The sequence below is a fragment of the Kogia breviceps genome, chromosome 14 (genome assembly GCF_026419965.1).
Source record: "Kogia breviceps isolate mKogBre1 chromosome 14, mKogBre1 haplotype 1, whole genome shotgun sequence".
In the NCBI taxonomy this organism is placed as follows: Eukaryota; Metazoa; Chordata; class Mammalia; order Artiodactyla; family Physeteridae; genus Kogia; species Kogia breviceps.
This window is the reverse complement of record NC_081323.1, coordinates 43460871-43605049: the sequence shown is the minus strand read 5'-3', so window position 1 is coordinate 43605049 and position 144179 is coordinate 43460871. Positions and strand designations below refer to the sequence as shown.

The window sequence follows — 144179 nt, the reverse complement described above, 5'->3', positions numbered from 1 at the left end:
CACGTACCGCAAAAACAAAACAAAACAAAACAAAACAAAACAAAAACTCAATAGTTTGGGATTTCTCTGGTGGTGCAGTGGTTAATAATCCACCTGCCAGTGAAGGGGACATGGGTTTGAGACTTAGTCTGGCATGATCCCACATGTCATGGAGCAACTAAGCCCATGTGCCATAACTACTGAAGCCCATGTATCTAGAGTCTGTGCTCCACAATAAGATAAGCCACCTCAATGAGAAGCCCATGCACTGCAATGAAGAATAGACCCTGTTCACTGCAACTAGAGAAAGCCTGCACACAGCAACGAAGACCCAACACAGCCAAAAAAACAAAACAAAACAAAACAAAAAAACAACTCAATAGCTTGAAAAAAGCCCAAACCAATTACAAAATGGGCAGAAGACACACTCACTGAAGGGGCTATACAGATGGCAAATTGACACATAAGAAGATGTTCAACATTATGAAACATTAGGGAAATGCAAATTAGGACCACAGTGGGATATCACTATATAGTTATCAGAATAGTTAAAATAAAAAATAGTGACAGGAAGAGATCAAGATGGTGGAGTAGGAGGAGGCTGAGCTCACCTCCCCATGAACACATCAAGAATACCTCTACATGTGGAGCAATTCTCACTGAAAACAAACTGGAGACTGGCAGAAAGTCTCTTCTATAACCAAGGCTCCCACACAGAGCTGGGAAGAAAGGGAGGAGAAGTGATCAGCCAGAACCTGAGTCCCTAGCAGCAGACACAGAAGAGGAGGGGGACTATACAGGCTTGATAATCCTCCCTGGGGAGTCAGTATTTAGAACCACATACTGGGAACCCCAGTCCTGGGGTCCAACACACAGAAGATGAGTCCCCCTTTTTGGTTTGAAAACCAGTGGGACTTAGAGGAGGGCTGTAAGAAACCTAAACTTTTCTCATGAAGTTCATGCACCTGCTTGCTTACTCCCAAGAAACATATGAAACTGCCCAGGGCTCTAGCTGGTTTCCTGCCACGACCCCAGTGTGTTCCCAGCCCATGATGAGCATCCGCTCAAGGCACTCTGGCTCTGGCACAGCTCCCTGCTAAGGTGGCTGCCATTGCTGTGGAGAGTACACAGTTCAAGGGGAAAGAGCTGGGACTGGAGGGGACAGAGCAGGGACTGCATCTGAATGGAGCAAGGGGCCATTGCTGGTGCTCACAGAGGTGTTGGAAAGGGAGCTGTCCCAAGTTCTGACTGGAATTCTGGGACCATCCCAATGCACAGTGGGCACACACTCTTGCCCCTTTTGATCCAGCACTGCTCCCGCCTTGGGCAAAGGAGCTATTGCTGGAAGCGGGGAGAGTGTACACTTAGAGGGAATGGAACTAGTTCAAACCTGACCCTCAGGGCTTCTGCTCCAATACCTTGGAACCACCCCTGCCCCCAATAGGGTGGTGATGTTGCTGAGCATAGGAGAAGCCCTGGCTCCCACCTGGCTCTGGCTCTAGCTCCTCCTTCTCTAGCCCCACCTCTCACCAAGGTGATAGCTGCCAACACACCCTGGGGGAAGATGCAACCCATGCTCGCTTCACATCAAGCTCTCCCACCAAAGCCACTGGGCACTTGTAGACTACATAGGGACACTCCCACACAAAGACACCCCTTCAAGACCAAAATAGGTAACTGTTTCACCTAATTTTATAGAGACAGAGAAAGTTAAACAAAATGAGAAGACAGGAGTATTTGTTTCAAATGAAAGAACAAGGAAAAAACTTGAAAAAACAGCTGATGATACAGAGATAAATAATTTACCAGATAAAGAGTTCAAATCATTAATAATAAGAATGCTAACTTAACTTGGGAAAAGAACAGATGAGCACAGTGGAAATTTTAATAAGGAACTAGAAAATATGAAAAGAACCAGTCAGAGCTGAAGAAAACAATAACTTAGATGAAAAATACAGTAGAAAGAATTAACAGCAGACTAGATGATACAGAAGAATGCATAAGTGATCTGGAATATAGAATAGTGGAAATCATCTAATCAGAACAGCAAGAAGAAAAACAAATTTTAAAAATGAGAATAGTTTAAGGGACTTCTAGGACAAAATCAAGTGTACTAACATTCACATTATAGGGGGTCCCAGGAGATGAGAGAAAGGGGTCAAAAATCTATTTGATGAAATTATGACTGAAAAATTCCTGAACCTGAAGAAACAGATACCCAGGTACAGTAAGAACAGAGAGTCCAAAACAAGATGAAACTAAGAGACTCACACCAAGACATAACATAATTAAAATAGCAAAATTTAAAGATAAAGAATTCTAAAGGCAACAAAAGAAAAACAGAGTCACATACAATGGAATTCCCATAAGGCTACCAGCTGATTTTTCTGTAGAAACTTTGTAGCCAGAAAGGAGTGGCATGATATATTTTAAGTGCTGAAAGGGAAAAACATACAATCTAAGATACTCTATTCAGAATTGAAAGGGAGATACCGAATTCCTCAGACAAGCAAAAACTAAAATAGTTTGTCAATATTAAACCCTAAAAGAAGTGTTTTAGGGGCGTCTCTAAGTGGAAAAGGCTAAAGAAGTAAGAATTTATAGGAAATGAAAAATCCCACAGTAAAGGCAACTATATAGTAAAGGCTGTGGATCAACCACTTGAATAAGCTAGTAAAAAGACTAAAAGATAAAAATTGTAAAATCAACCATAATTACAATAAACAGTTAAGGGATAAACATGAAGAAGTAAAATATGACATTAAAAACACAAGGGCTTCCCTGGTGGCGCAGTGGTTGAGAGTCCGCCTGCCGATGCAGGGGATGCGGGTTCGTGCCCCGGTCTGGGAAGATCCCACATGCCGTGGAGCGGCTGGGCCCGTGAGCCGTGGCCGCTGAGCCTGCGCGTCCGGAGCCTGTGCTCCGCAACGGGAGAGGCCACAGCAGTGAGAGGCCCACGTACCGCAAAAAAAAAAAAAATTAATTAATTAAAAAAATAAATAAAAACACAAAACATGAAGAAGGGGATTAAAAATGTAGATCTTTTAGAATGTGTTTGAACTTAAATGATTATCAGTTTAAAACAAGTAGATATAGTCAACATATATGAACCCCATGGTAACTACAAATCAAAAACCTACAATAGATACACAAAAACTAGAGACAGAGGAACACAAGCATACCACTAAAGAAAGTCATCAAACTACATGGAAAAAATGAAAAGGAGAAGAACTACAAAAACAACCAGAAAACAAGTAGCAAAATGGCAATAAGTACATACCTATCAATAATCCCTTTAAATGTCAATGGACTAAATGCTCCAATCCAAAGATGTAGGGTGGCTGATAAAATTTAAAAGAACAAGACTAAGTACTGGCACAAAAATAGACACATAGATCAATGGAACAGAATAGAGAGCCCAGAAATAAACCCACACACTTACGGCCAAATAATCTATGACAAAGGAAGCAAGAATATACAATGGAGAAAAGACAATCTCTTCAATAAGTGGTGCTGGAGAAACTGGACAGTGACACATAAAAGAATGACATTAGAACATTCTCTAATACCATATATAAAAATAAACTCAAATAGATTAAATACCTAAATGTAAGATCAGAAACCATAAAATTCCTAGAAGAAAACATAGGCAGAACATTCTTTGACATAAATAATAGCAATATATTTTTGGATCTGCCTCCTAAAGCAAGGGAAACAAAAGCAAAAATAAACAAATTGGACCTAATTAGAGTTAAAAGTTTTGCACAGCAAAGGAAACCATTGACAAAACAAAAAGACAACCTACAAAATGGAAGAAAATATTTCCTAATGATATGACCAATAAGGGGTTAATATCCAAAATATACAAACAGCTCATATAATTCAACAGCAAAAAACAAGCAACCCAATTTTAAAATGATCAGAAGACCTGAATAGACATTTTTCCAAGGAAGACATACATATGGCCGACAGACACATGAAATAATGCTCAACATCACTAATCATTAGCGAAATGCAAATCAAAACCACAAGATATCACCTCACACCTGTCAGAATTGCTACCATCAAAAAGAACACAAATAACAAATGTTGTCAAGAATGTGTAAAAAAGGGAACCCTTGTACACTGTTGATGGGAATGTTCATTGGTGCAGTCACTGTGGAAACAGTACGGAGTTTCCTCAAAACACTAAAAATAGAAGTACAATATGACCCAGAAATTCCACTTCTGGGAACATATTAGAAAAAAACAAAAATGCGAATTTGAAAAGATACATGCACACCAGTGTTCATAACAGCATTATTTACAATTGCCAAGATATAAAAACAATCCAAGTGTCCATCAACAAATTATATAGATAAAGATACACACACACACACACACACACACACACACACACACACACACACAAAATGGAATACTACTCAGTCATAAAAAATAATGAAATTTTGCCATTTGTAACATGGATGGACTTAGAGGGTATTATATTAAATAAAATAAATTGGAGAAAGACAAATACTATATGATATCACTTATATGTGGAATCTAAAAAATAAAGCAAACTAGTGAATACAAAAATGAAATAGACTCACAAATGTAGAGAAAAAACTAGTGGTTACCAGTGGGGAGAGGGAAGAGGGGAGGGGAAGACAGAGGTAGGGAATTAAGGGGTACAATATATTATGTAAAAAATAAGCTACTGGGATATACTGTACAATGTAGGAAATATAGCCAATATTTTATAATAACAATAAATGGAGTATAACCTTTAAAAATTGTGAATTACTATGTTGTATACTTGTAACTTATATAATATTGTACATCAACTATATCTCATTAAAAAAAAAGACCCATCTATATGCTGCTTACAAGACACTCACCTCAGAGGTAAAGACACACACAGACTGAAAGTGAGGGTGATGGGAAAAAAATTTCATGCAAATAAAAATGACAAGAAAGCTAAGGTAGCAATACTCATACCAGACAAAGTAGACTTTAAAATACAACAAAAGACAAAGAAGGACATTGTGTAACGATTGAAAGATCAAAACAAGAAGAGGATATAACATTCATTAACATATTTGCACCTAATATAGGGACACCTAAATATATAAAGCAAATATTAATAGACACAAAGGGAGAAATTGACAATAATACAATAAAAATAGGGGACAACACCCCACTTACATCAATGGACAAACCATCCAGATAGAAATGAATAAGGAAAGAGTCGTCTTAAATAACACATCAGACCAGTTGAACTTAATAGATATCTACAGAACATTCCATCAAAATTGCAGAATACACGTTCTTTTCAAATGCATATGGAACGTTCTCCAGGATAGATCACATGCTAGGCCACAAAACAAGTCTCAATAAATTTAAAGGGATAGAAATTATATCAAGCAGTTTTTCCAACCACAAGGGTATGAAACTGGAAATCAATTACAAGAAGAAAAATGGGGAAAACACAAACATGTGGAGACTAAACAACATGCTACTAAAACAACAACAACAACAACAATGGGTCAATGAAAAAATCAGAAACTACCTTGAGACAAGTGAAAATAACAACAACTTTCCAAAATCTATGGGATGCAGCAAAAGCAATTCTAAGAGGAAAGTTTATAGTGATACAGGCCTACCTCAAGAAACAAGTAATATCTCAAATAAACAACCTAATCAACTAAAGGAATTAGAAAAAGAAGAACAAACAAAGTCCAAAATCAGCAAAAGGGAGGAAATAAATAATATAGAGACAAAAAAAGAAAATATCAATGAAACAAAGAGCTGTTCTTTTGAAAAGATAGTTTTAGCAAGGCTCATTAAGAAAAAAAAAAAAGAGTACTTGCTTTGGCAACACATATACTAAAATTGGAATGATTTTCCATGTGCATTTGAAAAGAATGTGTATTCTGCTGTTTTGGATGGAATGTTCTGTAGATATCATTAAGTTCAACTGGTCTGATGTGTTATTTAAGACCACTTTGGCCCCTGCACAAGGATGACATGCAAATTCATGAAGCATTCCATATTAAAAAAAGAAAGAAAAGGAAAAAAAAGAGTGAGAACACAAATAAACAAAATAAGAAATGAAAGAGGAGAAATTACAACCAACATCACAGGGAAAGAAAAAATCATAAAAGAATACTACTACAATTTTATGCCAACAAATTGGACAACCTAGAAGAAATGGATAAATTTCTAGAAACATACACTCTTCCAAGACTGAATTGGAAGAAATAGACAATCTGAAGAGACCAATCACTAGTAGTGAAATTGAATTAGTAATAATTTAAAAAAGAGAAACCTGCCAGCAAACAAAAGTCCAGGACTGAAAGGCTTCACAGCAAAAGTTTAGCAAACATATAGAGAAGAGCTAATGTCTATTCTTCTCAAACTATTCCAGAAAAAACTGAAGAGGAGGGAACACTCCCAAATTCATTCTATGAGGCCATCATTACCCTGATATGAAAACCAAAGACACTACAAAAAAAAAAAGGAAATTATAGGCCAATACCTCTGATAAATATAGACACAAAAATCCTAAACAAAACATTAGGAAACCAAATTTGACAATATATTAAAAGGATCAGGGCTTCCGTGGTGGCTCAGTGGTTGAGAGTCCGCCTGCCGATGCAGGGGACGCGGGTACATGCCCCGGTCTGGGAAGATCTCACATGCCACGGAGAGGCTGGGCCCGTGAGTCATGGCTGCTGAGCCTGTGCAATCAGAGCCTGTGCTCCGCAACAGGAGAGGCCACAACAGTGAGAGGCCCATGTACTGCAAAAAACAAAACAAAACAAAACAAAAAAAATCATGCAACATGATCAAGTGGGATTTATTCCAGGGATGCAAGAATGGTTTGATATCTGCAGATCAATCAATGTGATCCATCACATTAATAAAAGGAAGGATAAACTCACATGATCATCTCAAGAGATGCATAAAAAGCATTTAAAAAATTCGACATCCATTCATGATAAAAGAAACTCTCATCAAAGTGGTTATAGAGAAAACATATCGCAACATAATGAAGATTATATATGAGAAACCCAAGCTGACAACATACTCAATGTGAAAAGGTGAAAGCTTTTCCTTCAGAGTTAGAAACAAGACAAGGATACCCACTCTCACCACTTCTATTTAACATCGTGTTGGAATTCCTAGCCAGCAATTAGACAAGAAGAAATAAAAGACACTCAAATTGGAAGGGAAGAAGTAAAACTGTCACTATTTGCAGATAAGACAATATTATACATAGAAAACCCTAAAGTCTGTAAACTAAAGACTATTAGAAGTAATAAATGAATTCAGTAAAGCCACGGGATAAAAGATTAATATACAGAAATCTTGGGGGAGCGAGAAGATGGCAGAAGAGTAAGAAGCGGGGATCACCTTCCTCCTCACAGATACATCAGAAATACATCTACATGTGGAACTTCTCCTATAGAACACCCACCGAACGCTGGCAGAAGACCTCAGACCTCCCAAAAGGCAAGAAACTCCCCACATACCTGGGTAGGGCAAAAGAAAAAACAATAAACAGAGACAAAAGAATAGGGACGGGACCTGCACCAGGAAAGGTTCCCATACACTAGAAGCCCCTTCGCGGGCGGAGACTGCGGGTAGCGGAGGGGGAAGCTGCAGAGCCACGGAGGAGAGCGCAGCAACAGGGTGCGGAGGGCAAAGCGGAAAGATTCCCGCACGGAGGATCGGTGCCGATCAGCACTCACCAGCCCGAGAGGCTTGTCTGCTCACCTGCCGCGGTGGGCGGGGCTGGGAACTGAGCCTCGGGCGGATCCCAGGGAAAGGTCTGGAGTTGGCAGAGTGAAAACAGCCTGAAGGGGTTAGTGCACCACGGCTGGCCGGGAGGGAGTTCGGGAGAAGTCTGGAGCTGAAAAAGACGCAAGAGACCTTTTCTTCCCTCTTTACCTCCTGCTGCGCGAGAAGAGGGGTTTAAGCGCGCCGCTTAAAGGAGCTCCAGAAACGGGCGCGGAGCTGCTGAAGAGACAAGAGACTTTTTCTTGCCTCTTCGCTTCCTGGGGCGCGAGGAAAGGGAATTAAGGGCACCACATAAAGGAGCTCCAGAAACGGGCGCGAGCTGCGGCTGTCGGCACGGACAACAGAGACGGGTGTGGGACGCTAGGGTTGCTACTGCCGCCACCAAGAGGCCTATGTGAGAGCACAGGTCACTCTCCACACCGGCCCTCCCGGGAGCCTGTGCAGCCCGCCACTGCCAGGGTCCCGGGATCCTGGGACTGCTTCCCCGGGAAAACGTGCGGTGCGCCTCGGGCCGGTGCAGCGTCACGCCGGCCTCTGCAGCCGCGGACTCGCCCCACATCCGTGCCCCCCTCCCCCGCCTGAGTGAGCCAGAGACCACAAATCAGCTGCTCCGTTAACGCTGCTCCTTTGACCCCTCCCTGTCTGAGCGAAGGGCAGACGCCCTCGGACGACCTGCGCGCAGAGGCGGGGCCAGGTCCAGGGCTGAGCCCCAGGAGCTGTGCGAACAAAGAGAGGGGGAGGTCCCTCCCAGCAGCCTCAGAATCAACGGGTTAAAGCTCCACAGTCAGCTTGAAGTGCCCTGCATCTGTGGGAAACCTGAATAGACAGCGAAATATCTCAGGTTGAGGAGGTGGACTTTGGGAGCAAGATATACTATTATTTTCCCCTTTTTTCTTTTTGTGAGTGTGTATGTGGGTGCTGCTGTGTGAGATTTTGTCTGTGTAGCTTTATTTTCACCATTTGTCCTGGGGTTAGACCGACCCTTTTTTTTGGGGTTTTTTTTTTTCTTTAATAGAAATTTTTCTTCTTAATAATTATTTTGTTATTTTAATAACTGTATTTTACCCTACTTTATTTTGTCTTCTCCCCTTTCTTTCTTCCTTTCTTCCCTCCTTTCTTTCCTATTTCCCTCCTTCCTTCCTTCCTCCCTTCCTCCCTTTATTCCCTCCTTCCTTCCTCCCTTCCTTTCTTCCTCCCTCCCTTCCTTTCTTCCTTCCTTCCCTCCCTTCCTCCTTCCTTCCTTCCTTCCTTGCCTTTCTATATTTTTCTCCCTTTTGTTTTGAGCCGTGTGGACTCTTGGCACTCCAGCCAGGTGTCAAGGCTGTGTCTCTGAGGTGGGAGAACTAACCTCAGGACACTGGTCCACAAGAGACCTCTCAGCTCCACGTAATATCAAATGGCGAAAATCTCCCAGAGATCTCCATCTCAACACCAAGACCCAGCTTCACTCAAGGACCAGCAACAAAAAGTGCTGGACACCCTATACCCAACAAAGAGCAAGACAGGTCTACAGCCCCATCCATTAGGAGAGAGGCTGCCTAGAATCATAGTAAGGCTACCGACATCCCCATACACGCCACCAGACGTGGACCTGCCCGCCAGGGAGACGGCATTCAGCCTCATCCACCAGAACAGGGGCACTGGTCCCCCCAACCAGGAAACCTGCTCAACCCACTGAACCAACCTCAGCCACTGGGGACAGCCACCAAAAATAGATAGAACTACGAACCTGCAGCCTGCAAAAGGGAGACCCCAAACACAGTAAGATAAGCAAGATGAGAAGACAGAAAAACACACAGTAGATGAAGGAGCAAGATAAAAACACACCAGACCTAACAAATGAAGAGGTAATAGCCAGTCTACCTGAAAGAGAATTCAGAATAATGATGGTGAAGATGATGCAAAATCTTGGAAATAGAATAGACAAATTGCAAGAAACAGTTAACAAGGACCTAGAAGAAATAAAGAGGAAGCAAGTAACGATGAGCAACACAATAAATGAAATGAAAAATACTCTAGATGGGATCAGTAGCAGAATAACTGAGGCAGATGGACGGATAAGTGACCTGGAAGATAAAATAGTGGAAATAAGTACTGCAGAGCAGAAGAAAGAAAAAAGAATGAAGAGAACTGAGGACAGCCTCAGAGACCTCTGGGACAACATTAAATGCACCAATATTTGAATTATAGGGGTCCCAGAAGAAGAAGAGAAAAAGAAAGGGACTGAGAAAATATTTGAAGAGATTATAGTTGAAAACTTCCCTAATATAGGAAAGGAAATAGTCAATCAAGTCCAGGAAGCACAGAGAGTCCCATACAGGATAAACCCAAGGATAAACACGCCAAGACACATAATAATCAAACTGTCAAAAATTAAATACAAAGAAAACATATTAAAAGCAGCAAGGGAAAAACAACATATAACACACAAGGGAATCCCCATAAGGCTAACATCTGATCTTTCAGCAGAAACTCTACAAGCCAGAAGGGAGTGGCAGGACATATTTAAAGTGATGAAGGAAAAAAACCTACAACCAAGACTACTCTACCCAGCAAGGATCTCATTCAGATTTGATGGAGAAATTAAAACCTTTACAGACAAGCAAAAGCTGAGAGAGTTCAGCACCACCAAACCAGCTTTACAGCAAATGCTAAAGGAACTTCTCTAAGCAAGAAACATAAGAGAAGGAAAAGACCTACAAGAACAACCCGAAACAATTAAGTAAATGGTAATAGGAACGCACATATCAATAATTACCTTAAATGTAAATGGATTAAATGCTCCCACCAAAAGAACACAGACTGGCTGAATGGATACAAAAAGAGGACCCATATATATGCTGTCTACAAGAGACCCACTTCAGACCTAGGGACACTTACAGGCTGAAAGTGAGGGGATGGAAAAAGATATTCCATGCAAATGGAAATCAGAAGAAAGCTGGAGTAGCAATTCTCATATCAGACAAAATAGACTTTAAAACAAAAACTATTACAAGAGACAAAGAAGGACACTACATAATGATCAAGGGATCGATCCATGAAGAAGATATAACAATTGTAAATATTTATGCACCCAACATAGGCGCACCTCAATACATAAGGCAAACACTAACAGCCATAAAAGGGGAAATCGACAGTAACACAATCATAGTAGGGGACTTTAACACCCCACTGTCACCAATGGACAGATCATCCAAAATGAAAATAAATAAGGAAACACAAGCTGTAAATGATACATTATACAAGATGGATTTACTGGATATTTATAGGACATTCCATCCAAAAACAACAGAATACACATTTTTCTCAAGTGCCCATGGAACATTCTCCAGGATAGATCATATCTTGGGTCACAAATCTAGCCTTGGCAAATTTAAGAAAATTGAAATCGTATCCAGTATCTTTTCTGACCACAACGTAATGAGACTAGATGTCAATTACAGGAAAAGATCTGTAAAAAATACAAACACATGGAGGCTAAACAATACACTACTTAATAAGGAAGTGATCACTGAAGAAATCAAAGAGGAAATCAAAAAGTACTTAGAAACAAATGACAATGGAGACACGACGACCCCAAACCTATGGGATACAGCAAAAGCAGTTCTCAGAGGGAAGTTTATAGCAATACAATCATACCTTAAGAAACAGGAAGCATCTCAAATAAACAACCTAACTTTGCACCTAAAGCAATTAGAGAAGGAAGAACAAAAAAACCCCAAATTTAGCAGAAGGAAAGAAATCATAAAGATCAGATCAGAAATAAATGAAAAAGAAATGAAGGAAACAGTAGCAAAGATCAATAAAAGTAAAAGCTGGTTCTTTGAGAAGATAAATAAAATTGATAAACCATGAGCCAGACTCATCAAGAAAAAAAGGGAGAAGACTCAAATCAATAGAATTAGAAATGAAAAAAGAGATGTAACAACTGACTCTGCAGAAATACAAAAGATCATGAGAGATTACTACAAGCAACTCTATGCCAATAAAATGGACAACCTGGAAGAAATGGACAAATTCTTAGAAATGCACAACGTGCCAAGACTGCACCAGGAAGAAATAGAAAATATGAACAGACCAATCACAAGCACTGAAATTGAAACTGTGATTAAAAGTCTTCCAACAAACAAAAGCCCAGGACCAGATGGCTTCACAGCCGAATTCTATCAAACATTTAGAGAAGAGCTAACACCTATCCTTCTCAAACTCTTCCAAAACATAGCAGAGGGAGGAACACTCCCAATCTCATTCTATGAGGCCACCATCACCCTGATACCAAAACCAGACAAAGACGTCACAAAGAAAGAAAACTATAGGCCAATATCACTGATGAACATAGATGTAAAAATCCTCAAAAAAATACTAGCAAACAGAAGCCAACAGCACATTAAAAGGATCATACACCATGATCAAGTGGGGTTTATTCCAGGAATGCAAGGATTCTTCAATATATGCAAATCAATCAACGTGATACACCTTATCAACAAACTGAAGGAGAAAAACCATATGATCATCTCAATAGATGCAGAGAAAGCTTTTGACAAAATTCAACACCCATTTATGATAAAAACCCTGCAGAAAGTAGGCATAGAGGGAACTTTCCTCAATATAATAAAGGCCATATATGACAAACCCACAGCCAGCATTGTTCTCAATGGTGAAAAACTGAAACCATTTCCACTAAGATCAGGAACAAGACAAGGTTGCTCACTCTCACCACTCTTATTCAACATAGTTTTGGAAGTTCTAGCCACAGCAATCAGAGAAAATAAAGAAATAAAAAGAATCCAAATAGGAAAAGAAGAAGTAAAGCTGTCACTGTTTGCAGATGACATGATACCATACATAGAGGATGCTACCAAAAAACTACTAGAACTAATCAATGAATTTGGTAAAGTAGCAGGATACAAAATTAATGCACAGAAATCTCTGGCATTCTTATACACTAATGATGAAAAATCTGAGAGGGAAATTAAGAAAACACTCCCATTTACCATTGCAACAAAAAGAATAAAATATCTAGGAATAAACCTACCTAAGGAGACAAAAGACTTGTATGCAGAAAACTATAAGACACTGATGAAAGAAATTAAAGATGATACAAATAGGTGGAGAAATATACCATGTTCTTGGATTGGAAGAATCAACATTGTGAAAATGACTCTACTACCCAAAGCAATCTACAGATTCAATGCAATCCCTATCAAATTACTACTGGCATTTTTTACAGAACTAGAACAAAGAATTTCACAATTTGTATGGAAACACAAAAGACCCCGAATAGCCAAAGCAATCTTGAGAACGAAAAATGGAGCTGGAGGAATCAGGCTCTCTGACTTCAGACTATACTACAAGGCCACAGTAATCAAGACAGTATGGTACTGGCACAAAAACAGAAATATAGATCAATGGAACAGGATAGAAAGCCCAGAGATAAACCCACACACATATGGTCACCTTATCTTTGATAAAGGAGAGTAGGAAATACAGTGGAGAAAAGACAGCCTCTTCAATAAGTGGTGCTGGGAAAACTGGACAGCTGCCTGTAGAAGTATGAAATTAGAACACTCCCTAACACCATACACAAAAATAAACTCAAAATGGGTTAAAGACCTAAATGTAAGTCCAGACACTATCAAACTCTTAGAGGAAAACATAGGCAGAATACTCTATGACATAAATCACAGTAAGATCCTTTTTGACCCATCTCCTAGAGAAATGGAAATAAAAACAAAAATAAACAAATGGGATCTAATGAAACTTAAAAGCTTTTGCATAGCAAAGGATACCATAAACAAGACCAAAAGACAACCCTCAGAATTAGAGAAAATATTTACAAATGAAGCAACTGACAAAGGATTAATATCCAAAATTTACAAGCAGCTCATGCAGCTCAATAACAAAAAAACAAACAACCCAATCCAAAAATGGGCAGAAGAACTAAATAGACATTTCTCCCAAGAAGATATACAGATTGCCAACAAACACATGAAAGAATGCTCAACATCATTAATCATTAGAGAAATGCAAATCAAAACTACAATGAGATATCATCTCACACCGGTCAGATTGGCCATCATCAAAAACTCTAGAAACAATAAATGCTGGAGAGGGTGTGGAGAAAAGGGAACACTCTTGCACTGTTGGTGGGAATGTAAAATGATACAGCCACTATGGAGAACAGTATGGAGGTTCCTTAAAAAACTACAAATAGAACTACCATACGACCCAGCAATCCCACTACTGGGCATATACCCTGAGAAAACCATAATTCAAAAAGAGTCATGTACCAAAATGTTTATTGCAGCTCTATTTACGATAGCCAGGACATGGAAGCAACCTAAGTGTCCATCAACAGATGAATGGATAAGGAAGATGTGGCACATATATACAATGGAATATTACTCAGCCATAAAAAGAAATGAAACTGAGTTATTTATAATGAGGTGGATAGACCTGGACTCTGTCATACAGAGTGAAGTAAGTCAGAAGGATAAAAACAAATACCGTATGCTAACACATATATATGGAATCTAAAAAAAAAATGTCATGAAGAGATTAGTGGTAGGATGGGAATAAAACACAGACCTACTAGAGCATGGACTTGAGGATATGGGGAGGGGGAAGGGTAAGCTGTGACAATGTAAGAGAGTGGCAGGGACATATACACACTACCAAATGTAAAATAGATAGCTAGTGGGAAGCTGCAGCATAGCACAGGGAGTTCACCTCTGTGCTTTGTGACCACCTAGAGGGGTGGGATAGGGAGGGTGGGAGGGAGGGTGACACAAGAGGGAAGAGTTATGGGAACATATGTATATGTATAACTGATTCACTTTGTTGTAAAGGAGAAACTAACACACTATTGTAAAACAGTTATACTCAAATAAAGATGTTTAAAAAAAAGAAATCTTTTGCTTTTTTATACACTAGTAATGAGCTATCAGAAACAGAAAGCAAGAAAACAATTTCATTTAAAATCACATCAAAAAGAATAAAATACCTAGGAATAAACTTAACAAGAGAGGTAAAAATCCTGTCCTCTGAAAACTATAAAACATTGATGAAGGAAACTGAAGATGATACAAAAAAATGGAAAGACATCCCGTGTTCATGGACTGGAACAATTAATAGTGTTAAAATGACCATACTTCCTAAAGAAATCTACAGATTTAATGTAATCCTTATCAAAATACCCATGACATTTTTCACAGAACTAAAATAAATAATCCTAAAATGTATATGGAAAAACAAGAGACTCCAAATAGCCAAAGAAAACTTGAGAAAAAAGAACAAAGCTGGAGGTTCATACTCCCTGACTTCAGACTTTACTACAAAGCTACGGTACCCAAAAGAAATGAGAACTTATGTACACAGATGTTGATAGCAACTTCATTCATAATAGCCCCAACCTAATAGCACAATCCAGATGTCCTTCAGTGGGTGAATGTCCAGAGAAGTTTGAGGGCAGATACTGCAGAAGTTTAGTCTTGGATTGTTTGTGACTTTCCAGAGAATGAGTACATGACTGTGACAGAGTTAGGGTTTGTGCTGGGAGGCTGGGAAAGAGCAATGATGACACACTAGCAGAACTGAATACTTCAGTCTATAATTGGTAAATATTGAACTACATCTCTAAGGCCTTAGGTTTCCCCGATCTGCTTCAGTCCAAAGCACTTAGGAAACAGAGACTAAATAGGGCAGCCTCCGAGGCCTATGGAGGGACATGTGGTTTTCCTTCTTTGGAAGAGATGTGCCTTGTCATCTGTTCTCCTACATTTAGAACAACCTGTGAATAACTTCATGGGAAAAGTGGACCACTTTGTGGAACACAATTTTTGTGTGTGGATTTATGGGTGTTTATGTAAGATGTATATGTATGTAGCATGCAGTATGCAATTCTCAGAAAGGTTAGACCTCACCAAGTGAGCCAACAGGGTCAGAACACATCAGAGAAATGTTCCTCAAAAAACTAGATGACAGCACATGCACACAGCATTTAATGCTCCTTCACCCAGAGAGCTTTGCAATTAAACTGTCCTCCAGTGATACCCCTGCCATCCTGGGAAATCCTACACTTAAATAGACATCTCTCCAAAGAAGATATACAGATTGCCAACAAACACATGAAAGTAGGCTCAACATCACTAATCATTAGAGAAATGCAAATCAAAATTACAATGCGTTATCACCTCACAACAGTTAAAATGGGCATCATCAGAAAATCTACAGACAACAAATGCTGGAGAGGGTGTGGAGAAAAGGGAATCCTCTTGCACTGTTGGTGGGAATGTAAATTGATACAGTCACTATGGAAAACAGTATGGAGGTTCCTTAAAAAACTAAAAATAGAATTACCATACGACCCAGCAATCCCACTACTGGGCATATACCCTGAGAAAACCATAATTCAAAAAGAGTCATGTACCAAAATGTTCATTGCAGCTCTATTTACAATAGCCAGAACATGGAAGCAACCTAAGTGTCCATTGACAGATAGATGGATAAAGAAGATGTGGCACATATATACAATGGAATATTACTCAGCCATATAAAGAAACAAAATTGAGTTATTTGTCATGAGGTGGATGGACTTAGAGTCTGTCATACAGAGTGAAGTAAGTCAGGAAGAGAAAAACAAATACTGTATGCTAACACGTATATATAGAATCTAAAATTTTTTTTAAAAAGTTCTGAAGAACCTAGGGACAGGACAGGAATAAAGACACAGATGTAGAGAATGGACTTGAGGACAAGGGTTGTGGGAAGGGTAAGCTGGAATGAAGTGAGAGAGTAGTATTGACATATATACTCTACCAAATGTAAAATAGATAGCCAGTGGAAAGCAGCTCCATAGCACAGGGAGATCAGCTTAGTGCTTTGTGACCACCTAGAGGGGTGGGATAGGGAGGGTGGGAGGGAGCAAGAAGGAGGGGATATAGGGATATATGTATACATTATAGCTGATTCACTTTGTTATACAGCAGAAACTAATACAACATTGTAAAGCACTTATATTACAATAAAGATATTTTTAAAAAGGTTTATGATGCAGTATGCTTTTATGATAATGTGTTGCAAACATGAAGAATTTTGAGGTAGGTACATAGATTCAAAGGACGACAAGAGATCATGTAGTTAGAATTCTTCACCTTTTGGTGAAAAGTATGTTTCTTGCACCTGAAGCCAGAAAGTAATTATACCAGATAAAAGGTTTTTGCTTTTTGTTTTTGAAGTATAGTTGATTATAATATTGTGTTTCAGGTGTACAGTACAGTGATTCAGTTCTACACATATATATATATATTTTTTCAGATTATTTTCCCTTATAGGTTATTATAAAGTATTGAGTATAGTTCCCTGTGCTATACAGTAGGTCCTTGTTGGTTATCTACTTTATATATAGGAGTGTGTATATGTTAATCCCAAATTCCTAGTTTATCCCTTCCTCTCCCCTTTCCCTCTTGGTAATCATAAGTTTGTCTTCTATCTGTGGGTCTATTTCTGTTTTGTAAATAAGTTCATTTGTATCTTTTTTTTGATTCCACATAGAAGAGATATCATATGATGTTTGTCTTTCTCTGACTTACTTCACTTAGTATGATAATCTCTAGGTCCATCCATGTTGCTGCAAATGGAATTATTTCATTGCTTTTTATGGCTGAGTAATATTCCATTATGTATATATATACACACACACACACACACACACACACACCCCCCACATCTTCCTTATTCTTTCATCTGAGATGGACATTTAGGTCACTTCCACATCTTGGTTATTGTAAATAGTGCTGCAATGAACATAGGGGTGCATATGTCTTTTTGAATTAGAATTTTGTCAGGATATATGCCCAGGAGTGGTAAAGTTGGATCATATGTTAGTCCTTTTTTAGTATTTTTTAAGAAACTAAAAACTGTTCTGTATAGTGGTTATACCAATTTACATCCCACCAACAGTGTAGGAGGGTTCCCTTTGCTCCACACCATCTCCAGCATTTATTGTTTGTAGACACTTGGATGATGGCTATTCTGACCTGTGTGAGGTGATACCTCATTGTAGTTTTGATTTGCATTTCTCTAATAATTAGTGATGTTGAACATTTTTTCATGTGCCTGTTGGCCATCTGTATGTCTTCTTTGGAAAAATGTTTATTAGATCTTCTGACCATTTAAGAGGATTTGTTCGATACAGGTATCCCTCTTGGGTTCATGGCTTGAGGCTGGCTGTGCTGTACACTGTCCTTGCATCTCATAATTGCTACTGTTCATTTATTGAGAATTTAGCTTGATGCTGGGCATGTGCATTATGCATTAAACTTTACTGCAGCTGTCTGGTGTAGCAATTGTTATCCCCATTTTACAGATGGGAAAACTAACTATTAGAGCCACGAAGAATCTTGGTAATGGAACAGAGCTAGTAAAGACTGAGGTGCACTCTTAATCCCATGAACTTCCCAACACTCCCCCAGTACACAAGGACTCTTCCAGGTGGTGCTCATGTCTAAGCTTTTACTGCTTCATGATGGCTGAAGTCTAGGACAAATACTCTAACTGAAGGTGTCTTCTTTCTCTTCCACCAAAAATATCTTGGCAATCCCTATCAAGATACCAATGGCATTTTTTGCATAACTAGACCAAATAATTCTAAAATTTGCATGGAAATATGAAAGACCCCAAATAGCCAAAACAATCTGGAGAAAGAAGAACAAAGTTGGAGGTATCACACTCTTGGATTTCAAACTATACCACAAAGCTACAGTAATCAAAACAGTATGGTACTGGCACAAAAACAGACACATAGATCAATGGAACAGAATAAAGAGCCTATAAGTCAATCTGCATTTACATGTTAAATTGATTTATGACAAAAAAGGCAAAAATATACAGTGGAGAAAAGACAGCCTCTTCAATAAGTGGTGTTGGGAAAACTGGACAGCTACATGTAAAAGAATCTGGATTCTTTCTGGATTACTTTCTCACATCATATACAAAAATAAACTCAAAATGGATTAAGGAATTAAATGTAAGACCTGAAACCATAAAACTCCTTGAAGAAAACATAAGCAGTAATGCTTTCACAATGGTCTTAGCAAATGTTTTTTTTTTTTATATGTCTCCTCAGGCAAGGGAAACTAAAGCAAAAATAAACAAATGAGACTACATCAGACTGAAAAGTTTTTACATAGCAAAGGAAACTATCAACAAAACAAAAAGGCCACCTACTGAATGGGAGAGGATACTTGCAAATGATATATCTGATAAGGGGTTAATATCCAAAATTTACAAAAGACTCATACAACTCAATATCAGAAAACCAAACAATCCAATTAAAAAATGGACAGAAGATTTGAATACACATTTCTCCAAAGAAGACATGTAGACTGCCGGTAGGCACATGAAAAGATATTCAACATCACTAATCATCAGAGAAATGCAAATCAAAACCAAAATGAGATAACATCTCATACCTGTTATAATGGTTATTATCAAACAGACAAAAATAACAAGTGTTGGTGATGATATGGAGGAAAGGTTACCTTCAAGTACTGTTGGTAGGAATGTAAACTGGTGCAGCTACTGTGGAAAACAGTATGGAACTTCTTCAAAAATTTAAAAATAGAACTACCATACAATCCAGAAATTCCACTTCTGGGTATTTTTCTGAAGAAAATGAACACTAATTCAAAATGATATATGTACCCCTATATTCACTACAGCATTATTCACAATAGCCAAGATACAGAAACAACTTAAGTGTCCATCAATAAATGAATGAATAAATCAGAGAAGAAAAAGAAATAAAAGGAATACAAATTGGAAATGAAGAAGTAAAGCTGTCACTGTTTGCAGATGCAATGATACTATACATAGAGAACCCCAAAGATGCCACCAGAAAACTACTAGAGCTAATCAATCAATTTGGTAAAGTTGCAGGATATAAAATTAATGCACAGAAATCTCTTGCATTCCTATACACTAATGATGAAAAATCTGAAAGAGAAATTATGGAAACACGCCCATTTACCACTGCAACAAAAAGAATAAAATACCTAGGAATAAACCTACCTAGGGAGACAAAAGACCTGTATGCAGAAATCTATAAGACACTGATGAAAGAAATTAAAGATGATACAAACAGATGGAGAGATATACCATGTTCTTGGATTAGAAGAATAAATATTGTGAAAATGACTATACTACCCGAAGCAATCTACAGATTCAATGCATCCCTATCAAATTACCAATGGCATTTTTTATGGAACTAAAACAAATCATCTTAAAATTTGTATGGAGACACAAAAGACCCTGAATAGCCAAAGCAGCCTTGAGGGAAAAAAATGAAGCTGGAGGAATCAGACTCCATGACTTCAGACTATACTACAAAGCTACAGTAATCAAGACAATATGGTACTGGCACAAAAACAGAAATATAGATCAATGGAACAAGATAGAAAGACCAGAGATAAACCCACACACATGTGGTCACCTTATCTTTGATAAAGGAGGCAAAAATATACAGTGGAAAAAAGACAGCCTCTTCAATAAGTGGTGCTGGAAAAACTGGACACCTACATGTAAAAGAATGATGTTAGAACACTCCCTAACACCAATACAAAAAAAACCCAAAATGGATTCGAGACCTAAATGTAAGACCAGACAATATAAAACTCTTAGAGGAAAACATAGGAAGAACACTCTTTGACATAAATCACAGCAAGATCTTTTTTGATCCATCTCCTAGAGTAATGGGAATAAAAACAAAAATAAACAAATGGGACCTAATGAAACTTCAAAGCTTTTGTACAGCAAAGGAAACCATAAACAAGATGAAAAGACAACCCTCAGAATGGGAGAAAATATTTGCAAATGAATCAATGGACAAAGGATTAATCTCCAAAATATATAAAAAGCTCATGCAGCTCAATATTAAAGAAACAAACAACCCAATCCAAAGATGGGCAGAAAACCTAAATAGACATTTCTCCCAAGAAGACATACAGATGGCCAAGAAGCACACGAAAACTTGCTCAACATCACTAATTATTAGAGAAATGCAAATCAAAACTACAATGAGGTATCACCTGACACCAGTTAGAATGGGCATCATCAGAAAATCTACAAACAACAAATGCTAGAGAGAGTGTGGGGAAAAGGGAACTCTCTTGCACTGTTGGTGGGAATGTAAATTGATACAGTCCCTATGGAGAACAGTATGGAGGTTCCTTAACAAACGAAAAATAGAATTCCCATATGATCTAACAATCCCACTACTGGGCATATACCAAGAGAAAACCATAATTCAAAAAGACACATGCACCTCAATGTTCATTGCAGAACTATTTACAATAGCCAGGTCATGGAAGCAACCTAAATGCCCATTGACAGACAAATGGATAAAGAAGATGTGGTACGTATATACGATGGAATATTACTCAGCCATAAAAAGGAACGAAACTGAGTCATTTGTTGAGACGTGGATGGATCTAGAGACTGTCATACATAGTGAAGTAAGTCAGAAAGAGAAAAATAAATATCATATATTAATGCATGTATGTGGAACCTAGAAAAATGGTACAGATGAACTAGTTTGCAGGGCAGGAGTTGAGACACAGATGTAGAGAATAAACGTATGGACACCAAGGGGGGAAAACTGCGGTGGGGTGGGGATGGTGGTGTGCTGAATTGGGCAATTGGGATTGACATGTATACACTGATGTGTATAAAAGTGATGACTAATAAGAACCTGCAGTATAAAAAACAAACAAACAAACAAAACAACTAATACTAAACTTTCTTTGTGTATTTGTATGGAAATAGGTTAATATAAATGTTTCAGACATTACATGAAATTTCTAAAAACCTTATATGTTCTGGTATAATGTTATAAGTCATAATTCTAGTTATTACTTTAAAATGTATATATATCTCAGAAATAACTAAATTTCTTTGTCAATTGCATTATTATGAACTTTCATCAAATCTTTAACCGTGGTCATTTTTAAGTCTTTTGTCATTTTCAGACAGTTCTGGGTGTACTCTGATGCTTCTGCAAAAATGTTCCTATAAAAGGGTTTCATCTTCAAGGAATTCATGGAAATGACTCTGACAAGTACAGGTTTCTGGTATCTGACTATACTGCTGAACTGAATGAATAAGAATTTTCAGAACTCTAATGGAAAACTGATGAATTCATAAAAGTGTTAACAAAAATCAAGATAAAAAAATCAATTACATGGGACTGAGTGAACTGATGAGGATGATTATAATTTTTGTGACTTTCTGTTTGAATAAAAAAGAAAATAAAAGAAGATGTCTCTCTCTCTCTCTCACACACACACACACACACACACACACACATGCAATGGAATATCACTCAACCATAAAAAGAATGAAATCTTGCCATTGAGACATGGGTGTACCCAGAGGGTATTATGCTAAGTGAAATAAGTCAGACAGAGAAAGACAGATACTGTATGATTTCACTTATATGTGGAATATAAGAAAACAAAACAAATGAACAAACATAACAAAACAGAAACACAGTCATAGATACAGAGAAGAAACATGTGGTTGCCAGATGGGTGGTGGAAGAGAGGATGAGTGAGATGGGTGAGGGAGATTAAGAGGTACAAACTTCCAGTTACAACATAAATGAGCCATAAGGTTGAAATGTATGGAGGATACAGTGAATAATAATGTAATATCTTTGTATGGCAACAGATGGTAACTAAATTATCATGGTGATCATTTTGTAATGTATAGAAATATCAAAACATTGTGTTGTGCACCTGAAACTTAACATAGTGTTGTAAGTCAATTATACTTCAAAAAACAAACAAGCAAACTGAAAGTAAAAGAGATCAGATCTGTGGTTATCACAGGTGGAGGGTGACTGGGTAGGAATAAAATGAAGGCAATCAAAAGGTACAAACTTCCAGTTATAAGGTAAGTAAGTACTAGGGATATAATGTACAACACAATTAATATAATTAACATTGCTGTATGTTATATACAAAAGTTGTTAAGAGAATAAATGCTAAGCATTCTTGACACAAGGAGAAACGATTTTCTTTCTTTTTCTTTTATTTTGTATCTATATGAGATGATGGATATTTACCGAACTTATTATGGTATTCATTTCATGGTGTATGTAATTCAAGTCATTATGATATACACCTTAAACTTATATAGTACTGTATGTGAATTATATCTCGATAAACCTGGAAGAAGGAAAAAAAGAATATTTTGAAACTAATATGTTCAATCTAATACCAACTGAGTATAGCCTTTAGCTTGGGATAATGAGAATAGTAACTAGCAACTTAATATCAAGAAAAAGATTCATAAGATTCTTTACATGGATACTTGTTGGGCTTTTTTTTTCCACATCAATAATTGTAGGACTAAATTACATTGATACCTAAAATGCCATCAGCTGACCAACGACCCGCAGAAGTGGCAGATTGCAGGTAAGCATATACAGCTGATTTTGCATAGCACACTTCCAGCCACATGGCTAGTTTGGTGTTGGGCAGGGGGCAGGTGAAATAGTTTGACATGGATGGTTATATCTTTTTTTAACTTTTAAAAAGTTGGCTTTTCTCAATTCCTATTTATGACCATGGGTGGAGGGGATCAATATACATGATGCTAAATAGCACTCAAGTAATATAATGGTGAATGGCTGAAAAGACAGGTGGGCAGGCAAGTAGGAGGGAGACAGGTAAAGTCTATTTGAGGCACGTATACCTCATCTACATAGAGAATACCCATCAGGAATCCTGCTTCCCACTGCCATGCCAGGCTTAGCTGTTCACACTCCCCCTCCTGACTCAGGCACCGACTTAGTGGGGAAAGGGAAACAAGATTCAATTTGGGATAATGTAAATAGGAAATCAGAAGCCCCTATCATTTTTTTAAAATTGAAAATGCTAAATCCATCTAATGCACAGCATTGTGATTAGAGTTAACAACACTGTATTGTACTTGAAAGTTGCTAGGAGACTTGATCTTAAATGTTCTCACTACAAACAAGAAATGGTAATTTTGTGACATGTTGGAGGTGTTAGCTTACACTACAGTGGTCATCATATTGCCATCTATAAATGAATCAAATCAACACATTGGGAACCTTAAACATATACAATGATATATGTCAATTATATCTCAGTTTTTTCCAGTTTTATTGACAAATAATTGACATACATCACTGTGTAAGTTTAAGGTATACAGCATTTACATATTGATTTACATATATTGTGAAATGAAATGATTACCACACTAGGCTTAGTTAACATTTATCATCTCATATAGACACAATAAAAAGAAAAGAGCAATTGTTTTTTTTGGGGGGTGTACACGGGCTTCTCACCGCTGTGGCCTCTCCCGCTGCGGAACACAGGCTCCGGACGTGCAGGCTCAGCAGCCATGGCTCACGGGCCTAGCCGCTCCATGGCATGTGGGATCTTCCCGGACCGGGGCACGAACCAGTGTCCCCTGCATCAGCAGGTGGACTCTCAACCACTACGCCACCAGGGAAGCCCAAAAGAGCAGTTTTTGAATGTATAATGTTGTAAGAGATGAAGATTTCATATATCCATCTCTCCTTCCTCATCCTCTCTCTAAACTTTTATTATCCTTTTAATTATATCAATAATTAGTGTTTGTATCACTTATATCTCAATTTTAAAAAAGAAAGAAAGAAAACGCCAAATCCTATCAGAGCAATTTGGCATGCAGGTTTCCCCTAAAAAATTATGTCTCTAATTTTTGACATGCACACTTTTGATATGTGACATATAAGTTATGTAAAGTTATATAAAACCTTCTCATTAGCCCTGTAGTTTGGGCATTATCTCTCTTTTATAAAACAGGAAAATGAGGTATCATGTAACTTTCCTAAGTGACATACCTAGGAAAAAAATGCATTTAGTTAAGTGGAAGTCTTCTGTGTCTTTATAGGGGCAGTAAAATGTCATACAGGAGAATGGGAGGTTGACTGGATAGGGAACTGCAGACCAGCTGAGTTATTAGTGGTCATGAATGCAGTGAGGCCAGTTAGAAGTGCTGCTTGCTGTTCTCCAGCCATGTCCAGAGGTGTGGGTACAGACGCAGACTTGGAGGTGCGGTGGATGTAATCAGAGGGGTGTGATGAAGCAAGAGAGTGTAGGGGCCTTGAGGGCACAAGGGATTCCAAAAATTGATCATTTACTGAAAGCTGGACGAGGCAGGAAGTGAGAGCATGAGAGGAGGTGGGGTACAGTTAAAGAAGATGACTGAGGCATTAGTGGTTCTATTGCGAGGAGGGCACCAGAGGAAGTGAGCCGTGATGAGGAAGTGGAATGCCTGAAATTTCTATTATAAGGAGTATTAATACTGGACAGGACATGTCTGGGGTGTGACCACTGGAATGAACAACTGAGGAGACAAGATCATTGGTGGAGAGCTGGGAGGCCAATGTGCTGGAAATACTATCCACCAAGATATTGATCTTACAAAGGATAATGACTAGGGAGTGTTAGAGAAAGTGACAGTGATCCAGGAAGTGAAACTTCAAGGAGTAAACTCATCTACCCAGACTTTGGTAGATGACTGTGACCACAAGGCTGGTAGGAGAAACAATCTGTGGTTGGAAGGAGGGAGCACATTCCAGGAAAGCATCAACGAGTGGGGAGGAAGACAGCCCCTTCTCCGCCACAAAAAGTTCAGAAAACATCCATGCCTGAGAGAGCAGAAAGGAAAGGAGGTCCAATATGGCAGCTGCCAGTCACAAATGGCCACTGAGCACTTGAAATGTGGCTAGCGTGGCTGAGGAACTGAATTTTTAATTGAATTTAATTCCAGAGAAGGGATTCAAGACGGTGGAAGAGTAAGACATGGAAATCACCTTCCTCCCCAAAAGAACATCAGAACTACATCTACATGTAGAACAACCTCTACAGAACACCTACTGAACTCTGACAGAAGACGTGAGACCTCCCAAAAGGCAAGAAACTCCCCCACATTCCTGGGTAGGGCAAAAGAAAAAAGAACAAACAGAGACAAAGAATAGGGATGGGGCCTGCACCAGTGGGAAGGAGCTGTGAAGGAGGAAAGGTTTCCACAAACTAGGAAGCCCCTTCGTAGGTGGAGACTGCAGATGGCGGAGGGGGGAAGCTTCAGAGCCACGAAGGAGAGCCCAGCAACAGGGGTGCGGAGGGCAAAGCAGAGAGATTCCCGCACGGAGGATAGGTGCCAACCAGCACTCACCAGCCTGAGAGGCGTGTCTGCTCACCCGCCGGGGTGCACGGGGGCTGGGAGCTGAGCCTCAGGCTTCGGAGCTTAGATCCCAGGGAGAGGACTGGGTTTGGCAGCGTGAACACAGCCTGAAGGGGGCTAGTGCGCCACAGCTAGCTGGGAAGGAGTTTGTGAAAAGGTCCGGAGCTGCCGAAGAGGCAAAGACTTTTTCTTGCCACTTTGTTTCCTGGTGCGCGAGAAGAGGCGATTTAACAGCTCCACTTAAATGAGCTCCAGAGACGGGCAAGAGCCGCGGCTATCAGCACAGAGCCCAGAGACGGGCGTGAGACGCTAAGGTCGCTGCTGTCGCCACCAAGAAGTCTGTGTGCGAGCACAGGTCACTATCCACACCTCCCCTCCCGGGAGCCTGTGCAGCCCGCCACTGCTAGGGTCCCGTGATCCAGGGACAACTTCCCCCGGAGAACACACAGCGCGTCTCAGGCTGGTGCAATGTCACGCTGGCCTCTGCCGCTGCAGGCTTGCCCCGCACTCTGTACCCCTCCCTCCCCCCGGCCTGAGTGAGCCAGAGCACCCAAATCAGCTGCTCCTTTAACCCCGTCCTGTCTGAGCGAAGAACAGTCGACCTCAGGCAACCTACACGCAGAGGCGGGGCCAAATCCAAAGCTGAACCCCAGGGGCTGTGTGAACAAAGAAGAAAAAGGGAAATCTCTCCCAGCAGCCTCATGAGCAGCGGATTAAATCTCCACAGTCAACTTGATGTACCTTGCATCTGTGGAATACCTGAATAGACAATGAATCATCCCAAATTGAGGAGGTGGACTTTGGAAGCAACAATATATATTTTTTCTTCTTTTTTCTCTTTTTCTTTGTGGATAACAGGATCATGGTACTCCGGCCAGGCATCAGGCCTGTGCCTCTGAGGTGGGAGAGGCAAGTTCAGAACAGTGGTCCACCAGAGACCTCCCAGCTCCAAGTAACGTCAAATGGCAAAAATCTTCCACAGATGTCCATCTTAACGCCAAGACCCAGCTCCACTCAATGACCAGCAAGCTATAGTTCTGGACAGCCTATGCCAAACAACTAGCAAGACAAGAACACAACCCCATCCATTAGCAGAGAGGCTGCCTAAAATCATAATAAGGTAAAAGACACCCCAAAACACACCACAAGGCATGGAACTGCCCACCAGAAAGACAATATCTAGCCTCATCCACCAGAACACAAGCACTAGTCCCCTCCACCAGGAAGCCTACACAACCCACTGAACCAACCTTAGCGACTTGGGGCACACACCAAAAACAATGGGAACTACGAACTGGCAGCCTGCAAAAAGGAGACTCCAAACACAGTAAGTTAAGCAAAATGAGAAGACAGAGAAACACACAACACATGAAGGAGCAAGGTAAAAACCCACCCGACCTAACAAATGAAGAGGAAACAGGCACTCTACCGGAAAAAGAATTCAGAATAATGAGAGTAAAGATGATCCAAAATCTTGGAAATAGAATGGAGAAAATACAAGAAATGTTTAACAAGGACCTAGAAGAACTAAAGAGAGAACAAACAATGATGAACAACACAGTAAATGAAATTGAAAATTCTCTAGAAGGGATCAATAGCAGAATAACTGAGGCAGAAGAATGGATACATGACCTGGAAGATAAAATAGGGGAAATAGCTACTGCAGAGCAGAATAAAGAAAAAAGAATGAAAAGAACTGAGGACTGTCTCAGAGACCTCTGGGACAACATTAAACACACCAACATTCGAATAATAGGGGTCCCAGAAGAAGAAGAGAAAAAGAAAGGGACTGAGAAAATATTTGAAGAGATTATAGTTGAAAATTTCCCTAATATGGGAAAGGAAATAGTTAATCCAGTCCAGGAAGCACAGAGAGTCTCATACAGGATAAATCCAAGGAGAAAAATGCCAAGACACATATTAATCAAACTATCAAAAATTAAATACAAACAAAAAATATTAAAAGCAGCAAGGGAAAAACAACAAATAACATACAAGGGAATCCCTGTAAGGTTAACATCTGATCTTTCAGCAGAAACTCTGTAAGCCAGAAAGGACTGGCAGGACATATTTAAAGTGATGAAAGGGAAAATACTACAAGCAAGATTACTCTACCCAGTAATGATTTCATTCAGATTTGACAGAGAAATTAAAACCTTTACAGACAAGCCAAAGCTAAGAGAATTCATCACCACAAAACCATATTTACAACAAATGCTAAAGGAAATTCTCTAGGCAGCAAACACAAGAGCAGGAAAAGACCTACAGTAACAAACACAAAACAATTAAGAAAATGGTAATAGGAACATACATATCGATAATTACCTTAAATGTAAATGGATTAAATGCTCCAACCAAAAGACATAGACTGGCTGAATGGATACAAGCACAAGACCCATATATATGCTGTCTAAAAGAGACCTACTTCAGACCTAGATACACATACAGACTGAAAGTGAGGGGATGGAAAAAGATATTCCATGCAAATGAAAATCAAAAGAAAGCAGGAGTAGCAATTCTCATATCAGACAAAATAGACTTTAAAACAAAGATTATTACAAGAGAAACAGAAGGACACTACATAATGATCGAGGGATCAATACAAGAAGAAGATACAGCAATTGTAAATATTTATGCACCCAACATAGGAGCACCTCAATACATAAGGCAAATACTAACAGCCATAAAATGGGAAATCGACAGTAACACAGTCATAGTAGGGGACTTAAACACCCCACTTTCACCAATGCACAGATCACCCAAAATGAAAATAAATAAGGAAATACAATCTTTAAATTATACATTAAACAAGATGGATTTAATTTATATTTATCGGACATTCCATCCCCAAAAAACAGAATAGACTTTCTTCTCACGTGCTCATGGAACATTTTCCAGGATAGATCATATCTTGGGTCACAAAACAGGCCTTGGCAAATTTAAGAAAATTGAAATCATATCAAGTATCTTTTGTGACCACAACGTTATGAGACTAGATATCCATTACAGGAAAAAATCTGTAAAAACTACAAACACATGGAGGCTAAACAATATACTACTTAATAACCAAAAGATCACTGGAGAAATCAAAGAGGAAATCAAAAAATACCTAGAAACAAATGACAATGAACACACGATGAACCAAAACCTATGTGATGCAGCAAAAGCAGTTCTAAGAGGGAAGTTTATAGCAATACAATCCTACCATAAGAAAGAAGAAACATCTCAAATAAGCAACCTAACCTTACACCTAAAAGAATTAGAGAAAGAAGAAGAAAAAAAACCCCAATGTAGGCAGAAGGAAAGAAATCATAAAGATCAGATCAGAAAAAAATGAAAAAGAAATGAAGGAAATGATAGCAAAGATCAATAAAAGTAAAAGCTGGTTCTTTGAGAAAATAAACAAAATTGATAAACCATTAGCCAGACTCATCAAGAAAAATAGGGAGAAGACTCAAATCAATAGTATTAGAAATGAAAAAGGAGAAGTAAAAACTGACACTGCAGAAATACAAAGGGTTATGAGAGATTACTACATGAATCTCTATGCCAATAAAATGGACAACTTGGAAGAAATGGACAAAACTTAGAAACGCACAACCTTCCAAGACTGAACCAGGAGGAAATAGAAAATATGAACAGACCAATCACAAGCACTGAAATTGAAACAGTGAACAAAAGTCTTCCAACAAACAAAATCCCAGGAACAGGTGGCTTCGCAGGTGACTTCTATCAAACATTTAGAGAAGAGTTAACACCCATCCTCCTCAAACTCTTCCAAAATATAGCAGAGGGAGGAACACTCCCAAACTCATTCTACGACACCACCATCACCCTGATACCGAAACCAGACAAAGATGTCAGAAAGAAAACTATAGGCCAATATCACTGATGAACATAGATGCAAAAATCCTCAACAAAATACTAGCAAACAGAATCCAACATCACATTAAAAGGATCATGCACCATGATCAAGTGGGGTTTATCTCAGGAATGCAAGGATTCTTCAATATACACAACTCAATCAATGTGATACACCATGTTAACAAATTGAAGGAGAAACACCATATGATCATTTCAATAGATGCAGAGAAAGCTTTTGACAAAATTCAACACCCATTTATGATAAAAACCCTCCAGAAAGTAGGCATAGAGGGAACTTACCTCAACATAATAAAGGCCATATATGACAAATCCACAGCCAACATCATCCTCAATGGTAAAAAACTGAAACCATTTCCACTAAGATCAGGAACAAGACAAGGTTGCCTACTCTCACCACTATTTTTCAACATAGTTTTGGAAGTTTTAGCCACAGCAATCAGAGAATAAAAAGAAATAAAACTATCCAAATCGGAAAAGAAGAAGTGAAGCTGTCACTGTTTGCAGATGACATGATACTCTACATAGAGAATCCTAAAGATGCTACCAGAAAACTACTAGCGCTAATCAATGAATTTGGTAAAGTAGCAGGATACAAAATTAATGCACAGAAATCTCTTGCATTCCTATACACTAATCATGAAAAATCTGAAAATGAAATTAAGAAAACACTCCCATTTACCTTTACAACACAAAGAATAAAATATCTAGGAATAAACCTACCTAAGAAGAGAAAAGACCTCTATGCAGAAAATTATAAGACACTGATGAAAGAAATTAAAATGATACCAACAGATGGAGAGATATACCATGTTCTTGGATTGGAAGAATCAACATTGTGAAAATGACTATACTACCCAAAGCAATCTACAAACTCAAAGCAATCCCTATCAAACGACCACTGGCATTTTTCACAGAACTAGAACAAAAAAGTTCACCATTTGTATGGTAACAGAAAAGACCCTGAATAGCCAAAGCAATCTTGAGAAAGAAAAACGGAGCTGGAGGAATCAGGCTTCCTGACTTCAGACTATACTACAAAGCTACCGTAATAAAGACATTATGGTACTGCCACAAAAACAGAAATATAGATCAATGGAACAGGTTAGAAAACCCAGAGATAAACCCACACACATATGGTCACCTTACCTTTGATAAAGGAGGCAAGAATATACAATGGAGAAAAGACAGCATCTTCAATAATTGGTACTGGGAAAACGGGACAGCTACATGTAAAAGAATGAAATTAGAACACTCCCTAACACCATACACATAAGTAAACTCAAAATGGATTAAAGACCTAAATGTAAAGCCAGACACTTTAAAACTCTTAGAGGAAAACATAGGCAGAACACTCTATGACATAAATCACAGCAAGATCCTTTTAAACTCAGCTCCTAGAGAAATGGGAATAAAAACAAAAATAAACCAATGGGACCTAATAAAACTTAAAAGCTTTTGCACAGCAAAGGAAACCAGAAACAAGATGAAAAGACAACCCTCAGAATGGGAGAAAATATTTGCAAATGAAGCAACTGACAAAGGGTTAATCTCCAAAATTTACAAGCAGCCCATGCAGGTTAATATCAAAAAAACAAACAATCCAATCCAAAAATGGGCAGAAGACCTAAATAGACATTTCTCCAAAGAAGATATACAGATTGCCAACAAACACATGAAAGAATGCTCAATATCATTAATCATTAGAGACATACAAATCAAAACTACAATGAGATATCATCTCACACTGGTCAGAATGGCCATCATCAAAAAAATCCACAAACAATAAATTCTGGAGAGGGTGTGGAGAAAAGGGAATCGTCTTGCACTGTTGGTGGGAATGTAAATTGATACAGCCACTCTGGAGAACAGTATGGAGGTTCCTTATAAAACTACAAATAGAAATAGCAATTATACTCCAATAAAGATTTTTAATAAATAATAATTCCAATTAGGTTAAAAGCTGAAGCAGTATAAAATATTTTTCTGTTAATCACAGCTTTATTGTTTTGGTAGGACTACATTTCACTCTAACTTGAAAACTCAAATTGAAAGATGCTCTAAGTGCAAAATACACACCATATTTCAAAGTCAGTATTTAAAATATGTAAAATAGCTTATTAATATTTTTATACTTTTTGCATGATGAAGTATGTTGGGTTACATAAATATGTTTTTGCATGTTGGATCTGTTGTGTGAGAAAATCTTTTATTAAAATTACTTTTACCTGCTTCTTTGTACCTATTTTAATGTGACTACTAGAAAATTTAGAATTACATATACGGCTCACATTACATTTCTATTGGGCAGTGCCAACTTAGAGAAAGATGAAGGAAACTCCTAGAGAATAGATGGGAGACATAGGACACTTAGATGACAACTGGCTAAGTATTCCAGGAGACACAGTAGAAAGACTTCTGGGGTTGGCTGGGGCTGCCAGAAGGGGTCAGAGAGGCAGAAGCACAATCATATGGGGATGGGTGTCTTGGGACTGAGGGATCTCCAGGGAGTCCTGGGCCTCATGTGGTGCCTGGAGAAAGCAGAGACAAGCATCTTAAAGAGTTAAGTCCTGATTTTCTCAAGGCAGGAACTGGTGGTGAAGCTGTGACTCTTTGGAGATAAGAAGGCTATCCAGTTCTAGTCAGGAGCCCCAATTCACTCTGCCAAAGGAGGCAGAGAAAACAGAAATATTTTGAAGGAAGCATATTTTTCGAGGCATGGAAGTAAACGAGGAGTCAGGGGTGACTCCAAGATTTGGCATGAGCATCTGGAAGGATGGAGTTGCCTTTTATCGAAAAGGGAAGACTGCAAGTCAAAACTGGGGTGGAGGTGATGGATGGCATTAATTCACACTGGGACACGTTAGGTTCAAAGATCCTCTTAGACTTCCAAACAGAGATCTTGAGGCACTTGGTGGTAGGAATCTGCAGTTCACAGGAGAAATGAGGCTATAGATATCAATCTGAGAGTCTTCAGCATCTAGATGGTATTTAAAGCTATGGAATGTGAATTCTGAGGTCAAAAAATTCTAGATCAATCCAGTTATTTCCCAATAGTTTGCTGAATAACTATGGTACATATAAATAATAGCCAATTCATTTTTTAGGGTGATTTTTCCCCCTGATGTATCTTCCTGTTGACATTTAGCTCAATCTTATATTATCCTGAACACCTACCAGCTAATAGAGAGTACAAGGGTCTAGAAGCCAGACTGGTGTTTTGACATTTCATAACATAGAGAACCTATCACTATCAACTCATCAAGAACTTTCTAACAATTGCTCACCCTGCTCACAAGTTGCTCCTGCCTCATTGCAAATATTTCCCTACATACATAAAATTTTGTTACAAAAAATAAAATGTTGGGTAAGAGCCTTTTGAATTCAACCAGCAATGTCACCCCAGCTGAAGAAAGCCATTCCCTCTGCATTAGGCCAACTGGGGAATAAATAGTTCTCCTGTCCAGACCCTTAGCACAGAGCTTTCTGCATAGTAATTAACCAAGAACATACACAAGAGAAAGAAAGAGAGAGAGAAGGAGAGGGAGGGAGGGAGAGAGGGGGGGATGGAGGGAAAGAAAAACAAAAAAAAAGGACATTGCATCAGATGAATCTGTCTTCCCTTTTGTGGCTCCTTGGTTAGCTGAACCAAAACACAAACTTGATTTTCACCATTTAACCCTGGGTTGGTTCTGCATTCCACTTTCCTCTGGAACCTCCCTCCCCTTCCCAAACAACCTGTACTATGGATGCCTCCCGTCATGGACATAACTGGGAAGACATTTTAAAAGCGCCTTCCAGGGCTTCCCTGGTGGTGCAGTGGTTGAGAGTCCGCCTGCTGATGCAGGTGACACGGGTTTGTGCCCCGGTCCGGGAAGATCCCACATGCCGCGGAGCGGCTGGGCCCCTGAGCCATGGCCGCTGAGCCTGCGCGTCCGGAGCCTGTGCTCCGCAACGGGAGAGGCCCACGTACAGCAAAAAAAATTAAAAAAATTTAAAAAAATAAAATAAAAGAGTCTTCCAAGTCGAAGAGAGGATAAAGAACCACAGAGGTCAGACAGCAAGCTTGTCATTTTGATTAATCGATTTGCTGATAAGGAGACTGAAGCTTAAAACTGGTGGTGACAGAATCAGAACTAGAACACTTACCCTTTTTCTGCCTCCTCTTTTAGCTTCTTGTTACAGAAAATTACAAACACATACAAAAGTAGACAGAATACTATAATGATTCCATATATACCCATCATTCAGCTACAAAAATTATCACTATTATCAACATTTTGCCAGTATTGTTTTATCCATTCCCCCTTCTATTTGTACTGAATTGTTTTAAATAAAATCCAAGATACTATGTCATTTCTCTTCTACTCTGGCATGCTTCTCTAACTGATAAAAATATTTTAAAAAAGAAAAACACATGTCATTAAACATTCAATAAAGTTAATAACAACTCCTTTAGTATCATCTAATATCTGTCGATATTCATTTTCCTGATTATCAAAGCTGTCTTTGTAGTTGGGTTGTTGGAATCATGATTAAAAATTTCATGCATTGCATTTGGTTGTATGTCTATTAAGTCCCTTGTAGTCTATGGCAATCTTACCTCTCTTTTTGATTTAATGCCATTGATTTCTTCAAGAGGGTGGATCAAATGGCTCCCAGAATGTTCCTTGCTCTGAGTTTGACATTTTGCTTCCTGTGGTGTCATCTGTGTCCCATGGTTCTCTCTTGTTACCTGTATTTCCCGAACACCAGAAGTCAGATCTAGAGCTTTACTCAGATTCAGATTCAACTTTTTAGGCAAGAAGACAGGAGGTATTGTGCATTTGCTATGGCTATCCATCAGGGGCATATCATAGCTCCTGGCTATTTCTGGTAATGCTAAAGCTGCTCACCAGGTCCAGGTGGTATTGGCCTGATCCCTCCATTATAAAGCTTCCTATGAATTTTCACATTGTGGTTCTAGCTAACATCTCTTGAAGATCACTGCCTACACTCACTGTTTCATTAATGTTTGCAAGATGACAATTCTAATTCTGTAATTCCTTCAGCTTCTATTAGCTGGAATTCTTCTATAAAGGAAAATTTTTCCTCATTAACTACTTGGTTTTCCTGAAATACAGCTGATCTAGTCAAGGATAAATGCTTGATTCTGTCCCTTTATTTATCAATTGTCAGAGAACTGAGTTGAGCCATGGAAACTTCTAGTGGTGACAAATGCAGGGGTTTTGTTTTTTCATTTTGTTCTTGTATCATTATGATACGTTTCAGTTTATTATCTATTTTGGTGCTAAAACTGTTCAAACTTAGGTGAGTGAAAGTCCTTTCAGATTGGTTCGTGTGTTCTTTGACTTCATTCCATTCTTTGATACCTTCCTTTCTTTGGGCATAGTAAGGTAACCCATGACTTCTCCTTCAAGCCCTGCTCTACACCTGTTAAAATTTATTTTCTGTTGGTCCAGTGTGACTCATGTGACATTCCAAAACTTTTCCTGATACTGGTTGTTCCTTAGGGTGTGTCTGGGCCTTTCCTTTAGCTAACAGTTGTGGTCATCAGAATCTGGTCTACATCACCTCTTCACTTGACAATGTACCTTGGAAATTTTACTCTGTGAGTTTATATAGCCCTTTTCTTTTAAGGCCTCTGAAGCTCTTTGCATGCCAAGATCTCATGCTTTGCTTTCTGTTTTGTTTTTCCTGTTAACATGGCTGCGTCATAGCCACTTAGGTAGACACAGAGGTAAAGGGGGAGAAAGCAGAACATTCTAGAGGTTCAGGTTAGCCCTTGGAAGAATCCAGTTTTGATTCAGGCACTGTCTTCCCCCTTTCCTCTCCAAACACTGCTTCCCTTGACCAGAGTGGATGGCTTAGCTGAGGCAGGTTCTGGAATGAGCATTTTGACATCCAACATCCAAAGAACAAATTCCCACTTGCCATTATCCACTTCTGACTCTTCCTGTCTCTGAGAGTCAGAGATAAAGTGGGACTCAGGGACAGGAAGCGGTGAGAGAAGCTGGAGGAGAAGGGATGGACTGGAGCTCCAGGTGGGAGTGGAGGTCCAGGGCAGGAGTGGTCTCACTGTTGGGTGCAGCTCAGGGATGTGGGGCATCAGGAAGGCTGGGGAAGAGGAGGGGTGGCAGAGTGGAGCAGAGTGAGACTCAAGGGTGGAGTGAAATTACCTACTGTCCTTATACCAGCTGAAAGTTCAATTGAACAAATCGGAAGTTTAATGCTTTGTTTATTTAGCATGATGAAGTGGTTGTGAAACCATTTTGGTCTGAGATTGCTCAGGACTCCGATTACATCCGTTGTCATTTGCATATCAAAATATCCACATCTCCACGTGACACCAGATCATCACACTCCCAGTTCAGTATAACTGAGAGAGCCATGACAAGCTCTCTTGATGGAGGGATGGCAAGCTCAGCTTGAAAAGGTGGGTAGTACTTGGAGTTAGACAGAGGCTGTGGGACTGTGACCCATGAGAGGCCAGCAGTCAGGACTGGGACATCCCAGTGGTGACTCACCTCAGGGCTGGGTCATTAGTGAGGCCTGAAGTAAGGACATGATTGATGCCACCAGACCATCTAGGAAGTCACTGACCCCAAACTAAGTTACTTCCTCACTCCCTCCTACTGCTCACCCAACTTTGGAGGGAAGCCCAGAACTTGTCATGACACCATGGAAGAAGTTGCCTAGACCAAGAGGTCAGAACAAAGCCAATGGGTGTTTACAACAAACACTCATTAAATTTCAATGTTAGCTTTGAAGGTCATCTCATCTAAAAAGACAGTTGGTGAAGCATCCCACCTCATGAAAGGGAAAGGGACCTCACTACCCCTAAGGCACCTCAACTTTACACTGTTCCGATGGTCAAGAACCCTCAAACTATAGGTGAAATGTGTTCACTCTGTGGCACCTGGCACATGTTAAAAACTCAGTAAAGGTTTGTGGAATAAATGGATGAATGGATAAACAATGTCTTCTCAGGGCTTCCCTGGTGGCGCAGTTGTTAAGAATCCACCTGCCAATGCAGGTGACACGGGTTTGAGCCCTGGTCCGGGAAGAACCCACATGTCTCGGAGCAATTAAGCCCCTGCACCACAACTACTAAGCCTGCCCTCTAGAGCCTGTGAGCCACAACTACTGAGCCTGCGTGCTGCAACTACTGAAGCCTGAGTGCCTAGAGCCCGTGCTCTGCAACAAGTGAAGCCACTGTAATGACAAGCCCACGCACCGCAGCAAAGAGTAGTCCCCGCTCGCCGCAACTAGAGAAAGCCCGCATGCAGCAATGAAGACCCAACGCAGCCAAAAATAAATAAATAAAATAAATAAATTTATTTTTTTTTAATGTCTTCTTGGTAGAATCAGGAGCTGAAGACAGCCTTCTGGGTACAAACAGCAGGAAAGTGTCCCTGGACCTTTAAGTTTATCCTAAGGATCTCACCTCCCCATCACCTCCTCCATGTTTTAGGAGAATCCAGACAGAACTGCTTCCCCCACCCACGTGACCTCTAACTGCCTGCAGCCTAGACACAGGCTCTCAGGGGTTTCAGACAAAGTAGATGAAGAGAAGCCGTCTGTCAATCCCTCCCCCGAGGCCTCCTTACCAGAGCTTGCTTGTTTCTCACGGAGCATCACATGCCCAGTGCTGGGAGGGGGATGAAGAAAGACCTGTGACCTTCATACACTGGGGCAACATCCCCGCCCTGAATGGAGATCTCTCCCAGCTGCAGAGCACCATCCTCCCTGCTTCCAAGAAGGGAGGTCCTTCATTCTGGGTTACAGAGTCATGGAGTGACTTAGCGGGTCCTAGGCTGACTCTGTAGCTCTCTTGGAGCAGAAGGCAGCTGGGGCAGCACATCACCCCTTCCTGCTCTTCACATCTCCCAGTGTGGTCTCCCAGGGCCACGACCACCTGGTCAACTCCCCAAGGGCAGAGAAGCACTTGCCCCCAGTTTTAACCCAGGTCCTCAGCAGGCCCTCGTGAGAAGCAGCAACAAAGACCAAGTGCCAAGTGGCCTTTTTAAATGATGCTGAAAAGACTACTAAAGCAGTTCAGTTATTATTATTCCCAAGATATACAATTCAGTGGAAATAGGCAAATTACAAACAATAATATACTGTGTGAGCATACACATTCTTCTGTTCAGAGAAAGGTCTGAAATAGCCTAACCAAATCAGTGTCATTTCTCAGGGATAATGTCTGGCCTTTACTTTTATACCTGACATCCTGCTCAGTTCCAGACCAATATATCCAGCCGCTCTTAGGACTTTTCTCCTGGGTGTGCGCAGACACTTCAGACCAGAGAGGCCCAAAGGGGAAATCACTATATGCCCTCAAGTCAGCACATGGCAGGATTATCCACCCAACTGCTCAAGACAGAAACCTAGGAGTCATGATCGACACCTCCTGTTCCCTCACACCATGCAGCCTCACCAAGGTCTGCAGGTTCTGTTGCTCAGTATCTTCCAGATCTGAACCTCCCCTCCTCCCCCATCACTCCTGCCAGCGTTCATGCTGAGGACCTCATTACTTCGCTCCTGATTGACTAGCAGTCTCTTCTCTGGACAATTGGCGTAATAATGGTATCTAACTCACTGGGTGGCTGTAAAGAATAAAACACTTAATAAACATACCCATACCCACCCATTCAGTAAATATTACATGTGTGCATTACTTCTGGATCAGTGCTTGGTGCTAATGTTACAGAGTAGATACTTTCTGTTCACTCAAAGGTCTAAGAGAAGAAACACACAAAAAGTAACTGAGGTAAAGTGTCCCAGGTGATGAAGACACAAAGGAGGAAGCAAGTGGCCAATTCAATCCCAGGGAATTGGGAAAGAGTCCACGGAGGACAGATGGGGATCTATTGGGTCAGAGCCGTTAAGCAATCAATGTCATGGTCTTGCCCATAAAATTCACTTGATGTGGCACACACCTCCTTCAACGAAGCAAGCGAGTCAGACACTGACCTGTCAGCCCCAGGTAGTTTCTGGCTTCTGCCATCTCTACTTCCTCATCTAGACCTTCTCCAGTTCCAATCAGGAGAGTCTGGTGTCTTTGGGGGTCAAAATATGCTACTTGACGTTTCTGCTGACTCACTCATGATGGCTTGCTTGCATGTTTGGCAACTTTTTTGTGTACCAATATTTAGCTTGCCTTAATTTGAAGGATGAGAGTGACTTCTTCCAAGTGAAATTTGCATTTACTTCTGTAAGGTATCCCATGGTACAAACAACAAGGAAGTATTTGAAAATCATTTCTTGGTCTGGGTTTTCTTCTGATCATGTGATAGTGTAAATTCAAACCTGGAAACAGTGTGAGGATAGACCTGTTCTAGGAAGGGGGACCCCTTCCAGGGCCCGAGAGTGGGCTCTTGTCTAACACTCTGAAATGAATTGTCTGGGGATACACACATGCTGACAAAGCAAGAGTACTTTATTGGGAAGGGGCACCGGGAGGAGAGCAGCAGGGGAAGGGAACCCAGGAGGACTGCTCTGCCATGTGGTTCACAGTCTCAGGTTTTATGGTGGTGGGGTTAGTTTCTGGGTTGTCTCTGGCCAATCACTCTGACTCAGGGTCCTTCTGGTGGTGTGCACATCGCTCAACCAAGATGGATTACAATGAGGAGGATTCTGGGAGGTTGGTAGGACATATGGACTGATGTCCCCTCTCTCCTTTTGACCTTTCCCTAATTCTTCAGGTTGGTGGTAGCTTGTTAGTTCTGCGTTCCTTACCAGGACCTCCTGTTCTAAGATAACTCATGCAAGTGGCAACTATCTTGCCCGGCCAGGGCAGGCGGTTTCAGTCAGTGTTTCCCCTAACAGACCTATGATTTGAAATTTTAGGGATGACTTTTCTCCCACTTAACCCTGAGCAGAGGCCTGAGAAACACTGACAGTGATTTGCTGGGAGTCACTAATTTTCTAGATCACCCTTTCACCCAAACTGTAGCCTTTTGGCATCCCTGGCATTTGGAGAGTCTCAGTTCCATTCTCCATCTTGCATGGGCCAAAAATATTATGACCTGTCCCTCCCCGGGGTACTTGAAATCCACTCTCTAGCTTTCTGGAACAGCAGGCTCTTCAGGGTAGCCATAGTTTCAATTTTGGTTTTGTCTTTTGTGGGGTTTTCTTGCTTTCTGTAGCATTTATTATTTTAAATAAGTTTATGTTTTGTGGTGAGAAGCTGTTTCAGTGTATCTAATCTGCCATATTGTTGGACATGGAAGTTTCCCTCTGATATAGATAGATAGGTAGATAGATAGATAGATAGATAGGTAGACAGAGGATTGATAGATAATAGATAGATAAACCAAACCACACCTGGTCTTGGACTTCTAGCCTCCAGAACTGTGAGAAAATAAATTTCCGTTGTTTAGACTACTGAGTTTATGGTATTTCATTACGGCACCCCTAGCAAATGAATATAGTAGCCATCAGTCAACTTCAACAATTATTAACATTCTACCATTCTTGTTTCATATCACCACCTCCCCAGCTTTCACTTAATTTTTGGCTGGATTATTACTTTAAAGCAAATCTATGCCATAGTATTATTTTACCTGTAGTTGCATCAGTATTTCCTACAGGCAAGAACTTTTTAAACATGGCCACGTTATCCACATGGCTTTTGACTAAGAATTCCAGTTCCAGTTCCTGTATCCTAGGTACAGTTGCACGCGTGCTCCACTTGGCCTTTGGGAGGGAATAGTATTCATGTTGCAGCTTGTTCACAAGATCCCCTCTGTCACTGACCACCTTCTAACAGCCCAGGCTTCTATTGCTCCCAGGAGCTCGCTATGCCCTCAGCTTCCAGCAGCGTAGCTCAGGCTGTCCACTGAAGCCCCTTCTTTCACCAAGTCTCCTGAACTGGAGCTGTGCAACCTGCCCCACCCCCATGTGTGTGCAGAGATGGAGCCATTAGTATTCCGCAATCCTCCCTACTTATTTGGGGGCTGGTTCGGCAGCCCTCCCTACTCTGCTTCAAGGGGAGGAAGTGAGATGCAAGGACCCTGGAATCTCACCTGCTCACTCTCCCTCTCTCTTTTTTCCCCACACATGGCTGGCTTGGAAGTTCTTTCTCTTACTTTCCTTTCTTGTTGGGAAGGGATTTTCCCTGCTTCTTCTTTCCCAGTGTCCTTGACTCACACCTTGCATAAGGCCACATGGCAAAACAGTTGCCAGGGAAGATCATTTGAGGCAAAGAAAAATATCTGGAAGTATAATTCCAAACTGTTATCCTATTACAAACTTTCATATGTTTAAATTTTCTGTTGCATGTAAATATTGTTTAAAAAAAGAAAAAACCTCAGAAGAAAAAAGAAAAATCAGGTAAAACTCAAGCTTCTGAATTCATTGTGATGTTGTAGTCTTCTACAGGAAAATTCTGTATCTTAAGCCTACTTATTTGATGCTAGGAAATTAATGCATGCTTACTTCTTTTTGATCCAGTTATTTATTGTTTTTATTATTATTTTGTGTATGTGAACCCAGTTTGCCTTAAAGCAGTCAAACAAACAAGAACAATTATTTTTCATGGCATTGGGCATCTCTGATGTCTGACCAGATTGCTTCATTCCAAAGCAGTGCACTGGGCTAGTAGCAGTCCTTACCACAGGTGACCTGAAATGTGCTGAGCAGAGGCTGGCTCATGTCCACCATTAGTCCTCAGCATGACATGGGATCTATGTGGCACAGAGCTGGGAAGATGTTTGTAGAATGCTGGTGAAATGCAGCCAGCTTTTTTTTGTGCTCTACAAAAGACAATGGTACCTGCTAAGTGGCACAGAATCTCTCTTTCCTGGAACTGGCTTCCAGGAAGAGAGACAGCGACTTCCAGCTAGTTCACTTGGAACCATTGGGGACAGAGACAGCCCTGATGGGCAGTGCTGAGTGGTCACTCTCTCTAGCAGCAAAGGCAGCAGAGACCACCTCGACTCAGAGATCTGGGTCCCTTCGAGAGAAGCAGGTTTGACTCAGTGACAGCTGGTCAGCTGCCATGACATCTGACATTAATTAGAAGAATAAGGAGGAGGTAAAGTACTAAGAGACAAGAGAGAGAGAGACAAAGATAGGACTTCCCTGGTGGTGCAGTGGTTAAGAATCCGCCTGCCAATGCAGGGGCCACGGGTTCAATCCCTGGTCCAGGAAGATCTCACATGCTGCGGAGCAACTAAGCCCATGCTCTAGAGCCCGCAAACCACAACTACTGAGCCCACATGCTGCAACTACTGAAGCCCATGTGCCTAGAGCCAGTGCTCCACAACAAGAGAAGCCACCGCAATGAGAAGCCCATGCACCACAACAAAGAGTAGCCCTCACTCACCACAACTAGAGAAAGCCTGCACACAGCAAAGAAGACTCAAGACAGCTCTAAATAAATAAATAAATAAACTTATTTTAAAAAGAGAGAGTGACAAAGACACGTTTTCCTCCATACTTCTAGAGTTACTGGTGTTTTGGTAACTGACATCAACAAAGACTGAAAAAGAATGCATTACCAGGTAGAAGGAGGCAGTCCCAAATTTTTGTCCTTTCCCACTTAATCAACATTTTTGGAAAAGAGATCCCATGACCAGTGTGGCAGGAATAAAGCCTGGCCTGAGCCATTCAGAGACCCCAAGTGCAGTACTGAGGAGACGGGGAGCCCCTCTCCTAGCTCTCAGAATTTAGGACTTGGGGGATAGACTTCTCCTTAGAGGCTCCCTCATAGCCACCTTTTTCCAAGATGAATTGCTGGCTACTGCTACTGCCCAGCCATTTAAAATGTAGTAGGGGGGCTTTCCAGGTGGCACAGTGGTTGAGAATCCTCCTCAACACGGGAGGGGACACGGGTTCGAGCCCTGGTCCGGAAAGATCCCACATGCCACGGAGCATCTAAGCCCGTGCACCACAACTACTGATGCTGCACTATAGAGCCCGCGAACCACAACGACTGAGCCCACGTGCCAGAACTACTGAAGCCCGCATGCCTAGAGCCCGTGCTCCACAACAAGAGAAGCCACCACAATGAGAAGCCCACACTCAGCAACAAAGAGTAGCCCCTGCTCGCCACAACTAGAGAAAACCTGCACACAGTAACAAAGACCCAGCGCAGCCAAAAATGAATGAATGAATAAATAAATAAATAAATTTAAATAATAAATAAATAAATAAAAGGTACTAGAACATTCAAAATGTTTTAAATAATGATCAGAAGTGGCAGGGTCCCCAGGAAACCATCAAAAATGAAGGTGTAAAATATACAGTGGCATGGGAATTTTTCATTTTATATATGTACATTTTTAAAGTTTTTATTTTGAAATAATTATAGTTTCACAGGACTTTGTAAAGAAAATAAAGTCCCTCATACCTTTCACCTAGTTTCCCCCAATGATTATGTCTTATGTAATTATCATAATTATTGTATAAATATCAAAACCAGGAAATTGACATTGGTACAGTGTGTATGTATAGTTCAGTGCATCACATATTTAGATTCATGTAACCACCACTGCAGTAAAGATAAAGAACCACTCCATCACTATGAAGATCTCCCCCTATCCCTACTACTTGGCAACCACTAATCTGTTTTCTACCTTTCTAATTTTATCATCTCAAGAATGTTGTACAAATGGAATCATACAGTATATGACCTTTTGATACTGGCCTTTTTTCACTCAACATAATGCCCCTATGATCCATCCAAACTGTTGCTTATGCCGATAGTTGGTTCTTTTTTACTACTGAATAGTTTTACATGATATGAATGTATCACAGATTGTTTAACCATTCACCTATTGAGGAAAATTTTGGTTGTTTCCAGTTTGGGGCTATTATAAAGCTGCTATAAACAATTGTGTATAGTTTCTGTGTGAAAAAAAGTTTTCATTTGTCTAGGATAAAAGCCCAGAAGTGTATTGCTGGGTCATATGTTTAGTTTTAAAGACACTGTCAAACTATTTTCTAGAACGGATGTACCATTTTACATTCCCACAAATATGAGAAATCTATTCTAGTAGGTATGTAGTGATATATCATTTTACTTTGCATTTCCTTAATGGCTAGTGATGATGAATATCTTTTCATGTATTTATTTAATACCCATATATCCTCTTCAATGTAATGTCTCTTCATGTCTTTTGTCTGTTTTCTAATTGAATTGTATTTAATATTGAGTTTTGTGAGTCCTTTGCCAGATATGCGGTTTGCAAATACTTTCTCCCAGTCTATCATCTCTCTTTTGATCCTCTTAACAGGGTCTTTGCAGAGCAGTAGTTTTTAATTTTGATAAAATCCTGCTTAGCAATTAAAAAAAAATTATAGATTGTGTTTTGATGTTATGCTCTATGATCTCTTCACCATATCCTAAGATCTGAAGATTTTCTCCAAAGTTATCTTTTAAAAGATAGAATTTGCATTTCAATCTATGATCCATTTTTAGTTACTTTTTACATAAGATATGAAATTTAGATCAAGCTTTTCCTTTTTTTTTGCAAATGGATGTCCAATTGCTCCTGCATCATTTGTTGAAGACAATCCTTCATTGATTTTCTTTTGCACCCCTGTCAAAAATCAGTCAGCTGTACTTGTGTGGATTCTCTACTTTTTCATTGATGCATGATTCTATCCTTTCACAGTACCACACAGTCTTGATTCCTGAAACTACATTAAGTTTTGAACTTAGGTAGAGTGATTCCTCCCACTTCATTATTTTTCAAAATTGTTTTTAGCTACTCTAGGTCCTTTGCCTTTCCATATAAATTTTAGAATAATCGTGTATATCTACAAAATGCTTTGCTGGGAGTACCATAGGACTTAAAATTGTATATCAGTGTGGGGAAAATCAACACCTTTACTAGAATGAGTCTCCCAATCCATAAAGCTGGAATACCCCTCCATTTATTTAGATCTTTGTTTCTTGTATCAGTGTTGAATAGCTTTCAGCATACATGCCTTACATTTTGTTATATTTGTACCTAAGTATTTTTCTTTTTTTAGCAATTGTAAATGGTACTGTATTTTAAATTTTGGTGTCCACATGTACATTGCTAGTATACAGAAGTAGTGGTCGGGCTTCCCTGGTGGTGCAGTGGTTGAGAGTCCGTCTGCCAATGCAGGGGACACGGGTTCGTGCCCCGGTCTGGGAAGATCCCACATACCGCGGACTGGCTAGGCCCATGAGCCATGGCCATTGAGCCTGCACATCCGGAGCCTGTGCTCCGCAATGGGAGTGGCCACAACAGTGAGAGGCCTGCGTACCACAAAAAAAAAAAAAAAAAAAGAAGTAGTGGTTTTCATATGTTGATTTAAAAATTTTTTGTGATTTTTGTATGTTGAACCTCTGACCTCGCTGAACTCATTTACTAGTTCTAGTTTGTTTGTAGATTCCTTGGGATTTTTCTATGTAGACTATCGTGTCATCTGCAAATAGGGAAACTTTGATTTCTTCCTTTCCAATCTGTATGCCTTTTCTTTCTTTTTTCCTTTTTAAATCTATTGCACTGGTTAGAACTTCCAGTACTATGTTGAATAGCACTGGATGGTGGGCATTGTTGTCTTGTTCCCAATCTTGGGGGAAAGCATTCAATCTTTCACCATTAGTATGATTTCAGTTGTATGTTTTTGTAGATATTCTTTATCAGTTTGAAGAAGTTCTCTATTCCTTTTCTTCTGAGAGTTTTTAATCATAAATGGTGTTGAATTCTGTCAAATGCTTTTTTCTGCATCGATTAATATTCTCATGTCATTTTTCTTTCTTTTTTTTTTTTGGCTGCGATGGGTCTTTGTTGCTGCATGTGGGCTTTCTCTAGTTGTGGCGAGCAGGGGCTACTCTTCATTGTGGTGCAGGGGCTCAGTAGTTGTGGCTCATAGGCTCTAAAGCATAGGTTCAGTAGTTGTGGCACACGGGCTTAGTTGCTCTGTGGCATGTGAGATCTTCCTAGACCAGGAATTAAACCCATGTCTCCTGCATTGGCAGGCAGATTCTTAACCACTGTGCCACCAGGGAAGTTCCACTCATGTCATTTTTCTAATTTAGCCTGTTAATATGAATTACATTGTTTGATTTTCAAATATTATATCAGTTTTGCATCCTTAAAACAAATTTCACTTGTTCATGGTATATAATTCTAGTTATATATTGCTGAATTCTATTTGCTAACATTTTGAAAGGATTTTTGCATCTACATTCATAAGGAATGTTGGTCCATAGTTTTCTTTTCTTGCCTTCTGTTTTAAAAAATTACTACCTTTTTGGTACTCTCTTCATTTGGTTTTGGTTTTGGTATCAGGGTAATAACTAATAACTAGCTTCCAAGAATGAGATGGAAAAACTTCTATTTTCTAGAAGAGATTTTGTAACGTTTGTCCTAATTCTTATTTAAACATTTGGTAGAAATCTCTGTTTGAGCCTGGAGATTTCTTTTTCAGGTTTTTAAAACTCAATTTCCTTAATAGTTATAGGGCTATTCAATATACATCTCATTTTGGGTGAGTTCTGGTAGTTTGTGTCTTTCAAGAAATTGGCCCATTTTATCTAAGTTGTCGATGTTATGTGTAGAGTTTTTCATAGTATTGACTGATTATCCTTCTGATGTCTGTTAACAGGACCTGTTTTATTCCTGATATTAATAATTTTTCTTATCTTTTTTTTGCCAGTATTGCTAGAGGTCTGTCAGTGTTATTGATCTTTAAAATAACTAGCGTTCTATATCATTGATTTTTCTCTATTCTTTTTCTGTTTCCAAATCTACTCATTTATACTCATTATTTCCTTTTCTCTGCTTGCTTTGGGCTTATTTTGATCTTTTCTTTCTAGTTTCTTGAGATGTAAGCTTAGGTTATTGATTTGAGACGTTTCCTCTTTTCTAACATACACATTTAGGTGCTATAAATTTCCTTCTCAGCCCTGCTTTTGTTGTATCCCACAAATTTTGGAACATCAGCTAGATCCTGTTGGTTGATGTTGTTGAGTTCTTCATATGCTTGCACTTTTCTGTTTAGTTGTTCTATCAGTTTTTGAGAGGATATTGCAGTCTCCAACTATGATTGTGTATCTGTTTCAATTCTAGAAGTTTTTGATTCACATATTTTGCAACTCTGTTTTTTTCTGTTTTTTGTGGGTTTTTTTGCATATTAAGATTAAGATTGCTGTTTTCTTGATGTATTAACCCTTTTATCATTATGTGATGTCTTTTTTTGTCTATGGTAACTTTTGCTCTGATGCTTACCTTATTTGATATTAATAGTTGTTGTACTTGTCTTTGATTTTTTGCATGGCATATCTTTTTCCATCCTTTTACTTTCAACCTTCCTTTATCATTATACTTGAGTTTCTTGTCAACAGCATATTCACTCTACCAATCTGTCTTTTAACTGGTATGTTTAGTTACATTTAATGTAATTACTGATGTTAAGGCTTAAATGTGCTATTTTATTTTTTGCTTCTTACTTGTTCTGAGTTTTTTCTTTGCTTTCTTTTCCCCAACATCTTGTGGGTTACTTGATCATTTTTTTACAATTGAATTTTTATTTGCTTATAGTATTTTGAGTGTATTTCCTTGTATAGTTTTAGTGGTTACTCATTACCTTTTATATATACAAATATCAAAGTGTACTGGTGTCATGTTTTTACCAATTTGAGTGTAGAAACATCTCCTTTACATGCTTTTCCTCTCCTAAATATTTCCACTATATACAGTGAGAATCACATTAGACAGAGTTATAATTTTTGCCTCAAGCATCAAACATAATTTAGAAGACTCAATAGGATAAGGAAATTCTATTGCATTGGCCTGTGTTTTTGCATTTCATCTTACCATTTTCTCTTTAGAGACCTCCCCCCCAGCTCTTCTTTCAGGGTAGGTCTGATGGCAAGAAATTCTCTTAGTTCTCCTTTATCTGATACCTTGATTTCCCCTTCATTTCTAGGGAATATTATTTCTGCTGGATATCAAATTCTGGGTTGGCAGTACTTTCAACACTTGAAAAATGTCATATCCTTCTAGCCTTCATAATTTCCGAAGAGAAACGTGTTGTTTGAATTGTTTTTCCTCTATAGGTAATGGGCCATTTCTCTCTAGCTGCTTTCAAGATTTTGTCTTTAATTATCTGAAGTTGACCTACCGTGTGTCTTGGTGTGGATTTCATTGGGTTTATTTTGTTTGTGGTTTGCTCAGCTTCTTAAATCTCTAGGTTCACAAGTTAGTTTTCCCTCCATTTACAGCCATTTTTTTCTTCAAACAATTTTTCAGCCCCACCCTATTATTCCTCTTCTTCTGGGACTCTGATGACATGTCAAGATTTTTGTTTTAGTCCCACATGTTCCTGAGGTCATGCTTATTTTTTCCCCCCAGTCTACTTTCTGGTTAGATTAATTTTTTTCCCCTCTGTCCTCTTCATTCTGCTGTTGAGCCCATTCACTGACTTCTAAACTTTGTTCATTTTCATTCTAAAATTTTTGTGTGGTTCTTCCTTATATCTTCTATTTCTTCACTGAGACCATTTTTCATTTGTTTCAAGTATGTTTCTAATTGCTTGTCAAAGCATTTTCTGACAGCTGCTTTAAAATCCTTGTCAGATAATTCTAACATCTATGTCATCTGTGTTGTCTTTTCTCACATGGTTTGAGATCTTCCTGGTTCTTGGTATGACAAGTGATTATTAATTGAAACCTGGACATTTTTGGTATTATAAGACTCTGAATCTTATTTAAGTCTTGTATTTTTAACAGGCTCCCTCTACCACAGCACTGCCTCATTACTGCCAGGTAGGAGAATGTTCCTGTTGACACCTGGGGACAGGAAGAGCTGGGAGTTCAGGCTTCACTCTAGATCTCCTCTGACACCACCCAGTGGGCAGGGGGAGAGGCACCTTGTTACTGCAGGATGGGGATGAAGTCTAGACTCCCTGTGCAGTCTCCACTGACACTGCAGTGCAGGCAGCTTTGTTACCTCTGTGCAGTGGTGAAAACCCTGATCCTCCATGGGGTCTTCCTCTGCTTCCATCCCAGAAAGCAAGGAAGATGGAGTCCAGGCTCCTCACTAGACCTTCTCTGACATCATCCTCATAGAGGGTTGAGGTTCTAAATTTAAGCCTGCTGGAGTGGAATCTAGGCTCTCCCCTTAGCCTTAACTGGTGGAGGTGAGGATAGGGTTGCAGTCTTTCCTGAGGTATTTGATTGGAATAGAGCAGTTACTGTCTAATGGATTTCTGCCTTCTTAGGCTGCCTTTTTCCTGGTCCTTCAGCTGGAGAGAGCAGGCTTTTGCTGGGTTTTTTTGTTTTGTTTTGGTCTGGTTTTTGCCTACATCTACTGGTGTTTCCTGGTTGCCAACTTCACCAGTATTGTCTGGGATAGATGAGGCAGATAAGAAAACCCAGGGAACTCACATGTTTTTCCTTGAGTCCTGAGGTCCCTAGCTAGTCTGTCTTCTCTTCATCTTTGAGTCATCTTATGCTTGTTTTGCATATAATTGTTCATATAATGTTCAGGGGTTTTAGCTGTACTGGCAGGAAGAATATGGGGAGTATGTATATTCCATCTTTCCTGAAGAAGTTCAATTATTCATTATATACATTTTAGTCAAAAAATGAAAAAAAACAGTAAGATCCACAATTTTGTTAAAAATAAAACATATCTGCCTAGAAAAAAATACCAAATTATAATAATGGTAATATGTGGGTAGTAGACTTCTGGATAATATTTATGTTACTTTTGCTTACCTCTATTTTCCATGTTTAAAATAAGGAACATGTGTCACTTTGGAAATAATAAAAAGTCATGTTCCTACAAGTTGATTTCTACTACTGTCTTCCCTTCATATCACGCACCCCAGGTTCTATTCACTTTTGCAACGGGAGTATGGGTTCCATTCAACTAACACCGAATGGCATTTGAATCCTTATTTTAGTGTGCTTTTTAAAACTCCCGATAAGCTGATACTTTACAGATTTGTGTCCTGGCCCCTACTTTCCAGGTTTGGATCCCCTGGGCTCTTTCTGCCCAAGGGAATCAACAGAACCATAAGGGAGAAAAGTTGGTATCTTGGACAAAGGTGTAGGCCCTCTGTGATTGCCACCACCAACAAATGACACTTGTAAATGGGCTAGTCAGCCTGACAAATATGAGTAACCCCCATCTCCCTGTATGGGCATGACGGATACTCTTGAGAGTCAGAGTATTGAGAGAAAGAGAGATTATATATATCCATATACATATATTTCCCACCCTACAGCAACATGTTCCAGTCTGGGGATCAGTTCTAACAGCCTTTCTTGTGAGATCTGGCTTATCTTCCAAACACCACATCTGGTTTGTTTTATTCAGATGGAGATGCAGTACAAAGAATAAAAATTTTTTCAAATAAGCATTTTCAATCAAGATACTAAACATATCCATCACTCCCCCAAATTTTCTCATGCCTTTATAATTCATTCCTCCCTCCCCACTTCACCCCCATTCCTCGGCAAGCACTGATCTGCTATTACTGTAGATTAGTTTTCATTTTCTACAATTTTTAAATAAATGAACTCATATGGCATTAAATCCTTTTTTGTCTTGCCTTTTATACTAAGTAAAATTATTGCTGAGATTCTTCTGCACTGTTGTATTGATAGTTTGTTCCTTTTTTTTGTAACCATTCAATTGTTAATGGACATATAGGTTGTTTCCAGTTTGGGGCTCTTACAAATGTGCTTCTATGAACATTCACATGCAAGTCTTTATACAGACATTGGCTTTCATTTCTTGTGGGTAAACAATTAGGAGCAGAATGGCTGGTTGTATGGTAGGTGTATATTTAACTTACAATGGCTCACACAGAAGGTCAAAATAAAAATAAAGTCATTGTTCATTCTCTTACAGGTCATATGAGATTTCTTTCCATTTCAGCCCAGAGTAGCACACTAATTAAAAAAAATAAATAAAATAAAATAACACACAATACTGCTACCTATTCAGATCCAATAACTTACAACAGGAAACCTTCCTAACCGCCAATATAAACCCTACCTCCAAATCTTTACATCTTTTCTTCTTACTCTTTAGTAGAAGCAGCCATTTACCATTGTCACCTTCAGATTAATAACTCTTCCCAGAGACTTCATACATTCAGCTCATTTCCTATGGATATTAACTAGGTGAGATTATTATGAAACTATTTCATCTGTTATAAAAAGTATTAAATATTTAAATATGAACATATTGGTGGGCCCCTGAACATTTGAGAAATCTATTTTCTATTTTCAGGAGACTATTACAGGGGAGGGGGGAGGGATAAATGAAGAATTTTGGATTAAAATATACACACTACTATATCTAAAATAGATAACCAACAAGTACCTACTGTATAGCACAGGGAACTATACTCAGTATCTTTTGATAACTTATAATGGAAAAGAATCTTTAAAAGTACCATATATATATAATATATAAAATATATATATAATATTTGTTACTTTTGCTTACCTCTATTTTCCATGTTTAAAATAAGGAACGTGTCACTTTGGAAATAATAAGTTATGTTCCTACAAGTTGATTTCTACTACTGTCTTCCCTTCATATCACGCACCCCAGGTTCTATTCACTTTTGCAACGGGAGTATGGGTTCCATTCAACTAACACCGAATGGCATTTGAATCCTTATTTTAGTGTGCTTTTTAAAACTCCCGATAAGCTGATACTTTACAGATTTGTGTCCTGGCCCCTACTTTCCAGGTTTGGATCCCCTGGGCTCTTTCTGCCCAAGGGAATCAACAGAACCATAAGGGAGAAAAGTTGGTATCTTGGACAAAGGTGTAGGCCCTCTGTGATTGCCACCACCAACAAATGACACTTGTAAATGGGCTAGTCAGCCCGACAAATATGAGTAACCCCCATCTCCCTGTATAGACATGATGGATGGATACTCTTGAGAGTACCATATATATTATATATATATATATATATATATATATATATATATATATATATATATAAAATTCAAAATGTATTCCTTGGGGGGCAAGGGTCGTGGGGGGGAAGAGATCCTTTAGCAAACTAAGAAGAAAAGGAAAATTTCTTAACTTGATAGAGGTCACCTACTAGAAACTTCAGCAGCCATCATACTTACTTCCTATGATAGGCAGGAAAAAAACAAGGATGCCTACAACTGTTATTAGCTAATGAAACAAGGCAAGATAAAGAGCTGTTACTTAAAATCAGAAAAACGCATTTGCAGATAAAATTTATCTATTCAGAAAACCCCAGAAACTTAATACCTAACTATTTTGACTAATTGAATTCAGCAAAGTAGCTAGATAAGATAAACAAAAATTAACTGCTAATTATTGGTGAAGAATGTATTTAAGGAAAGTAGTGTTTAAAATAAACTTTTAAAAGTATACAACACCTAAATGAAAAAATTCATTTTACAGGAGGACATAAAAATTCTGAATGGAAACACACCTGTGCTCTAAATATTTAATGTCATATTTTTAAATGCAAATCCTTCCCACACATTAATCTAGAAAATCAATCCAAAACTGATCAAGACCTCAAGGGGAGTTTGTTGGCTTGAAAAGGTGATTCTTGTGTTATTAAACAAAATATGTGAATTTTTTAAAAATTGAAAAAGGATAAATGGACCACTGACCTATCACATATAGTTAAAAGCTATACTAATCACAAGGAAATAGGAAAATCATGGAAGACTCCTAGGTGCCACTTACTGAGATACAGAACACTAGAGGAGGTGGGATGGGAGCAGGTTTGGTGAAAGGAGGGAAAAAGAGCTTTGTTGAGGTACATTAAATGTGGGATGCCCATTAGACCTCCAAATGGAGAAGGGATATATGAATGGATATATGAATCTGGAGCTTAGGAGAGGTCTGGGCTGCAGAGAGACACATTTGAAATCATGGGAAGCCATGGAACTTTTACTAGGTTTTAGTTTTCTTTCTGTGAAATTATATAATTTGGCTTTGCAAGTAAGTTTCAGAAGTGCACCCATCTCACCTGTGTTTCTGTTTTCTATCTGAGGAAACAGGTAGATGTATGTTTGGCTCAATTTAGTAGAGGACTAGACAAATTAATCTCTGTACTTCTTTTATTATTATTCCTGTACTATTACTTTCTTCATTATTTGAAAACACATTTCATCTTAATGTCATTTTCCTTTAAAATCACCACTAAAATTTTATCTCCTGCAAGGATGCAAAGTCTCTGACATCCCCAAATCCTTTCCACTGTTGGGATGGCCCCTTGATTCTCTCTGAACATACTACTACTCTGGCCTCTGAATTTACAAAGGCTGTGCCCCAAACTAGCTTCACAACTCCTGACCTCCACCCCATTCTGCAAGGGCTTGAGAGCCTCATGAAGTCTTTGTTCCAATCCATGAGCTCTCTTTCTTACCTCCAACACATACTCGTGTGATCTTAATCATATGCTTACTTTTTAAACATTTCACATCCATTTCTCAAACTATATAAACCCACTGAGATTATATTTCAATAAATTTTCACTCATGAACACCAAATAATGCAGTATTTCTAATATGCATACTTTGCTTTCTACCCCCAAGGCATATGATCCAAACCTAAAACATAAAGGAGTAAATCACTTGTATCCGAATCTAAATTAACAGGAGTCCACCGTCAACCTAGAGTACAACCCACGAATAATGTGAAAAACAAAATGCAGTCAATATCTGGAGTCAAGGCACAAAGGACAATGATGGTCCCTCAGGACTCATGAAACAGCGTCCCCCACAGGTCACGCAAGTTCTATCCAAGGCAGTACCTGCTTCACTTAAGGGCCACCAGCTGCAGGATTTCGGTGTACTGCCCTAGAAAGGGAAAAGGACTGGGGGAAAACTGTACCTTATCTGCCACCTATTCCCGTGACTGTCCCCATTCAGCATAGAGCAGAAAATTGGTTGTGGTAACCCCTTAACTATGTGGCCCCAGGAAACGGGTGGAGTGAGAACTCCATGTGTAAACATGCCAACATACATGCACATGCAAGCACACACACTCCAGACAACACGGCCACGTGCACCATATGAAAACGTATGTATATTGTGAAACAATCTGAGTTAGGAAACTAGGATTGTATTCACCACCATTTATTTATCTAGTTCATAACTAAGTATAGAACACTATGGTAGTGCTAGAAATGCAAAGAAGTCCTTGCCCTTAAGGGGCTTACAATCTTATTAGGGAAATATAACAGGCACATAAAAAGTGGGACTACAAGAAAGCATATGCTAAAGAATGCCACAAAAATTCAGAAGGCAGCGTCGTATAAGAACACGGGTTTAGGAGTCACAAAGCCCAGTTCTAGTCCCAACCCGGTAAGTCAGTTAACTTGTCTGGGTTTATAACCCAGGCTGAAAATAAAAGTGGTAAGATTTAGAGGCTGTCTGTACTTGTTTGCATCATGAGCTGAGGAATGTTTTTTGGAAGAGGTGGCACCTGAGCTGAACGCAGAAGGAAGACAAGGAAAGCAGTGCTGAGGTAGGCCTAAGCATGGGCTTCAGAGGGGAGAAGAAAGACGAGTGTCACAAGGAGCAATGGGAGTGAGGTCACAGGTGGCTGTGGCTGCCCTCAGGCATCACTGACACAGCAATGAGCTGTATTCCTCACATTTACATCCAGTCGGTTACAGTACGTAATTCCGGACAGTGGAAAGTATCAGAGAACAATGGCAGCATTTTATCAAACATTTCACTCAGTTTCCAGAAAATATAAAATAATTTAACATTATACCTCTACATTTAAAACTGACATCAATAAACTGTTCCAACTGCCAAACGTAAACCAATTCAAACTTTACATTCTTAGTAAACATAACTAAATCTCTTAATTCAAAAAGACATTTGATACAAATTATCCCCAAAATTCCAGAGTTTAGTTTATACTATGTTTCATGCACTGTGGAAATAAAAATTTGTAAGACAAGGTCCCTGCCCCTGAAGAGCCTGCAGCCTGGTGAGACAAACCTCAACTATGTCTACCTAAAATGTACTATGATACATGGAATGATCAAGGAATGAACATTGGGCCATGGAGTAAAAAAGGTGGATTCATCCCTTCTTAAGTTTTGGCAAGGGTGCAGTGGAGAGAGGTCAATGAATGGCTTAAGGAGAAATGAGTTTGGTAAGGAGAAAATATCAAGGTAAAAGAAGACTTCCAGGCAGAGGTCACACGCTACAGACAGGAAGTAGTGTAGGAATATGGTGTGGCTAGGGCCTAGCACAGGTACAGTGTAGCTGGAGCCGAGTATACAGGGCAATAGCTAGTGATATGGAAGCCAAGACCTAGCCCTATAAAAACGAGAGCCACTGCTTGCTATGAGTTAATCATCCACTAACCCTGGTGTTTATAAGGTCAGGAAGAGACAGGAAAGAAACTGAGCAGTGAGGTTTTGTCCTTGTCATAAGCAATGGCTGTAAGCTCTTCTAAGCAAATTACACAGTTCAGGAAACTGACCCCCACATCACTTCCTTTCCTGTTCTTTCATGATCTGCAGGTCTTCAAAATGGAGCTGGAACTGGAAAGGCACAGGGGAGGAGCAAACAAACACGACTTGAAATACACATATGGCTAATCAAGTTACTGTAAGGTAATGGTAATTGTACTGTACCAGGTCTGCAGATCAATAAAAGTAATTCTTTTTCAGTTTTGTAAAAGTGCCTAATTCACATCAAGTGTTGGAAAATCTCTTTCAACATGAGAAAAGTATATAAAACCCCTGAAGAAGACTCCATTTCCTAAACTATTTTCCATTAAATATCAGTGTTACAAACAGAATACCATAGGCTTTTAAAGCCTATCTTCACACAATTAAGATCTGACCAAAGCTGCATTGCTTGGCTTAAAAAAATAAAAAGATACAAATATATAATCCAAGTTTCAGGTTCTCAGCTACTACCAAATCATGTCAATACATGAATAAACTGCCTAGTGAGGAACATGCAATAAAAGGTATATGCAAATAAGCCATCCTTGCAGGGTAGACACTAAATTCCAATTTCTCGTAATAATAATATAGAACCAATGTTACAAAAGTAACACCTTCTCGAAATTTCATTTTATAATGAAGAAAATAAATCTGTGCATTTTATTCAACATTCATTCATAAGTTACAGTTATGGCAAAACAATCTGCTTCTAATGAAAGAAACGTTGGTATAATCCTAACATGCATATACATTTAATAGAATGTTCTGCATTTCTAAATAAATTACATGCATGATATTCATTAACCAATAAAGAATACCGATATAAGAATTCAGGACATTTATTTTTCTGCACAGAGATTTAACTACTGTACAACACACACACAAAACAAACCCACAAAGCAACGGTGTATAACAGGTAGTGAGAGACACTTAAGCATATTTAAAATGCCTACAAATAGGCTTTTCTTTTTTTTTTTTTTAGGCAACAAATTATTTTTCAGTCCTTGACACCTTCTCACACTCACCTAGCACCACAGATGCAAGGACTTACAGTAAACGTGTACTATCTCATGCCTAAAACAAAAAGCATGCATTCAACAGAATTTATACATTATCATCTACTGTACTGTCTTCAATCCATACTTCTAATATTTTATACATTAAGTTACCCTGCAGCTTTTGGAAATTTTAATATTTATGCAAAAGAACTTTTGAAAGATTTATGAAACAAGTTTTCAAGGATCACCTCTAGGCTATTTACACAGGCATTGGTTTGGTTAAGTGGGGAAATGGCAGCAGCCTCAAGGTTCATACTGAATGAAAATGGTGTGAATGTCAATTCATGTGAAAAATACACAGATGGCACAAAGGTTTGTGCAGTTGGAATCACCAGTGCAAATGCATGCATTTGAGGTACTTATTTTTCCCATGGTCAGGTATAATTATGCATAGTCATGTTCCTTGAGTGCTAAATATTTCAGACCTGATCAAATGAAAAGCTGTAATAAGTGTAAATATGAGATATCTGTATAGTTAATTTCAAAGTGTTATGTTTTTAATGAATATTTAACATTATAACTTACATATTTAGTTTAAAATATTTACCAACCAATAAATTTTTTCATTGTAAAGAGACTGACTGGTAATTATACCTGGCCAAGTGATTTAAATAGAATACTTGAAATTCTAGCAAGAACTGTAGTGAAATATTAAAATACTTCAATTATTGCTTCACTGGACTGAAAACCTAAAAGGCATAGATAAACAATGCTCAGTGATGAAAAGTGAATACCCAGAACAGCGATGCATGCCCCGAATGGTCTCCGCCCAATAAACACTAAGCATTCTCCACATTATCTATGCCATTGGCATCCACATGGATGTCAGGCTCCCCACAAAAAGACGAGGGGACAAAGCGGCTAACAGTGGGACACAAACAGCTCTTAAGCTCTGGCAATTCTTGCTTCAGACGTTCCAACTGCTCCACTTGGAATATATTTGGCTGTTCAGGCATCCAATCATATATCCTGTGATGAAAAAAACACAAAACATAAAATAGGGTAATTTTATGGTTTACTTAGGCCCTGTCTACAGAGTGTTTTTTTCTTTAAAAGATATAAGCATCAGTTCTATTCAAAAATATTTCTCTTCTCCCAGTCTTTCCAATAATCCAGAATAGCAACACTGCCTTTTGTACCCATGAAGCAAAAGAGCTGATTATACATTGATAGAATATGAAATCTGTAGCTTATAAGTGATTCTTCAAGTATCTTCTCTCCAAGTTAATCAATAAGCAATGCCTCATTTGACAGATGGAAAGTTACTACACAGTAGAGCTGGAATTCATACCCAATTCTGACTTCAAAGTACTAAAGATGAAGATGAAAAGGACTGCTTGGGACTCCCCCAGAAGTCCCAGTGGTTAACACTCCAAGTTTCCGAATTGGTTCAAGATGGTGGAGTAGAAGGACATGTGCTCATTCTCTCTTGCGACAGCACAAGAAGCACAACTAACTGCTGAACAATTCTCAACAGGAAGACACTGGAACTCACCAAGAAAGATACCCCAAAGACAAAGGAGAAGCTGCAATGAGATGGTAGGAGGGGCTCAATCACAATGAAATCAAATCCCATAATCGCTGGGTGGGTGACTCACAAACTGAACAATTAAACCACAGAAGTCCACCCACTGGAGTGAAGGTTCTGAGCCCCACGTCAGGCTTCCCAACCTGGGGGTCTGGCAATGGGAGAAGGAATCCCCTGAGAATCAGACTTTGAAACAGAGATTCCACTCTTGGAGGGCACAAACAAAGTAGTGTGCACACAAGGACCCTGCGGAAAGTAGCAGTGACCCCACAGGAGACTGAATCAGACCCACCTGCTAGAGTTGGAGGGTCTCCTGCAGAGGCAGGGGGGGTGGCTGTGGCTCACCACGGGGACAGGATACTGGGAGCAGAAGTTCTGAGAAGTACTCATTGGTGTGAGCCCTCACGGAGACCATATTTGGCCGCACCAAAGAGCCTGTAGGCCCCAGTGCTGGGTTGACTCAGGCCAAACAACCAACAGAGAGGGAACTCAGCCCCACCCATCAGCAAACAAGCAGATTAAAGTTTTATTGAGCTCTGCCCACCAGAGCAAAACCCAGCTCACCAGTCCCTCCCCTCAGGAAGCTTGCACAAGCCTTTTAGATAGCCTCACCCACAAGAGGGTAGACAGCAGAAACAAGAAGAACTACAATCCTGCAGCCTGCAGAAGAAAAACCACTATCAAAGAAAGACACACAAAATGAAAAGGCAGAGGACTATGTCTCAGTTGAAGGAACAAGATAAAACCCCAAAAAAACAATTAAATGAAGTGGAGATATGCAACTGTCCAGAAAAAGAATTCAGAATAATGACAGTGAAGATGATCCAGGATCTCGGAAAAAGAAAGCAGGCAAAGATTGAAAAGATGCAAGAAATGTTTAACAAAGATCTAGAAGAATTAAAGAACAAACAAACAGAGATGAATACAATAACTGAAATGAAAAATACACTAGAAGGAATCAATAGCAGAATAACTAAGGCAGAAGAACGGATAAGTGACCTAGAAGACAGAGGGTGGAATTCACTGCTGCGGAAAAGAATAAAGAATGAGAAGAAATGAAGACAGCCTAAGAGACCTCTGGTACAACATTAAACGCACCAATATTCTTATTATAGAGGTCCCAAAAGGAGAAGAGAGAAAGGACCGGAGAAAATATTTGAAGAGATTATAGTTGAAAACTTCTCTAACATGGGAAGGGAAATAGCCTCCTAAGTCCAGGAAGTGCAGAGAGTCCCAGGCAGGATAAACCCAAGGAGAAACATACCAAGACACATAGTAATCAAATTGACAAAAATTGAAGACAAAGAAAAATTATTAAAAGCAACAAGGGAAAATTGACGAGTAACATACAAGGTAACTCCCATAAGGTTAACAGCTGATTTCTCAGCAGGAACTCTGGAAGCCAGAAGGGAGTGCCATGTTTAAAGTGATAAAAGGGAAGAACCTACAAGCAAGATTACCCAGCAAGGAACTAATTCATATTCGACAGAGAAATCAAAAGCTTTACAGACAAGCAAAAGCTAAGAGAATCCAGCACCACCAAACCAGCTCTACAACAAAGGCTAAAGGAACTTCTCTAAGTGGGAAACACAAGAGGAGAAAAGGCCTACAAAAACAAACCCAAAACAATTAAGAAAATGGTAACAGGAACATAAATATCGATAATTACCTTAAATGTAAATGGGTTAAATGCTCCAAGCAAAAGACAAAGGCTTGTTGGATGGATACAAAAACAAGACCCATATATATGCTGCCTACAAGAGAACCACTTCAGACTTAGGGACACATACAGACTGAAAGTGAGAGGATGGAAAAAGATATTCCATGCAAATGGAAATCAAAAGAAAGCTGGAGAAGCAATACTCATATCAGATAAAATAGACTTTAAAATAAAGAATGTTACAAGAGACAAGGAAGGATACTACATAATGATCAAGGGATCAATCCACCAAGAAGATACAACAATTATAAATATACATGCACCCAACATAGGAGCACCTCAATACATAAGGCAATTGCTAACAGCTATAAGAAGAAATCAACAGTAACACAGTAATAGTGGGGGAATTTACCACCTCACTTACACCAATGGATAGATCATCCAGACAGAAAATTAAGAAAGAAACACAATAGGGCTTCCCTGGTGGCGCAGTGGTTGAGAGTCCACCTGCCGATGCAGGAGACACGGGTTCGTGCCCTCGTCCGGGAAGATCCCACATGCCGCAAAGCAGCTAAGCCTGTGAGCCATGGCCACTGAGCCTGTGCGTCCAGAGCCTGTGCTCTGCAACGGGAGAGGCCACAACAGTGAGAGGCCCGTGTACTGCAAAAAAAACAAAAAACAAAAAACCAAAAACCAAAAAAACCCCACAATAGACCAGATAGATTACTTAATTGATATTTATAGGACATTCCATCTGAAAACATATATTTTCATTTCAAGTGCACATGGAACATTCTAAAGGATAGATCACATCTCCAGTCACAAATCATGCCTTGGTAAATATAAGAAAATTGAAATCATATCAAGCATCTTTTCTGACCACAACACTATGAGATTAAAAATCAATTAGAGGGAAAAACATGTAAACCCCATAAACACACAGAGGCTAAATACTACTAAATAACCAAGAGATCACTGAAGAAATCAAAGAGGAAATCAAAAAATACCTAGAGACAAATGAAAACGAAAACACGATGATACAAAAGCTATGGTATGCAGCAAAAGCAGTTCTAAGAGGGAAGTTTATAGCAATACATCCTACCTCAAGAAACAAGAAAAATCTCAATCTAACTTTACACCTAAAGGAACTAGAGAAAGAAGAACAAACAAAACCCAGAGTTAGCAGAAGGAAAGAAATCATTAACATCAGAGCAGAAATAAATGAAATAGAAACAAAACAACAGCAAAGATGAATAAAACAGCTGGTTCTTTGAGAAGATAAAACAAACTTGATAAACCTTTAGCCAGACTCATCAAGAGGGAGAGGACTCAAATCAATAAAATTATAAATGAAAAAGGAGAAGCTACAATGGACACCACAGAAATACAAAGCACCATGAGACTACTACAAACAACTATATGCCATTAAAACTGAAAACCTGGAAGAAATGGACAAATTCTTAGAAAGGTATAACCTTCCAAGACTGAACCAGGAAGAAATAGAAAATATGAACAGACCAATCACAAGTAATGAAGTTGAAAGTGTGATTAAAAATCTTCCAAGAAACACAAGTCCAGGACCAGACAGCTTCTATCAAACATTTAGAGAAGAGCTAACACCCATCCTTCTCAAACTCTTCCAAAAAACTGCAGAGGAAGGAACACTCTCAGACTCATTCTATGAGGCCACCATCACGATACCAAAACCAGACAAAGGTACTACAAAATAAGAAAATTACAGACCAGTATCACTGATATAGATGCAAAAATCCTCAACAAGACACTAGCAAACAGAATCCAACAACACATTAAAAGGATCATACATAATGATCAAGTGGGATTTATCCCAGGGATGCAAGGATTCTTCAATATATGCAAATCAATCAATGTGATACACCATATTAAGAAATTGAAGGAGAAAAACCATATGATCATATCAATAGATGCAGGAAAGGCTTTTGCAAAATTCAACACCCATTTATGATAAAAACTCTACAGAAAGTGGGCATAGAGGGAACCTACCTCAACATAATAAAGGCCATACATGACAAACCCACAGCAAACATCATTCTCAATGGTGAAAAACTGAATGCATCTCCTCTAAGATCAGGAACAAGACAAGGATGTCCACTCTTGCTACTTTTATTCAACATAGTTTTGGAATTCCTAGCCATGGCAATCAGAGAAGAAAATGAAATAAAAGGAATACAAATTGGAAAAGAAGAAGTAAAACTGTCACTGTTTGCAGATGACATGATACTATACACAGAAAATCCTAAAGATGTCACCAGAAAACTATCGGGGCTAATCAATGAATTTGTTAAAGTAGCAGGATACAAAATTAATGTACAGAAATCTCTTGCATTCCTATACGCTAATGATGAAAAATCAGAAAGAGAAATTAAGGAAACAATCCCATTCACCACCGCAACAAAAAGAATAAAATACCTAGGAATAAATCTACCTGAGGCAAAAGACCTATACACAGAGAACTATATGACACTGATGAAAGAAATCAAAGACAACACAAACAGATGGTGAGATATACAATGTTCTTGGATTGGAAGAATCAATGTTGTGAAAAAGACTATACTACCCAAAGAAATCCACAGATTCAGTACAATCCCTATCAAATTACCAATGGCATTTTCTACAGCACTAGAATAAAAAATCTTAAAATCTGTATGGAGACACAAAAGACCCCGAATAGCCAAAGCAATCTTGAGGGAAAAAAATGGAGCTGGAGGAATCAGACTCCCTAACTTCAGACTATAATACAAAGCTACAGTAATCAAGACAATATGGTACTGGCACAAAAACAGAAATATAGATCAATGGAACAGGATAGAAAGCCCAGAGATAAACCCACACACCTATGGTTAACTAATCTATGACAAAGGAGGCAAGGATATACAATGGAGAAAAGAAAGTGTCTTCAATAAGTGGTGCTGGGAAAACTGGACAGCTGCATGTAAAAGAATGAAATTATAACACTCCCTAACACCATACACAAAAATAAACTGAAAATGGAATAAAGACCTAAATGTAAGGCCAGACACTATCAAACTCTTAAAGGAAAACATAGGCAGAACACTCTATGACATAAATCACAGCAAGACCCTTTTTGCCCCAACTCCTAGAGAAATGGAAATAAAAACAAAATAAACAAATGGGATTTAATGAAACTTCAAAGTTTTTGCACAGCAAAGGAAACCAGAAACAAGACAAAGAAACAACCCTCAGAATGGGAGAAAATATTTGCAAATGAAGCAACTAACAAAGGATTAATCTCCAAGATTTACAAGCAGTTCATGCAGCTCAATATCAAAAACACAAAAAACCCAATCCAAAAATGGGCAGGAGACCTAAACAGGCATTTCTCCAAAGAAGATATACAGATTGCCAACAAACACATGAAAGGATGCGCAATGTGACTAATAATTAGAGAAATGCAAATCAAAACTACAATGCTGTATCACCTCACACCAGTAAGAATGGTCATCATCAAAAAATCTACCAGCAATAAATGCTAGAGAGGGTGTGGAGAAAAGGGAACCCTCTTGCACTGTTGGGGGGAATGTAAATTGATACAGGCACTATGGAGAACAGTATGGAGGTTCCTTAAAAAAACAGAACTACTATATGACCCAGCAATCCCACTACTGGGCATATACCCAGAGAAAACCACAATTCAAAAAAAAAACATGCACCCCAATGTTCATTGCAGCTCTATTTACAATAGCCAGGACATGGAAGCAACCTAAGTGTCCATCCACAGATGAATGGGTAAAGAAAATGTGGCACATATATACAATAGAATATTACTCAGACATAAAAAGGAACAAAATTGGGTCATTTGTAGAGACGTGGATGGACCTTGAGACTGTCATAGAGTGAAGTCAAGTCAGAAAGAGAAAAACAAATATCGTATATTAATGCATATATGTGACATCTAGAAAAATGGTACAGATGAACCTGTTTTCAAGGCAGAAACAGAGACACAGATGTAGAGCAGAAACGTATGGACACCAAGGGAGGAAAGCAGGGTGGAGGGAGTGTGAATTGGTAGATTGGGATTTACATATATTCACTAATATGTATAAAATAGATAACTAATAAGGAAATAAATAAAATACCCACCACCCCCCAAAAAAAGACTCCAAGATTCCACTGCAGTGGGCACAGGTTTCATCCTTGGTCAGGCAACTAAGACCCTGAGTGCCATGCAGCGCCGCCAAAGACATAATAATAAAATAAAGTAAAATAAAATAAAGGAATGCTCACCAGTGTGAAAATTATCCTAAAGCTATGCAGTACTGGCAGATGTACCTAAAGCTGAGAGTCCAGAAAAAGCCCCCAGTGACAATGGCAGCACTAGCATTGCCTATCAGCAGAGAAAGGAAGGTCTTTCATGCTTTAAATGTGAAAGCCAGACAATTTATGTGAGGCACTAACTCTTTATGACCTCACAGTAGGGAAGAATTTCTTAAACAAGATTTTTTAAAGTATTGATTCTATTAAGTATTTGACTATTCTAACATAAAGACTTTCTGTTAAAGACATACATAAGAGAATGAAAAGTGACCTCTGGGTCAAGGCATCAGATGGAACAAAAGCATCTAAGTTCACCCCCTATATTCTGTTAAAAATAAAATAAAGGTATTACAAGAAAATTCACTGAACATGAGAAGAACCAAAGAGAGAGTACAACAGAATTTTGGAAGCTAGAAAACAGATGGATTAAGTGATGACCAAGTGTTTTAGTTAGCAGAATGGATAGGTCAAACCACAAGCCAGTAGTTGAAAAAATGAAAAGGGTGAGTTAAAAGCAGCCTCAAACTTCTGTAGAACTTGGGGGGGTGGGGAGGAAGGCGCTCAAAGAGGGAGGACACGATGAAGGCTTGAGCAGCAGCAAGTGGTTCCCTTCCTCTTACTCCCTGCTGCGGAGGCTGCTCTTACCCCACTTGATCGAGGTTTATTTCCAGAATTAAACAGGAAATCTGGAATGGAGGACAAGACCAGGTTAGAGAGTTTGGGACATTTTATAAAATGGCCATCAGCATCAGGGATATTAGAGATGGTACAAATACAACACACGCTCAATACAGAGACATGCCCTCCTTCCCCCATCTCTCTTCCCACACTTGACTCCAAGAAACCAGACTTGTATCCTCTAAGCAGAATATATTGTAGCAACTTCTACAAGGAATCTCACCAGTCAAAAAGCGAAGTTTTAAAATCTACTGACAGATGTATGACCAAACATGTCACCCAGATCACCCCATAGTAAAATCCCATAAGCCCTATTCACACGCTCAGAGCTTCCAACAAGCTTTTTAGATCTTAATTCCTTATCGTAAGAAGCAGCCAAGAATTTCTAAATATCTGAGGAAAGCTTTTAACAGGTAAGATAGTAAGCAAAAGAAATTTTTTTTAAAAAGTTCCTTAATGCCTTCAGACAAATAGTATTTTCATCAAATGAGAACAGGATTTTTAACTATAGAAAAAAGAGAATCCAGAGAAAAAATGACAGTTCTTGAAAATTAAAAACACAATAGCAGATATGAAAAACTCAATAGGATGAGTGGAAGATAAGGTTGATGAAATCCTTGGAAGTGGAAAAGACAAAGATAGAAAATATGAGAAAAGATAAGAATTTTAAGTCTCATCCAAGAGTGTATAATATACAAAAGGATTCTATAAAGAAAAAAAAAAAACCCTCAAAAATGGAAGAAATAAAAATCAAAGAAATAATTCACTAACTATTCCACATCTTCAAGGACATGTATCAATAGACTAAAAGGGCTACCAAGTGTCCAGCACAATGGGTAAAACCAGACCCACAAGACCATTTCTATGAAAGTTTAGAACACTGGGGACAAGAGAAAACTCTCCAAACTTCCAGAAAAGAAACAAAGAAATCACATGTGAGGGAGCAGGAATCAACATGGTTTCACATTCCTTAACAGCACAATGGAATTGTGAAGACGATGGAGAAATGCTTTTAAAAGTCTAAAGGAAAATGATTTCTCACATGGAATTTTATGCCTGGCCACGATACTTCCAGACACACAAGACCTCAAAAACATTTACTTTCCATCCTTTCTCAAGAAGATACTGAAGGATGTGTTCCATAAAAATGACAGTAAAGCAAGAAAAAGATTTGGACTACAGGAAACAGAAGGTCTGACACAAGAACTGTACCTCAGCATGGCAGCTGTGCCCAAAGAAGTCAAACAATATGTACCGGAGGAGCCTGCGTGGGTGGGCAGGTATGCTCAGGGCTATCGCTCCAGGAGGGCCCCTGCCCATCCTACCAGCTTTGAAACCTATGGACAGAGTGCCCTGAGCCATTTAACATGTGTTGATTCAGTGTCCACTCTACCTGACAGGTTTATTATAGGTGGCCTACTCCTGAGAACTGGAAGAGGCTCCAATGAGCACAGAACAGCCCACTCCATGTACCCATATTCCTGCTGTACTTCCAATGCCTGACCCACGGACCCTTGTTATGCTGAGCTAGAGACCTAGTGGGTCACAAAATCAGTTCAGAAAGTTAAGAAAAGCATTGAAATAGGTGTGAGCCAGTGGCAAAATCATTTAAAAAGCACATGCATATAAATAAAATATTCAAGGGGCATTATCTTTTTAGTTTAGTTTCAGGTACATACTTGAAGATATACATATCTATGTGTGCACTGGGCTGCAATGTGAAATCCATTTCTAACTGGTTTTGGGGTCAAAAGGTTTAAGTCACTGCCCTAAAGAAACATACACGTACCATAGGAGACCTGGTCAACGATGTTTACAGCAAACACTATAATAGCAAAAACATGGCAACCACCTCAGTGTTCTCCAATAGTAAAATAAATTGTGGTAGAATCATATAGCCATGAAGATGAATAAATTACAGCTAAACGTAACAAATGGATTGATTTTAAGAATATAACAAGTAGGAAGAGTACAAATAAAGCTTAAAGCCATGAAAAACTAAATGTTACATTCTTTAGTGATAGATATAAGAATTTAAAAACTTTTAAAAGAGAGTAATTGCTTGCTTATCAGTTATATCTGAGGGAGGAGGTAGGGGCATAGAATTAGAGAGAACACAGGGGAGTTCAAATCTAATAATAATGTTCTTTAAATGTGGGTGTCTGTTACTGAATTTTTAAACATAATTTGAGCAGACAGTATAAAAAGAGGAAACATTGCTCAATTTACTCTACAAGGCAAATATTATCCTCATGCCAAAATTAGACAACAACCATTTGATAAATGTAAATTAAAGGCCACCTTACTCATTACTACAAATGCAGAAATTCCAAATATCAGCAAATCAATCATAGCAGCTTATATCACAAAACTATGATTAAATGTAAAATCTGTGTTAATGCCTTTGTAAAAGAGAATTGGTTTTTGATAAACTAAAACACATCACAATGCTCCCACATATAAAATGAAACAAAGGCTCTGAATCACTATCATTCAAACCTTCTATAGGCCTAAATTTGATAATGAAAAAAATAATAGCATAAGCACCTTAAGTACCAAGAAATAGTTCCAAAAAAAATTAGGCCACAGGAATTCAGCTAGAGACAATGAAAGGGATAGGTGTAAGGGACTGCTAGCTTGTTTTTTTTTAATTTGGCTGCACCTCGCGGCTTGTGGTATCTTAGCTTCCTGACCAGGGGCTGAACCCGGGCCCTCGGCAGTGAAAGCACAGAGTCCTAACCACAGACCGCCAGGGAATTCCCAGGACTGTTGGTTTTTATTGTTAGTCTGGTAGAACTATTTGAAGTATATACACACACACACAACACACATATATGTAGTTCATATATTTAAGTATGGTTGATTATATATACATATATGTAGTTCTTTGACTAAAATTGAAAAAAGAAGAAACTTCCAAGGATAATAAAAACTGACTTGACTCTAACACGGTCCACCTCTCCTCTCATCAGGTTTGAACAGGAGGCCAGTGCTGGGCTGCCTCCTCAACATCCTCCACACCCTCAACACAGTCCTGCCCTGGTGCCTGCTTGCACCTCTGCCTAAAACGCAAATCCTGTCAAAGCGGATTTAACCACCACCCCCGCCCAAATCCATCTCAATTTTGTTGACCCTGAGCCAGGAAGAACTCACTTTCTTTAGGGCCTTTTGTATCACATAGTATCTTCCTGTTCTCCCTGCAAGGTCAGTGTTTGGCTATAACCAAGTAAGACCCTTTAAGTGAAGGATCTAACTAAAATTTGTATACCCTACAACCACTGTACCTGGTATAATCTCACAATATACTTTTCTTGCCTGAAAATATTTGCAATCATCCCTTCCTCCTCCTCAAAGAAAGAAATATTCCCCCAAAATTTGCTAAATAAAGCACTTCCATCAAATTGTAATTTAAAATTTAAAATTTTCCTTTAATAAGTTGGAAACGTCTATTAAAAAGAGCTATGAATCATGCCACTTAAAGCAGTATTAACCAAACACTTTAAAAGGCAGGCATTATCCGGGTAGTAGTTTTAATACCAGACTAATTCAGACAAAATAGTTGGGGTGGGGAAATGCTTTATTAAGATAGTGATATAACTTTATAGAACAAACAGTAATATAAACTAAATCCAACGACTGTATTTTTTAAAGCAGGCCTGGTAACAATTTCATCACTTACTCTTTGTATGATGCTGCTCAAGTATTAGCAAGCCCACTAACCCCCTCAGCAGAACAAATGACAATCCCTCTAACCCAAAATTTCTTTACACTGAGCAACCTTTTCATCTCTCAGAGATCTCAGACTTACATCCTAAACACCCAGGGAGTTTATTTAAAAAGAAAAGATTAGTTCAACAAATATTTGAGCTTCTACATCTAACCTCTGGTGATACAGCAGTGAACAAAACAGGCAGTCTTGCCCTCATGGAGCTTCTGCTTGTGTGAGTGTGTTGAGGGTGGGGTGGGAAAGGGGGTTGGGGAGAAAATAAGTAAAATATAGTATGTATGTGGATATATCAGGTGGTGGTAAATATATGGAGAAAAGTCAGGAAGTACACTGTGAGTAGCGGTTTTGATTTGAATTAGGATATTTGGGGAAGGCCCTACTAAGAAGGTGACATTTTAGTCTTTCCTGAAATCTTTATCAGAAGAGAAACAGCAGGAAGCCAATTGGGGGCGGGGGCGGGGATCACCTCACTAGGGCCTTGTAAGGATGTGGGATTTTACACTAGGAGGCAGAATAGGGGGAGAAGGTTAAGCAGTAACATGATCTGACTTCAGTTTTCAGTCTTGCCCACCCCCATAATGGACAGCAGGGTGCATGGATGGACGCAGTCCCAGTGAGCAGGTTACTTCCATAATCCGCCTGAGAAACGATGTGGCTTAGTGGAGAGTGACAACAGTAAAGGATTCAGGATATATTTCGAAGATAGAATCAACATGATTCTGATTTTTGTCTGACTGGATTTGGGTATGAGATAAAGAACAGAATCATGAAAGACTCCAGGGATTTGGCCTCAGAAACTGGAAAGAAAGTTATCATTTATACTGAAATCAGGAAGTTTATAGGAAGAATAGGCATTGATAGATGGATATAAAAGTTTAGAGGTCAGGGGAAAGGCTTGAGTTGGGGATATACAAAGGTATGAAAAGGCACCGAACTGGATGAGATCACCAAGAAAGTTGGTGTAGACAGAGAAGAGGTCTAGGGCGGCCACCTTCACCCGCAAGATGACTCAATACATCTGGGGTTAGGGCCCAGTCATCTGAATTTTTAAACAAGCTTCCCCAGTGACTGTGGTATAACTTCAAATTTTGAAAAATTCCACTGACAAATGTTAAGATAATTCTACTTTTTTTCTAACAATCCATGAACATTTTTCATGAAAAACAAATACCTATCATAAATTAGACCATTAACTCCAAATTCCTTTAATTTCTTTCTGTTTTCAGGATCATTGGTATCATCACCCCAGCAAAATATGACCAGTCCCTTAGCTTTTGCCTCTTGAATATAGGACGGGTTTCTGAGAAGGTCTTCAGTATGTGCATTTATCCCCTAAAAGAAGAAAGATAAGTTACTCATGAAAAAGAAACTTATTATATGTATAAAATAGATAACTAATAAGAACCTGCTGCAAAGCAGAATGGACAGGGAAAGAAAATGTTAGAATTTTTTCTTACAATTTATGTGATCAAACAAGTTTACAATCTAACTGTTTTAGATGATTCATAAAACCCACTCAGAAAACTAAACTACAAATCTTACTTAACCTAGGCCTGCAAGAAAATTTTTGTTGGTGTGGTCATTTACTGCTTTTTGGTCTGAGATTTAATAACCGCATTGTAAGTAGAGCTACCTGCTCATTATACATAGGTCAAAACTAAATTAGATGTTAAATTAATATGTAACTTTATTTACTAGTGCTCTAAAACATTTTTTTAAATAAATATTAAAATATTCAACCATAGCTTACCAGTAGATTTTCAAACTGTGCAAAGCTCATTGCAATGGGGGTTGTCCGAGATCTGAGGTCCATGAGTTCAGGGTAAATATCAGATTTCCCCTGAGTCAAAAATAATATGGGATATTTGTTCTGCTTTTGCCGAACCCTAAAAAAGACAGTTTAAAAACTACTTTTCATTGGGGAGATAACCATAACATATTGTTTTGAAATTTTAGAAAATACTAAATATATAAAGAAACAAAATTTTTAAAGCATACCCACTACTGAGATATAACCACCATTAACGTGTACTGCCTTTTAGTCAAAAAAAGAAAAATTTTAATTATTCTATACAAGAGTTAAAATATTCTCAGAAATGGTCAAAAAGAGATCCCTTGAGGGCTTAACAATTTGGTAAGGAGGACATTATATATATGTAAAATGAAACACAAGGCATGAGGTGCTACAACCCAGCAGGTGTGGAGGGCATCCCAATAGAGAATATATACAATGGGACTGAGAAGACAAATCAAGGGTGAAGTCTGGGAACTTCCCCACCTCCAACTACAATCTCTGTACCCTTAGTCCTTGCTACACTCTAAGCAAAGAGAAAAAAATTGAATTACTCACATTGTGCAAATATCTGCATCAAATGAAGAAAATACTATTCTCCTCTTCCCAGAATTTTCTAAGACAGTTTTTAAAATTATATCCAAAAACAGATTCATGTCAAAATATGTCGATAAGTTACCATCCCATATTCCATCCTATATGGAAGCATAGGAAAACAAAAGTCATTAAATACCTCAGAATCACAGTGCTAAGAAAAATTCTTGAGAATATTTAGTCCAACTCTTATTTTACAGATGAGGAAAGCAAAAGGCCTGTGTGAATTATTATCATAATCAGGTATAGAGACAATTATATACAAAGCAATTATAACATCAAAAGACTTTTGCTTTAATAAGGTTAACAAAATAAAAACTAAAACTCTGGAAATTTGAAATCTGCCATGACTTTAAAATATTTTTATGCAATCTTCATAAACTATAAGTGGACAAAAAGACTCCACTTTGTTTGCTAACTCACTACCCCAAAACCCTGGTAATTAAGAATTACCAGTTAAAAATCTCATTCTTTGAGTCTTAGGCATATCAAGTACCCTCAATAAATAATAAAAATAATTTTCTAATTATTGCTAAGATACCAAGAGCCTTATTGATATTCAAATATTAAAAATTTTAAGTAATAGTCATTACAATAATTCTAAAAGTTCTGAAAACTAAAAATCACCTACTAGAAAAACCATGGTTGTGCACTTACATGTTACATGTTAGCCAGGACCGGCTTATTTTTTATAAATAGCTACATAGAAGACATGCTTTAAGGGCAGTTATAGATTATTCTGACCAGAACAAATACCAGGATTGCCCAATCATGATGCCTGGATTAACTACTTCCAATGTCCCCCCACCCCAATCAGCACTCTTACCATGCAGCCTTATCCATTTACACATATCCCCATCCGATACATCCAAGTTGTTTTCCTCGACTAGAAGACTGTTAAGTTTCAGGAAGGCAAGGCTTTATTCTGTTTTCTTCATTACTTAAGCACAGAACTCAGAAAATGCCTGGCCCATAGCAGCTTTTTAATAATTATTGAACAAAAGGATGACTAAATTGCAGAGTGATTTAAAACATGTCTGCAGAAATTTCTTTTCCTGATTAATTATTACTAGCTACTGCCACTTAACAGAAAACTGCATAGGCACTTATTTAAGGTATATATTGAGACAGGGGGTTAAAATAAAAACAAAAACTAATCAGAGTTATAAAGCTCTGACTGGCCAGAGTTCTCACTGTTCACTTTATAAGTGTGCCCAGAAACCATCCATATTAATGTGCACATGAGACACATGTAAATTAGAATTTCTACTATAATACATTCATCACTACTTTTAAGAACTTAAACATTAGTCTAAGTGTAAGATATGCTTTACTTAAAAGTTCCAACAAGCACTGTGCTTGCTGGAAGAAGCCACGATTTCAGTTTCATTTATTCCATTAAAACAAAGAGATAGGAATGAATGCATTTAAAGAAATGGGGGAGGGAGGAACGAAGAATGTGCCACGTGGAAAATGACTTACCCTTTGTTGGCAGATCCATTTTATTTCTATGTTAAACCCTACATCTTCTGGCAAAGACTCTAAAACCTAGAGTTGTGTTTGTTGGTGGTAAATTTTGTTTCATTTTTGGTGAGATGAATGGTAGAATAAGAAGGAAAAAAGAAAAACGGATTAATTACAAAAAGCAAACTATAAGAAAACATATCACTTGTAAGGATAAAGTGTTTTGTGCCTTCAGCAAAAACCACTATCTTTTCTTATACTCAAACTGACAATCTGGTTGATGATTAAGTTGAATAAGAAAGTCAAAAGAAATTAAATAGCAAAGGCAGTTGTCTTTAGCAATATCTATGATAATCGATCACTACTAACTGCAAAGATGATCCTGACCTAAAATCCTTTTCACCATCACTACTGAACAGCTAAAGTGAGCAGTAATAAGACAGGCCTCATGAATTTAAAAAGACATTTGTCATGTTTTCTGAATTGCATTCAGGTATGTCAGTCTACTTTACTAAGATATGCTTATATGAAAAACCATGATTTCTAGCTTGTTGTGAAGGTGGTGATGCTTAACTACCACCACAGTGATAACCTCCTGGAAAGATGTTAACTCCAAATTTAAGAGGCTCATAAATAAATAAGTCTATATCTATATAAATTAACAAATAATATAGTGTCAATATATCTAAATTATCTAGACACTTTGGACTTCCCTGGTGGTGCAGTGGTTAAGAATCCGCCTGCCAATGCTGGGGACACGGGTTCGAGTCCTGGTCCGGGAAGATCTCACATGCCACGGAGCAACTAAGCCTGTGCGCCACAACTACTGAGCCTGCACTCTAGAGCCTGTGAGCCACAACTGAGGCCCAGGCGCCTAGAGCCCGTGGTCTGCAACAAGAGAAGCCACCGCAATGAGAAGCCCACGCATCACAATGAAGAGTAGCCCCCACTCGCTGCAACTAGAGAAAGCCCACGCACAGCAACGAAGACACAATGCAGCCAAAAATAAATAAAATAAATTTATTTTAAAAATAAAAACTAAATTATCTACACACTTTGCAATAACACCACTTGGGCAGCATAACTAGAAAATCCAATCTAAAATACGAAGCTTGGTTATTAACTTACAATCAGCTGGTTTGTTTAGTTAGTATTTCAAAGTGTAGAAATCACTTAATATGTATAATATATATGGTATTTAATTTTATAATAGCAAATAAAAGAATGCTAACAGAGTAAGAACACAGCCTGGGACTCTGGTGACCTGGGATCTAGCCCCTGCTGCATGAAAAGTACAGTACCTAAAACATGCTGCACTCAATCTCCTGTGGGGCTTTTGACTTTGTTCTCCGATATGTTTAGCCTTATTTAGTTAACGTATTTTTGCCACAATTTTACTGAACTAATGCAAAATCAGAAAAATAAGGACAATAGTGTATGTTAGTGTTGAGATTGGTATACATCAAATTTGCAGAAGGATTCTCCTTTATACTAAGATTGTGTTTGGCCTTTCTTTGGATTTAAACTTTCTGATTAAATTATAGTGATGGCAAAGTGAATGAATAAATGTGTTTAACTTATTTGGCTAAACGAAAGTTGTTAAACCTTTGATAAACAATTTTTTAAAAGCCTGTTTTTCTGTTCTATGAAATCACAAGTCTAGAAATCATGGAATTTCTAAGAACCAAATGATTTCAGAATTTTGGACTAGAAGGAATGACTTAGTTGGGCTTCATAAATATCCGAAAATTTATACAAATCATGCTCTAAATGAACTAAGACAATGTCTATTTTAGGGGTTCTCTTGTAGCATCCTTTTCGGAGGGTGAATAATCATGATAAACTGAAATTACCAATTTTTGCCTAAGAAGTCTATTGTACCTGACACATCACCAGAAAAAGACAGTGGAGAAGAGAAAAAATTAGGAAATGGAGCCAGCAAGAAAAGGAGACTCAGCATGGCCAAAGAAGGTATCTGGTATCCACGCAGGCTTGCCTGATGCTGTCAAAGGAACTCCTCTATGAATTGGGTCTAGTTTTTAAATCTTCATGCCAGTTTTTGTTACACATTTTCAGAGTGAATACTTGAAATCTGTATTTAATTTTAAGTAACCAGGGTACTTATTTTCTTTGGTTGGGGAATTTCTCTCTAAAAGCTAAGGACCAGCCTTACATATTGTAAAAATGCCTCTCCCATCGTCACACTCCCCAACCCCTTTTCTGTGCCCTTTCCTTCCTGTTTATATACAGAAATATGTGAATTTCCTTTTCTTACCAAATTAACCCAATGAGGTAGGAATTTTATTCATTTGAGCAAATAAGTTTCTTAAAAAAAAAAAAAGGCACCATAGGCACACTTCACAAGAATGTATCTTCTCTAAAAAAGCATCAAACATAAGTTTACATTAATGTTGTCTTTTACACAGCCTTTTTAGTGCCCATTTAAAAGACCAAAATAAATTATTCAGATATAACAGAATAATGATAGCCTGCCCTAGTTTTCCTAAAGAACTTACCATCTTAAGAGAAGGAAATGGCTGATTTTCAGAAAAGGAATTTTCCTCCTCAACCACAGATTCTGAAAATTTAAATTACAGAAACTCAGTAGATAAATGTCATTTTATCACTAAGACCTTTTCCTAAATTCTGAAGGCAAAAAAAAAAAGATGAAGTATTTATGAGATCCTTTAATATATAGTATTTTTGAAGGCTCCTGTATTTATTAATTTTAACCATTAAAACCCCCATTTTCAAAATAAGCATCCTTTATGAAGACGGGTTTACAACATTTAGTAGGAACATCACAGTTTATGACCTCAACAGTGATTATTTTCTTATAAAAACTGTAATATAATTTTAAGAAAGGAGTCACAAGCAGTGATATGTTATTTCTCAATGAAATTAAGGGCTGTGTAATCTTGCTAATACTTCTACTTGAGATATCAAGTTAGAAATTAAGATAATCTATAGGTACCATTACCATTTAATCCAAAATTGATGTCTCAAGTTTTTCCAAAAGAGAAAAATTTTTATATCAAGATTTAAAAAAAAAATCACCCAGGAACAAACAAAAAGCAAAACAAAAATGACAACAAAAATAATCAACCCTAGTGCATTACAAATTCAAAAACTAAATCATGTAAAATTTTCCAGTCAAATAAATTAAAGGTAAAATTGATTTTACTATTAATAGTTATGAACTATTTATAAGCTTGTAAAGTCATATTTATGCTCTGAGAATAATCTTTGGAGTCTTTGGCACCTCACTAATTTCTTCATAAAGGCGTTCCAACTATCCTGTTATCCTAAATGCAGATTAACATCTAATGAGTACCTACTATACCCAGAGTACTGTAAATGTTTCAGGGAATATAAAAACATTTCCCCCACCCTTGAGAGGTTTACATCCTGGCAGAAGGGACAGGACATATAGAAAAATAAAGGGTTAAAAAAGGACACACCAAGGCTAAAATGAATGTCACAGACTATTAAATTCTGTGGAAGTAGAAAGTAAAGTGGAATTACAAAGGGATTTTGTGGGTAGGACAAGCTTTGAGGAAACTGAGGCACAGAGTGGTTAAATAAAGTAACCGATGTCACAGTTGGTAAATGCTACAGCTGGTTTCAAACTCCTGGCTCTGGAGCCAGATTCTATACTTGATACATTCTGTACTTTGTAATGCTTAAGAATGTCTGGAAAGAGGGACCTCCCTGGTGGCACAGTGGTTAAGACTCCATGCTCCCAATGCAGGGGGCCTAGGTTTTATCCCTTGTCAGGGAACTAGATCCCACATGCATGCTGCAACTAAGAGTTCACATGCCACACTAAGGAGCCTGTGTGCCACAACTAAGGAGCCCACCTGCCACAACTAAGACCCAAATTAATTAATTTTTAAAAAATGGATAGGTACAAAATTATAAAGAATTTTTGATCAAGCTAAGAAAATTCATAAAAGTGAAAAATCATGCTTACTATACATGACATGTATGCATTTGACAATACATAAAGCCTTCATGTCTATAAAATTACATTTATATAACCCAGTATTATATTAAGGTCACCAAGAGTAAGTTAAAATGGATAAGGAAATTCATAATGCTAATTATGCAATGAAAACAGTGTTTTCACATTGGTACATACCTTTCAGTTCTTTAGATTTTAGTGCAGTCACATGAGTGAGCTAGAAAACACACACACACACAAAATGTAATCAGAAAAAAAGGCCTTAGTTTATGAAGATATGGTTAATAGAACTATAACTTGAAAAGCTAGCAAGTTAGGATAAATTACAAAATGTAGAATCATCAGTTTAATAAGAATAAGCACTTACCACTGTACATATTTTATATTTACATATATATGCATAAGATCATGACCAAATACCCAAGTAGGGGAGAATATAAAAATTATTAGGTTAGGAAACTGTTTATACTCAATCAACCAATAATTTAGGTATCTAATAATTAGGTATCTAATGAGAATAAGAAGAGGGATCATGTAAAATTACATAGTAAAATACAGGAGGATCTTAGATAGTAGCATAGTTATAAAAATCAACAATAGCATAGAAGGCCAAGTATAAAGTAAAAAAAAGAGCTAAAGCAGACCAGAGACAACCTAAGATTATGGCTAGCCCCTATGGCTTATAAAGACTTATAGCCCATCTCCTTCAAAAAAGCAAAACAAAGATGGGGTCCATAGAAACTGTTAAAGAAGACAGATGGATGAGCATGAACCCATTCTTCCTACCAAAACAGAAAACCAAAGCACAGACTCAATACATGCTGTATATACCTAGTCATCCCCATGCACAAAGAGAACATTACAATATACAAACAAGTACAAATAGTCCTAAAACTAATTTACATTTTACACTATTATTACTACCTTTAACAACTGGAGTTGGTCAAAGGTTAATTCTTTTACTGGAATTTCAAATAATTCAACTGGATCAGCATCAAATTTCTAAAAGAGAGAGAGAAAATTGGGCCCCAAGTTATTACTGAATGTTTACTCTAAACTGGCCTAATATCTCAATTTACTGATGAGAATAACAGTTTGGTGGCCACAGTGAGCCCATGCAGGGGAGCACTTGCTAATGAATACCACCTCCCAGCTCTTAAATTCTGGCTTTTGTTTTTAATGTAGGTGGGAGTGCCTGGAAGAAAACAGCTGGGAAGAAGCTGTAGCACTAAAGACACACTGAGAACCAAGCCACAAGTCAGTCATTTCCCCTATTTCCTGTCACACTGTATACATTTCATTTGACATATATCCATGCTACATGACTAGGAAATCAACAGGCATGCAGGATCTAAGTAAGGATTAGTTTCTATCAGTAAGTTTCTAAACCTTTTAAACTGAAGTTTGGTTAAAAACAGCCACAGAAATCAACTGTCATGAAAAAATCGTCTGGTTAGCTGTAAGTAGTAATATTTAATAGGAACCCTAATCTATTATAAATGCTTTCCCAAGGAGCATATCTGTTTTATTTTAATATATCAAATGTCACACTGTTTAGGCACTTCTATCTTAAGAAAATGAGTTAATGTACCACCAATAAATCATCAATCCAACAAATATATTAAAATCTGTTACATTTATATTCATTCATGTATATATAGTATGAGGCTATAAATTTCTTCTGGAAGGACATGCAAGAAACTATTAAGAGAAGGGAGTACGACCAAGGAGAAAAAGTAAAGGAAGATTTACTTTTCATTTCATAATCTTCTGAACTACTTATAATTTTATAAATGAACATAAATTGGTTTTTTAAGGAAAATACTTAAAAATTAATACTAAAAAATATATAATTCATTGCTTTCATTCTGCAATTAACTGAACCAGGTTCAACTTAAGAGCAGGACAAAGTCTGGTGAAAACTGAGGATAATTTATACTCTTCAATTAGCCCTCATGGATTTTTAGAAATTACAGCTAGAGTCATTAATCTCAATCTTGGTTAGTGAGTTCCTTCACCACTCCATTCCTTCTCATTTCGCTTTGCATTAACATTTCCCTACAGCAAAAACCACCTGCCCCAATTCTATTAAGTAATTCTACTTCTGTCATCTAAATAGGTGCATCTTGGGAATTCCTGGGAGGTCCAGTGGTTAGGACTCAGTGCTCTCCACTGCCAAGGGCCCAGGCTGAATCCCTGGTCGGGGAACTAAGATCCCACAAGCCACGCAGCATGGCCCCCCAAAAATAAATAAATTTAAACGAACAAATAGGCGCATCACCTTCCTTCCTTCTCCTAATACCCTTTCACAGAAAAGGAAGGGTCCTTTTCTATAGATGATAATAATCCAAACTGATATGACTGTTTAGAATCCACTAGCAGGCAGAGCTAGGTGCCTTGTCATAGGTGCCTTGCATACTACACCATGCAGTGTCTGGTACATGTTAGCAAATCAAACTTTATTTATCTTGAAGTACACTTAATTTACAATATTGTGTTACTTTCAGGTGTACAGAAAAGTGATTCAGTTATACTTTTATATATATGTGTGTATATATTTGTAGGTAATTACATATCTATTCTTTTTCAGATTCTTTTCCATTACAGGTTATAAGATATTGAATACTGTTCCCTATGCTGTACAATAGGACCTTGTTGTTTATCTACTTTATATATAGTAGTTTGTATCTGCTAATTCCAAACTCTTGATTTATACCTCAACCACCCCTTTTCCCCTTTGGTAACCATAACTTTGTTTTCTAAGTCTGTTTCTGTTTTGTAAATAAGTTCATCTGTGTCATATTTTAGATTCCACACGTAAGTGATATCATATGGTATTTGTCTTTATTTTTCTAACTTACTTCAATTAGTATGATAATCTCTAGGTCCATTCATGTCACTATAAGTGGCATTATTTTATTTTTATGGCTGAGTAGTATTCCATTGTATGTGTGCATATCTTTACACATTCATCTGTATCCATTCATCTGTCAATGGACATTTAGCCATGTCTTGGCTATTGTGAAGAGTGCTGCAATGAACACTGGGGTTCATGTATTTTTTCAAATTATAGTTTTCTCCAGAAATCCCAGGAGTGGGACTACAGGATCATAAAGTAACTCAATTTTTTAGTTTTTTGAGGAATCTCCATACTGGCTGCACCAATTTACTTCCCACCAACAGTGTACGAAGGTTCCCTTTTCTCCATACCCTCTCCAGCATTTATTATTTTTAGACTTTTCGATGATGGCCATTCTGATTGGTGTGAGGTGATACCTCATTGCAGTTTTGATTTGCGTTTCTCTAAAAATTAGAGATACTGAGCATCTTTTCATGTGCCTGTTGGCTATCTGTATGTCTTCTTTGGAGAAATGTCCATTTAGCTCTTCTGCCCACTTTTTGATCAGGATGTTTGTTTTTTTGATATTAAGCTGTATGAGCTCTTTGTATATTTTGGAAATTAATCCCTTGTCAGTAGCATCATTTGCAAATATTTTCTCCCAGTCAGTAGATTGTCTTTTTGTTTTGTTTATGGTTTCCTTTGCTGTGCAAGAGCTTTAAAGTTTAATTAGGTCCCATTTGTTTATTTTTGTTTTTATTTCCATTACTCTAGGATACAGATCCAAAAAAACATTGCTGCAATTTATGTCTAACATTCTGCCTATGTTTTCCTCTAAGAGTTTTATAGTATCTGGTCTTGCATTTAGGCCTTTAATCCAATTTGAGTTTATTCTTAAATATGGTGTTAGAGAATGTTCTAATTCATTCTTCTACATGTAGCTGTCAAGTTTTCCCAGCCTTAACTTTAGATCAACACAATGGAAAATGATATCCAACACAGTTTTAAAGAAAATGCCAAAGAAAAAGGTTTTAAAGAAGCCTCTTAGTTTAAGTCCCTGAAAAATCACTTGGTTAACTTGTATACTGAGGTCCAGATACTATATAATTATTACAATTATTTCTGTACAACAGTAATTATAATTTTAAAGAAATAATATGCTTTTTCAATTCTCCTTCTGGACTTTCTCCTCTATCATGTCCTCTTTTCCATTCTCACCGTCTCTACTCCAGTTCAGGTTTGTCTTAAGTTTTGGCCCACATTTCCACTCCCCTTGTCTCTAGTCTCTGTCCTCTTAAGTTGTCCTACACCAGGTACCAAAATATTCATCTGGAAGTTTACTTCTAAACATTTCTCTACTTGGTTCTAAAGTCTTTCAAAAAAAGTCCCTAGCTCCTAAGTCTAAACCCCTGATGCTCCCCACTATCTGGCTCCGAAGCACTTCTTCAATTTTATTTTTCACTGTGGCTCTTCCCACTAGTCAAATCATATAAGCCTATTAACTTGAGAAAAAGCTTGAAGCAAAAAGAGAAAGGAGCCTGAAAACAAACACTCTGATAGCTTCCTTTCCTATCTCAACAGAGGGACAGTGGCAGAATGATACAGAAACCACGTGTGATATCCTTTTTGTTAAATAACATAAAAAAAGGAAAATTCAGAAATAGAGAAAATACTCAAGAAAATTAATTCCTGACTCCTCCCTGTCTCTTGATGTTGTAGGAAGGAGCCTGAGAGAGAAAAGAATTGGCAGTAATTTCCTAAGAAAATGAGCTAACCAACTCCATTAAAGAAATAATTAAATATATAGTCATCCATCAGTATCTGCAGGGGATTGGTTCTAGGACTCCTCACCAAAATCTACAGATGCTCATGCCCCTTATGTAAAATGGCATAGTATGTGTATACAAAACTTCCTAGTTTTAAAACCTATTGTCTAACTGTAAGAGTTTAAAATAAAGGAATGTCTACATACCTTTTTCATAGTCAAACAACAGGTCAGATCATGATACACTACAGGCACAAAATCTTTTGAAAGATGTACATCAAATTCTACAAAGGCTGCACCCTGACAGAAATAAAAGAAACAAGTATTTGAAAAATATTATCTGGCCCACGATACATCTAAAACTATAAGAACATGAGAAATTTATTGTTCACCATAAAATTACAGACTTGTACACACAAAACTTCTTCATGAATTATTTAATGCTATACTTCAAGCTTTTCCTAAAAGGTAATTTCTTCTTTTAAAACAATTATAATTTCTTTTTTGCAATAGCACAGCAATTTTTTCCTGGCAAAAAAATGGGTTCTGATCCTACTCGAACACACCCTGGGGCCCTTCTGTGGCAGTGGACAGCCTCCACCAGTATCACCTCTGCTACTGCTATTAGCAGAAATGGCGCTTGGAGCATGGCTATCTCACATCTCATTGCCCCTACACACCTCAGATGGACAGGGGAACCTCAACGCTGAGGTGGGAACAAGAATAAGCTTCAATCTCTTAGCTCTGCTCCTTAGTGCACTTGAGCAGTACACTTTACAACCTTTCTTAATAAAACCTCAATAATCAGATTAAAGAGGAAACTATAACTTCTGCTGAAAAGAAAGAGAAAGCAGAAATGGGCAACAAGAATTATGCATATGCCAAATTTCCTAATAGAAGCCTAAACAGAAGAAAGGTGGACACAAATTAGACTTAAGTCAGGTCCATCATGACATATGAATTAATCCAAATAAAGGCTGAGAACATAAACTGACATACAAATTTGTGCATTCACTATAAGAAAGCCAGCTGGGATCAAAGAATACAAGGTTTGAGGATTCTGTAATGTGTCTATGGCCCAGAGACGTGCTGTATAAGAATGGATGGACACGTTTCCATCCCTTACCCTAGCTTTAGGTCAAGGAAGATGCTCAACTTTTCAGTACATATGGATCAGAGACTAGAACCAAAGGAGCCTACTTCCTCAATGACTTCTGAAGCAGGAAATAAGCTTAGCTCCTTCTACTGTCAACAAGACAATGACACAAATCATGTTTACCAAAGAGAACAATCCCTATGTCCCCTAAATAGTTACAACGGTTAAAAGAAATTATAACTTTCCAGTTTAAAAGTTTAATTTTACATGATCACCATCCTTTAGAAAGATAAATTTACTAAGAGATAAAACTTGATCTCAAAATTCATGTGTAAGGGACTTCCCTGGCAATCCAGTGGTTAAGACTCTGCGCTTCCATTGCAGGTGTGCGGGTTCAATCCCTGGTCAGGGAACTAATCCCACATGCTGTGCAGCGCAGCCAAAAATTTTTAAAAAAGAAAAAATTCACGTGTGAGCAAGCTTTAAGAAATAAGCCAATAATAGGGCTTCCCTGGTGGTGCAGTGGTTGGGAGTCTGCCTGCTGATGCAGGGGATACGGGTTCATGCCCAGGTCCGGGAAGATCCCACATGCCGCGGAGCGGCTGGGCCCATGAGCCATGGCCGCTGAGCCTGCGCGTCCGGAGCCTGTGCTCCACAACGGGAGAGGCCACAACAGTGAGAGGCCTGCATACCGCAAAAAAAAAAAAAAGAAAAAAAAAGAAATAAGCCAATAATAACCAAAATCTCTTCAAAGATGTCGTTAGCATTAAATCAAACCAGGCTTTCATAAGTAACATAAGATCCGTAAGAGTACAAAGGGTTTCAACAGAAGAAAAGGGCTTAATGAAATCCTCTCTCAAAAAGCAGAGACCCTGAAAATTCTTTATCAGGGAGCTTCATGTGTTGACAGCTAATAAAACCACGTTTAGATTACTTAGCTACAATGAACTAAAACTGGTTCCAAATAATGACCTACAGCACAACATACTCACAGATTTAATATCCTTTCAATACAAAGACATAACTATCCACTATTAACATTTTTAAACATTAAAATAATTATGATAATCAATCTGTCATGAAATACAAAATGCATCATTATTTTATATACCACTAAGAGGGAGAAAAAACAATGCCAATCAAGCCATGACAAGTTAAAATAGCTGTAAAACTATCCCAATTTTAGAGATATTAAAATAGGAAAAAAGTATGTCTTAGTACAGATGTTTGCTCATGTAAGTGATAAAGTTAAACATCTGACAAATCAAATTTATTTGGTTAACTATTTTTAAAAAGGCTAAGTTTAAGGCATGTGGAGGACACAGGAAAAAAAAAACAAAATAAAATGAGATGTTCCTCCATTTTCCCCTTAGTTTAACTTGAGAACATGAGGTTTAACTTGAGGTATAGTGGAATGTGGGGGAAAATACACAGGTTCTTGATTAAAAATGTCAAGCTTCAGGTGCTGAAAAAACGAAAAGCTAAAAAAATAAAAGGGACTATCTCTGAATAATTATATAAAAGGAGTTAAGAACTTCAACATAATCAAGTTGGTATACAGGATGCAAACTGACAGACTTTAAAAAGTGTTACATAAAAACACTATCAAATCCTTCCGTAAACGTTATTTCCAAAGTGAATCTAAATGAGCATAGTAATTCAACTGATGAAATGCAGTGCTTAATGGGGAATGTTTTTCATGCCTCAAACACTTAAAATGTTATCTCAAAAAAAAAAGGATGCTTCAAAAACAAACAAATGGGACAGAATTAAACTTAAAAGCTTTTGCACAGCAAAGCAAACCATCAACAAAACAAAAAGACAACATACTGAATGGGAGAAGATATTTGCACGTGATTATGACTCATAAGGAGTTAATATCCAACATATATAAAAAGCTTATGCAACTCAACATCAAAAAAACAAACTACCCAAGTAAAAACCTGGCAGAAGAAATGAACTGACATTTTTCCAAAGAGGAAATGCAGATGGCCAACAGGCACATGAAAAGATGCTCAGGGACTCCCCTGGTGACGCAGTGGATAAGACTCCGCGCTCCCAATGCAGGGGGCCCAGGTTCGATCCCTGGTCAGAGAACTAGATCCCATATGCACGCCACAACTAAGAGTTCGCATGTCGCAAGTAAGGAGACTGCCTACTGCAACTAAGACCTGGTGCAACCAAATAAATAAATCAATATTTTTTTAAAAAGAGATGCTCAGCATCGCTAATCATTAGGGAAATACAAATCAAAACTACAGTGAGTTATCACCTCACAACTGTCAGAATGGCTATCATCAAAAAGAACACAAATACAAATGTTGGAAAGGATGTAAAGAAAAGGGAGCCCTCCTACACTGTTGATGGGAATGTAAACTGGTGTAGCCACTGTGGCAAACAGTATGGAGGTTTTTCAAAAAATTAAAAAGAGAACTATTATATGATCCAGCAATTCCACTTCAGAGTATACAAAGAAAACAAAACCACTAATTCGAAAAGGCATATGCACTCCAATGTCCACAGCACATTAGTTACAACTGCCAAGATATGGGAGCAACCTAAGTGAATGGATAAAGAAGGCATGTGTGCGTGTGTGTGTGTATATACACACACACACAAACACACACACACAGTGGAATACTGCTCAACCATAAAAAAAGGATGACATTTTGCCATTTGTAATAACATGGATGGACTTGGAGGGTATTATGCTAATGAAATAAGTCAGAGAAAGACAAATACTGTATGACATCACTTAGGAGGAATCTAAAGAACATAACTAGTGAATATAACAAAAAAGAAACAGACTCAAAGATATAGAGAACAAATTAGTGGTTACCAGTGGGGAGAGGGAAGGTGGGAGGAGGGGCAATAAAGGGTAGGGTAAGGTTAAGTGGTACAAACTATTAGGTTTAAAATAAGCTACAAGGATATATTGTACAACACAGGGAATATAGCAAATATTTTATAATAACTATAAATGGAGAATAATCTTTAAAAATTGTGAATTACTATATTGTATAGCTGTAATTTATATAATATACATCAACTATATTTCAAATTAATTAATTAATTAATTTTTAAGAGGATGCTTAGGATTCCATTGTTTTAACTCCAGTCTTCACCATGCATCTAAATAAGAATGCCTAGAAATACTTTATCTTCACTTAGAAATATATTCAGAAAAAGCATAAATATTCTCCCTTTTAACCTATTAATGCAGACTGAAGGAGGCTCTCCAGACCTACATTTCTCTACTTTTCTACCTCTGGACCACCAGTCCAAAGTTGCTTAAAGAAAGAGAGATTCACTTACATGACTAGCAGCATTTCTTAAAGAAGCAATAGTATTTTCTTGAACTTTAGCAAGCCTGAAAGAAAAGAAATATATAGAAATATAGTTATCATTACTATAGAAAAGATAAATTTAGTAAAGAAGTCAACGACATTTTCAACAATGGACACAGTACTTATTCTCTATTTTGAGGCTAACTTTGCCATCCCCAAAATAAGACTGTGACCATCACTTGGTTGGTGTGTGCATTCATTCCACAAATCAAGCTCTAACAATTTTAGGTATTTACAAGCTGAATACAGATATATCTATCCTATACCATGCCATACCTCCCCAAGTGAGGTGACCAGTTAAGGAAAACAATCCTTTGCAATGGGCATGAAGTAGTGGAGAAACTTGCTCCCTGCATTGAAGCCTCAGGTGACTTGATACTGGCAGACCAGGGAAGGGTGGAAAAAGGTAGACACACCAACACGGTGAAAGTATGGAAACTGTACTGAGAACCGGTGAGAAAACTAAGACCCTGAGAGAACAACATGCTGAAAGTCAGGACCACAACACAGACACACTGATGTCATCAGGCTGACTGCATCAAGTTCTCCCCTCCTGGCTTTCTAGTTTTAATGTCTCTCTCATCAATTCAGCAGAATACTAAAAACACTGACCAGAATCTTACAAGAGAGTTAGTCTCTAATTAATTTAACTGGAAACCCCAATTACCAAATTACATTTAAACCCCAGGGTAATAATTAAAAGGATTGTTTGACCATTTAGTTGGTCAAACCTATTTAACTTTATCAAGCATGAGCTACCAAATGCTAGTACTACTCAAATATTCAACTTACTGAGCAGTTGTTGTAGAATTTCCTGCACCTCGATGTCCAACATCCAATGGTATTCTTGGCTTCCAATACTTGGAAAATGAAGATTTCATGTCACAATTGTATCCTGGTAACGGCTTAATAATTATATAGTCAACTTTCATATGAAAAAAAGGGGAAAGGGAAATAAAGACAATTAAAAAGGCTATGACGAGCTCAATTACACTTAAAAACCACTCAAAACAGCTTTATCAATCAATCAAATAGAAAGAAATCAAGTCAAAACACATTCAAATTAAAGCTTCCAGAAAATTAGATATGTCCTTATTGTTATTGTATTTGTTAATATTCTAAAACAACTTATTAATTTAATTCTTTACCATTCTCAAAAGCTCAATTTGAAACTAATTAAAATCCTAACGTAATCTGCTTATTTGTAAAGGGTCACCCTGCTTCTCCAGGCTTACCTCTCACTTTGCCTATTGTTTTTCTGGAATTTCTGCTCATGATGGGAAGAGTAAGGATTCCAGCACTCTTCCCACTCTCTGCAATGGTGGATGATAAGAGGCATGCTGCACCCACATGTCCAGGAAGAGCATCGCCCTGAACTATGTGTTCACCGAGATCTTCCTGAAAAATGAGGTTAAAAATAACCCAAATTCTTATACTTCAATATTTTTCATTTAAAGATCAAAAGACACCCTTTAAAAATCAAATCAGACTCTATAGAGGAAGATCAGCAAGAAATACAACCAAATTTATATTCAGGTAATTTAGATAGCTTTGCTGTAACACATTTTCTTTTAGTATATAAAGATATTTAGTATATAGTATATTTAAGACTTTATGTGTTACTTTATTGATCAAAACTGTTGATTTGCACTTCTGATCCTCTAACATTTATTAGGCGAATATAAAGCTCAGACTGAAAGTTTCTAAGTACTTTTACATTCCAAGACTAAGATATACCTGTAGTGACTTTTAATGTATATTTTATTCTTTAAAAATGCATCTACACAGATGACACAGAGGGATAGGACACTGAATACTCAACTTTGAGATTATACAGCATATTTTATCTACCTAGTCTATGAATAAATTTGTATTTCCAAAACTGCTAACCAAATGAAAGGGAAATTAGGCTGCTCGAGAGATTATTAAGAGGTAGGTACTAAAAGAACAAGGAAATGTTCAACCAAAACCTCATATTTTTAGAATAAAAGTCTCACAGATCTTATTAATTAGGCAAGATCTAATTATAAGGTTATAACTTTATTATAAGTGTTACTGAATTCTAACCCATCCTGAATTTTGCTATTTTAAGAAACAGTGGCTAGGTGCTACTGTTGGGCAAGGAATATTCCCTACTCTCAAAAAGCTAAACTCTAATCTAGTGGAAATGAGAGTGGAAACACCAAAGAGCCAGGACCTTAGGGGAGGACTCAGTGTTATACGTGAGGAGCAGCTGAACAGCCCATAAGCAGACAGCTCTAGTGTAAAGTGGCAAAAGCAGCTCTGGAAAGTTGGCAGCACAGATTCTGAATAACCTGGCACAATTTTCATAGCAACTATTTTTTCTTACATATTTATAATATCAAGTAAAGTTGCAAAAATGGGTCCACTGTTACAATGAACTCTTATAAAATGCTTCAATAAACCAAAGACTTCAGTCATAAAGGACTCAATCATGCTAGTTAACATCAGTTTGCCACCAAGAGTTATACAGCCTGCCCTTCCCTCTATCCTTGGAAGCTCCTCTGGATACAATTTATTTATATTTAGAAGAGACACAGACATCAAGACATCTGGTCTTGATTTAAAACATCAATTTTGAATTCTGCAGCCTGTGGAATGAAAACCCCATTCACAGAAAGATAGACAAAATGAAAAGGCAGAGGACTATGTATCGGATGAAGGAACAAGATAAAACCCCAGAAAAACAACTAAGTGAAGTGGGGACAGGCAACCTTACAGAAAAAGAATTCAGAATAATGAGAGTGAAGATGATACAGGACCTCGGAAAAAGAATGGAGGCAAAGATCGAGAAGATGCAAGAAATGTTTAATAAAGACCTAGAAGAATTAAAGAGCAAACACCTAGAAGATTAAAGAACAAACAAACAGATGAATACAATAACTGAAATGAAAAATACACTAGAAGGAATCAATAGCAGAATAACTGAGGCAGAAGAACAGATAAGTGACCTGGAAGACAGAATGGTGGAATTCACTGCCATGGAACAAAATAAAGAAAAAAGAATGAAAAGAAATGAAGACAGCCCAGGAGTCCTCTGGGACAACATTAAATGCACCACCATTCACATTATAGGGGGGTCCCAGAAAGGGAAGAGAGAAAGAAAGGACCCAAGAAAATATCTGAAGAGATTATAGTCGAAAACTTCCCTAACATGGGAGAGGAAATAGCCATCCAAGTCCAGGAAGCACAGAGTCCCAGGCAGGATAAACCCAAGGAGAAACACACCAAGACACATAGTAATCAAATTGACAAAAATTAAAGACAAAGAAAAATTACTGAAAACATCAATTCTGAAGTTCTCAATTATAATTTTAATAGTACCTGAATCTGTCAACTCTTGCATTTTAAAAATCTGCTAACATGTATAGAGGAGTAAACATCTAAAAAGTTGTATGAATCATGCATTTACACAAATTAAACTATGATAAAAATCAAAACATGTAAAAATAAGCTCTTGTCTGCATTGTCTCTCACCCCCTTCAGTGAGATATACTCACCTCAAAAAAATCAAATATTAGCTCCAGGTTATCTGGTTCCATTGTCTGTATACTATACTCTGTCCAACGATCAGGCTGTAAGCCATACCCACACTCTGGCTGTGAATGCCTGCACTTGAACTCATTGTCACTTATTAAGGATATCTCCAGACTATTGGACATTTTGTGAAGAACAGTGGGAGATACCCTATCATCGTCATCTTCCTCCAGACCCTCTAGTGTCAGCTTTACCCTACATAAGAGGAAAAAATAATGAAATGCAAAAAGTGAAAAAGGAAAATCCATATAAATGTTACCAAAACATTAAATTTAAAAATGCTCCTTGTATATGCTAAACCCTCAAATAAAAATATTACACAGACTACTCATACTACAGGTTAAGGCATTAGTTATACTTTATAAAATAGCGATGTTTTTATCTCCACACATTTCTGAAAAGTATTAAAATGAGATAAATGCTTATTATGCCTAAGGCTGTTTTCATTCTTTAGTTTTTTAAAAATGAATCTAAAAGGGCATTTACTATTATCCATTTATAATTGACTATCTCAATTTCTTCTGAGAAGCTTCACAAATATATATATAAAACCAGTACAAATTTGAACCATATTCTGTTAGTGTGCATTAAAAAACTGTTAAGAGTTGGTAGTTGCAAATTTTAAAATTTCCTCTTTCTTCTCCTTACCACAGTGAGTCCAGGTACTTTGTGAACAGTACATCATTAAAGAAAACTATTGTATTAAATATATACATTTGCATGTATTCATGGTTTTTATGTGTGTACATTTATATGTATGTACCTTTTTAATGTAACAAATGAATAAAAAAATAAACCAAGAGTCTAAAACTCTTACAGACTCCACAGCAATGAAAACAAAAGACAAGTTACCCAAGCTATTAGGTCACAAAGACTAGTTTACTCCCAATGAGAAGCGATTAGTTGCACAGAGCACTTGTAATGCCAAAGAGTCAACTCAATTCTAGAATATTTCTTGCACCAACTGGAATGTACATAGATTAAACAACTTTAATACCAGTGATGTAGAAGCAACGCTATTGTACAGAATACAGCTGCGCTAGGAAAACTTTTCATTCTAGATTTAAATGACCCACTTAATAATACAAGTAACAGAACTGTATTAGTGAGGCCTGCTCTCTCCGAATGACGTTGCTGCCTTCAACCACCGTGCAGACTTGCCTCATAGGCACACGCTCTGAAACCTTCCAGGGGGGATATGAATACAGGTTATTCAATTAGTAATAATGTTCCATAATCATACTGTAAAACCAAAAGTAGCACCACTTTAATAATCCAAACAAAAATGATCATCTTTTCTCTCCAAACCCTTAGGAACAGTTCTGAACAACTGATTTTGTTGGTGAGCCTGAAGGAACAAACATTCTCTACCAGGACATATGAAAAGCGACCACAAGTGGATAGTAATGAACAAGCAAGGAAGGAATGGAAGATTAAAAATGGCTATTCTAGGGATTTCCCTGGTGGTCCAGTGGTTAAGATTCCACGCTCCCAACACAGGGGGCAGGGGTTCGATCCCTGGTCAGGGAACTAGAATCCCGCATGCCGCAGCCAAACAAAAAAGGCTAATCTACAAATAGCAATGTGCATCTCTTCCCCCCTCCAAAAAACTCAAGTTTAAAGGGATCTATGAAAGAATTTAGTTCTAAATGAACTAAATATTAAAGGTTTTACTCAAATAGCTATATAAATGTTATAGTCTATCATAAGTAACACTGCTTTCCAAGTTCTGGTGGAATCAAGCGAAAGAGAGACTTGTGTTGTTGAAAACGTGGTGGTAATGAGATAAAACATCATGTATAGCATTTTATTTAAAATGTAAATGCTGTTGCTAAGTTTTTTAAAGTCCTGATAAACCTGCAGATAAATTTATTTTCTAGTCATTGAAGGCTTAACCTATCAACAATATGAATTTGGGGGAAAAAAGATGGTCAAAACAAACATCGGTGGCTTCCCTGGTGGCGCAGTGGTTGAGAGTCCTCCTGCCTATGCAGGGGACATGGGTTTGTGCCCTGGGCCGGGAAGATCCCACATGCCGCAGAGTGGCTGGGCGCATGAGCTATGGCCACTGAGCCTGCGCGTCCGGAGCCTGTGCTCCGCAACGGGAGAGGCCACAACAGTGACAGGCCCGCGTACCGCAAAAAAACAAAAACAAACAAAAAACAAAAACAAACAAACATCGGTTTCTAGCTATGCACAATTATTTCAGTAGGAATCAGTCACTTAATTTGTAGAGCCCAACTAAGTATGGTTATAAAAATCTTCCAGTTTAAGCCTAAGCAATACAATAATATATACAAACACTCAACTACTATATAAACAAGAACAGTACAGGACTCAGTATGCATGTGCAATCCAACCAGAACCCCATTATCTATTAATTTTTTTTTTTTTTTGCCACACCGCAGCATGCAAGATCTTAGTTCCCCGACCAAGGATCGAACCTGTTCTCCCTGCAGTGGAAGCACAGATTCCTAACCACTGGACTGCCAGGGAATTCCCTCTATTAATTTCTTTTTTTTTTTCGGTATGCTGGCCTCTCACTTTTGTGGCCTCTCCCATTGCGGAGCACAGGCTCCGGACGCGCAGGCTCAGCGGCCGTGGCTCACGGTCCCAGCCACTCCACAGCACGTGGGATCCTCCCGGATCAGGGCACGAACCCGTGTCCCCTGCATTGGCAGGCGGACTCTCAACCACTGCGCCACCAGGGAAGCCCCCTCTATTAATTTCTTAATTACAGTCAAAGAAAAAAAAAAAATCCTAATAAGCCCAACCAACCAAGGCTTTATCTTCTACTGCTACCTTTATTTCAAGGCCTTATGCTAATAAAACACTTTATAGCAGTTAACACAATTTGCTTCTTTTAACATGTAAATAAAATATTCAGTTATTTACAACTAACTGGTTAGAGAATCTCTGCAATCAAATGGATCTTGCAGATCAGCCACGTGGTCCAATTACCCAGGTTTTTCAGAAGCAAAGCAGAGGCCTAGAAAAGCTAATGAACAGAGGCATGGTACAGCCCAAACTCTTTACTCACAGAATAGCCAATGGAAAGGACTGTGAAGTGTTACCCACCCTTTCTCTTATGCATTTTATCACTGGTATAGGTAAGTACTATAATATTTTCAGCAGTTATTGTAAAACATTTATGGATGTACAAACTGCAACATCATTATCAATTTTATTCTGAAGATAATAAGTATTACTATTAATTACTTCAGTTACTGAAAACGGCCCTTTCAACCCAGCCCTGACATTGTTAGAAAAAGCTGCATAACGTATCAAGACTTAGAACTCTCAGTCCCAAAGTTACAAAAATTCAAATGATAGGGGCTGCCTTGGTTGTTGAGAAATCAGTTCACTCAAAGATATACATGGTGACATTACAGAAAAATTAAGTTACTTACTATTTTGTTATTTATACAAAGCTTGACATCTAAATCTTCTTAAATTAAGATTAAAATTAAACCAATCTGGAACTGCTATGATAACTGTGATCTCCTTAACGAAAAAGTTTCTTGTTTTCAAGCCACCAGAAAATTTAGGACACTGAAGTATATTTCCAACAATCATTTTTCTCTGTTCATGCCATTCTCCCCTCATTTAGCACAAAATCATTTCGTTACATCAATTTTAAAACAAAATATTTATTGCTACACTAAGAAATTTTAAATGGTAGAAACTACAAAGATACATAAGCCTAGAAATCACTGATCTAAGTAAAAACAAAATTTTTTGGTTTCCAATTTGGAGATTAAGACTAACATAAGTACATTTAACTGTAGCAATCTTCAGGCAGGGAAGCAGTTCACTCTCACAAGACACCACATTTATTAGAAAATGTGACATTATCTGTAAGTGTGTTATTTTCTTAGTTTATACACATAAAGGCTATAACCAGATGGATCAGAAATCTACAGCATTAGTGAAAATAAATAGCCTAATAACAAATACACATGGTCATACCTAAATCTAGATTTTTTTAATTTTTTCTTGGTTATTGAGACAGGAGGTTTCTCAGAATAATGCAAACGTAATCTGATTTCAGTCTGACATGTCAGCCATCCAGAATCCAGAGTCTCAACACCATCTGGCAAAGTAAATATGAAGAACAGTAATTAATATACACATTTTTAAAGCCAATCCAATAAGTACAATATATATTGACAATTCTAGTTCACATTCACAGTTTAATATACTCAGGTTATCTATCACTGGTATTTCTCTCCAAAGCAAATATATAAGTAGTCTTATTTGTCATTGAAAAAGAACTTTTATATCAAGTAGGGGGGAAAAGTTAAATGAACATTAAACTAACCAAACTTTAGCACTAAAGTAAATTAAAATACTCTTGTTGAATATATTATTGAAGTACTACAAATCTATCTCAGAAAGAATATATATTCCAAGATGGCTTCTAACCTAGCACTTGTTCCACTGGCAGTGGATCACTACTACATTTCCAAAGCTTCACATTAAATATTCAGCTGAAACTAGTTATTCCACTAGTGCTGGCAGTGGAGATTTGAAGTGGTAATAACAAAACAAACGTATTCTCCATTTACATATTCTGCCATAGATAAATTGCATGATTGTGATAACACTATTAGCACTGTTTAACTTGAAGTTTCTTACTAACAAAGGTAATAACATTTTCATAAATACCAGGGAGCTGACAACTGTTTTGGACCTAAGTTCTTCATCAAGAGGACTTCAAAAAAAAAAAAAAAAAAAATCAAGAAACTTTTCTCCTTAGGTATGATTTCATAACTATCAAATTTCATACATGAAGAGACGCCACTGCATCTCTTAATTTTAAACTGTTTTCAGAAATGGACAGAGTTGGAGAAATGGCTTTCTATCCTGAAGGCCAACTAAAGCTGAATTTCGGAAGATGATGACAATAGCAACAGATGACGAAAGAAATGCCATGTTTATAACCATGCATAGTAACTAACATATAATAGAAGGATATAATGTCATCATTACAGTTGAAGAAATGAGAAAACAACTTCTCCATTAAAAAAGCTCTCCAAGGGCTTCCCTGGTGGCGCAGTCGTTGAGAGTCCGCCTGCCGATGCAGGGGACATGGGTTTGTGCCCTGGGCCGGGAAGATCCCACATGCCGCAGAGCGGCTGGGCGCATGAGCCATGGCCACTGAGCCTGCGCGTCCGGAGCCTGTGCTCCGCAACGGGAGAGGCCACAACAGTGACAGGCCCGCATACCACAGAACAAAAACAAAAACAAAAAGCTCTCCAAAACATGTAGCATACATTTTGTGTGGTCTCTAAAACACTAAATAAAACTATTCGAGTATGTTAGACTACCTTATGATGTGATATAAATAATCCCAAACAAATCAAGAAAAATAAGTTAAATTCCTGCCCCAATACTGCAAAAGCATGTACATTTCTAAAGTGGATAAACATATGTACTTAGTAAAATCACAACCAAAACATTCAGGCCCTATTCCTTCCTGTACTCAACAGGAATCCAAACTGGTTATGAGCAATTATCTCTGGTTCACAGTCAATGCAAGTACACATTCTGTCCACTCCCTTTACACCTTTTGATTCCTACAGTATAGTATCTGAAATGAAAATGTAGTTTAGCATGATAATGCTGATACACTGTGAGAATTCCAGTCACTGAAGAAAAAACTTGAATCCTTAGGATAAAGTATTTACTGATGCAGAAGTATATGAATGCATATTCCACTGTAAATTAATTGTTTAAATACTCAGCCATAATTACTAGAACATTGTGCTACTTAACCTTGATTTTACTATAAATGCACATACAAACACAAAATGCACAAACGTAGCTTATGAGTAACATTTCACTCTAAATGTTGAGAACAATTATCATTTTCAAACATAGTAGTGTTAAGTGATGATATAGTAACAGTTAAGTATAATACCTTTAAATTAATTATATTAATTCATATACCTAAAGTCACCAGCCAAATAAAAACTAAAAAACAAATAAAACTTTAAAGCATAGGAAGTATACTGGAGGGAATTCCCTGGCGGTCCAGCGGTTAGGACTCTGCGCTTCCACTGCAGGGGGTGTGGGTTCAATCCCCCTGGTTCGGGAACTAAGATCCCACAAGCCACGTGGCATGACCCAAAATAATAATAATTATACTGTAAACTATTATTTAACAGAATGCATTTGTTTTTTGGATCTAGTCTTCTAGTCTCTATTTTCAATATCATACTCTGTCATATTTCCCTGTGCTGTTTCTAATGAAATGTAAGGTAACATCTCAACCATGTGAATAAAAATTTTCAAAACTCAGTCTCACTTACTGTGGATTCCAAATTGTCCATCGTCAATAATAATTTCACTTTCTAAAATTGAAGGAAAATAGAAAATCTAGTTAAAATTTATGATGTATATACAGAATGAACAATTGAGAAATTACCTACCTTAAGGATTTTTTTAAAAATTAATTTAGAATTTAAAAGCAGCCCAAAGTGAATAAGCATATTTATTGTAGCCCTCAATAAAGAAATCCCTTTTAAGGAGGCTATCAAACAGTAATGGTCCTTATATTCATGGTGATTATTCACAATGTTGTAAGGAAGAGAAAGAAAATTCCTCAGAGAGGTGCTCTAGAGGCACTGGGACAAATGTTTATACCAACCAATATATGAGACTGACAAGTTGCTGGACAACAATATCTCCTCGTTGATTTTTCAAACCAAAGGTCTTGGCACAATTAAAATGCTTATTCTTACGTAGTGCATATTCTGAACTTACCTAAAATATAATGCTCCTCAAACCCCAACTATTCTCTATAGCCAGCTAAAAGCTTTTTAAACAGCATAAACTTACCTGTATATATATAGAGCTATGAGGAATTACCAAAAAGTAAGTGTTTGCACATTGCCTCCTAACAGAAATTTCAACTAAATGAGAAAAGCTGTTAAGCTCCACCCTCTGAGTAAAATACTAATTATCTTCCCTGCTATTTCCTTTCCCAGTGTACTTTAAACATAAATCTGAATTTGTTAAAATAAATGTGACAGTTCCCAATAAAGATTGTCTGGTATATTTCACGCAGCTCTTAAGTTCAGAAGTTATATTTTCCAAAAGTATAAAATACATTTATTAAAAAGACCAGAAACAAAATCATCCTACTTTCTCAAAATAAGAAAATATATATAACTACAAGATGCTTCAAAATGCAATTTTTAAAATATTCAATTCCTAATAATTCCCAACCTCAGTATGGCACTCTTTTAATTCTAAAGTACACTACATAAAAATTCTAAATATACTATAAAAAATGTATTACAAAAATGTATATACAAAAAGAAATTCCAATAAAGAGGATGGAATGAGATAGCTGTTTAAACGAGATGTGTCCTTGCTAAATATAGGGTAAAGCAGAATCTCTCACTACTATCTAATATAAGCTAGTAACTAAGAAGCCATTTATTCTTTAAATTCTAATTTTCTCTGGAAACTAAAATAGAGTTTTCAGCACTAAGTCAATTTATAGATGAAATCAAGTAGGTAATTTAATGTATGTGCAAAGAACTTCAAATTTTAATCTCAGTATGGAAAAGGAAATTCAAAAATACTTGTATGAAGAGAAATGCCATTTTTAGGCACAAGAAAACTAAATAACGTTTAAACAAACAAACAAACAAAAATTATCTGAATAGCAACTTTAACATGGCCAGCAGGGTATTGGGGGAAAATGTCTGCTACAACCAAGAAATCTGAATTCATTCATACAAGTTTATTCAAGTATTTACTAGTTTAAAAAACACACACAAATAGAATAACTTATTCTATTACTATGCAAAGTTAAAAATGTAAGAATCATTGTTTTGGATTAATTCTTTCCTCAAATGTTCTAAGTTCTCTGAGCAACTAATATCAAAGCCACAGATGGATGCTCAGTTAAAAAAATGCTATTTTATAAACTTTTGTAACTACTCCAAATGTAAATATATATTCCACAATAAACTCATCTAATTCAAGAAATTAAAAATAACTAGGCAAACATTTCTAATAAAGTTTATGAAGAAAGGCAATTAAGAACTGTTTAGTTTTGAAAGACCCATGATATGCTAAGTGAAACTTGTAGTACTGACAATGCATTGACCTTAAACTTTAAAATAAATATTTATTAAATCCCACTAAGCCATTGTGCAGCATATTAGTAACTTTATGCATATGCCTCAAACAGATGCAGTTAATGCCCATACCTAAAGGGGTTATTGATCGTGGTTGTAGATGAGTCTCCCACTTGTGAACTATGACTTGACATGGACCACCGATAGTCTGCAATTTAAAAGTTAAACGTCTGCAATAATTTCTTGTATCTTATTTTCTACCCATGATGCCATTAGATGTTTGTGGCCTAAGTCTTATACTAATTATGAAACCAAGAGATTCATCTTGTTAATATCAATATTATTTGCGAAAAATCAGGAATGTACCAGGTCAAAAAACATGATGAATGCTGGAAGAAAATGAGGGTGAGGCAGTAAACAAAAATAAGATGAACTGGCACATAAAACCATTTAAAACCCATTCTTAAATCTGCCTACAATACTCAGTTTTAATCTTTAACTGATATTCTGTCGTAAGTTAAAGTTAACAGCAAATATACTTTATGTTTGCTATGTTGGAAGTCAATGAAGTATTACTGGAAGATTGAAGTAACTCCTCAAGGGTTTAGAAAAAGCCTAAACTCTCTGATAAGAAATGCTGAGAATGAATACTTCAAGATCAATTATCACAAGTTACTCAAGGAACTAGAGGGCATAATAAAGTTCTTCATTACATATATTTAACTAGTAAGTAGGTAACAGGAAGAATATCAGATTCTCGTATCATAGTAACCAGTGTTTCTAAGGAGCACAGGAAGCCCTTTCCTTTAGGAAAGGACACATGCATGGGTAAATCTGAAGAACAAATTTGATTAAAGGGGAATGAACATCCAGTTTTACTCTTAATGCCTTAAAGTTTATAAATTCATACAGTGTGAAAAATTTTAATACTGTATTCTGTTATCAAATTCTCTTACTAAAAAAGAATATAAAGCTTTATGTATTATTGATAATGTCTACAGCAATTTAAAAGCAAGAATGAACTACCACAAGGATTCCCTTGTGTGTTCCTAAAGTACTGAAGTATATGAAGTGTTTCCTAATTTTCCTTGAAGTATTTAAAACAAAACAAAAAACCCTAAACTTGTTTAATTAAACTTATGTGCCAAAATACAATCCTTAAATACATATTTTAAAAGCAAAATTTCAAACTATATCCTTACAGGTATTTTTTTTTCTTCTTCTGAAGAAATTTAGTAAAATACAGATAAGCAAAAAGAAATAAAAACCACCCATTATCACACTACTTAGGGATAATCACTATCAATATTTTCACATATCTTTAAACCCTTGTCTAGGCATATATGTACTCAAGTCTGGAACATATAAGCTTCTCTCTTTATTATATCTGTAGATGGCATTAAATACTCTTCTATAACATTTTATAGGATTTCAATATTATTTTATTTAATAATAAATGTGCCAAATGATAACAAATAAGTATGTAACAAATTAGGCAAGAGATAATTCTGTCACTTAAAATAACCAGAGGTTAAAATCTTTTTTTAAAACTTGCAAACTTTTGAAGTTTGAAAACTAAAATTGCATTAGATATACATTCAATTCCTTAATCCCGGGATAATACAGGAACTCATTTTCTCTAGCTGAATACATCCTTGTTATAAGGGTTCACCTGTGAATTGATAATAAACTGTGTAGACGTTTTAAAAAATGTAAATGTGAAAGTGCTAATCTTTAAAATGGTGAATTACGCTAAAAAAACAAGAAACACCTGATCCTGCATCTGCTAGATGTTTTTTACTATAACTTTTTGCTGTCACTTTTTTGAATTTGTTTTCACACATCAAACTTTCTAACCCTCAAAAAATGCAAATGTATACATTAAAAATAGGAATGTTTCTTAGCAATAATGGGCAACCAGAAATAACTAATCTATTCCCTTCTTCCACCCCTCCCATGTCCCCTGCACTCCCCTCAAAAAAAAAAAATCCTCTTTGCTACAAAAGTGGTGTAGATGCATATTCTTATAAAAGTTACTAATCAAATGTGACTTGAAAGGGTGCCATGAACATAATAGTAAATATCAGCAGGGATTAAAAGTGGGTAGAAGAAAGGAGAGGCTTTGTTTTAGTTTTAACTTTTTGTTTTAATCTAGGTATCAGGGAATTTCACAAAAAGTGTTGATTATAGTATCTATACTTAATCATGTATGAATAGCCCTGTGGATTAAACACTTGAGAGGGAACATATTTTAGTAGTAATTTTTAAAACTCCACCCCTGTTTACAAACCCACTAATCATAGCATAAAGCAAACTAGGCTTGAACAGAATGGAGTCTTGAATAGCAATCCAAAGGGCCAATTCAACAGACGGCTTATAATTGTGTCTACTGGTGTTCACACTACAAATTCATGGTTGGTACATAAAATGTTATAATATTGACAAATGAACCAAGTTTTAAAACACACTGAATTTCCAAAACTGTTATGACTACTTTATTAAACTTTAGTAGGTAATCTTAAATTTTATCTTACTGATGTTCTTTAAAACAAAAAAACCCTTAACATCTGAGCATTGGGAAATTAAAGATCTTAGTAACGATTCCAAAACATGCAATCCTTTTTAATATGCTAAATGCAGTAAGTCATTCTTCAAGATCTTAGGAAAAAAACAAGAGTTCCATTCTGTAAAAGACTGCCACAATTTTAAGCACTTTGGAGACAAGCAGAAAATGGTTCTTTGGAGACAAAAGTAACAATATCAGTCCAAGACAGTACTCCACTAACCGGACTGGTAGAGTTATTTCACATTTTAGCATGTATTAAATCAGATGATTGCTGGAATTTTTCTCAAACATGCATGTTAACAAAAATACAAAAAAACCTGTTTCCACAAAAAAGTCATAATGACTGCTTTCTTAAACAGTTATTGATTGACATCACTCAGCTATATCAAGCACTAAGAAAAAGAAACAAGATTATGTAAGAGGTAGACTGGGTTTTTGTTTTTAACAGACCACCAAGCAAAACTATCACTATCATGGAATATCACTGATTTCAAATATCATAAAAACTGTTAAGCGTAAACTGTAAAAATTTCACTGTTTCCTTTCTACGATTTTGAAAAAAATGCCCATGTGAAAGGGGCTCTGAATTTTTAATCTATGTCAGAGGCCAGAACCAGTTAGTTAAAAATCACTATTTTTAACAAGATCAGGAAGAAAAACGGTCACTTAGGAGTGAGTAAAGCAAAGAAGGCTAGGCCGACATACATCTCTGAGATGGTTCAAATTCACAATTAACAGCTGAGGGTATTTAGCATCCAGAAGAATTTTATTAAGAAACCATTGTACAAAATGACAACCTGGGCTATTATGAAAATAAACAATTGTCTGCCTACCAGATGATTGATTCTTTTGTTAAAGGATTTAAATAAAAATCAAGGGACATTAAGAACAAGGTAAAAGAATTTGTAATGAATCTAATTATGAGTGAATGTTAATACCTGTAAAAATTAAAAGCAGATGTTACTGAAAAATAAAGAGCTATTTCACTGAAATGAATGAAAAATTTGAAAGACAATATAATTAAAAAGTGGCTAACATCTCAGTATGAGACAACAATCCCTAATTCCAGCCACAAATAAAAAGGGGTGAACATGGATTAAAAATGTTTAAATTACACATTAATTCAAAAATTATCTTTGGTGAAGATGTGAAATTAATGGGTTATCTGCAGACTCACAGCAATGTTTCCATTCCAGGAATATCTACTACCTTTGTTTGCTATGTCTAAATAAGATAATATTTGTCACCTGTAAAAAATTATTTTAGAATTTAATATATTAACACCTTATTCTAATTCTACAAAGTTAAGAACATAGAGCTGTGAGAAATTAAGAGAAAAAGGACTTCAAGACTCTAACTTCTAAACTAAAAGGAATATGCCAGAAAGAGCAAATTATGGAAGAGAAACTATGAATGGTAAAATTTTATTTATAGAAAAATTTTAGCAATGGAAGGGATGTAAGAAATCTATAGTTCAAACCCTTCATTTTATAGATGAGGAAGCTGAATTCTGAAGGTCAAGTGACAAAATCACAAGATTTTTAGCTTAAGTTCTACAACCGCTTGGATAACCTAAAACTTTTGACCCAGTAAAATTACCCTTATTACCCATTTCAGTTTTTCAATGCTTTCATAATCATTTTGCTTTCCAATCATTCTTTATATTCATAAAATATATACTCCAATAATTTACATCATTTCACGATTTAAGATTCCTTGCACATTAGTTCCATCATTTGACAATGCACAATTGAGGCAAAGTTTCTAATGACTTCTATTAAAAATTATGATTCATTTAAAAAGCGCCACCAACTTTAAAAAGAAAAGAAGTGTCACTTTAAGCTGGCGTGTGGGAAAAAAAAACCTCTAGCCATATGCATGGGATTTTATGTGGCTATTTACTCTATTCCATGAAAAACATACTTACCATGGCAGCCCCTGCATCACACGGTACATGTGTACACGATACAGAGCACCTACTTAAAGAAACACACTCACCAACACATACTGTAAACTTTTGCAAGTATTACAAGGGGGAAAACTTGTTTCTTACTGTAAGCAGACTTTGTGCCAATTTTTTGGAAAAGGCATTTTGGATGGATTTTGGTTACATTTTCAATGAAAAGAGAAAATACTGTAGGTTGGCTTAATTTGACCTGTGTTGACAATAGTCTTACTTTAGGAAACTACACCCAAAGGACTCATTATGATTGTTCTTGTCCAAATGCCCCCTCAAGTAAAATTTAGTTAATTTCACATACCAGGATCCTCAAATATGCTTTCAAAGTCATGAGTGCTATGATCTATGTACCTATGCACAAATGTTCACTTTATACTAAAGAACTTTGCCACAATGCACAACCCCTATGCCAAATAAATGATCTTTTCCTTAGTCATTAAAGTGAGACTATTGTCAAGATAAGCCAACATAACGATCAACTATAATGTAATTTAATTTTAATTACTGAGTATATTCACAATATATTCTTGGAATAAGAAACGTAATAGGTGCAAAAGACAGCTGAAGTGGGTTTGTCAGTTTTTCTCTTTTTTATAATGGTGGCTAAGAGACTGAGGTAACAGTGGCTGCTTGCATTTTTTTTTTTTACATGTAACAAGTATTCAAGGACCCCAAACAGAAATAAATTTTTAAAAAGATCTAATCCATGTTTGCTTCCTAGACTCCTGCCTAAGCCCTGTTCACATGCAGCCCAAAGTGTGCTCAAAGGTAAACTGAAGGAAAAGAATCCTTTCAGCAAATAAGTATCTTTAAAATAAAGAATCAACTTTCTTTTCTAAATATGAAAACGTTCCCAAAATAATAAATAAATCATTGTGAGCAAGCAGATTTAGATCTAACTGATATTCCAAAGGCCTTCAGGAAAGATCCTGGTCTATCAACACTATCACTGAAAAAAACTAAAAGGAATGACTTCAGTTTTGATAGGAGTTAATGCAGCCAACTAAGAGATGGCTGCGTTGAAATAATTTTTTCAAAGTTACTCACTTAAAGCTGGCTATATACACCTCTAAATATCTCTTTACCACAGACGAATTAAAAAAATGAAACAAAAAGAAAAACCCTTACTACTGGTTACTAACTAGTTTACAAAAGTTATAGAAAATGCACACCTATCAAGAACACTTATCATTAAAACCAATTTCATGATAAGGATATTGCAGAACATACTTACTATTAGTCTTTTAAAACTTCCATTGCACACACTATTTGCCTCTGAAGAGGCTACTTCCTTTCTTTTTGGTACTAAAATATTATTAACCTAGAGTTCTTTTTTCCTTATTTGATCTAAACAAACTCATTTTACTTTTAATGTTTCCAAACTTAAGTTAGTTGCTTTTGAAAGAAGTTTTCTAAAGAAACTGGAAACTAGATAAAGAAAACATACCTTTGGTTCTAAAAAGCACCCTCTGAAGTAGCGGTACTGAACTGATACTCCTCTACTAAGTACAATGGTTGCTTTCCATGACATGCTGTGAGAAAAAAGAATTAAAGTAGCAGCATCAGTATCAAAGTAAAATGCATAAAGTCTTCATTAATTCATAAAACCCCTGAAGTAAGGTCTGTGATCAATACCATTTATTTATTCCTACACAAAATTTTACTTCAGGCCTAATCTGAACCAGGTACTGGGAACACAGGGATGAATAAGGCAGAAAGAGCTCCATCTTCAAGGAGATTGCTTGCTTATGTGGATAGACAAATATATAAGCAAACAGCATACACAGGAAGGGCTAGCTGACCTTTCTGAGGTGACAAGAAGTTTTGAAGGGAGACCTCAACAAGAAAGAACTGTCTGAGCTGAGACCTAAATGATGAGCCATACAAAGGACCAGGAGAAGTAGTATTCCAAACAGAAAAGGCAAGCAGTGCAGACCTCTGAATCTCCTCTCACCTTCCACTTAGCTAGGGATGTTACATGGCTGCTAAGAGGCTTTGAGGCCAAGGCCACAAACTTAAATGCCTGTTCCCAACTGTCCCTTATTCTGTCCTGCCCAGCCTCTGGCTATTTCCCTAGCCAAGCAATCAGTGTCTGTACCTTACTTGTACTTGTATCTTACTCAACGTCTTCCTCTGAACTATGTCATTCTACATATTCTAATGCTAATTCTAAAGCTTAGACTCAACAGTGAAAGAATTCACTACAATTCATGATTATAACTGATTTTTAGTTTCAAATCATAGGCCAATAGTATTCAAAGTGTGGTCCCAGGACCATCAGTATCAACTGGGAGCTTGTTAGAAATGCAGAATCTCAGGCCAGGGCTTCCCTGGTTGCACAGGGGTTAAGAATCCGCCTACCAATGCAGGGGACATGGGTTCAAGCCCTGGTCCGGAAAGATCCCACATGCCGCGAAACAACTAAGTCCATGTGTCACAACTACTGGGCCTGCATGCCACAACTACTGAAGCTCACGTGCCTAGAGCCCATGCTCCACAACAAGAGAAGCCACTGCAATAAGAAGCCTGCGCACCGCGACGAAGAGTGGCTCCCGCTCGACGCAACTAAAGAAAGCCTGCATGCAGCAACGAAAACCTAATACAGCCAAAAAAAAAAAAAAAAAAAACTCAGGCCACATCTAGACCTAGTGAATTAGAAATTCTGGGGGAGGGCCTAAGCACTCTGTAATTTAACAAGCATCCAGGTGACTCTGATGATGAACACAAGTTTGAGAGCCCATGTCATAGACCATTACCCAAACATTAATTCAGCATGAATAGTTCAGTGACTAAACGGCAGCTCCAAATATTCTTCCATGATACCAGATGGCTAGCACTGCTCCCCACCTGGCTCTGCCAAGACAGACTTAGGGCGTTATCCTCACTCTGACTCAATTCTGGTTTCTAACAAAATATCCACAACCAGCTGTCACCCCTGGTCCTAGCTTCAACAATCAGATTAACCTGGTAATAATAAAATACATATGCCCTGGGTCCACCCTGGGAAACTCTGGTTTCATAGGTCTGGGGTGGAGCTTGGTCTCGTGGAGTTTGATAAACTGGACATATGTGATTGGTTGAGAAACACTGCTGCACAACAAGAACAGCCTAAATGCTCAGAATATGTGCCCTGATAAGCCTCAGAATCCTTTTCAACACAGTGCTCCAGGCAGATTCTACCAATTCTGAGATGAAATTTATTTCCCATCTCTGCTACCCGCCCCCCAAAAAGGGCAAATTTCCAGTATTATTTCACCCATAAAACCAGCCAGAATATGTGAAACTAGCCCCAGATGTGCACAGTAGAATTAGTGGGAAGCTTTAAAAATGTGCTGGGGCCCCTCTCTCGTGCACTATTTATCAATCTTATAGGAGCAGGGTCTTAGGCATTTTTTTAAAAGCCCCCTTTTAAATTGCTTTAAACCAGTTAAAGTGCTTTTAAAATCATTTTTTAAAGTGATTCCAATGTGCTCCCTGGTTAAGAACCACCAAATGAAAAGATCAGATGGTGAGAGCAATAAAATGAGTCTTTTTACTTTACTTCCCTAAGCAAATATAGCAAAGTTATAAATGAACCAGAGGGACTTCCCTGGTGGAACAGTGGTTAAGAATCCACCTGCCAATGCAGGGGACACGGGTTCAATCCCTGGTCCGGGAAGATCCCATGCGCCGCGGAGCAACTAAGCCTGTGCGCCACAATTACTGAGCCTGCGCTCTAGAGCCCACGAGCCACAACTGCTGAGCCCACGGGCCTAGAGCCCACGCTCCACAATGAGAAGCCACCACACTGCAACAAAGAGTAGCCCCGGCTCAGCGCAACTAGAGAGAAAGCCCGAGTGCAGCAACAAAGACCCAAAGCAGCCATGAATGAATGAATGAATAAATAAATAAATAAAATTACTTTTTAAAAAATGTACCAGAACTGTTCAGTGATGTCAAGAATGAACGTAACCTGATGAAACTCAAGAAAAACCAGGAAAGAGGGGCAGTGAGAAGGTTTAGTGCACCTGTCTGATTTTGAATTGCCCTCATATCCTCCCCACAAAAATACCATAAACTCTCCAAGGAGGGCAAATAAAATCATAAGTGACCCATATTTTCTGCATTATTAGGAAATAACACCACAACCTTCAAACTGTTTGTAAGAACAAATTTCCAACAGAGCTCTTGTTACCACAAACCTGTAGGTACAGAAAGACTTAAGAGACTCTGAAAAGGAGGAACAGAGAACTTCAATGCAGAGTACACTGAAATCCCAAAGAAACCCAGTTCTAAAACATGAGACTGGGGAATTCCCTGGTGGTCCAGTGGTTAGGACTCTGAGCTTCCACTGCAGGGGGAAGGGTTCAGTCCCTGGTCCGGGAACTAAGATCCAGCACGCTGCCAAAAACAAACCAACCAACAACCCCCATGAGACTGTTATTTACAGGCAAACAGATTCATTTACCTTTTGTATCAACTACTTATATCAACTGTGTCATCTACTTCCTTTCTCTTTGTGAAGCACTGTTTATCTGCCATATATGAATCAATTATACTTCATTGTACAGTGATGTCAAAATGGCTGCTTCCTTAAAATTAAGAAGTTAACTGTTCTCATTCTGTTCACATCACTTTGACCAGGTTGGCTAGAATGGACTTAAGACAGGTAACAGGGCAGCTCAAGAGCTCAGAGCAGAGGTAAACAAGTTTAGAAAGACATGAGGTTTCACTTCAGATGGGAGTGACTAATCCACAAATCAAGGAAAAAAATAGCCACTAGAAGAGAATAAACATCTCGTTTTTCTGTGATCCCAATACCATTTGTCAACTGAACTTAACTTATAAAAACAGAAGAGAACTGGCTGAGAAGATGTGTCACACTAATGACAAATAGAGAAATGGGTGTTCTATGTATGTTTTTTGTTTTCTTTTCCGGAGCTTACATTATGGTATTGTTTTACTTTCCTTGTTATTTCCCTCTGCTTTGCCATCAGCGCTCCTCAAACTGTCTGCTGTGAAGGACCAGTTTCTGTTTACTTGTGTTACCCTACTTGTCCCGTGACCAATACTTCTGGGCTATAATGTACCCTGTTCTATGAGATAAGTCCATGACATGCATGGGTATCCCAGCAATGTCAAACTGCCATAAATATTTCTAAATGCTTGCTCTCAATTTTTGTATTTCTCATATCGTGCACTGATAAAAAAATGTTTTTTGTCTAGCACTGAGTCCACAGGCCACATTTTTAGTAGCACTGCTTAACAATCATCTAATCTGATGTTTCTCCCTGGGGGCACTGCATGTATTTGTATACTATTTAGAATCTCCTCATCTTTCCTTTACCCCCACGCATACATCTTGACAATCCATAAAATTTCAAAATATCCACACAGAGAATGACCACCTTTGTTGACAACACTGATTCTATCCTAACCCCTTTACCATGCAAATAAAGGAACCAAGGCTTAGAGATATGAGATCTGCCCAAGATCATAGCTAACTGTGGAACTGAAACTGGCACCCGGATCCTCTTTTCCCCACTCCAATGCACCAACACACCCATGCTAAGTTTAGTGCTGTATTTAATGTCAGTAGTAAACTAATTTCATTACATTAGCTAAAATTTCTAAGGACGTGTTCCACTCTCTGCTACTTTTAAAAGAATATATGTCTCAAAAAAATTATTTCATAGGCTAAAGCAAAAATTAGATCTTTTATCAAGAATAGTACTGAGAAGGCAAAAAATGCCTTAAAAAGGTTTTTAAAATAAGAAATAACAATATAAGCCTGTTTAGGAATATGGTATTAAGCATCAAAAGAACCAGCCAATAGCCAAGAGTTGAAAATGACTTTTTGCGAGGTGGAAATTGAGAAACAGAGGAACTTGTGTTTTCATAGCAAAATTTGTAAAATGATTTCACTCTTTATACATATGTGATAAGTTTGATAAAAATTAAAAGAAAAATATACCAAGGTATCTTAGAAACCCCCAAGTTTATAATCTGAATGTCACAATTATTCAGTATTATGACATGCCCATGCTTACCTTTCACCTGTCTCATTCTCTGGAAGAAGAGACACAGCATTTTGAGGATTCCAGTTTCCCAAAGCATCAGAGCTTCCACATATTGCAAAAACCTCTCCTAAAGAAACATAACGAGTTATAGTGGGTTAAATAGGAACACCTCATTTTAGTTTTAGGAAACTGCACTAATTTAACGGGATGCAGAGTCCCTTTCAGTGGAGATGGAAGAGCTTCAGTGGAGAAATGGGTTTGGACCCAGGTGCCACTCACACTAGCACCTACGTTATTAACCTGACCCACCTCTACAGAACCAAAGGCAGAAAAAAGGAAGGATATATAGTGACAGACTTTTCTTCATTTTTCAACTACTTACTGAGCCAATAATGAGCACCAAGAAGACAAGGTAATCAAACGGCAGTCCCTGCCTTCAAGGCAGCTTCCAATTTAAAGGAGTACAGAGTAAGTACAGAGTAAGTATCCTACAGAACCAGTACCTGATATTTTCCAGGAACTCAAACAGCACCTACCAAGAAGCTAAAGATCAAGAAAATTATCAATGGGACATTAGCAATGTAACAACAACAACCAAAGAAAAAAAAGTCCCCAGAACAGACTAGTGAAAAACTAGCCAAAAATCTCGTATTCCTTACTAAAATAAAGACTATCACACTTCATCTGAACACTTGTCATCAACACACAAACCAACATACAGCTATCACCTATATTGGCTAAATTCCATATATTTGGCAAAAGTCTACAACATCTTGAATATAAGTGTGCAGATATCTTTAACTTATATATCAACACATTCTGAATTACTATAATTAAAATCCATAAAGAAAAAAACAAGGAACTGAGCCCAAATGAACAAACTTCAGGACAAACTCCTCCACACTCTGAGAGTAGCTAGGTTTCCAAGCGCTGGGCACTACTATAGTAAGACTAGAATTCTAATTGGCTTTAGCCACCTGCATGGCATTTTATATGCTCGGACTGCCTAAAACTTAACTAAAATCCCAAATGTGGTAGTCATTCAGGAGTTTTCATGGTTCTAAACACATGTCTGTAAAAGCATATGGTAGTTATGTATAAAGATTTCATGTTAAAATATTCACCAATCCTTTAAAGTAATCAGATTTTTTTTTTGCAATTAACTTAGGTTATCACTACCTCTTTGGATTAAAAAAAAAAGATAAACACTATTGCTAAATACAAGGCACAAATATTTATTCTCAAGATCATATATGTTGCTCTGCATATGTACAGCATATGCAGTGGCTCCTAGCTCAAAGTACAGATTACCATCAAATCACTGATTCAGGCCAGTTACACTTTCTTTGTAAAGGAGAGTCTCATTAACCTTTCTCATGGAGTCAGTTATTTCTAATCCCCATACAAAATAGCAGCTACTCTCCACTCTGGAAAGAACATGTATCCCACATGGAAAAAGTGAAGCTTGGACAATCTGTGGTTACTTTCCTTCTATATAAGTGCTCCTGCATTTAATTCTCTCCTGCAATGTTACTCTGTCTTTCTGCTGATTGCCTTTGAATATGGCTTCTATGAGAAAAAAAGGGAAACTTTTTACCAGAAAAGACCTCTTTCTTTAATTGGATTTCATTTATAGAAGATTATAAAGACCTGAATGCTAACTAAAGGAATCTGCAAACAGCACCCCCACATATTCTTTTTACTTGTTTCCTCTTACTTCACTTCTCTCTGCAGTGTCTCCACTTTCAGCAGAGAACACTTCCTCCTGGCTTTGGGGAGGAAATCAAGGTGACATGAGATCTGGGGGGGAGGTGAGAATCCACCCCAATATCCCCTCCCTGTCCCTCTACCACCTTTCCTTCCCACCTACAGATTCACATCTGCCACTAGTCCTTGAGAAGGGGTTCCACCTTGTCAAGCTGACCCTTCTGTGGTCACCACATTTGCCTGATGTGGCCAGCTCCTTCTAACTTAAACTGCCTATGCACAAAAGTATGATATAGGTCTGCAGTCTTCTCTCCACAGAAGAGGTTACACACAGGATGAGAGGTGAGTAGTAGACACAAAGGAGCAACCCCATCAACTGACTAGCAAACTTCCATCTGCAGAATCTTGCCCAGAGGTGGAGCTGTACAAAATCATCTTGGCTAAGAATCTGAACTTGGACAAACACACACCATCAGGTGTTGTGATGGATGCTGTACCAAAGATGCTTGACATACAGAATGAATCATTCATTCACTGTTCGAACACATACTTACCCCTGCTCTGAGCCAGGCACTGTGCTAGGTACAGGAATTCAGCATGAGTAAGATAAAGTCACATTTCTTTTCATAGAGCTTACAATCTGTCCACAAGAAAAATTACTCAAGTAACTCCATAAAACTCATAAGAGGTACTATAAAAAACAACCTTGAATTTCACAGGGACCTAAACCTAGTTGTATATGGGAAGTTGGGATAAGGAGAGTTGGGGGGGGGGGGGCACAGATCTAAACGAAGGAAACAATTTGAGAAAGTCCCAAAGAAGGAAAGAAATGCAAAAGATCTGAGGAACTGGCCAGGATAGCCAGAGTGTATTAAACAAGGAATTTTTTAACCCAGGTGTGATACTGTTTGTTTTCTGTTTTTTTTTTGTTTTTTCGGCTACACTGTGCAGCATGTGGGATCTTTGTTCCCCAACCAGGGATCGAACCCGTGTCCCCTGCAGCAGAAGGGAGGAGTCTTAACCACTGGACCACCAGGGAAGTAGCAAGGTGTGATACTGTTTTGACATGCTACCTTACACTAAAATTATTTCACACTGCTTTAGTAGACAGCAAAAAATACAATAAAGCTTAAAAAAATAGATGTACAAGTAAGGAACAAATTTACCTTCGCCAAATATTTCACCAACTTCTCAACACAAGAAAAATTTCCTTCATTCTCATGACTTAAAAATCATAGCTCAGAGAATTCCCTGGCAGTCCAGTGGTTAGGACTCCACGCTTTCACTGCCGAGGGCCCAGGTTTAATCCCTAGTCAGAGAACTAAGATACCACAAGCTGCGCAGTACAGCCAAAAAAAAAAAATCACCGTTCAATTATCTGTCCTGTTCAAAATTCACAGCTTTCCTGGAAAACATGAGACTAAGACACTTACTATTTGGGAAGCTTTTTTTCCTTGAATTTGTTATGCTCCAAGCACATTTCTGTTATCATGCATGTCCTAAAGATACTTTCATCTAATAATTAGGCTCACTCTAGTAACAACTCTATATTTAAAATAATCCAGATAAGAAAAACGCTCATTTATTTTTTTTTAATGTTTAAAAGTAAAGTTTTACAATACCTGGTAAAAGAGCTCCTCTTATTTCAAAGGTAACCTGAGAAGGTGTCATTCTGATGGATTTATTTTAGAATGTCGTGCTAGAAGGAAAAAGATGTCATTTATAGTACATGAATATCAGCTCTAGATAGCTATCACCAAGAAACAAGTTAAAAAACACAAAAACAAAAATGAATCTCAACTGCGAGCAAAAGATTTCAGAGACCTTATATATAGAGACTGAATTATTTAGGAAGTACTTAGCAAGTTTTAGGACCTGGTGTTACAAACCTATTCTTTAAGAATGTATGGACCAGAAAAATCTGCAAAACAAGTGTGTCCAAACATTTTTTAAGAATTCAAGATTATCTTGTCATATACCTTCTCCTCTAATAAGCAGCTGTTCTGAACTCAACCTATCTTTCCTGACCAGGCTCATGTTTATAGTGGAGGGAAACACACACACCAACAACTAGAGACAGAAAAAAACTTGGCTCAAGAGAGCATTTCTACTTTAATTAAGAAGGTTCCAATTTTAATAACAAGAAAACAACCAAAGAACTTAAGTACCACCCACTGAAACAAACTAGTTACGTTCTGAAACAAGTTTGAGAACCTGCTTCTAAGTGACCCAACCAATGGCTTAAAAAAAACAATAACAAAAACCCCTTCCCCATCACAAATCACTCTTTTCAAGTTTCTCTTTATTAACCACAGGCCCATCATTACTGTAGTTCTGCAGACTTGAATTTAGTCTCAACTCTGCAATCTATTGGGTTGGCCAAAAAGTTCGTTCGGTTTTAAGTAGCCATTTTTCTTTTTTTTTAATATATTTATTTTTGGCTGCATTCGGTCTTCATTGCTGTGGGCGAGCTTTCTCTAGTTGCTGGGAGCGGGGGCTACTACTCTTCAATGCAGCGTGCAGGCTTCTCACTGCAGTGGCTTCTCTTGTTGCAGAGCATGGGCTCTGCAGTTGCCACTGGAGCTCTAAGCGTGCTGGCTTCAGTAGCTGTCGCACACAGGCTTAGTTGCTCTGCAGCACGTGCGATCTTCCCAGACCAGGGCTCGAACCCATGTCCCCCACATTGGCAGGCGGATTCTTAACCACTGCGCCAGCAGGAAGTCTGCCATTTTTCATTTTCAACAAGAACTTTATTGAACAACATACTCATTAACTGAACGAACTTTTTGGCCAAGCCAACATTACCAAACCCTGTAGATTTTAATTGATCTTACATACATGCCTTTCTTTCTAAGTTTAAACTTCATTAAAAACCCTAAGTCTCCTACTTATATTTTGGCTTCTCGATCGCTTCCCAACAATACGTTTTATGTCAATTAGAATATCCCTCACATCCCTGGCTTGGAATCACTTCCATTACTTATAGAAATCTAAATCCCTAAGTCTTTGATGTCCTTTATTCCTTATCCACATTTTCTCTCCAGCTTACTTTTCATTTCTTCACTGTTTTCCCCAGCCTAACCAACCTATTCACCTTACTATCCCTTTATTTAAGTACTTAACATAGGAAATTTTAAATTGTTTTTAATTTTATTTATTTATTTATTTTTGGCCACAGCACACGGGAACTTAGTTCTCCGAAGAGGGATGAAACCCCATGTCCCCTGCAGTGGAAGCACGGAGTCCTAACCACTGGACCACCAGGGAAGTCCCAAGATAGGAAATTTTTAAAAAATTTTAATGTACATCAATTCTCATGCAGTTTATAGAATTTAAATATAGAAAGAACACATACTCCACACAAGGCCACATCATATTGTACATAACTTCTCCAACACCTCCAAAAAAACTTTTGTACCCCCAATCCATCAATGTTCCTAAAATAATTCCAATGATGTCTTTACATCATTTCCTTTAATTTACCAAATGAAATTGCTTATCTTCATTTACACATTATTTTATTCAAAAAAAAAATCCTCAAGTACCTTTCCTAGCTATTCTTTCTTCCATTTTCACTATGTTCCCCTCCCTGTGAACACATGCACAACTCTGCAATGGTCATTTAATGAACACTAATACCCACAGTTAACCACACTTCCAAGTAAAGGCAGATAGATCGATAGCAGCAGTTGCCACTGGAGGCAATTTTGTCCTCTAAAGGACATTTGGCAATGTCAGGAGACATTTTTGGTTGCCACAACTGCGGGTGATGCTCCTGGCATCTAGTGGGTAGAAGCCAGGAGTGCTGCTCAACACCATACAATGCACAGAACAGCTCTCCACAAATAATTGTCCAGCTCCAAATATCAAGAGGGCTGAGGATGAGAAATCTCTAATATCTAACCACAGGGGGGCTGCAATGAGGATCATAGTTTACAGCCAATGTTAGCTATAAACTATGCATCATGCCACCTACATCAATTACAAAATGTAAATACAGTATATATACTAAGCAAGAACACCAGTCAATGTGGTTTCATGTCACTTGGCTAAAGAATTCCGTATCTGGCGACTCTACCATTTCAGTTAGAAAACCCAAGATTCCACACTGGAGGAAAAAACACCTGTCCTTGATACCTTAATCTACTTTCTGTGTCTAAGAGTAAACATGATCTATTTAAAGCATATGCATCCAGTTGTAGCATGGCCAAAGAATGTTCAAATCTAAAATTAGCTCTAGATTGTTACCTCACCTTTTACCTATATAACCCAAATATCTTAATAGTTGTCTTTTAATATGACATCTGATATGAATCGGAGTATAACCCTAAGATAATAACACTATTTCCTAATAAATAAAATGATTCATTGAAGCACTGCAATCTTACATTTATCTATATCTTACATTTAATTTATCTATATCAATCATATCAAGAAGAAACCTTAAGGCTAGCAAAAAAGCTTGGATTTTTAAGTTACTGAATTAATTTTGAGACATAGCAAAAAGCTCCATCATCCAGCAAATTGCTGAATAACCAACCACCATCTCAACATATAACCTGTACTTTCACCCAGTGTTTACTGCCACAGTTACTAAGAACAATCTCATCTACATAATAAAAAGTTGGTGTTCAGTTATTTGTTGATCAATTTTAAGTAACTATTTTAACCAATTTTAGGGAAATCAGATGTAATTATGCCTATGTATTAAAATCAACATCTAGTACAAAATTATCTCTAAATTTCTACTGTGTTAAATGTGAAACATGTTAATTTAATGAAAAGGAAATCAACTGATTAAAATTGAGCTTCTCATTCTTAAGGTTGCGTGTAAAAGTGGCTATAGTAACTTGACTGAAACCAGCTGCAGTATCCAGTATTTACTACACCAAAGCTACATACACAAGCACAAACTTACACCCCCCCAACCTCCCCAGGTGTCAAGAAAGCATCATCTCCAACTTGGATTGCCTTAAGTCATATAATCTGGTTAATTTCCATTCCTCCTATTGCCCAAATTTAATACCGTACCAAATAAGAGCTTGCAGAGCTGCTCCTACAGCAGTTTACTTGATCGTGGACAGAGGCCAAAATTCTGGTGCAGAATTGAAGCGTGCAATTTTGGCACCCTGCTACCACCAAAGTAAAATACTGTTCTGTTGTGGAACGAAAAATTTATACAACCAACACTTCCTCTTCTTCCAAACAAGCAAAGAAAATCTCAACTGGGACGGGGGAGATCTAGATATACATACAACAAGAATAAGATGAAAAATGCTAATCATTTTTACATACATGAACTGACTGCATATGTAATTTAACCAATTCACCTATAACCTCACGTACAGACTTTCTGAGACAGGTTTTTGGTTTGGTCTGGTTTTTAAACGTAACCTCCACTTTGTGCTTTTTGAAGATAAGCATTAAACAGCATTCTCATCTGGGACTTTGAGTAGCATTTTACACTACTTTAACTTTTTTAAGGACTCACGTAACTTGCAAAATGACATTGTAATTTACATTTTAAAAATATTTCAGAGTTTACACTACCTGAAATAAGTTTTACTATATTCTTTTTGTCAAATAAACTATCCCAACACATTCCTTTACTGGTTTGCCAGCTTGGGGAACAAAAGGGAGATTTGAGCAAACAAAGGTACAGGAACATTTACTTTAGAGCTAAACTTAAGTCACAGGTATTTTCAGCTAAAATGCGTTTTTTTTTCTAGCCAAAATATTTTCACTGCTTTCCTTCAAATACTTTTTCAAAGAAAAAAGCTGTTTCCAATTCTCCTTGCTCTTTCCTAGGCTCCAACAGCCTAACTGACTATAGGAAAACAATATATGAAATGCCTGTATTTTCCTGAGTTAATTCCTGCTCATCCTGTTGGAGGATCATTATGACCCCACTATTCAAACCCCAGTATATTTTGAGCCAGTATTTTAATCAAATGTACAAAAACATGAATGAATTTTTATCAAGAAAGCAGTTCTGGAGATTTCATTAAGCCGGTTAATTCTTTAATCACCTTTCTAAATAATGCCATAAAACTATTCCAAATTTTTCCATTTCATCTTGATATTATTTTCCTATGCATTTCATTTATTTTTCCTGGTTAAGTTATACACAAAGATTTGATTCATCAACTTACTTTTTTGTACATATCAAATTTTACTCTGCCACTGAGATTTCCTTTGTGGTCATTACTGGAGTCCAATTTTCCTAATCTTATTTTGTCTAGAATATTGGTTCTCCCTAGTGAAGTTGAGAACCACTGAACCATCGTGTTTGTATCCAGAACGTTAGGAGTTGGAAAAAGGACTGATAATTTGTATTTATTTCTTAGCTAGGTCACAACTGTCAGAAATGTAGCAAGACACACAAGGTGGGAGTGGGGAGGCGTGGATAGAACTGGGCAGAAATAGGAAGGGCTAAAGAAGAGTATGAAGAAAACATCAAGTCCAAACATCCTGCTTCGTTCTATCAGTTCCTCTATGTGTTACAGACTAGGCAGCTGCCTCAATTGTGAAAGATTTCTCTACAATTCGTGGCTGAATTCACGCCTAATTTCCTTTATAACCGGGCAGTGGGATAAGAGGGGGCCGATTAAGCACCTAACTGATGAAGGCTTTCTCCCAGAAGTCATCAAGGCAATTTGAAGAGCTTTGGAAAAAGTAGAGCGTTATAAGAAGGGGAAACTGTCTTAAAATTGTATCAAGGGCACTGATGACTGTTCCTGGAACCTTTTCCTAAGAGACTAAGGCACTTCGGTTTCTTGGAATAACTGAATTATACAAGCACACCCTAGACTACTTGGTTAGGCAATTTCAGAAAATAAGCAGTTGTCAAAACACTATGAATTACTTATGGATAAAGCCAGAGAGTGGTGGTGAGCGAGACTTGTTTCTTTGAATACTCATGGTGGTCCTACGGTTTATGCATTCTCGTATATCGAAAACGCTGCAAAATTTTCGGAGGGGAACGAAGCACCAGCAGCCCAGCGGAATCGCGGCAGCAAAGGATAAATACAATAAACATGTGTCACCCACCGACTTACCGGGGCGAACGTCCAGGCCGCTGTTTCCCCGACGGGCAGAGCCCGCCCGGGCTGGGGGACCCTGCCCATGCCTCGCCTCCCGCTCCGCCCGCGTCCCCCAGCCGGATCGCCCTGACAACTCGGCCGCCACGTGATCGGCCGCCACGGCCCCCACACCGCGCGCCCGGCCCCCCGGCCTCCCGCCTCACCTGCCGGGTCCGCGGGTCCGCGCCGCCACCGACGCCGCGCCCGAGAGCCAGTGCCGCGGGCCGAGGAACCGGGCGCCCGCCGTCCGCGCCTCGCCAGCGCTCCCCCAAGCGGCCAACCGCGGCGCCGAGCGGCAGGAAGCGGCTCCGCTCAAACCGGTTTCAGCTGCTCCAGACCAAACAGCCAGGCCACTCCGCGGGGCGGGGCGGGGACTGACGTCACGCCCGGCGCCGTCGGGCCAATGGGCGGCCGCGTGCGGGGGGCGGGCCCGCGCGTTCCTGGAAAGGGCCTGCGTCCGTTGCCTAGGGCGGCCGGGCCTCCCAGCGGTACACGGCACTTGGTTTTTCTGCTGGCCGGGACCCGCCGCAGAGACCTGGCCTGGGTTCATAGATGCCTACCTTGGTCCCCTAAGCTGTCTTAGGGGATGGAAGGTGGAGCTGCGATCCTGAACTGCGTTTTTTTCCCATTGGAAAACGAGGGAAATTAACAGGCCTGACGTTCTATGGAAACTTTCTTTCGTTACAAAATAACAAGCACACTTGGATCAAATCTTTAGCGTTAAGAAGGAAAATTAGGTGACCTAAGATGGTTGAGAGTTTATACCTCTGCTCAGCAAAGCATGGTGTTCGGACCGGCAGTATCACCTGAAGGGTATCAGAATTGCTCTCTCGGGACCCTCAGACCTGTCTATTGAAATTGCGTTTAACAAGATCCCCAGGTTATTTGTATGTAAAGTTTGAAGGAAGCTTTCTGGAAGCTAGAAAGAACCTCTCTGCAAAAGTTGTAGTCATTTATTTTCTGGAAAAGAAAATTGGCCCTACTAAGAAAAAAAAAAAAGGCAAGAGTTGTTCTCTCCTTTGACGGTTCCAAAAAAAAAAATCAGCACTTGCTACTCACCCAAATTAAACTGTTACTTTCCAGCATCAAGGTTAACCGCTGGTTCACCCGTAATAGAAAATTGTTATCAGATTTCATTTAAATGGAGTGAGATACTGAAAATTTTAAAAGAGATGTTGAAGGACTCTAAGAGATAGCTCGAGTAGCAAGTTGCGGTCCTATTGAAAAGGCGTTGAGTTAGATAAACTCTAGCTTTTAGACAGCTTCTAGTTTTATAAATCGGATCGTTCATGACGGAATTTGATATTTGAGCTTGGATTAGATCCCAGAGCATGTCTGTTATCCATTCAGTTAATAAATAATTACTAAGTGCCTGCTTTGTGCGAGGCACAGAATGCAATAGTTTCTTGATGGCACTCGTTTTAATCCCAAATTTCTTAAGGAATTAAAAATTCCTCCCAATTACGTACTATAAAGTCTGCTGTTGTACATTTCATAAGAGCTTGGAGTTGATTTCATTCCTCTGCTGTTAGTCACACTTCAGTGATGAATTTCTTTCACATGAGTTTGCTTCTTTTAAATGTTTATAGTAGATCTTTATTTTCTTATAATCACCATTTAATCAAGCTATTATTTGCCTAATGTTTATAGTCCAAGTTGATGATCTAATCCATACTCCTTCCCCATTTCCTATTAAAATAGCAGAAGAATTACACATATTTGAAAGTTGCTATCAGTGGGCCAGAAACTGAGGAATTTCTAGAAGATGTAAAACAAGCCAGCAGCACTGGATAATTGAAAAAATGAGAACAGAGAAACCTGGACCCACACAGGGGAAGAAGGGACTCCTGGAGCTGCCACTTTACACAGCCTTGCTTAAAAACTCTTTAATAATGCAATATATTTTAGATTATATCATGTATACCCTGTTCTGATTGAGATATTGGAGTAAAATATAAACAATAAATTCCTCCTACCTCTGTGGAATGTTATAACTATTCTGAGAAATGTTTAATGAGATTAAATTGGATCTTACCTCATTTAAAAATATTTTACATTCTTATTTGATTAAATAATGAAACATGTTATCTCGTTTGTCTAAAATCAGCTGCATGATCTCACTTTATACTTTCATTTTTTTAAAGGTGGTAGTGGCATTGGTGGAAAAGCCTCTAGACTTAGGTCCCAGACTTGAACGTAAATCCTACGCCTCACTATCTGTGATTAAATATAAGTCTTTGGAAAAATTTTTACCACTATTGATGAATTTTGAGCCTTTATTCTGGAGAAAACTCTATTAAGCCAATTTACTTTCTTACTTAAATTTTCTAGAAGGTAGAGTTAAGTTGTTGCTAGTTTGTTCCATTTTTATTTTATTGAAATTATTTTATTGGGTTCAGTTTTTTTCATATAAATTTTACTGCAATTTTATGTTGGTATAATTTTCTTTTTTTTTTAACCAGCTATAGCTTCTACCATTGTGAGTTTACTTTTGTGGCCCTTATTTTACCAAGTCTAGTTTTGCAAGCCTATATTTTTGTCACAAAGTATTGGTTCCTCCAACAATATTTACATTAAAGAACATTTTACTTTGGCGATTTTAAACAGCTTTGTTTTGTGCTGAGTCTTCTCCCAGAAATACTCATTTTGACTTGGATAAAAGACTGATCATTTGTTCTTATCTCTTGATCAACCCATGAAAATATTATGAGTATTCTCCTGAGATACTTCACAATTGCTGTACTGTCAGAATCTTTTTACAGACTCAAAAGGCCATCAATTTTGTGTTTCATTCACCTCACCGGTGGCCCTGTTCCTCGAAGGTAAGGTCCATGCCTTTCATTCCCTCTACATGAGTCCATGAGCAATTCCCAAGTTATAGGAGGTGCCACTTATTCATCATATAAGTGACACAATTGCTATAGTTCATTTTTGCTGTTAATTTTTCTTTCATGTGAGATCAACCCTACATGGAGGAAACCAAGGAAATTGCTGATTTCCAAAGAAATTTAAGTGCTGCAAATGTGAACCTTTAAACCAGTTTCAAATTGGCTGCAGCTTTTGTGGTGTATACTTTCCAAGCTCTCAGCTGTACCATTAGATCAAAATGTCTGTAGTGTGAAAGATTCAAGTGGGAAGCTCAAAATGCCTTCTTTGACCTGTTTTTTCATCAATGAAGTGGAAATTTAAGTACCATAGTTTATTTCAAATGAAGTTTGAGAAGGCACCCAGCACACAGCACACAGTACCTGCTGCTACCTAATGCCTGTGTCTGTCCTAGACTTTCCCTGTGCCTCTATTCTATGAAAGAACTACCAATTTCATCAAACCTAAAAAGTTGGTTTGTAAGACAATACTAAGAATCAAAAAGTGCTGCCCTTTAAACTATGCCAAAATACTTATATTTTATAATGTTTCATTTTACTTACTGAAAGTGTTCTTTTATACTTTTTTTTTTTTTTTTTACCTGTGGCTGCTTTCACATTGCAACAAGATAGTTCGGTACTGTCAACAGAGACCTTGGCCCACAGCCACTACCTGGCTCTTTTATACCTATTTAGACATAAATTTTATTATATATTATTCTTGTGCATATATACGAGAAGGAAAATATAGGTGAAATAAATGGTTTAGGTATTTTTCAAACTTCTTCACATTTATAGTTCAACCATAAATAATATTGTAATGCCCTTGTTTTCTAAACAATATTATCCAATAACATTAGTGACACAAAATTTTTCTAAGTGCTCAGATATTATCTCTAGGACATAAACCACTGATAGCTATTGGGCAAGTTTTGATGCCATTGTTCTTTTTGATCCTAACAGAAGTTTATCAACAAAGGTCTACAGATAATAGCCTGGACACCTACTCCATCTACAAATGGTCTTCAGGGAAAACAACCGCATTCAAGTGTGTCTAAGGCATGACAACTATGTCAGGGCTGCTGCCTGGCCATCAGTGATTTGAGAGGTTATATTTTTAAAAGGGGATGGTAGAATGGATGAAATAAGGTAATGTCCACCCTAACTCACAGAATTGTGGCAATTAAGCTAATTGTTTAGATAGATACAGTTATTTAACCATTAGCTTTCCTTATCCATATTTTAAATGTATGTAATCAGAAAGGGAGAGTTTCAAAATTTTTTTTTAATTTAATGGAAGAATAATCTAGAAAGATTTGTCAATTACTATATAGAGACTCCTCCACAAAAAGGGACAGTAGAATAACCATTTTTTCATGAATGACTGGGAAAGTCTTTCATTCGATTTTGACTAAATTAACTTTTCATCCATAAATAAGTCATCTGTGGACCAGCAGCCCCATTCAAGGATTAGTTCAAATTTTCATGTTTAGCTACTATAGCATGCTACAGAAAATTCCTGAGTAGTGAAATACTGTTTGTAAATGACTAGCATATTGGTAAAACTGGATATAATGAAGGAATCTCTAAAGAAAAATTACCATGTGTAACATAATTTGACATAATTGTAATTCTGGAAGTCCTCTGTCCTATGGACTCTTTAGGAGTTAATACCATGTAAAACTCAGTAGCAAAAGTTATATCAGATTGAAACCACAAAAATCCTAAAAGAAAATAGTACCTCTGACATATGTCTTAGCAATATTTTTTTGATCTATCTCCTCAGGCAAGGGAAACAAAAGCAAGAATAAACAAACAGGACTACATCAAGCTAAAGAGTTTTTGCACAGTGAAGGAAACTATCAACAAAACAAAAAGGCCACCTACTGACTGGGAGAAGATATTTGTAAATGATATATCTGATAAGGGGTTAATATCTGAAATACATAAAGAACTCATACTACTCAACATCAAAACAAAACAAATAAACAAACAACCCAATTAAGTAGCGGGAAGAGAACATGACTAGACATTTTTCCAAAGAAGACATACAGATGGCCAACAGACACATGAAAAGATGTTCAACATCACTAATCATCAGGGAAATGCAAAACCACAATGAGATAGTGCATCACACCTGTCAGAATGGCTATTATCAAAAAGACAAGAGATAAGTCTTGGCTAGGATATGGAGAAAGGGAAACCATTGTGCACTATTGGTGGGAATGTAAATTGGTGGAAAACAGGATGGAGGTTTCTCAAAAAATAAAAATAGAACTACCATATGATCCAGCAATTCCACTTCTAAGTATTTACCTGAAGAAAACAAAAAACACTAATTCAAAAAGATACATGCACTCCTATGTTCACAGCAGCATTATTTACAATAGCCAAGATATGGAAGCAACCTAAGCATTCTTCAATAGAGGAACAGATAGGGGCTTCGCTGGTGGCAGGCACAGTGGTTAAGAATCTGCCTGCCAATACAGGAGATACACGTTCAAGCCCTGACCCGGGAAGATCCCACATGCCGTGGAGTAAATAAGCCCATGTGCCACAACTAGTGAACTTGCGCTCTAGAGCCTGTGAGCCACAACTGTGGAGCCCACATGCCACAACTACTGAAGCCCACACACCTAGAGCCCATGCTTCACAACAAGAGAAGCCACGGCAACGAGAAGCTTGTGCACCGCATGAAGAGTAGCCCCCACTCGCCGCAACTAGAGAAAGCCCATGCACAGCAAAGAAGACCCAACACAGCCAAAAATAAAAGTAAATAAATAAAATTTTTTTTAAAAAGAGGTACAGATAAAGATGATGTGGTATATATACATACAACAGAATATTACTCAGCCATTTAAAAACAGAAAAAAGAAATCTTGCCATTTGCAGCAACATGGATGCACCTGGAGGGTATTATGCTAAGTGAAATAAGTCAGACAGAGAGAGACAAATACCATATGATCTCACGTATATGTGGAATCTAAAAACCTAAGGAAACAGACTCATAGATTCAGCAGGGGGGAGGGTGGGGATGAAATAGGTGAAGGGAATTAAGAAGTACAAACTTCAAGTTATAAAATAAATATGCCATGGGGATATTAAAGTATAGTATAGGGAATATGGTCAATAATATTGTAAAAACTTTGTATGGGGATGATGGTTACTAGATTTATCATGGTGATCCTTTCATAACGTATGCAAATGTCAAATCACTATGTATTACATCTGAACTAACACTGTATTTCAATTTTTTAAAAAAATTAATTATTTATTTATTTTCTGTCTGCATTGGGTCTTTGTTGTGGTGTGCAGGCTTCTCATTGCAGTGGCCTCTCCTGTTGCGGAGTACGGGCTCTAGGTGTGTGGGCCTCAGTAGTTGTGGCATGCGGACCTAATTCCTCCATGGCATGTGGGATCTTCACGGACCAGGACTTGAACCCGCGTCCCCTGCATTGGCAGGCAGACTCCTAACCACTGCGTCACCAGGGAAGTCCCTCAATTTTTTTAATACACACAAAAATAGTTATATCAGAAAACACTGAACATTTTGTCATCAACCTGTTCCACTTATTACTATTTTTTGTCTTTCCAAATGACTCTGTCTTGTGCATTTGGCACTAAAATGAATCCCCCAAAGGAGTTCCCTTTACTGCTCAAATTGTTCCACATTTGACTGGCTATCATCATTTTACCATTTTAGTGAAAATATTGATGACTCTCCACAGAATGAGCTGCTGTTTTCAGGGCATATTCTTACTCTGAACAAAATAACACTAACAGCACTGCTACCACACACCAGGCTCACAAGCCCAGCTGCTCACTTCAGGCTGGCAACAGGCCAAAGAATGCTGGAACTGGAGTCAGGAAGGCAGAGGTTCTTGGCATTGGTGGTGCATTTATTATGTGAGTGATTTAGAGGTGATGATTCTACTCTCTGTTACCCTGTCTCACACCATACCTTTGTTATTTTACCTATAAAATGAAAACAAGCCAGAGAACTAACACTTCATTGCTTTTATCTGTTACATTTCTGTTTTGCCCTCCTGTAATCAGGCCTTCAAGAACAAGAATTATAGGGCTTCCCTGGTGGCGCAGTGGTTGAGAGTCCGCCTGCCGTTGCAGGGGACACGGGTACGTGCCCCGGTCCGGGAAGATCCCACACGCCGTGGAGCGGCTGGGCCCATGAGCCATGGCCGCTGAGCCTGCGCATCCGGAGCCTGTGCTCCACAACGGGAGAGGCCACAACGGTGAGAGGCCCGCGTACCACAAAAAAAAAAAAAAAAAAGAACAAGAATTATTGATCCCAGCATAGTGCCTGGCACATAGCAGGTATAAACATGCTTATAGGAATAACTGAAAAGTTCAGGAAAAAATATTAAGTAGTTTATCAATGCAGATGTCAATATTTAATAATAAACAATGTCATGTGTACCCATTGGAGAAGTAGGGATTCACTGCTACATGTTCCATAGCATGGCCTCCCCTTGCATCCATATCACTGTGTGCAGTTACCAATAATGACATTTAGTCATATGACATATTTGACCCACAACTGTAGATATATAGTGATTTTTTAAAATTTAATTTTGAATGCACACCCTAACCCAACATGGAGCCAACTCCCTGTTACTCACCCACTGTACTAATCAGACATGTCATATGTCCTGCCTGACCCAGATAGGCCTGGAGTCTGGGTTCCAGGACAACAAAACAAACTACTGATTATCCTAGTCCTGCTGGGTTAAAGAGATCCTTATTTTCCTTTTATGAAAATAGGCAGATGCCATAGTTATGCTCCTTACTGCATTTTCCTGCTAAAAGAACAAATGTAAATCCCAACCCACGGGGCCATGGAGAGAGGGTGGAGATCATCCTCTTGGAATTCATCAACATGGCCATGCAATCAATTAATGTGATTATACATAAAAATGCTAAGACATCAAAAATAAAAAATAAATCAAAAAATAAGAAGAAAAATAAAAGTAATCAAAATATTTTCCTTAAGAAAATGAAGAAAACCCCAAGGACCTATGAAAATGAGGGTAGAATTCTGAGGCCATCTGTTTTTCACCAGATTTAGTTAACTACCAGACATTTTTTTAAAAATCTGAATAAATGACCTTTAACACAAATATTATATCTATGATTCATGGTTAGAGGACTCAGTTATAGTGTGTGGAGTCAACCAAAGTCCATCAGAAATGGAAATCATCTCCCAAATTATTTTATTACCCAGCCAACTACAGAAATGAGCATTAGTAAATACAACTAATTAGTTGGTTTTAGAGATGTTTATTTTACTGGATTTGGGGAGAGAAGTTCCCAGTTGGGAGATTATTACAGAAAGGTTCGTTAAGAAAATGGCATCATGGTCTCATAAAACTTATTAAAATCAGTGATTATTTTTTTTAGATCCCAGATCCTGGTCCAGAGAATCCACTGTCAAGTCACCAATTCATGTTTCAAATCATAGAATAATTGAAATTGAGCAGGACCCTGTGGGGCACTCCCAGGTACAAATCCTTTCCATGTCCCTTTATTTATTTATTTATTTATTTATTTATGGCTGCATTGGGTCTTCATTGCTCTACGCGTGCTTTCTCTAGTTGCGGTGAGTGGGGACTAGTCTTTGTTGTGGTGCGTGGGCTTGTCATTGCAGTGGCTTCTCTTGTTGCAGAGCATGGGCTCTAGGCACATGGGCTTCAGTAGTTGTGGCATATGGGCTCAGTAGTTGTGGCACACGGGCTTAGTTGCTCAGTGGCATGTGGGATCTTCCTGGACCAGGGCTTGAACCTGTTTCCCCTGCATTGGCAGGCAGATTCTTAACCACTGCACCACCAGGGAAGTCCATTTAAGGGAGGGAGTGCAGGAACAAAGGAAGGGCAATCAAGAAAGAATAGTGCAGGGATAGGGCAGGGTCCTGGTTCCTCCTTAAGGAATATACATAACAATATATCTTTGAGTTCTTCTGTCGGAACTAAGGGCCCCACCCAGGTAGAGGATGGTAACTTCAGGCTGAGCACAAGATTCCTGAAACACCACCCTGTTACCTCACCACTAACCAATCAGAAGAAAGTCTGCACACAGTGGAAGATAACAAAGACTTTTGACACCTTCCCCAAATGATTAACTTCCCATTTCTCCCTTTAAGAAACTTTCATGGTTAACCAGAATCTTCAGAGTTGGTTCTTGGACATGAGTCTGCCTTCTCCCAGGTTGCTAGCCCCCTGAATAAAGCAAACTTTCCTTTCCAACCAACACTTGTCTCTTGACAAGTTGTCTCTTGCATACTGGCTTTCAAGCAGTAAACGGCCGAATATGAGTTCAGTAACATTAATGCCAAAGCAGGCACCCACTGTATAAGGCAAACAGCCCAAATTCCTTTTGTAGGAGATCAAAACTCATCTTGGAAATGTTAAGGAATTCAGAGACCTAAGAATTCTGTAATAGCCAGAAATTTCTGTTTGTCTTCAAAACAGAGAAGCCTTCCTCTTTGCTTGCTTCATGTAATTCTCCACTTTTATGACTTAAATGCAAGATGAAGAGGAAGAGGGGGAGGAGAAGACAAAAAAAGGGAAAGGGTAGGAGATGTATTCTCATACTCTGCCTCTCTGGATTAGATTTCACACACACCCCCAATTAAGCACTCCTCTTTTTATTATCCCAAGGACTCTCCACAATTAGCTGGATCCTACCTAACCCTAAAATAAAGCTTTATCTCTGATACAAGCCACCCCCTTCCCTCCCACTTATACCAAATAATTTAGGGCCACCTCAGCCTAGAAATTTGCCATTCTAAGCATGGTCCTTGAACCAGCAGCACTGATGTTTCCTGGGAGCATGTTAGAACTGATGAGTCTCAAGGCCCCACCCCAGACCTGCTGAACCAGAATCTGCATTTTAACAAGATTACTAGGGGTTCACTGAACACAAAGTTTGAGAAGATCTGCTCCAGAGAAGGCTTCTCCTCTGCCCATCCCCACCCACTTGAACCACTGTAAAATTAGCTCCAAGAAGCCATCAAGTTATCTGCACCTTATCTTGGAAGCTTTTCCTTACAAGCCTTTTCTTTCCTCCTGCTTTCATCTTAGTTATCTTTTGTGTGGGTGTGACAAAAATTTATGTGGGTAAATTTACATAGGCAAATGTCAACCACACCTTGATTGGTATGGCTTTTGGTTTTCAGTCTCCCCCACCCTCCCCAACTAATTTGTAAACTCCTTGAATTTACTGAATCTTACCTTATTATATTTGGAAGCCTAGTGTCTAGAACAATGCCTATCAAATGGACTTGATAACTTCTGTTGCCTGAGTAAATAAATAATTGACTTCTAAAGCCCACTGTTTCTTGTAATTGGACTCAGCCACCTGAAGGGCCATCTAATCCTTAGTAGAGTTTGAAGGGATTTCAGAATCACACATCTTTAATCTCACATGACTTTTAAAATTTGGCACTAAATTATTCTTAGAGATGCAACCCCTTCTCATCCTGTTTCTAGTAGAAAGGATGCTGCCCTGAGCCAAAATGAAGGGATCTGCCATCTTACTATGCCACCACAGGCTTACACTCTGTGTAATCCTTTGGTCTAAGGGCAAGCATGAGTCTCTTCCTGCCCAGACCCCTGAATGGCCCTCTTTGACTCTAAAGCCAAAACTCTCCTAGCAGCCAACAGAGCAATCCATTCCTCCACATCTAGTTCTGTGACCTTCAACCTCCTGGGTTTCCAAGAATCCTTAACAAGGAGAAACCACAGGAACTTATCAATAATAGAAGTAAGAATTTATAACACCCAGTTTTGGAAGGATGTGAGAAAATGAATAATCTGGCACATTAATGCTGAGGGTGTTCATTGATAACACTCTTGGAGAGTATTTGAATCATAGCTGTGAAAAATTTGTGTGCATAGCTACCAACCCAGAATTTATATTTCTAGAAATATATATTTACAGGCATATAAAGATATACCAAGAGTATTCATGTAAGGTAGCTTGAAATTGCCACACACACACACACACAAATCCACAAAAACAAACAAACAATCAAAAATTTAAAAAGTAGAAACAAAGTAAACATCCCTCAATGGGATGTTTGGCAATGGTTACATAAACAATGCTCATTTATTTACATGAGAAATAAACAGCCACAAAAAGAATTTGATTATTCCTTATGTACCCACTTAAAAAGATGTCCGCAGTCTATTGCGATTTTTGTTTATTTGTTTATTTATTTTTTTGGCTGCATTTGGGTCCTTGTTGCTGCGTGAGGGCTTTCTCTAGTTGCGGCGAGCAGGGGCTACTCTTCGTTGCCGTGTGCGGGCTTCTCATTGCGGTGGCTTCTCTCGTTGTGGAGCACAGACTCTAGGTGTGCAGGCTTCAGTAGTTGTGGCTTGCAGGCTCTAGAGCACAGGCTCAGTAGTTGTGGTACACGGGCTTAGTTGCTCTGCAGCATGTGGGATCTTCCTGGACCAGGGATTGAAACAGTGTCCCCTGCATTGGCAGGAGGATTCTTAACCACTGTGCCACCACGGAAGTCCCTCATAGTCTAGTGTTAAGTAAAAAAAGCAAGTGGTAGGTTATATAGTATGAGCCCACTTTTTAATAAAAGTATTTGTTGATATATGTATATATGTGTTTATAGAAACATATTTTTGGTATACTACTTTTAAAAGGCTGAGTGAATACACAAAAAGGTAGTGGAAATATGTGAGGTTGTTGCTTTTTTGTGTTTCTCAGTTTTTCAAATATTCTATCTGAATATGTGTTAATTTTTTAATCATTCCTGAGAACAATAGAAAAGACATAAACAAGCAAACTAAACTACAAGCTCATCGTCTACTGAATTACAGAAACAAATTGTGGTAAAACAGATAAAACAAGAAATTTGTTTGTTTTATTTTGTTTTTTGGCTGCACCACATGGCTTGTGTGATCTTAGTTCCCCAAACAGAGATTGAACCCATACCCTCAGCAGTGAGAGCACAGAGTCCTAACCACTGGACCGCCAGGGAAGTCCCAAGAAATTTGTTTTGAGCACACAAAAAATTGTGAAATTTTCAGAACAAAAAAAGTATCACTTCCTGGACTTCCCTGGAGGTCCAGTGGTTAAGACTCCACACTTCCACTGCAGTGGGCATGGGTTAGATCCCTGGTTGGGAAGTTCCTCATGCTGCTGCGGTGCAGCCAAACAAAAAATATTACTTCTGGTTTCCCCTGAAATCCACTGAAAATCCTCAGTCAAATCAGGAAGAGAACTGTGATTTGAAAATAGCCCACAGCCCCCCTGCACCCCCACCCCCCCACCCCCAGAGGAGAGGCTCCACTATCCTTTCCAACACAGTGCTCCAGGGAGCTCTTACAAATGACTTGGCTTGGAAGAAACACATTAGCTCTCCCTAACTGTGAATCCGTCTGACTCAGTTCTCTCCCCATCTTTCCTGCAGCATTCATCAGGGATGTAATTTACAGCCACCATGTGCACCCATGGATGTCCCATCCATGGTTATTACATGCCCTGGACCTTGGCTTCATGTTCTTTCTTAGGACTTCCACTACAGAGAGAACATCATATCATACTCAGAGTGACAATGACATTATTGTTCTTGCTATAATTTATTTTTAGAAGTAATTTGCATAGATTCATATGCAACTTAAGCTTCCATCATGATCCAAACAGAATTGCACTTAATAATTGTTCAAATGTTTCATCGTTGAAAAAGTATTTTGTATGCTTGGATTGCCCTTAATAAATCATATTAAGCCAGAACCAAAATTCTGCACCAAGATTGTTAACAGTGAGAAGTATTTTAAATTTTCTTCTTTTTTGTATATTGGTACTTTTTAATGTTCCACACTGAATATTTATTGCATTTGAAATAGAGAATGACTGCACAGCAGGCAATGTGCTAAGAATTTTACATGCATCATCTTAGAAAATCCTCCCAACCGTGTTTGAGGTACTATTATTAACCCACATTGCAGAAAAGGAAACAAAAGCCACTGAGGTTAAATAACTTGCCTAGTTCAGCTCCACTATCTGACTTTATACAAACCACTCATTCTCTTAGGCTTTCAATTTTATAGCCTATAAAACTAAGATAGTATCTACCTCATCAAGTATAAGAATTTTAAAAGAATGACAACTGTGAAGGAGTTCTGATGTGAGACACCTGGTATAAAGAAGACAAATTCTGGGAGTTTCCTGGTGGTCCAGTGGGTAAGACTCTACGCTCCCAATGCAGGGGTCCTGGGTTCGATCCCTGGTCAGGGAACTAGATCCTGAATGCATGCCGCAACTAAGAGTCCACATGACACAACTAAAAGATCCTGTGTGCTACAACTAAGACCTGGCACAGCCAAAATAAATACTTTTTTTTTTTTTTTTTTTTTGTGGTACGCGGGCCTCTCACTGCTGTGGTCTCTCCCGTTGCGGAGCACAGGCTCCAGATGCACAGGCTCAGCGGCCATGGCTCACAGGCCCAGCCGCTCCGCATTATGTGGGATCTTCCCAGACCGGGGCACAAACCCGAGTCCCCTGCATCGGCAGGCGGATTCTCAACCACTGAGCTACCAGGGAAGCCCCAAAATAAATACTTTTTAAAAAAAGAAAGAAAACAAATTATTTTAAGTTCTCTAAAGATGTCAGGTACAACTATTAAACAAACCCCTAAGGAATCCTTTGCAGGAGCTAGCTGTGTGTAGGTGATACACATCTCCCAACTTCAAGTTCACTGTCTTCAGGTTGGTGACTTGAAATCAGCCATGGTGGGAGTCTGAAACCAGCAAATGCTGGAAATCAGGGCCTTTCTCCCAGGAGAGCTGGTTTTGGGGTATTTACCAGCACACCACAGCTCCCAGATTGAAAGAAAATGGAGTTACTGGTCTGGCTCAAATTCAGGTTTTATTTATTTATATAGGGGGAATGATTCATAACTTGGATCTGCAAGTCATGAGGCCTATTTTCCCAGCTGCAGTGTGAAGGAATTCCAAGAACAGCAAAAAATCCCCAGAAAGTGATTTTTCCTATTTCAGCTGTTTCAATCTGATTAGGAAAACACAATATGCCAGACACATCTTTGGGTGTTGATGTGGGTTTTTTCGGTTTTTTAAAAATCTCTATCCTGTTTATTACTACCATAAAGGGCCCAGATTAATAATTTTGTGAATAGCCCATTTTGTTTTTCATACTTGTGTCTTGGAGTAGTTAGTAGTTAGCTCATTAACCAGTGTTTCTTCCTCTGTAGAAATATCTTGCAAGAATGGCTGGCATGGAGAAACTGAGATATTTTGTCAAAATAAGGCAGTATTGGTCAACATTATTTCAGTGGTTGGTGTTCGACCCCAGAAAGCTTCCCTTTCCTCCAGGATAAAATAATGAGACTACTTTATTATGACTGAAGAAATGGGAAACTTTCTGTTGGAGTTCACTGTGCCCTCCTGAAACACAAGCTTCAACCCAAGGGGTTTCTGAAGGTAAGTCCTGCTTCCCCCTCTATGTCATCCAGCAATGGCCACCTTCACTGGCCTTTCTCCCATGGGAACTGCCAGCTTTCCTATATTAGACATGTAGGTCAAAGTGTCCCACTCCTAGTTACCTAGGCTGGGAGGCAAAGCTAGGCTGGCCTCTGACTGGACTAGGGTTAGGCACCCAATCAGAGGGAAGCTTCTCTCAGCAACTTCAGTTAGGATGCCACGTTTCCTAGGTCTACTGTAACAAAGTACCACAAACAGTGACTTAAAACAACAGAAATTTATTCTGTCACAGTTCTGGAGGTCAGAAGCGCAAAATCAAGTTGCCAGCAGAGCCATGCTCCCTCTAAAGGCACTAGGAGAGAATCTGTTCCATGACTTTCTCTTAGCTTCTGGTGTTGCCAGCAATCCTTGCCATTCTTTTCTTTTCCTTTTTTTTTTTTTTTTGGCTGTGTCACGTCTTAGTTGTGGCATGCGAGATCTTCATTGCCACGTGCTGGATCTTCGTTGAGGCATGCAGGATCTTTAGATGCGGCACGCGGGATCTTTTTTTTTTCAGTTGTGGCATATGGGATCTTTAGATGCGGCATGTGGGATTTACTTCCCTGAACAGGGATCAAACCCAGGCCCCCTGAAGTGGGAGCATGGAGTCTTAGCCACTGGACCACCAGGGAAGTGCCAATCCTTGGCATTCTTTAACTTGTAGATGCATTACTACAATCTCTGCTGCCATCATCCTAACCCTGTGTGTCTGTCTTTACATTGTCTTCCCTCTGTGTGCATGTATCTCTGTGTTTCTTCTCCTCTTCTAAGAACATCAGTCACATTGGATTTCCCGCACTAATGATCTCATCTTAGCTTGGTTGTATCTGCAAAGCCCCTATTTCCATATAATGTCATGTTCAGAGATACAGGGATTGGACTTGAACATATCTTTCTGTGGGATACAGTTTATCCAATAACAGATACTAAGAAGGAAGTCCTCAGTGGGAAGTCCTCTGTAGGCCAGGAGTTTGTAAATAACCAGGCCAAGTCGAGATGAATCAACAGGGGAAGGCAATGGGAAGAGGAAGACACAGGCAAAATAGATATAAAGAGGGAAACAAAGGGAACAATCTCTGAAAGATGGACAGTATGGCCTCCACTGCATCCCTTCCATTAACTCATTCATTCCCTCCTTTGGTTTTGTTTTTTTTTTTTTTTTTTTTTTACTTATTTATTTTTGGCTGTGTTGGGTCTTTGTTTCTGCACACTGGCTTTCTCTAGTTGTGGGGAGCAGGGACTACTCTTCATTGTGGTGCACATGCTTCCCATTGCAGTGGCTTCTCTTGTTGTGGAGCATGGGCTCTAGGCATGTGGGTTTCAGTAGCTGTGGAATGCGGGGTCAGTAGTTGTGGCTCATGGGCTTAGTTGCTCCGTGGCATGTGGGATCTTCCCGGACCAGGGCTTGAACGCATGTGTCCTGCATTGGCAGGCGGATTCTTAACCACTGTGCCACCAGGGAAGTCCCCCCTCCTTTGTTTTTGTTCACTTGAGAGACTTCCTTTTTCTATACTGTAAACCATAAAAACCTTGATGAGAAGAGAGATTGCCCCAAAGTCCATGTGGAATGGGTAATGATTCCTGAAGACATGTTTACCAGCCACAAGAAAAGTGAGAAATGCAAAGGAAATGTCATTAGTTCTTCATGAAGCCAAGTTTATCTCATAAAAACATATCCTATGATGAATGACATTTATTTCTACTTTTTAAAGGTTAAAACATTCTTTGAAAAAACAGGAGTTTATTTCATTTTATAAAGTTTTCTTTGGGGCAAAATGAAAAACTGGCAATCCTATGTCTAGATCCAGAATTTTTTTAAATTTACTTTGTTAGATCAAAATTTCTAAAAGTCTGATAAGCACTGACCTAAAGCACACTGAAGCCCATGAGGTTCACACACACAACATCCACAAGCTTTGCTGAGTAGATTCAATTCCTTTCTCTGATGAATTCCCATCACCTTCTTTCCCCCAAAATGTCTCATTTCATATAAATTTTCACCAGGCTGAGAGTTACTTCAGGTTCCCTTGCAGTGACTATGGGGCTCATGACAGTTCTTTGTTGCTTAGAAACTGCACTCATCTATAAGGGTGGATATTCAGTGGCCAGCTCTGTGCTAAGAGGCCAGCCTCCCTGACTATAGCTCATTGTTCCAACAGCAGTGTCAGCTTGGAATCACCTGATTTTTCTTTCCTATTGTTTTAGTTTGCATTTCTCTGAGACAAAGAATTGTGTGCGAATGGCTTATTTGCAAGGTGATCTCAGAAAGTATTGTGAGGGAGGGGGAAGGGACGGGGAGAGAGAAAAGCCAATAAAGAATTCATAAGTCAATGCTTTAACAGTTGGCTCTCCAAAAAAATTCCAATTTGTAGCATTTGCCAGTTTCCATGGTACAAATACTCTCACCATGGCCATTTTTTATCTACCTGTGCAACATGATTGAATGTTGAGTTGGGATGAGATGCATAACTGAGGACATTATACAGTATTTCCACCATGCAAATATAATAGTATATGCACCCCAAAATATGCCTCTTTATTTTGAATTAAAAATACTTGAGAAACGGTGGTGCAAGGAGGACACTCTGACCCTTCTTTGTCCCCCTGAAAGCAAGAGAAGAATCTCCCCTGTGAAAGGCACCTTCCCTCTATCAGGAGGGTAGATGGCATCCTTATCAGCAGAGATAGGGAATTTAGGGCTGAAAGCCTATATTAAAAAAATTGTTACTTCTTCACCGATTTACTACCCAAGCCCAAACCCCTTTGTCTGGTCAATTCTTCACAAATTTGTTGTTTCTTTGTCTAAAAGGTAGTCTTGCTCTGGTCACTTCTTTGAGTCTCATATCTTTGTGGGGCTCCCATATGTAGTGTTGACAAAAAAATTAATCAGTCCATGTAGGAAAGAAATGAAAATTTTCATTTAAGCCAAATTGAAGAGAATCTCCTTGTTCTTAGGAAATATACACCAAAGTATAAAAGGGTAAGAGGCATGATGGATTCAGCCTGCTAACAAATGGTTCAGATAATAATAATTTGCATATATGTGTATGTGTGTGGAAAGAGAGAGAGCATGCAAATATGGCAAAATGTTAAAAGCACTGAATCTGAATAAAGGATATATAGAAGTCCTTTGCATCATTTTTGTAATTTTCCTTAAGTTTGAAATTATTTCAAAATAAAATGGTAACAAAAGAAAGCAGGGGGGCAGAGTCACAATGTCTAGCCTCCTCTTCAAAAGCTTGCGTAAGTGATGAGACCTCAATGACCGACCTCAGGCTGATTTTGGATGCACGCAGCAGTAAGCGGCAGCTTGCAGAAAGCAGTAGTGAGCAGTAGCTGGAAACAAGATCTTAGTTACTGGACAGGGAGTCCTAACTGCTAGACCACAGAGGCCACCGGCCAGGGCCTAAACTCCCAGTTCTCACCTGGCTTGTCGGGAAAGAATTCAGGCAAGGAGGCAGAAAGTAATGAGAAAAGTAAAAAGTTTATTGGAGGGCTTCCCTGGTGGCGCAGTGGTTGAGAGTCTGCCTGCCGATGCAGGGGACGCGGGTTCGTGCCCCGGTCCGGGAAGATCCCACATGCCGCGGAGCGGCTGGGCCCGTGAGCCATGGCTGCTGAGCCTGCGCGTCTGGAGCCTGTGCTCCGCAATGAGAGAGGCCACAACAGTGAGAGGCCCGTGTACCACAAAAAAAAAAAAAAAAAGTTTATTGGAAAAGCAGTGTACATGCGTAAAGACGCACAGGCTAACCCTGAGAGAGTTCTGCCTTTAGGAAGTTTAAATCCTTTATAAAGAGGCACTTTTCCGGGTCTTTGTCTTCCTTCTGGCCAATCATTTTGTTTCCCACCCCCCCCACCGCTAATTTGTCTCAGGACCCACCCCTTAGGTGAACAAACACCTCTCAGCCAAGATGGATCTTGACATGAAGACGTCTGGGGGAAGCAAGACTCACTATGGCCTGGCATTATCCCCTGACTTTTGACCCCCAAGGAGCCTTTCTGGGCATGTGTAGTGTCTCCCTTGCCTCAAGGAGGGAGGAAGTAGAGATCCCTTGATCCTTTATTCAAACAAGGTTTTGCCCCCTTTGTTCTTGCCATGACTGCTATCTTAAAGTGTCCATAGGAGACAAAGGCTGGCTATTTACCCTGTTTCTGTTGTTACTTCCATTTCAGAGAGCAAACAGGAGTCTGATTGTAAATGCCTAACCTGGAGCCCACTTATCTCCTGTCTCAGGAAATGCAAACAGGAGGCTAGTTGTAAGAGTACAGCCTGAAGCCCACTTTTTTTCTACCTCAGGGATGGTAAAGAAGGGAGGCAAAACCCACTCCTTCTGGCTTCCACCTGTCATTCTCCTTCCTCACTCTGTTGCACTGAAGAGAGAGCATCTCAAACTCAGTGGTAAGAACTATAACCCCACATTCTTCACCACTGTTCCAAGACCCAGTCTCAGCTCCTTTACAGATTCATGTTCCATGTAAGCTGAGTTATTTGGTTTTGTGAATATGCATATGTATACATGAGTTAAAAGTCTCTATTTTCCTAGCATATAGTCTATAGATGAGAGAAAGAGGAGAAAGAGGATGGGGGTGGCAGGGGAAAGAGAGAGAAAGAGAGGGAGGAGGAGAAGAGAGAGGAGGAAGAGAAGAAGGAAGAGGAGGAAAAGAAGATGGAGGAGAAAGAGGTAGAAGAGGAAGAGATAGAACAAAAGAGAAGTGGGTAGAAGGGAGGGAGAGAGGGTTGTCATGGGTCACTTGGATAATTTGCAGAAATCAAATATAATTATGGAATGCCCTAGAATCTAGGACCTAGAGCAGTGCCTCTCAAACTTTAACTTACCCTTGAATCACTGGGGATCTTGTTAAAGTACAGATTCTAATTCAGCAGGTCTGGGGTCTGAGATTCCAAATTCCTAACAATCTCCCATGGGATGCTGATGTTACCAGTCTCTTTGAGTAGCAAGTACTCTTTGATCAGCAAGACTCATCACAGTCTAGACACAGTGGATCAATGCTCAAAGAATACATCAATTCTGTAGGCCTTTGGCATCTGTGATCCATCTCTCATCTGATGTTCTTGGGTTAGTTCATATATTTTCAGGAGTTCTATCAATAGATGGTAGAACACTAACTGAACTTGAAGGTGAAACCAAGACAAGTCATCAAAAATTACATGCACCTAAAATCGTAGGGTCATTTCTTAAACAAAACAGTTAGTCACTGCACATGACCTGGTGCTGCAATACTGGTTTAAATTGCCTCCCTGCAGGCAGAGACTAACTGATAATTCACACCCCACTGTTATGCAGTCACCTTAGCATAATGACTCATGAAAGCAAACAAAATGTGGGAAAATATTTGCACAGAAGTTAAATAACAAATATCAGGACTGTATTCGATATCTTTGCTTCCAATTTCATTTGCTTTTTCCCACACTACATTTGTGGAGAACTTAGATAAATCACCTAACTTCTTGTCTTATTTCTATAGCTAGTAAGCAGAGAAAATAATATTTATAACCCATCAAAGATGTTGGAAGCAAGTGGGTTGTGTGCTCTCCCTCCTCCACCAAAAAAAAAAAATTGTAAAAGCTGGATGCAGAAGTCACAAATTCAGAGATAAATTCTATAAATTTCCCAAGTCAAGTAGAAATTAGGGTGAACTAAATTATACCATGTCACAAATCTTTGATATGAGTTTGCAGATCCCATACATCTTGCTTATTTGGGGAAAATGTCCTCCTATTTACAATCTCAGTTGCTAAAAAGGATAGCTATTTGCATTAAATATGTATAATCAAAACACTAATTTGGAAAGATATATGCTACACAATGTTCATAGCAGCATTATTTACAACAGCCAAGATATGGATGCAATCTAAGTGCCCTTTAACAGATGAATGGATAAAGAAGATGTTGTATACATATATACACACAAAATGGAATACTACTCAGCCATAAAAAAGAATGAAAATTTACTATTTGCAACAACACAGATGGACCAGGAGGGCTTTATGCTTAGTGAAATAGGTTGGACAGAGAAAGACAAATACTGTATGTGATCACTTATATGAGGAATCTAAAATATAAAACAAATGAGTGAATATAACAAAACAGCAACAGACTCAGAGATATAGAGAACAAACTAGTAGTTACCAGTAAAGAGAGGGATGATGGGGGACAAGATAGGGGTAGAGGATTAAAAGGTACAAACTACTATTATAAAACAAAAAAGCTACAAGGATATATTGTACAGCATAGGGAATATAGCCAATATTTAAAGATAACTTTAGAGTATAATCTATAAAAAATTCTTTTATACACTTGAAACTAAGATAATATTGTAAATCAACTATACTTTAATTAAAAAAGAAAACATAAGATTTTATATACAGTAAAAAAAATGTATAATCATAGCTTAGAATCTAAACAATTGCAATGTGATGTATTAAAAATATTATTGGTCAAACAAATGGAAAGCTAATTAGGTGAAGTTTTATTTGAACATTTAGTTCATAACTATTAAGATTCATTTTAATTAATGAGGATATTTAGCTTCCAGAGGTATTTATCTGCTTTGTGCTTATTGCTATTGATGTGGTTCAGAGCAGGCCACTCCAGAGTATGCCACTTTGGCATATGGATTATTTCGATCTGAAGGCAATCAAGGTCCAGCAGACTCAAGAACAGCTTTATACCTTTCCTTAACTGCGTAAAAGAATTTAGATAGAGAGCCTGTACCAGGAAGAGTGTTATTACCAAACATAACTTAAATTTTTTCATCATAAAGACTTAACTGTAGAGAGCGGCCAAGATGGTAGAGTGGGAAGACCCTGAGCTTCCTTCCTTCTATGGACACACCAAAATTATCACTATTTATAGAGCAGCTATTGATAAGAAAGACCAGAAGACTAACAGAAAAGATCCTCTAACACTAAAGATTTAAAGAAGGAACTACAATGAGACAGGTAGGAGAGCAGAGGCATCGTATAGTCAAGACTCATAACCCTGGGTGGGTGACCCACAAATGGATGGATAATTATAATTGTAAAGGTTCTCCCCAAGGAGTGAGGGGTCTATGTCCCACATTGGGCCTGGGAGTCCTGAACAGTGAAGACAAGCCTGCAGAATATTTGGCTTTGAAGACTAGTAGGGCTTACTTTTAGAAGAGCCAGAGGGCTATGGAAATAGAGACTCCATCTTAAAGGCACACACAAAACTCACACACTCTGAAACCCAGGTCAGAAACAATAATTTGAAAGGACCTGGGTCAGACCCACCTGCTGATCTTGGAGCCCATGCCTCATGGAGTTCACACTGGAACTCACACTGGGGACATGAACACAGGTGGCAGTCATTGTTGAGAACTCTTTCTACCACAAGGACACTGGTGCTGAGAAGCACCATTTTGGAATCCTCCCTCTAGCTTATTAGTATCTGGACCCAGACCCACCCACTAGCTTGTCAGCACCAGTACTGGGATGCCTTAGGTCAAGCAGATAGCTGGACAGGGACACAGCACTACCTACCAGTAGGTTGGTTGCTTTAAGACCCCCTGAGACCACAGGCACCCCAGGACCTAGCCCTGTGTACCAGAGGGCCCAAGACCCAGCTCCACACACCAGTCCTCTAACACTATCCTTGGGACTCCCCCAGTATCCTGCAGCCAGCCATTGGGACCCTGTTCCATGAACCACTTGGCCAACACCAACTCCTGGACATCCAGGGCCCTAGAGTTAGAGATCCCAGGACCCAGCTCCACCCACCAGTGGACCAGAACTAGCCCTGGAACCAGTATCATCCACCAGTGGGCACACACCAGTCCCAGGCCCCATGCACGAGTGAATAAATACATCAATTTCAGGATACCTAGGGCCCAGCATCCAGAGATCCTGGGACCCAGCTCTGCCCCCCAGTGGGTTGGAACTAGCCCTGAGACCAGACTTATACACCAGTGAGATGGCACTAGCACCAGGAGTCCCTCGGACTTGGCCCTGAACACCAGCAGGCTGGCACCAGCTCCAGAAACCCTGGGCCCTCTAGGCAGAGAACCCAGAACCTAGCTCTGCTCACAATGGGCTGGCATTAGCCCAAGGACCCGTCCACACTGACCATGACAACAGCAGCCCCATGGCCTGCCCTATCAGGACCAAGCCTACCCACTAGCAGGCCAATACCAGCCCTGGGAAAATTTGGACCTCTCAGTCAGTGCCCCCAGGAACCAGCCCTGCCCACCAGCAGGCTGACACTAGGTCCAGAAACCCAGCCCCAGAACTTGGCTCTGTCCACCAGTTGGCCAGCACTAGTCCCAGGACACGCCTCCACTCCCGGGCTCTGCAACCAGCTGCCTCATAACCCAGACCTGCCCACCAGTGCTTGGCAGCCCCTGCAGAAGGTGGGACTTGGCAACCAATCAGACCAAGGGCCAGTCACAATTACCAGGCCACCCACAATAGTAAACCCACCCCAACAAAAGGACCTATGCTGTCCACATAAGGGGCACCCTTAAAATAATCATGTATGACTAGAGGGGAATGTGCTACAGAGATGCATAAGATGTCTCCAAGGATGGGAAATGTAACCAACCTCCCAAATACATAGAAATAAAAACAGCAAATTAGGCAAAATGAGGCAACAGAGGAATACGTTCTAAATGAAGGACCAAGATAAAACCCAAGAAGAAGAACAAAGGGAAGTGGCAATAAGCAATCTACCCAATAAAGAGTTCAATGTAATGATTCTAAAGATGCTGAAAGAATTAGGAAGAAGATTGGATGAACAGAGTGAGAGGTTAGAAGTTTTTAACAAAGAGTTACAAAATATAAAGAAGGTCCAGACAGAGATGAAAAATACAGTAACTGAAATAAAAAAGACATTGGAAGGGATCAGCAGTAGATTGGATGATACAAGAGGAACTGATCAGTGTTCTAGAAGACAGAGTAGTGGAAACCACTCAAGCTGAACAGAAAACAGAAAAGAGAATAAAAAGAAATAAGGACTGTTTAAAAGACCCCTGGGACAAGATCAAGCATACTAACATTCACATTATAGGGGTCCCAGAAGGAGATGAGAGAGAAAAAATGGCAGAGAACATATCTGAAGACATAATAGCTGAAAACTTTCTAACCTGAGAAAGGAAACACACATCCAGGTCCAGGGATCACAGAGAGTTCTATACAGGATTAACCCAAATAGGAACACAACAAGGCACATGGTAATTAAAATGGCAAATTTAAAAATGAAGAGGGAATATTAAAATCCAGCAAGGAAGCAACTTCCCTGGTGGTGCAGTGGATAAGACTCCATGCTCCCAATGCAGAGGGCCCAGGTTCCCTGGTCAGGGAACTTGCAACAAAGAAGAGTTCACATGCCATAACTAAGGAGCCTGTGAGCCACATCTAAGTAGTCCACCTGCTGCAGCTAAGGAGCCAGCAAGCCACAACTAAGGAGCCTGCCTGCTGCAACTAAGACCTGGCTCAACCAAATAAATAAATAAATATATTTTTTTAATCTAAAAAAACCCCCAAAGCACTTGACTTTTCAGCAGAAACTCTGCTGGCCAGAAGGGAGTAGCATGGTGTATTTAAAGTGATAAAAGGGAAAAACCTACAAGCAAGACTACTATACTTGGCAAAGATTTCATTCAGATTTGATGGAGAGATCAAAATTTTTACACACAAGCCAAAGCTAAAAGAGTTCAGCACCACCAAAACAGCTTTAAAAGAAAAGTTTAAAGGTCTCTCTAAGCAAAAAAGAAAGGGCTACAGCTAGAAATATGAATGTTATGAAAGGAAAAAAATCTCACTGGTAAAGGCAAATATACAGTAAATGTAGTAAATCATACACGTATAAAGTTAGTAGGAAGGTTAAAAGACAAAAGGAATAAATCATCTGTATTCTGAATAAGTAGTTAAGGGATACACAAAACAAAAAAATATAAAATATTAGGTCAAAAACAGTAAATGTGGAAAGGGAAAGTAAAAATGCACTCTTGTTAAAATGCATTTGAACTCAGAGATCAGCAACTTAAAATAATCATGTATACATAGAGATTGTTATATATAAACCTCATGGTAACCACAAACCAAAAATCTATTATAGATACACACAGAAAAAGAGAAAGGAATCCAAACATAACACTAAAGATAGTCATCAAGGACTTCCCTGGTGGTCCAGTGGTTAAGACTCCACAATTCCACTGCAGGGGGCAAAGGTTTGATCCCTGGTCAAAGAAGTTCCAATGCTGTGCAGTGCAGGGAAAAAAAAAAAAAAAGATAGTCATCAAATCACAAGGGATGAGAACAAAAGAGGAAGGAAAAAAAAAAGAATCCCCAAATAGTTAACAGAACAACAATAAGTACATACTTATCAATAATTACTTTAAATGTAAATGATGAATTAATGCTCCAATCAGAAGACATATAGAGTGTCTGAATGTATAAAAAACAAGACCTGCCTATAAGACTCACTTCAGATATAAAGACCACAAGAACTGAAAGTGAGAGGATGGATGACAGTATTCTATGCAAATGGAAATGTAAAGAAAGCTGGGGTAGCAATACTTGTACCAGACAAAATAGACTTTTAAAACAAAGACTGTGACAAGAGACAAAGAAAGACATTACATAATGATCAAAGGATCAATCCAAGAAGATATAACAATTGTAAATATATATGCACCCAACATAGGGGCATCTAAATACATAAAGCAAATATTAACAGACAAAAAGGGAGAAATTGACAGTAACACAATAATAGTAGCTGACTTTAACACCCCACTTACATCAATGGACAGATCATTGAGACAGAAAATCAATAAGGAAACAGTAAAACACTGGCCTAGATGGAGATTTTATATATATGTATATGTAATTCTTTTCAAGTGCCCATAGAACATTCTCCAGGATAGATTACATTTTAGGCCACAAAACAAGTCTCGGTAAATTTAAGAAAACTGAAATCATATCAAGCATCATTTCTGACCACAATACTATGAGACTAGAAATCAACTACAGGAAAAAAACTTCAAAGATCACAAACATGTGGAGGCTAAACAATATGCTACTAAACTACAAAATGGATCACTGACTAAATCAAAGAAGAAATTTAAAAATACCTAGAGACAAATGAAAATAGAAATACAACTATTCAAAATCAATGGGATGCAACATAAGAGGTTCTAAGAGGGAAGTTTATTGTGATACAAGCCTACCTCAGGAAACAAGAAACATCTCAAATAAACAACCTATCCTTATACCTAAAGGAACTAGAAAAAGAAGAACAAACAAAACCCAAAGTTAGTAAAAGGAAAGAAATCATAAAGATCAGAGCAGAAATAAATGAAATAGAGACTTAAAAAGCAACAGAAAAGAGCAATGAAACAAAGATCTGGTTCTTTGAAAATATAAACAAAATTGATAAACTTTTATCCAGACTCATCAAGAAAAAAAGATAGGGGGCCCAAATCAATAAAATCAACAATGAAAAAGAAGTTACAGCTGATACCACAGAAATACAAAGGATCATAAGACAATACTACAAACAATTATATGCCAATAAAATAGACAACCTAGAAGAAATAGACAAATTCCTAGAAATGTACAATCTCCCAAGACTGAACCATGAACAAATGAAAAATATGACCAGTAAAGAAACTGAATTAGAAAAGAAAAATCCAGCAAACAAAATTCCAGGACCAGATGACTCTACAGGGGAATTCTACCAAACATTTAGAAAAAAGGTAACACCTGTCCTTCTCAAACTTCCAAAAAACTGCAGAGGAAGGAATGCTTCTGTACTCATTCTATAATGCCAGCATTGCCCTGATATCAAAATCAGACAAAGATATCACAAAAAAAGATAGGCCAATACCACTGATGAATATAGATGCAACAATTTTCAACAAAATATTCACAAATTGGATCCAACAATACATTAAAAGGAGAATAAACCATTATCAAGTGAGATTTATCCTAGGGATGCAAGGATAGTTTAATAACTGCCGATCAATGTGATACACCACATTAACAAATTGAAGAATAAAAATCGTATGATCATCTCAATAGATGCACAGAAACTGTTGACAAAATTCAACATCCATTTATGATAAAAACCCTTAAGAAAGTGGGTATAGAGGAAACATGCCTCAACACAATAAAGACCATATATGATAAACCCAGAGCCAACATCATACTCAACGGTGAAAAGCTAAGAGCATTTCCTCTAAGATCAGGAAAAACACAAGGATGCCCATTTTCACCACTCTTATTCAACATAGTATTGGAAGTTCTAGCCACTGCAGACAAGAAAAATAAACAAAAAGAATCAAAATTGGAAAGGAAGAAGTAAAACTGTGACTATTTGCAGATGACATTATACTACACATGAAAAACCCTAAAAATGCCACCAAATAACTATTAGAACTCATCATTAAATTTGGTAAAGTTGCAAGACACAAAATTAATACACAGAAATCTGTTGCATTTTTTCTTTTATTAGATCCTGACTCTTTCATTTCTGTTCACTAACAATGAACTATCAGAAAGAGAAATAAAGAAAATAATTCAATTTACAATCACATCAAAAAGAATAAAATACCTAGGAATAAATCTAACTAAGGAGGTAAAAGACCTCTACTCAGAAAACTCTAAGACACTGATGAAAGAAATTGAAGATGACACAAACAGTTGGAAAGATATACTGTGCTCATAGAATGAAAGAATTAATATTGTCAAAATGAACACACTACCCAAGGCAATCTACAGATTCAATGCAATTCCTATCAAAATACCAATGGCATTTTTCACAGAACTAGAACAAATAATTTAAAATTTGTATGGAAACACAAAAGATCCAGAATAGCCAAACAATCTTGAGAAAGAAGAAGAAAGCTGGAGACATCATGCTCCCCAACTTGGAACTATACTACAAAGCTACAGCTACTAAAACAGTATGATACTGGCACAAAAACAGATACATAGATGAATGGAACAGAATAGAGAGCCCAGAAATGAACTCACACTTATTTGGGCAATTAATCTATGACAAAGGAGGCAAGAATATACAATGGGAAAAGACATCTTGTTCAATAAATGTTGTTGGGAAAACTGGACAACTACATGAAAAAGAATCAAACTGGACTAATCTCTCACACCATGCACAAAAATAAATTTGAAATGGATTAAATACTTAAATATAAGACCTTAAACAATAAAACTTCTAGAAGAAGACATAGGAAGAACACTCTTTGACATTGGTCTTAGTAATCGTTTTTGGATATGTCTCCTCAGGCAAGAGAAACAAAGCAAAAATAAACAAATGGGACTACATCAAACCGGAAAGCCTTTGCACAGCTAAGGAAACTAAACAAAATGAAGAGGCTGCCTACTGAATGGGAGAAGATATTTGCAAACTTTATGTTTGATTAGTGGTTAATATTCAAAATATAGGGCTTCCCTGGTGGCACAGTGGTTGAGAGTCCACCTGCCGATGCAGGGGACACAGGTTCGTTGCCTGGTCTAGGAAGATCCCACATGCTGCAGAGCAGCTAGGCCCGTGAGCCATGGCCGCTGAGCCTGTGCGGCTCGGGAGAGGCCACAACAGTGAGAGGCCTGCATACCGCAAAAAAAAAAAAAAAAAAAAAATATATATATATATATATATTCAAAATATATAAGAACTCATA

At 38.2% G+C, this 144179-nt stretch overlaps 1 protein-coding gene across 5 annotated transcripts; it reads right to left on the bottom strand.

The window, feature by feature from the left end:
- Positions 1-53981: 53981 nt before the first annotated feature.
- On the bottom strand, positions 53982-116504 carry GPCPD1 (glycerophosphocholine phosphodiesterase 1). 5 transcript variants are annotated; one of them, XM_067012540.1, is made up of 21 exons: positions 116293-116451; positions 110669-110745; positions 109601-109686; positions 107370-107466; positions 102788-102872; positions 96947-97022; positions 95033-95074; positions 92688-92811; positions 88682-88913; positions 86396-86558; positions 85953-86085; positions 85129-85183; positions 80925-81017; positions 77038-77115; positions 76291-76330; positions 74666-74727; positions 72168-72233; positions 70650-70786; positions 70050-70185; positions 69471-69631; positions 53982-57361 (listed from the first exon to the last, which is right to left on the bottom strand). In XM_067012540.1, the coding sequence occupies exons 5-21, from the start codon at positions 102869-102871 to the stop codon at positions 57172-57174; spliced, it is 1872 nt and encodes a 623-aa protein (XP_066868641.1). In that variant the 5' UTR covers position 102872; positions 107370-107466; positions 109601-109686; positions 110669-110745; positions 116293-116451; the 3' UTR covers positions 53982-57171. The 5 variants fall into 5 exon arrangements, with proteins under 5 accessions (XP_066868641.1, XP_066868642.1, XP_058893612.1 ...); XM_067012541.1 differs by lacking the exon at positions 116293-116451 and adding an exon at positions 116105-116184; XM_059037629.2 differs by lacking the exon at positions 109601-109686 and having other exon boundaries at positions 116293-116504.
- Between the last annotated feature and the right edge of the window lie 27675 nt (positions 116505-144179).

What these genes read in the sequence shown, in the direction of transcription:
- GPCPD1 (XM_059037629.2), bottom strand. Translation starts at nt 110,717, where the DNA reads ATGACACCTTCTCAGGTTACCTTTGAAATAAGAGGAGCTCTTTTACCA. An exon ending in GAGAATGAGACAGGTGAAAG is followed by an intron (nt 102,873 to 107,369) that starts GTAAGCATGGGC and finishes TTTTTCTCACAG; the next exon opens with CATGTCATGGAAAGCAACCA. An exon ending in TAAGAAATGCTGCTAGTCAT is followed by an intron (nt 81,018 to 85,128) that starts GTAAGTGAATCT and finishes TATTTCTGTCAG; the next exon opens with GGTGCAGCCTTTGTAGAATT.